The sequence below is a fragment of the Grus americana genome, chromosome 6 (assembly GCF_028858705.1).
Source record: "Grus americana isolate bGruAme1 chromosome 6, bGruAme1.mat, whole genome shotgun sequence".
Taxonomy (NCBI): Eukaryota; Metazoa; Chordata; class Aves; order Gruiformes; family Gruidae; genus Grus; species Grus americana.
The window spans coordinates 42,638,271-42,760,166 of record NC_072857.1 but is presented as its reverse complement, the minus strand read 5'-3'; the positions used below and the strand labels follow the sequence as shown (position 1 = coordinate 42,760,166).

The 121,896-nt window shown below is 59.3% G+C and overlaps 3 protein-coding genes across 4 annotated transcripts; 1 reads left to right on the top strand and 2 right to left on the bottom strand.

Annotated features, from left to right (window-relative positions):
• Positions 1-456: 456 nt before the first annotated feature.
• PCBP3 (poly(rC) binding protein 3) lies at positions 457-55,752 on the bottom strand. Its single transcript, XM_054829911.1, has 17 exons — positions 55,563-55,752; positions 51,522-51,612; positions 44,474-44,554; positions 42,292-42,397; positions 23,211-23,282; positions 22,900-22,923; positions 21,880-21,912; positions 20,980-21,096; positions 20,443-20,574; positions 19,997-20,125; positions 17,238-17,312; positions 14,234-14,275; positions 9,967-10,045; positions 9,145-9,204; positions 6,180-6,232; positions 3,065-3,234; positions 457-1,400 (listed from the first exon to the last, which is right to left on the bottom strand). Exons 4-17 carry the CDS (start codon positions 42,355-42,357, stop codon positions 1,364-1,366), a joined length of 1,089 nt encoding a protein of 362 aa, XP_054685886.1. The 5' UTR covers positions 42,358-42,397; positions 44,474-44,554; positions 51,522-51,612; positions 55,563-55,752; the 3' UTR covers positions 457-1,363.
• Positions 55,753-58,187: 2,435 nt separating this feature from the next.
• SLC19A1 (solute carrier family 19 member 1) lies at positions 58,188-64,184 on the top strand. 2 transcript variants are annotated; one of them, XM_054830370.1, is made up of 6 exons: positions 58,188-58,329; positions 60,774-61,084; positions 61,829-62,576; positions 62,841-63,033; positions 63,117-63,258; positions 63,535-64,184. In XM_054830370.1, the coding sequence occupies exons 2-6, from the start codon at positions 60,860-60,862 to the stop codon at positions 63,721-63,723; spliced, it is 1,497 nt and encodes a 498-aa protein (XP_054686345.1). In that variant the 5' UTR covers positions 58,188-58,329; positions 60,774-60,859; the 3' UTR covers positions 63,724-64,184. The 2 variants fall into 2 exon arrangements, with proteins under 2 accessions (XP_054686345.1, XP_054686346.1); XM_054830371.1 differs by having other exon boundaries at positions 58,228-58,289.
• COL18A1 (collagen type XVIII alpha 1 chain) lies at positions 63,972-83,414 on the bottom strand. Its single transcript, XM_054830369.1, is given in 42 exon segments — positions 63,972-65,346; positions 65,443-65,558; positions 65,755-65,952; positions 66,036-66,308; positions 66,397-66,432; positions 66,617-66,745; positions 66,834-66,907; positions 67,137-67,281; positions 67,379-67,501; positions 67,610-67,653; positions 67,732-67,794; positions 67,945-67,987; positions 68,197-68,268; positions 68,472-68,546; positions 68,770-68,823; positions 68,948-68,983; positions 69,077-69,151; positions 69,297-69,359; positions 69,552-69,578; positions 69,682-69,711; positions 69,888-69,977; positions 70,049-70,084; positions 70,479-70,541; positions 70,682-70,726; positions 70,834-70,860; positions 70,939-71,010; positions 71,092-71,232; positions 72,174-72,218; positions 72,418-72,480; positions 72,629-72,778; positions 72,868-72,921; positions 73,088-73,174; positions 73,287-73,349; positions 73,423-73,449; positions 73,551-73,721; positions 73,811-73,837; positions 73,926-74,029; positions 74,149-74,287; positions 74,470-74,529; positions 74,624-74,707; positions 77,618-78,162; positions 81,881-83,414. Coding segments are annotated over 42 exon segments (5,517 nt in total). The 3' UTR covers positions 63,972-65,132.
• Positions 83,415-121,896: the final 38,482 nt, after the last annotated feature.

Here is a 121,896-nt window from a genome sequence, read left to right as displayed (position 1 = left end):
CCTGGCTGAGAGGTAGGAGAGAGAAGTAACGCCTGGAAGCAGAAGGCAGGGCTGGGCATAGAGGGTCTGGGGCAGAGACATGGCAGATCTGTCCAGACAAGGGGGCAGTGAGAGATACTTGTGGTCATACTGCAAGTTGTAACTTCACCTTAGGGAAAAACCAAAGCATTATGCAAGGCAGGGACCCTCCCTTTTAAAAAAGCAAGCCTAGAATCACTCAGGAAGCGCATCGCTCGTGGGGACCTCCTCTAAATAAAATAAAATCAAATATGACGATGGTGGTGATGATGATGATGATAATAGTAACAACGATGAAGTTTTGTATATAACCCCCACCTTCCCTCCAAGCAGCTAAAAGGGTGCGGAAGGATGCAGAGGGAAGGACGAGGCTGGAGGTGGTGGGGTGACCCAGGAGAAGAACAGTCGGAGCCCATTCGTAGCAGAGCTGCACAGACATTTATTGAACACAAACAGCGACAAACACAGCCGGCTCACAGAGCTTCCTGAGCTATCGTCCAAAGGTTTTGCTCGTGGGGATTGGCAAAAGAGCGCTTTCAAAGGCCCCTGGGGGTGTGAACCCCGTACAGCTGAATCCTTCCCACTTCCAGTTGCTCGTTAGTTAAAAAAAGAGGACCACTTGTGTGTGCGTGTGTGTGTGTGATTCCCTTCGTTTCGTATGAAAAATGGCTTGTCTGGACCCTGCCATGTTGCAAAGAGAGAAGCGGGCGGGTGAACCCATGCGTGCGCGTTGGCTGGGCTCCCGCACGTTCTGCTTCCCAAATAACGGGGCGGGGGGGAACTACACCTTGCCCCAAGGGCAGGGGTGCAAGGTCGCAAAGGTGAGCCAGGACAAGCAAAGCGAACAAAGAGGGAGCGTCAGAGGAAGAAGGGTGAGAAAAGTAAGTACTCTGAAGCGCGCACAGCTCTGGGTGGCGTCACGCATCCATAGGCTACAGCAAGTACCGCCAACGTCAACTCAAACTTGTAAGTAGCTACGCTAGACTGACACTGGAGACCCCGTCATCTTCTGGAGTCTCACCAGCGGAAAAAAAACCAAAACAACCCCCTCCCCTCCCGGCCCCCCAAAAAGCAGATGAAGTAATTACACCATTTACGCTGCAAACAAGGACCATAACCAAAGAGTTTGGGAACAGCCTCAGGAGCACAGTAAGGGACTTCATAAAGAAACGTTCCATTGTGTGCATATGCGTGTGTATTTATATATATATATATTCGTTAGTAAAGAAAAGAGTATCTGTGGAGGCAAAGGGAAGACGGTAAATGTACAGGCAGTACAGGCTGGGTGGAGTGCCGGTGGCTGGAGAGGGTCGGGTGGTGCGGAGTGGAGGATGGTGGGTGGAAATTAGAGTGCGCCCATTCCAGTGACCTCAGACGTCAGCCTAGAATAGACAGGGGCAGAAAGAGGGGTGGGGGGGAGACAAAAACAAGCGCTTAATAACCGGAGCAGAAAAGAAAACCAAGACCCTGCGGGGCAGCGCTCCTCCTCTTGCCTACGCCCCGCTCAGACCAGGGGCAGAGCATCCCCAGGGTGGTTTGAGCACGTGGGGCTCGGGGGTGCCCGTGGAGGGCATGGGGGGGCTGGAGCACAGAGCCAGCTGCATGGTCAGCTACGACCCCCTCTCCTCGCTGCTGCCAGGCGATGCCCGTCCCCGGCACGGCGTGGCGGCAGGAGATGTCCCAGCACACGGCTTCACTTCCACCAGCATCCCTCCCGCGGGGGACGGGCAGCCATCCAGCCCCCCCAACTTCTTCATTTTGCTCTGGCTTTCAAAACTACGGGAGAGGCTGAGCTGTGCCCCGTCCTGCTCACTGCCACAGCACGGGCTGCAGCTCAGCCAGCCCTCCCCACTAACGAAGAGCCGCTCGTTTTTCTTTTCTTTGTCTCTCTTGTCTCAAGGGGCGGGGGGGGGGGATCGGCAAGGAGCTGTAGGGAAAGCCGCTTGGCCGTGCCCGTCCCTCTCCTGAGCGGCTGGAGAGGTGCCGTGGGGGTGGCCGGAGGGGCAGCGGGGCAGGACGGGGTGGTGGAGGTCTGTTGCAGGTCGGGGCTGAGGTGAGTTGGGTGGGAGGAGGACAAAGCACGTACAGACCTCATCGGTGCTCCCAGCCCACACCCCAACGGAGGTCGCAGTCGCCACCAACAGCCCCCCCCACTCCTCGGGACGCTGCCGGCAGCCTCCCGTAGCCCCGCGCGTCCTGGGCCAGCGGCGGAGGGCACGGATGGGTGGATGGTCGCAGCTTGCACGGCTGTGCCAGGCGGGCGCGAAGCCAGCAAAAGGCACCGTTTCCCCTTAATTTCCCCCATCCACGAGTCCGTAGGCGCAGGCAAACAGGTCAGTGTGAGCACCCCGGACACGGCTCGCCACCGGCACGGAGCTGGTCCCCAACCCCGCTCCAGATACGCCTCCCCCGTGCGCTCCCTTCGCAGACCCCTGCCAGACCCCCGGTCCCGCGCGGCACAGGCTCGGCCCCTGCAAAGTCCTGCTGCGCCAAGCTTTTCAGCACGAAAAGGAAGCAATCAGGCCGTTCCCATGTCTTGCATTTATTGGACTGATTATTTTTGCTGGATGGAGGACAGCCTTTGGGAGGCCTGGAAGCACGCGGAAGAGGCTCTGAGGTGGCAGCAAGCGATGCTGGGATCCCAGTGAGCAGGTCCCAAGTGATGCCTCCCCACCACCGGCTCAGTTCTGTCCCCGTCCCCATCCCCTGCCTCATCCGCAGGGAAAAACAGCGGCGATTTTGCCCACCCGCGAGCAAAATCCTCGAGCGAGGGTGGCGGGTGGGCAGGCGACCGGCGCAACCCGCAGCCGCGGCACCAGCAGCAAAGCAGCTCCCGGTCCCCAGCCAAAGCGCCGGCTGGGGGGAGAGGTCCCGCTAGTGACGTCTGGTCCCCGCTCAGAGGTCTCAGCAAGCCACCGTCCGTCCCAGCTGGCCTCGGGAAGCCCCTCCTGGCCCGCGGTGCCGGGAGCGAGTACTGCTCCCACCGTGCCGGCAGGACAGGTTCAGCCGTGGCGGGCGGCGGCGGAGGTCGGCGGGGGGGTCTCACCTGGCGTTGATGAGGTACTGAGCGAGGCTGATGTTTGCAGGGGTTCCCGTGATGGTAATTTGGCGCTCCGATGACCCTTCCGTGGCGTTGGCGATTTTGATCTGCGCTCCCGACATCTGCCGAATTTCATTGATTTTGGTCCCTTGGCGTCCGATTATGCAGCCTATTAGCTAGAAAAAAAGCACGGAGGGAACGTCTGAGAAGCGGCAGCTCTGGCAGTCACCAGCGGGACATGAGCACAACCGCACGGTGCCAGCCAAAAGCCTTCCTCCCTCTGCCCTGGGACACGAGTGACCTTAATGCTCATGAAAACAGGAGAGGGACAGCCCGGGGGTGAATCCCACCCGCGCACGAGCACGGTCCTCCCGGGACACGTCCAGCAGCCTGCCCTGCCCTGCTCCTGCGGGGGCAAATTTCAATTATCTGCACACAATGCCCGGCATCTCAGAGGGCTTCGGGAAGGGCGAGGCATTATACCAGGCTCATTTCTGTAATAATAATTTTCACGGTCTAATAACAGGTCCATGTTTTGCAAGGGTCTAAGGATGGGAATAAGTCACGTTCGCGCTGTGCTCCACACCTATCCCCTGGCCAGTCACAGCGAAGGTTATATGGGGTGCGTCACCAGAAGAAAACAAGCCTGTCGCCTTCCCCGGGGACAGCCCAACCCCAAGTGCCCCCTCATCAGCAGATAGCTTCACGTCGCTCACCCCATCCCACGCCTCTTCTACCCTGCTGGGACACCCTCGCTGCAGCCAGCGCCTGCTGCCTCGGTTACCCCTCCAGCTCTTTCGGTGCGATGCAAGGGCTCGCATTTCTACTTAAAAACATGTCTTTCACCCTCTCTGACAAAAATTAGAGCCAGTTGGAGGCTTGAATTTCCTCAGTGGTCCTCAATGGCTTGAATTTCCTCAATGGTCCTCAATGGCTTGAATTTCCTCAATGGTCTTCATCTTTGCTCTCGCTCATTTGTGCATCGAATTACGGTTCCCTCAAGCACTTCCACAAGCTGACAACATATATCGAGACGTCCAACTTTTCCAACACAGGCACAATGTGTTTCCACATGCCCTGCTTGGCCATCAGCATTTAAATTCCTTTCCAAGGTTGCATCTGGGAATTTTATAGGTGGGACATTCATCTCGGCATTCTTCTGGACTTCTGCTGCTGTCTGTAGAAGCAGAGACAACTCCTTCTCCAAATGTTCACTGGTCTTGTTGTCAGATCATGGGGCTCCCTTAGAGGTTTGTCCCACACGGACCTGAATATACACCCCACTGCAGCACTGGAAGGGTACCAGCTCCCTCGGGGGCTGCAGTTCAGCCCAACAGCCGTCCATCCTGGTCTTCACAGTGCAGGAATAACTCAAGAGATGCTTCAGCAAATGAATATCCCTTGCAGCTGGGAACCTGCTGGGGAGACCTGAGGAGCCAAAGCTATTTGGAGAGATGTTCAGCAATATCCACGCATCCCTGCACAGCATTCAAATTTCTCCTGCCAGTCAGAGAGGTGACAAGCTTTCCTTCAACTCTCCTCTCTCTGCAGCGCAATCACAAGCTGATCTACACCACTAAGACACGCCTGTAGACCCTCTGCTTTAAGAAACCCAAACCTGTCCTCTGCTACCCGGGAAGGTGGCAGTGGGAATTTAAGAGCCTTCAAAGCAACAGGAGGCAGAGCTAAGGAGGCATTTTTCAGCGAGCAGAAAGATGCAGGTGATGACATTTAATGCTGTGCAGGTCAGATGAGAGCCAGGCTTTTAGCACACGAATGCTCTGAGCGCTCCCTGGTCCCATGGCAGGTCCGTTGGCATGTTTCAGGGGAGGAAAGGCCCCTTCGCAAAAGGTGGCTTGATATTCCTGAAGACATCGTCATTGCTGCCGCGGCCACGGTCCCCCACGCTCAACAGACATGGCTGTTGTAACCTCAGGAGCACTCGCAGAGCTCCTCGCAGCCTCCCGGAGCGGGCTCCTCGCTGGATGGACAGAAGCAGACCCGGGATCAGCCCTGCCGCCGTCTCCCACGGGCTCTTCCGCAGAGCCCTCCTGCAGCGCTTGGCCCCGAGGTGAGGGATCTCGGAGGGTTTCAGCTGGCAGATGCTCAGAAGCTGCTTCACTACCACATCTCTCAGGTGGAAGGAGGCCTTGCATGTGTCCTGGCGGAGCGGAGGTGCCCGGCAGCTGCAGCCAGGCTCGCTGCCCTTCCCTTGCACTGCCGTGCGTTGGTGGGCACCAGGAAGAAGTGGCAACAGCTGCCGGTCCTGATCCAGAAAGTCCTGATGAGGAGGGGCTGAAGGTGTTTGTTTGCAGGTGATGGAGACGGGGACAGAGACTGGAAGTCACGTCCCTGCTTGCCCCGATCCTGATGTGAACGCCCGCCGGTTATCAGCCCATGGAGACCGGTGGGCCAGTCCAGAAGCAAGGGAGACCTTGGATCCAGGTGCCGGCTGTGTTGCGCTCTCCACCCCACCTCCTCCCGCCGGGGCATCCCCAAGCACCCTCCTCACCCCGCTCGGTGCTCAGCACGACTCCAGCCTCCTCCCAGCGAACATCCCAGTCCGACATCCGCTTTACCACGATGCCTCCATCTATAAGACCCAAAAGCTGACTGCCACTGCTACTAAGATGAGACGTGCCATCCTTCAAAAGCTTGTGCGACACTTTGTGGCATCAGAAACGCTATTTACTTACCTCCTCTCCAACCCCCCCCAGTAACTACGCTCGAGCCAGTGCTAGATTAAGCAATTATGGTTTAATTAGGGCTGGCTCGGGAGCTCTCTCCCCTTCCCAGTGCTGTCAGCAGGGCATGTTTCATGAGCACTCAGTTCACTTGGAAAGGGAAAAGGAGCACTGAGAAGGATTGCACCTAGGAAAGCTACCAACGGGGTAAAGTCCAACGGGTGCTCTGTGCTGCAGACCGATCCCCAACAGACTGCACGTGGCACGGGTGAACCTGGTGACGGGGCATCTCTAACCATATTTAACAATATTAAAACATTATTCAACATATGCCTGCAGCTTTTATATATATATACACACACACACACATGCACATATATATATATATGTGCATACACACACAGAGACATGCCGAGGAAGCACTTGGATTTACTTACATCATTGGGAATGGTGAGTTCATGAGTACTGGCCGGGGGACTGGCATCCAAACCTGGGCATATGCAAGGGAAAATGGTTATAACTTGCAGAGGCGGCGCGGCGGAGCTCCGCTGCTTTCCCGCAACAGTCAACACTGCAAAAGCTGCGTCCTGCTCCAGGGTTGGGAGGGGAAGGGGATCACACACTCTGGTACAAGGAGGAGAAGATGGTTGCTACCTGACTGATGCTGAGCTTCCCCTGCATCCCTCGAGCTTGCCTCGCTTCCCACCCTCCGTCCTCCCACTGGGAACGGCTTCAGAGGAGGATGCGTTACAGCGCAAGGCTGCCGCATTGCCGGAGAGAGGTGGGAAAAGCACCTTCCCACGAAACCCTCCTCTACACAGCAGCTGGGAAACCCAGCCCAAGAGGCAGCGGGAGGGTTGTCCGCACACCCTGCAGCCCTCTCCGGGCACAGCAGCACAGAGCCGCGTGGCTACAACAGCAGCTGGGTGCCCTGACACCGGTTTCCCCAGGGGATCCGGCAGCGGTAGCACGGGGCAGCCTGCAAAGTGCGCTGCGAGTTAAAGCCCCGCGGACTCGCACCCTGAATTTAAGCCAGACTGCTAAGACATGTACGCCAGCTGGACCCAGGACTGACGGTCCCTCTTATTCCCAAGGGAAAGCATGGCAAACAAGATGGAGATTTAGACCCTGCTTCCCTACAAGTTCATGTGGCGAGGAGCGAAGGCAGCAGTCTGCTGCTCCATGGCGGGGAAGGCTGGAGCCGGCGCTGCGTGTGCAGCTCTGAGGTGAGGGGATGCCGTGACACTCCTGGGCCAGGTGGAAGCCTGCCTCTCCCACAGGTTTCCATATGGCATCATCACCTCAGCGCTGAAGCGGGGATGTCCTAGGTCAGATCTGCAAGACAGCAGCTCTCTGGTGGCTAACGGGAATATGCAGTAACCTCAGAAAAAACCCTTATCCGTATGATGTGAGCTACCGAGGAAGGCTTTTAAGAGCGGTACGTGCAAGAGTCCAAGACGCTTGTGCAGAGAATAGAAGCACAAGGAGTGTGGAAGTGCTGGGCTGCTACAACACAAGACGGCAGCAGCACCGAATTCCTAGTTGCCCAACCCAGCCGGGTGTCCTCGCGCTGCACGGCGCTACACCGCTGCCTTAACCGCGCTCAGCAACTCCTCCAAATCAAGTTTTGCTGGTCTGCGTTTCCATCGAGGCCCTCTGCGACGAGGAAGAGGAGCTCCTGTCCAGCAACAGCCGCCCAGGTTTGAAACCCCAGCAGGTCTGAACTGGTGTCTGTCTGGGTACCGGCACCATCAAAGCAAGATTTCTGAAATACTAAAATGAAGCCTTACATTGCAATCCCATTTGAGCATCGCCCCCAGAAAGCAGAATATCAGGGGTCTTCGATTCGCTCTTGCAGTATTCCTGCCCTTCCCCAAATGTCGCTCCCCAGCTGCACCTCCCTTACCGAGACACACCGCCTGGGCACGCTGCACAGGCACCCGCTGGCAGGAGACCCCTCTACAGCTCGGGAGCACTTGGAAAGGCAGGGAACGGGGATGCAAGCCGTGCGCTCAGCAACCCTGTGCCCTCCTTCGCCCCTGCCGGGTGTACTAATGCCACAGCCTGCAGGAAACAGCTCCGGCCGTGGATTTATGCAGCGGGCGATGCTTAACGCTGACTTTGTAGCACGCTGCACTAGAAGAGACATTTTGCCAGCCCTGGACCATCCTTCACGCCGAGCCCCCTCGCAGTCTAAGGGCAGATGGACGGCACCTTACACAAAGACACGATCCCCAGGGCGTGGGCGTTCCCGTCGCCCGGCCTTGCGTTACAAGGCTCAGCTGGATAGCAGCGTGGGTACGGCAGAAAAGGCCTTCTGAAGGGAGCGCAGCGCTGGAGGTGGGTTCAGAGCAGCACTGAGGGACCCGGGGGTCTTTGGAAACGCAGGCTGGGCTCCCCAGATCCATAGACAGGGCCCTCCCCCCCGCCCCACGCTCATATGGCACGGGCGCTGCTGGACGCCCTTGGGGCATGCGGCGCCGTGGTACCGCACCAGCCCTGCATCACAACCGCCATCGAGGAATGGCCACGTCCCTCTCCATTACCAGGAAATCAGTTAATTTAGCACACCCGATCCTCCCTCTCTGCTAACACGCATGCAGTCCCCACAGCTGTCACGTGGGGGGGGGTGTCAGGGCAGGATTAGTGCCTTGGGTGACTGCAAGGGGCAAAGCAGGGCACGCAGAAACAAGTCTGCGCAGGTTGGTATAATGAAACTTATATTTGCTGTAGTCATGTGGGGTCTATTTACTTGGGTTATGTTTGCTTTCATAGTTAGGCATGTCCCCAGGCTCTTTTTGAGGCACGCACGTGATGCGCGTGTGTACCCTGGGTACACCCCGGGCAGGTCTGGCTCACATCGCCTAGGAGCCTCCAGGTCCCAGGATAACTCCTCCAAGCAACGGTCAGTTATAAAAGATAAGCGCGTTCGGCACGTATGGATGAAATCAAAATTCCTCCGAGGTTACAGCCATGCTTTGACTCCGCGGGGTCCCCGTCCCACTGAAAATGCAGCTCACCCTGAATGGTTTTACAGGTGGCTAAAACTGTGTCTTGTTTCTGCTCCCACAGGCATTTTTCTACTGTTTCTGAGCAAAGTTTATGCAAAATTACATGAAAGAATAAGGGCGATGACTCTGACGACTGTCTGTTACACGGATGGCTGTTATACACAAACATCAATAAACCAGGCAATAAACTCCAGGCTCTTTTCTTGCGACACGCTGTACAAAGGAGAACGGCAGGCACGGCACTGCCCGGCCTCTCCCTGCCCACCATGGAAATCTGCCGTCTTCTCCACAAATACCACAATTTCTCTAGGAGCACAACAATGGCACAGTCCTATTTAAGAAATATATTTCAACAGAAGCCTGCTTATTTCCCTGTAGCTTTGTGTTTTACCTGATGATTGGCCCATCAGATTTTGAGCTTCTTCGGAGGAATGTAAGGGCAGCTTTTCTCCTGAAGAGCAAAGAAGAAACAGGTTTAATGCTTTTGCCTTCGAGGAGATAAGCAATGTCACTTCATCTAGGAAGCTCAAAATATGATGAACATACTGTCAGAAAAGGCATTTCCAACCGGCACTTTGACTACCGAGTAAACAAAAGGACTTTAAGTATCTCCATCCCCTGTGCTCTATCTGCTGCCCAGGTCACCGTGACAATGCCAGCCTTGGGGACAGGGCTGCCGAGCCACGCCACGGCCGGCTGCGCTCCCATCAATGCGGCTCCCTGCGGCCGCCGCTCCTGCCCATCGCTCTCCCCGGCGCGGGGGTGCCGTCCCACCCTGCTCGGCCCCGCTCCCTGCGGACGCCGGGGCAGCATCCCCCGGCCGGCACCGAGCCGTTCCCCGCCGGGAAAGCAGGGGTGTCCCATCGGGGTCCGGATCAGTGCACGGCGGGGGACGCTACCTCCTCTGGGCAGGGAAGGATGGGACCGGCGCTCATCAATTCTGCTGGGAAAGCCAGCAAAACTGGGAGCAAGGTAAGCGTGGCTTCGCAGGAGCCAGTCCAGGCGTGCATGGTTAACGGCTGAGAGCTCACCCGTGAGGACCATAACCCCCAAAACATCCGTCCTGTCTCCCTGACAGCCTTTCCCCATGGACATTGCAACTTCGGTTTTACTTGCCCTGCTTGTTTGCATTAAATAGCACGAGTTTAGAAAGAGAGAGAAACTCTACAGGTAAGAAGAGAAGGATATCTAGAAAGGGCGTGTGGGTACGTACCAGGGAAAGCGGGGGTGGTCTGTCCAAGGGGAGTAAAGGGGGTTTGCTGCATAGCCAACTGGTGGAGCTTGGTCAACTGCTGAGGGGTAGGAGGGACATTAGAGCTAAGAAGGTTATTGTCATAGAGTACAACAAGTCACACCGAAAATCAAGAGCAAAATTATAACGGGGGGAAAAAAAAAGAAAAGAAACAAAAAAAAAAAAAAAAACCAAACCAGGAAGCCATGGTGAGACATGGCAAAAACATTAGCAGAAGGACTTGGCCTGGGTAAAATGCAATAAAGCCCAAATCTTTTGCAGAAGTGCTTGGTCAGGGTCTGAAGTACGATACCAGCAAGAAGCCCATTCTTAGTTTCCGCCCCTCGTCAAACAATTCAGCTCCTTCGCCGCAAGCGAGCGGCCGCCTCGGTACGGCCGGCTGCTGCAGCAGCGACAGGGCTTCCAGCCGCCGCCTTCCCCTCCCGGGCTTCGCAACCCGCGACTGGAGAGGCTGCTGCTCGCTTCAGGGTAGCTTCAGAGCAGAGGAGCCGTCTCAAAGGCACGGCCAGGCTGGTGGGCATTGTGCCCCAGCAGCCAGAATCCCCCGGTGCGACCGCCGGTCCCCGCAGCAAATGCTTTCATGCTGCATCTCCGACGGGAAACGCCTCGGGGAGAAGGAGAAACTGCGGCTCTCAACGTCAGCTCATTGCGAGCGCAAGCCCCTGAGCAGTATGGGGAAATATGGGCTTCAGCCGTGACCAGTAGGTATTTCAGATCCTTGTATCCCTTGTTGTGCTGGGTAGGTGTTGGTGCCCCGTCAGGAAGCGGCGGCATAGAGAGGAGTTCGTTTGGAATACATTTTGTGCTCCGTTTCACTGCTCCGAATTAAAAAAACAAACAAACAAACAAACAAAAAACCAACAATAAAACAAAAGAAAACAAAACAAACTGGGCTGAAGTCGAGCAGTGAGCAGGAGGGAGGGCGTCCATCACCTCCTACTCAGCAACTCCACAGCTGCTCGGAGGGTTGCCGGGATCTCATCACCCCCCAAATGCAAACCACTCCTTGCACCCACCCCCTCCCCAGCGAGGGAGAGGCAGCAGTTAGGATTTCCACATTTTAGGGGAAACAACACTCAAAAACCTCCTTGCTCCTGCAGCGTGGCGAGGGAGGGAGCGCGGGGAGGTCTGGGCGGCAGCGGTGAGGGGGAAGCGCTGGAGAGAGCATTTCTGGGGGGCTGAGCACACCGGGGGAGAGACTGGAGGGAGGCAGTGGGGAGGGGAAACGCCTGCAGGTCCCTGGAGCGGTACCGAGGGAGCCCTGCCCGGCGCAGACGTGAGGACCCCCAGCCTCCGCCGGCTCGGGGGAGACAGCTCGCCGCCCCACAAGGAGAGGTGCGTGTGCGTCCCTCCCTGCGCAGCGCGGAAAATAAGCCGAAGGCGTGCTATGGAGGGCTCCGGAGAGGACTGGGCACGCCACCGCTCTTGCAGGTAGCAGGGACGTCAGCATCCCGCCGCTTTTTAATTTAAGAACTATCCTGTTTTCTACCAAATTACACCCAGGTGCACCCTGTTTGCAGAGCTCCTCGTTACACCCCGTCCCAGCAGAACTACCGCTCTGCCGGCGCTGCCGAGGAGCCCCTCGTGCTCCCACCGTGCCCCCGGGGAAGGGTCCCGCTTCACCGATGGGGGAAACACCAGAACCCTTTCTGCTGATGATCTAGAATATTTTTAAGAGATAGTCTGGATAGTGGTATTTAGCAAAACCCCATAATAACAGTAATAAAGAAAAGCCTGCAGGAGGAGAGGATGGCTACGCGTTACGCTGAAAGCTGCTACGTGAACGCTCACAGTGCATGAAACACCTCCTGGAAAAAGCTGTAAGCAAAAACCTGAGAGCATTTCTTCAAACTTTTTTCAAACTCTGGTTTTCCCCGCAGATCAGAGGGGAGTTCCCCCTGCCCCCAGTGGCGCTGCTGGGAGGGACAGGACAGGAGACGAGTGCTGTGCCCAACGTACCGCCACGCCGAGCATCCCTGCAACGCCCGGTCACATCTCATGGGCTGCCAGCCCGGCGCACACCCAGGAGCCGTGCCCTGCTTTGGGAGCGTTCATGCTCCTGACATTTATATCACTCCCAAGCATCCCTGACCAAGCATCACCACGGCCATCCTTTCATCTCCCACTGCAAATTCCATGAAGGCAGGTAGCTACGCATCACACCCCGGATGCCTTACGAGTACCCGGGCAATGCCGAAGCCCTTCGTGAGCCAAAACTCCTGTGGACCTGGGTGGGTTTTTCCCAGGGGAGAAAATCAAGGGAGGAGCTCTCAGTTCAGCTTTGGCATTCAAAATTCTGCCCGCTCCTCAGCCACAGGTCTGCAAAAGGCATCCACTACACACAGATCCCTGCAAAAGCGAGGGCAGTGCCCTAAAATCACGTTCAAACTGGTTTCTGCACCGAGCAGTGTTTAAAATGACTGATGCTTGCAAGAGAGCTACAAGAGGAAGGATGGAGTGCGTGGTCCCCGTACGAACAACATTTTCCAGGTCTCAGCAAATCCGCCGGAGCAGGGCAGAGCGCAGCCAGCAAATGTATGAAATGTATTTTATTCCCATCAAACAGAGGAGTGTAACAACAAGGAAAACACTAAGCTGTTGCCACCGCTTGCAAAGGAAAACTGGGACAAAGAAGATACTGATCTACCCTCGCTAAATACGCAGGTTTGTTTATTTATATTCCGCTTAGGGAGCAAAAGTGAAGCGCACACAACTAAGAATATTTCTGAGCAACCATCACATCAGGCTCTTCAAAGTACATGCACACTGGTGTTGCATGGAAAGCCAAAGCCTCCCCTACATTGGGTGAAATCACCGCCTCTAAGATCAAAATCCAGCCGACAGCTCCTACCCATTCCCACGGGGAGCGTGCATTCCTGGTATCAGACAGCCTCACCCCGTTCTCAATCACGCAAAAAGTCATCCCACGATTTGAGACCCAACGCACCCATCAGAAAGAGGAACACTGAGCTACCTCAAGCTCTTCCCACGCGTGGGATGGCTGGAGAGGACTTCCCACCCGGACCGTGCCACTTACGGTCAAGCTGCATCCGCAGCCCGGCACACTGTGCTCGGCCCCCGCTGCGGAGCCCCGGCTCACAGACGTACCAGCAACGGGACCCTCTGCAACGGGACCTGCCGGGTATTTTATCCCCGCTGAAACACTTTTAGAAAATTCCGGCTTTTTCCAAGAGCTCCCCAGCATGTGTCAGCCGTGACGACCCCAGAAGCCAAGCAGCTGTCTGCTGCCGGCAAGGAGCTGCTGGCATTGCGGCGCTTCGCTGCTGCTTTTAATAGAGAAATCCTTTAAAATAGACTCGTTTTCTATTTCTGTTGGCACTTTTCTGCGCAGACACGCCAGCGGATGTTCCCTACACGTCCCCCCGCAAACGTGCTGTGGCTCCATGACCCACCCCGGGTGCGAGAGCCGGGCGCTGGCAGGGGGATGCGAGCGTCAGCAAAACCCATCCGCAGCGCGAGCCTGAGCGGGGAGCGACCTGCCTCCACACCGAGGAGCACGAGACGACGCGGGGACCGTGCCCGCGATGCCCCCCCCTGGGGTGACAGAGAGCCAAACCCAGCGAGACAGCCATCAAACCCAGGGTGACCGCTTGGATCCGGGGTGCAGCCCCTGCGGGGAGGCGCAGAGCCCTTGGCAAGGTGTGCTCCTGCAGCGTGGTGGGCGGCCATCCTCTCCATCCCTCCAGGGGACGCGGGTGGCATTTTGCCCAGCCTCAGCACCTGCTTCCGTGTCACCTGGAGGAGCACCCCAAAAAGGCACATCACCCTGCCCAGGCTTCAAGCAAGAACCCACGCACCGCCGGAGCTCTGGTTTCTCCCCACCCCACTGAGGCACTCAGCACCTAAATAAGCTTTTGGCTTACCGACATTTTAATGACAAGGGGCAAATAGAGAGGGAAAGTCTTTTTTTTTTTTTCTTCCACTTGTTTTGATAATTTTGAGGCACAAAATGCATAGAGTGTGGTTTGTCTCAGAACAAAGGGATAGCACTGAACAATGCAAATAATTTAGCATCAGGCCAAGTCCTCGGAATTAATAAAGTTTAGTGCTAACAGGTTAAAAGGCTATTCAAGGTATTACAGATACTACGCACGGCCAGTTACTTTGAAAATATGCTATTAATATTATTGTCTAATATTAATATGTGAATCAACAATAGCATGCAGGTAACATAAAAGGGTATAAGAAAAATTAAGGTAAAACTCACATCCGGGTGTGGAATAGCGTATTGTCCCTGAATTGTATAGGCCTGCAAAAGGAAAGAAAAACAGAAATCACGTTATTAGGGCTGGCGGGAAGCGGCGGCAAAGCCCCGTGCTCCGCAGGGACTGCCATCCCCGGGCTCTGCTCCTTTCTACCTGATGTGGGGTGAACGCTGTTAATGCAGAGTCTAAAGAGGAGCTCAGCCCCCACCCTGCCTGCCTGGGACCCCCAAACCACCGAGCGCGGGGAGCTGAGCGTTACGCCACCGGCGCACCTCTCCCCTCGCTCCGCTGCCGGTGAATTTTGACTGAACCGGTTTGGTTTTGAGGCTGGAGGGGACGAGGGAAGCAGTTTCTGTGCAGCGAGCGGGTGCCCCGTGCACCCTCCGGCCGGCCTGGGGGGAAGAGCCCTGGGAAGGTCCCTGGGGCGGGAGGGACACGTACCCCTCCGACCAGAGCCGGAGCACGCCGAGCTACCTAACTCGAAGGGCTCGGGCTCTGTTTGGCTTTTCCAAAAGGAAGGAAGCAGGTCTTTAAAGGTGCCAGAACTGCACGGAGCAGGAAGACTGGGCTGCGCTGTGCCAAAGATATCCATCGAACCAGAATTATCTGTGTAGCGGGTGCACGGTAACATCACCGCTGCCCTTCGCGCCTAAACGTGATCCTGGAAAGCAAGCCAGTGCAGTGAGTCTCTCTGTATTTTCAGGTGCGCAACCCTTTAACACGCTTTCCGTCTGCCCAGTATATTCCAGTGCAGGTATCGCCGTGCAGAAAAGCAGCTGGGCAGCGCGGTGCTGACAGCTCACCAAGCGCGGAGGGGCTCAGAGCCAGGCTGCCGGCACGGCAATGCCGCTCACCAGCTCTAATTAACAAAGCCAGGCAGATGTCTGCCAGGCAAATTGTTTAGCGGGGTTTTATTTCCCCATGGTTTGTAGCAATCTTGTCTCTTTTGTAAATAACCTGAAAATAAGCACCGCTGTGGGTAAAGAGCCAGACACTAGAGAGCCCAATATTTAGGATTTAACCAGCTAGCAAAACGTATCTCACTGGTTGACACATTACTCAAATGATTCTGAAAGAAATGACAAAAGAGATGGATAACACTTTAAAAAGGGAGAGTAAAGATAGCCAAGAAAACCAAAATGACCTCTGAACCTCCTGCAAATTTGCCACATTGTTTGCAAAGTGCTTTGTTTGAGGAAAAACCCCAAAATCCCGGAGGAGGAAGGAGGCAAAGTCCTGCCAGCATCCCGGCGCAGCAGGGACCGGTGTGCCCGTGGGGACGTGGCAGAGGCTGCTCTAAAAAGTTCACTCTTTCCTGGCGGTTTAATTTGGGGCTTTGTTTTTGTTTGGGTTTTTTGTTTTTTTTTTTAATTAGAAGAATTGATTACAAAATGCTAATTAAAGGCAGGAAGGTGTCTTGGACAGATGCAACCCAACTCTGACAGCCCCCAGCTGCGACCCCTGGCTTTCCACAGAGGCCAGCCTTGCAGATGGACGATGGGGCTGGTCCCTTTGGCAGCTGCCATCGGCCACCGCGTCCCTCAGCCCGCTCAGCTCCTGCAGGTCCAACCCACCCCCGGCACCTCGCCATGCCCCTGTCACCTGCTGTCCTCTGCCCGCCCGCCCCGTGCCACCCCTCGGGCAGAGCCGGCGCTCCCTTGGGGGCAGCAGGGCAGAGCTCTCATTTCAGAGACGGTCGCTTCCTCCCACGGCGTCGCTTCTGTGCAAGACACCGACCGTTTGCCGGCAGGAGAAGAGCTACCTCCATCTTACTCTCCCTTTTGAGAAGATAAGTTCACCAAGCAGCTGGACTCAAAGCTCTTTTCCAGGATGGCTGCTCAGACCCAAACGGCACGCTCCTGACGCCGGCAGTGACTCAGAGATGCTAATTCAGCGCGCTGCCTGAAATAGCCTGTGCTTCGGGCTTTGCTCCCACCCTTGGTTTGCCCTTCTGCTATTTATTATGATTGGGGAGAAACGGAGCAGCTTGTGCGGTGCTGCTCTGGCTGGCATTACTTGTAGCTTCCCGGTCCTGGCTCTACCCGGCTGCTGGAGTTCCTGGGAATGTACCTGTAGATACCCCTGGTGGCATCTACAGGCAGGACCTCGGTCACCAGGAGAGGTGACTAGGTGAGGTGGGAAAAGCAATGGTTTAATTCTCCTCTTTAAAAGCAGCCGCCTGCTCAAACTGCTCTTGTTCCATAAATCACGTGCCGCGGGAGCTGAGTTTTGTTTGCAGAACAACCGCCGGCTCCCGTGGCACGTGCTCGCGACCGTTATCCTGCAAAGAAAAAAAACCTGCTGTGGCTTCCCAAGGGTCGCTAGGAACACCGCATCGGGGCTGCGAGCCTGCAGCGACCAGTGCGCGACGTCACCGAAAGCGCCATGGTGCAGGCTGAGGCCCCGCTCTGCAGCAGAGGTTATGGCAGTTTGGGGGGAAGCAGCACCCCGAACTGGCTGAGCACTGGTGACGGGGATGACCGTTTCACGGAGGCTGCTCTGAGCAGGGGCTCAGCATGGATGGGAGTGGCTGGGTCAATTACAACTCTGCAAAGTTATTTTTAATTGGACTGGGGATGCCAGAAGATAAACACTGGGAGCTGCTGGGAGAGCACGGTCACGACCTCTTGTTCAACCAGGCCATTCACTGATCTTCTCCTTCACACTGGCAACGGGTTGGCAAATACTGAACCTGGGTCTAACGAAGCAAAGCCCAGCTTTTTCTCGGTGCAGGAGCACGTGGCAGAGCTAACACCCTGTTTCCCCGGGGCTGGCCCTTTCCTTCTCCTCCAGCAGCCACCACAGGAGCTAAACCACCTGCCCAGGCTTGCAAACTGCTGGCGGTCCTGCAAAGAGCTTTCAGTCCAGCTGCCGCGGCACGCAACGGATGGGATGACACCATGCAAGTCAGAAGGCAAGAAACCTGAGTGCACTAACGGGCAGCGGCTGGTGCTGCAGTAAAAGGCTGAGGTTGGCAGTGGAGGCTGCAAGCGGGTCGGCTCTTACCTGACCACCTGCAAAAATGACAGGGGTGGAGGCGGGCTTTGGGCGGTAGGGAATGGTGGCACCTTTTGGTGGGGACTAGGAAAAGGGACAAGGAGAGGGAGAGAGAACATTAGAACAGCTTTCCTGAAACGGCGGCAAAAAGAGCGTTAGATAGCACCCGACGGAGCACGGCCCCCGGGGCCGCTGCCAGCAACACCCGCACCAGGCAAACCGCGTTTCTGGACAGGAGGACACAGGGGAAATCGGTGTTTAATGGACAACCAGGACAACCTGGGGTACAGGAGATCCCCTGATAAGGCACGGGCCCCCTAAATCGCTTCCCAGACCTCTGCTGCCTCCCTTGCCTTCGCTCTGCCCTCTGCAAACTGGTCACCTGGTCTAGACCTGAGCCTGACGCTGGAACGCAGCGCCCTCCCCAAAACACTCCAAGGAGACCCTCAAGGTGCAGCGAGGTGGAGAGGTACACCCACGGACCAGGCTTTTCATCCCTGGGTGCCGTGAGCCTCCTCGTGCAGGGGCTTTCTGTGCAGCCCGAGAGCTCTTGCACGTCGACAGCGTACCCTGGCGTCGTACCGGCCCCGCCGAGCACCAGGAGCTGTGCATGCCGTCGTCAGCACAGGCATCGGCAGGAGCGAGCAGCCCGTCTGAGCGACCCAGAGCGATGCTTAAGCTCTTTGGCCCCTCTCTTCTTCCTCGCCGCCGGAACAGGGTCACCTTCAGGACTTGGTTTGGTCTATCGCCATCCAAGCTGGGACGTGGCTGGCCACACAGCGGATGCTGCAAGGCACCGTCGTTGGGGTCAAAACCTCCCATGTCCCAGTGGGACAAGTGGCAGTGATCACTTTGGCTAGGGTGCTGAGCTCTGGAGGAGCCAGTGGCCAGAAAGCCCTCTCAGATGGCAACACCAGCGTTTCCAGAGACCTCATCCTAGAGCTGGATGGTGGCAGCAGTCTGTGTGAGCAGCCAGCCAGACGCCAGCAGCAGAGGCACCGTACGCACTGCCAGCCCTCCTCCTGCAGCAGCGGGACCAGGACATCTCACTCCTCCCTGCTGTGGCCTGACGGGTACCTGGGTAGGTCCGAGCAGAAGCTGTAGTGATGCACATCCAGCTGTAGCAACGCATCCCACTGCATGGGATCTCCTCACCCAAGTTATCTCTACTGTTTTTTTCTTGAGCATAACTAACAGCCCAGAGAAGAAATTTTGGAGGTTTCTAGAGATCAGAAGAAATTTCGGATAAAAGCCTCCTGGTTCTACCCAAAGTGAAATGACCCAGTTGCTGCTATGTAAAGATAGGCAATATAAATTACGCTATCTCATGGAAAATTCTTCATTTTTTTCTGTACATTCTTCTAGATGTCCACTTGCAGCCAAATGGTATATCCAAATCCTCCTGCTAAGCCCAGGTCTGCAGGAAAGCTGTACGATCAAAGCACAGCCTCTGTAATCACAAACCTGCTTTTTCTTTTATTGCATTACAAATCCTGGAAGGGATGGACGAGGAATTCTGTGGTAAGATAATTTAAGACTCAAAGATTATAAAAAGCATCTCTGCAAACTGTTAAAGTCAGGGGACTTCCCAGATTTCGGACTGCAAGAAAACTCACGGGTTTTTTCTCTCTCCCATTGCTGAGCTCTGCAGAGGAGCAGCACCTCTTGCTTTGGTCAGTGAGAACAGCAGCCACAAGACTTTATAACAGACCTGCAAGCATCACCTTGGGTCCATCTCTGCCGCAGTCCAGAGCATAACCTGGGGTCACTAAATCTGTGCTCCTCTGGCAGTGCGGCGTACCCGCCTCAGCATCGCTACCAGCCGTGGTTGGTAACGTAGTTCGTGGCAATTCCTCCTTGGCTGTGCTGCTGCCAAACTGAAGTTGCTTACATTTGGTTTTGCTTCGCCTCCACCAAGCTCTGGCATCCTCCTCTGAAGCTCTTGCAGCGGCGAGCACGCTCCTCCCTGCCGTGAAAGGGCAGCGGTGTGTGGGGTGTGCAGCGCGGCAGAGGGGCCTGACATGGGTCCGTGCCTCTGGGAGGCAGCAGGAGCAGAGGGTGTCACCGTCCTGTGTCCCTTGTTTCCTCCTGGAGCTTCTCCCATTGGAGGTGGCAGGTGTGGACGCAGAGCACGTGGCTGTGGTCATCCCCGGCAATAACCCATCGGTACAGTGGAGTCTTTCCATGGCAGAGATCTTCAAGCTCTGCTCGTCAGCATTTCTCCCAGAAACCGGCACCCTGGACACACGCCCGTGCACCCTACGGGCCCTGCTCTCCACCAGCCATCCTCACTGCCTCTCCTGCTGGGCCTCGCTGGAGCCCGGCTTTGTGCTCCCAGCCCCGGCTCCCCCAGCGTGGTTCTCGTGGGGCACCGCGAGCCCCGTTGCAGAGGAGGTCAGGAGCTTGGTGGAGTGGCTGCAGCCCCCGTCCCCTTCCCAGGGCACCGTCGGCGCTGCCGGGACACCAGGCTACGGCTGTCCCAGCCCGCCGGGGCTCCGCCGGCACCCCCCTCTCCCTGTGCTACGACACAAACCATCTCCTTCGGGGCGCCCGACCAGACAGGTTTCCAGTGTGGGACTCTAGAAACAACAGGTGATGGTGGGGAAAACACACTGGGTGGGTTTCAAACGGAGGTACCAGGAAATGAAAGTGGTCCGACAACGCGTGGTGAAGGGTACGAGAGACACGCTCCACAGCTCCCAGCGCTGTCGTGGTGCCAGCTGGGTTTTTTTTCCTATGTACTTTACCCCCTCGGTTACAGACTGTACCTCCAGCATCACCACACAGATCTGTTTGACACACTGGATAATTGCGTCGGGCGTCCCCGAGATTGTCACCGCCCGCTCCGTGGAGTTGGGCAGCATGTCCCCCGCCACTTGAACCTGAGCACCTGTTGACTGGAGACAGAAAGAGAGAGGAGGAGAAATCCCAGAGCTGAATGCCTTTCCTTGCAGCCAGCTCCAGCTCCGAGGCTGCGCGCCTCCCAAGAGCTGCGCTGCCCCGCACGGTGCGGCACCCTGCCTGCATCCGCAGGAGCACGCCGGCAAGGTCCCACGGGATGCGCTCCTACATCGGCAGGACCACCCTGGGAAGCAACGTGGTGTGTGACGCTAGCAGCACAAGGATCCCCCTTTCCAAGGCAGCTCCTCCTTGGTCGCAGATCAGCTCCATGGAGCTGCGATTACATGCAATAACGAAATCAAGTCTGACTTACCTCCCTGATTTCCTTGATCTTGGAGCCTCCTTTGCCGATCAGCGAGCCGCACTGACTAGCCGGCACGACGAGTCTCAGTGTCACCGGAGGTTTGCTGGTAGCAGTGCTGTTGCTCATTGAGTTGGTTATGTCCTTGGGATGGAAGAGTGCAATGCATCAGCCCCTTGTACCCGCCCAGACGCCTGCCACCCAGGTCAACCCACGTGCCCCGGGCCAGAAAAGAGGGGTCACATCCCCCAGACCGCGGCTGGTCTCTGTCTGCCGCTGCATCACTGCGCATCCCTGCAGCCAGCTAACTGCAAGAGCTCTGGGAGAGTTCACTGAAGCACAGTCCTTGCCTAGTCGGAGATGTCGGGAAGGTTTTGTGCCGAGGTCGGGTACCAGTTAAGCAAGCCCAGCCAGGCACGTGTGGGTTGGAGGTACCCCTGGCCCCAGCAGTGGGCAAGCCGGAGCTCTGCTTGGCTGGTGGGCCACCGAGGGTCTGGATGCAGAGCCTTTTACTCTGCCCTCCTGGGCAAATGGGCTCGTGTTGCTCACCTCCTCAAATTTGTAGGCAATCATGGCGAAAGCCTTGAAGATGGCATCGGTGGGGCCGGTGATGGTCACGATTCGCTCGGGGCAGTTTCCCTCCGAAATGTTGATCCTTGCCCCGCTCTGGAAAGAGAAGGGCAGCCCTGGAACAGCCACAGCCAAGCCACCCAACTTCCTCTGGGCCAGGTCCTGTCCCAGCCCGGTCCCTCGTCATCCTCTGTGCCAGCCTCTTGACATCCCACCTAACCTTAAAAACTCCCATCCCTGCACCCTGCGGTGCTTCCAGCTCTGCTTTACCCTGACCTTCAGAAAGGGTTTCCAAGCATCCGCTGTGGGTCTTTTACTGCAAAGCAAACCCACGCGATCAAGGCGAGACCAGTTTGTGGGATCATTGCTTGTAGCAGGCAGTTGGTGGAGCAGCCTGGCCAAAGACCAACGGCTGAACTGGGACTTTAAAAGACCCAGGGCACCTATCAAGCAAACCAAAATTCACCATTCGAAGTGCAAACAGGCACTGAGAAAATCAAAAGCCAATTTTTCATTAAGAGTCTCGCTTACTGATCTGGTAATTCCTTGGTAGCTGCAGGCACAAAGACCTTGGACAAACTCAAGCATCTTACGAGAGACTTAATTTCAATGTTTCATTAAGAGCAAATTCTTGGCTCTGGAAAATTCCCATTAAATGTGATAGGAGTTTGTCTGAGCAGAGAGTGAGAAAACTGGACCGAAGAGCTCTGGGCACAGCCCTCTTGCGTGTCCTGGCCCCGGGAGTCACTGCACACGTCGCACGGGGCAACGTGCAGTGCTGGGCGCTGTGCTGCACGCTGCTGGGCAGGACAGCCCGACGGCCCTTCCTGCTCCTCTCCCATCCTCCCACAAATCCATCCTCAGAGCAGGGCTGCTCACCTCCTCGCGCATCTTCTTCACGGTCTCTCCTTTCTGAAACAAGAAGCAGAAATGCAGGCTATTACTAAAAACTCAAGACTTCCACCTTCAAAACAACCCCTCTGCACATGCATCTCCCCAGTACGTGGCAAAGCATAGCCAGACGTTTGGGCAGCTCGGCGATGCCCGGCCCTCCATCCCCACGCCATGGGCAGCTGAAGAGCAGCCAGAGGGCATAAGCCGTCGTAGCCCTGCTCCCCGCGTCTGTAGGACACGACAGACGAACCAGCTACGTGACTGCGGCTTCCACCTCCATTTCTATCCTTCCCATTAGGAGGGAAACCGCATGGGAAAAGCTCAGGAACTGATCAGATGTTGAGACAAGAGTGATTTTGAAGGGCAGTTATCTAGTATCTATACAGAGACCTAATATCTTTATATTCTGATATAAAGCAGGTACAACTGTGCATCTTTCCAGGGCTGGACAGGCTGATGGAAAAATAAGGTGCAAGTATATAGGAAAAGGCGTTCATGCTGCAAATCTTTGCTACCACAAACCTGCCTTTTAAAAACCCCCCAAACCCCAGTCCTGTAGAGCCAGGACTTTCCAAACCACCACGGCAAGCACCAGGGAGCAGAGCACCTCGTGAAGCTTTTCTGCTCAAGCTAAACGGTGTCCTGTGGCCTCAGAGACAAGTGCTGTAGGATTTAAGTGGGTCTGCATGACATTTTTTTAATCTCTCTTAGCAAATCTATTTGATTAAAATTTCAGGGCAGCACGATCATAAACACCTACTCGTCACCCCAGTGAAGCAGCTGGGAACGGCACTAGATAAGTTTGGTGGTGGTTTTTTTTAGGGAAATGGTCTTTGATCCCTCTGTGGGTCTCTCAACATTTCTGTCTCACAAATGCAGCAACAGGCTCACGCGCACCAAACATTTAAGGATGTTGCAGGGAAGAGGTGACTGGCATCTACCACACCACAGGCCGCAAACGGGAGAGGCAATAGCATTAAATACACATTTAAAAGTCATCCTTACCTTTCCAATGATGCTTCCAACTTCCTACAGGAAAAAAAAGCCAAACACAAAGGAACTGAGATTACCAAACGTGAAGACAATCTAGCCCAAGCCCATAATGAAGCCAAGACGTGGGGCACCCTGTCCCCAGCAGAAGGACAGGGCAGGGGCAGGCTGGAGAGGGGCCAGGAGCACCATGCCACCATGCCACCCTCCCCACTGCAGGAGGAACCCTGCTCCTGGCAGCGCGGGGCTGGCCGGACCCGGGCACAGCCGGAGCGGAGGCGAGAGGGGGAGCTGCGAGGAACCCCCCGTCGCCGGGAGCCCCTTACCTTGCCGTGCATCAGCAGCCGGATGGTGAGGGTGACGTTCAGGCCGCCTTCGGAGACCTTCGACTCCATTTCCTACCGAGGGACGGGAGACGTGCGTTAGCTGGGAGGGCAGTCCCGGCGCAGAACGAGACAGCACCGCGGCCGTATCACCTAGGGACAGAGAGGGGGAAAGGTTTTATCTCAAAACAAGCCGGTTCCTCAACATGGGATGGACCCTGCAGAGCAGAGGGCATGGGCAAGCCACAGCTGGAGCAGTTGCAGGGAGATGTCGCGGGCTGAGCACCTTAGTGGGTGCAGCTGGGGCTGGGCGCGAGCCTGGGAAACAGCCCGCGTCTCTGCCGTGGCTTCGCCACCGCCTTGATGCAAAAGCCATCGCGGGAGCACGGACCAAAGCATCTGAGGTGGCACAGCCAGAGGGCTAGCCCACGTCTGCATCAGCCGAAAAGCAGCTGCGCCTAGCGGAGCACGTGGGCAGGAGCAGGCAGTTGGTGGAGCAGCCTGGCCAAAGACCGACGGCTGAACTGGGACTTTAAGAGACCCAGGGCACCTATCGAGCAAACCAAAATTCACCATTCGAAGTGCAAACAGGCACTGAGAAAATCAAAAGGCAATTTTTCATGAAATATCAGGAAATATCTATCTGAGCCCAGGAGCACAGAGCGGGAAGGACGGAGCTGGTGTCCCTATTGCTACAGCTCTGTGTTTTCATCCTGACCCGCGAGCACCCTAGCCGGGCACTGCGTCGCAGGACCACGCCACTTCCAGCCGTTCATGCTTTGCACGTATGTAATGAACCCTCTGCAAGCTTTCCCGGTCCTGTTCCTTTCCCCTCCCATTCTCTCTCCTCCTCTGCCCTCTAGAGGGAAAAACACCACCGATATTTTGAAGGCAGGGGAGAAAAATCCCAGAACGGCAACAAATCCTTCCTTTTCTTTCCTGATGCCTCCTCAGCAGCATCTCTGTGCGAGGACCAGGCACGCGAAATGTCTCCGCAGCGTCCTGCATGGGGAGAGCGGTCTTGTCTCGGAGGGAGGTGCCAGCATCCTTCTACGTGCAACGCCAAGAGATTTTTTTTTATTTAATCCCTCAGTACATATCAGATGGGAGGTTTTTCATCCTGGTCACGAGCATCTGGCATTTTCCTTTGCTCAGGTGGGGACTTATGTGACCAAAAAATGGGAGGTAAACCAGTTCTCAAGTATTACTCTAATGCAAAGAGGCAGTTGGGATGAATAAACACACAGAAATGCACACAAATCACGGCCGGGAAATGGATTTGGTGTAAAACCTCTTCCAAGAGGTGATTATGAAACCCAAAATGGATAAAACCCGCGTGGTTAGCGGGGAGATGCTGCTCCCACCAAGCTAATAGGATACCAGCTCACGGGGAACGAGGTTTCTTACAACCTACTTGCACACGCTGATCTTGAGGCTGACGGATGTTACAAATGAAAAAAATCAAAATCCCCGCAGGAATGATAAGAACTGAAATGTGTTGAAGATGTCAAGCCAAAAGGCACTGTTAAGGGGGAGAATACTTCAGAGGAAGAAGGTGACAACATTGAGGACCAGAGTAATGGAAATGGGGTGACACACGATAGCACAAGAGGCAAGATCAGGCACTTCCAAGACTGCAGGGAAACAACGAAGGAAAATAAAGACCCGGTTGTGTTGGTTAATGCCATGCTGGTTTCTCTGCCTGGGAAGCACTGTGCTGACAAGCCCGAATGGGCAGATTCGTGGAGGTCAGCGTTGCTGGTGCCTGCACCAAAGAGGTGTCCCCGCCGCACAGGGGGACAGCCGTCCCCGGGGATGTCCCGTCCCAGGAGCAATCTAGCCGTGCCGCAGGGAAAGCGAGAAAGCCATGATGCTGCTGCAGCCACCCACGAGGCTGGTGCGTGCTGAGGCAGCGGTACAGCTCCCCTTCCCAGCACATAAGTCCTCTAACGGCAGAGCCAGAGGAAGGCGGAGGCCGTTCACAACCGGTGGTCAAGGTGTACGCACCGGCGGGGGCTCCCATGGTTTGCCAAGGCAATATTTGCAAAGCCGTCTTGCCCTGCACATCGCCCCGAGGGCTTTCTCTTGCAAGCCGCCCAACCACGGTGGCCGGGGCAGCTACAGCCCAGGGTGCCATCCCCACGGCTGGGAGCTGCCAGGCGAGTGCGGCACCCGGGGCAGGCTGGGCTCTGCCGCCAGGGCGATGGACCCCAAAGCCCAGCTGGGCGGCCAAGGGGCTCTGAACCCCGGCACATCCTTGCGGGAGAGCCAGCGGTCCCAGTGAGGCGGGTCACAACTTGACTTCTAAGGACCGGCCAAATTTGCCGTTTTGCTTTCAGCAAATGTCCTACAGAGGCGAAACGCGCTGCGGGGGGGTCTGCCATCCCCGGCTCCACATCCCTCACAGGAGCAACCCTGCATCGGGCCGTTATGTAAATGTTTCCAATTGATTGAAAAAGTGGGTCATGTGTTAGCCAAACGCTCCTGGCTTTAAGATTTATCAGCATTATTAAATTAAACACGCTTCATGCTCCAGTGAGCGGGAAAGCTACATTGGCCTTTTCTTAATCATACTAGTGAAAGGTAAGTCTTTTATAGGGGGTTCCTAATCTCGGTGGAAACACTGGGAACAATAGAGCCAAGGCATGCACCCCGGGCGCGTGCCTCCCCCCACAGCCCTCGTTCTTCACGGACAAAAGACTGGGAAAAATTATCCCCCAAACGCCATTTTGAGCATTTCGGAGCATTCCCTGCCTGGAGAGAGACCCATCTCAGAGCCTTCCTCTTCACCGTCCTCTTCTGCCCAGCTCACGGCAGCTCTGAAATGGCTTCTTTGTCCATCTACTTGAAAGCCCTGAGGACACCATTACATCCAGTCCAGCGGATAGAGCAGATCCAGAGCCCGACTCCAACCCAGTGCAAAGTGGGTGCAGGCTGCAGAGGTCAAAGACGCCACGTTAGGAGACAGAAGCGTCGAGTTTGGCCCCGAAATGGAAGTTGTGCAGCAAGCCAAGCTGCCGAGCATCGTGCCTGGACAACCGCAGGAGGAGGACAACCACAGAAGGAGGACCGGAGCAGCATCCTCCCACGCGTGGCCATCATGGGGAGCAGCCAAATGTCTTTGGACCGCAGTGAGGGGAGTTCTGCAGAGTGGGGAGCGCGGTGCCCAGGGCTCGGTACCCCAAAACAGCTGGGGAACATCTTTCCAAAGGAGGATCCTGTTGCAGAGTAAATAAACCTGCTGCCTGCTGGGAGAATGCTCGGAGGAGGTATCATCGGTACTCAGAGCAATTTGGTTTTTCCTTCTTCCTTGGTTTTGAGATTAAATATATTAAATTCCGAGAAAATTCCTTAATCTATCGGGAATTCCCTGTGTCTGAAAAAGAAGCTCAGGCACCAGTGACCAAGGAGAAGAAGGAGAAGAGGAAGGAAAATGGAAACCCAGAACAGCAGAAAGACTCCTGTTCCCCACATGCAAACACGCACACTCTGATTTTTCTCCTTTCCAGTTTTTTAGAGGTTGGAGCAATTGCCTAAGCTGATGCTCTTGCCTTTACGCTTGCTGATACCTCACAAATACTGACACTCTCCTAAAATTTGAGCAAAATCTTCTCATTAGGGGAATTCTGAACACTGTGTATTAAATTAATTTAATACCGTGATCATCTCCCAGATGGGAGACGGCACGTGAATAGGGGGAGACCAACCTCTGGGCTGGACTCAGCTCTCCAGCCTGGATTCTAAATGGGCAGCGGAAAAGCAGATGTTGGGATCCTGCAGCCCCCTCCGGACCCGGGAGAGCAGTGGCTCGGGCAGAGCCAGTGTCGCTGCAGGGACCGGGAGACACGGCTGGCTCCGAATTGCCGATGCCAGCCCTCCTCCTCCTCCCATGCACCCACTCGGGCTCCCCGGGCACGTTAGCCACGCACGAGCGAGTCCTGTGGCGCAGCTCCAGCAAACGCTGCCTACGCCTGCTCTGCAAATGCCCCGCGGAGAGCCGAGGCATCTGCTGCCGGTACTGGGGGGGGCAGCTCCCCAGAGATGGTCCCCGCCGCCCCGGGACTTGGCAGCAGCCGCCAGCGTTTTGGAGAAGGTGGTTGAGGGTCTCATAAACGAGCACCATCACAAAATTGCTCCTCTTGCTTCGGCGCTAGCATTGCTACTGCCTGCAGACCCCAGCTACAGGGGGAGGGTCTCTCCTATCTGCACTAACGTCACCCTGGTGCCTCTGGGATGGACGGTCCTGCCAGAAGGTAGACGCACAATGCAGTTTCTTTGGTAGATCTCGTCACGGAATACTCTCATAAGCATTACGGAGATCAAATTTCATGGCTTTATCTAGGTATTTGTTTTGATGGACAGCAATGTTTTGTTGAAGCTGTCCAAAAACAAACAGAGAGGACAACTCAGCACAAAAGCATCCCACAACCCGCCCCCTCCCTGAAAGGTTTGGATGGAAAGTTCACAGGCACTGCCAAGCAAACTCGAAAAAGAAAGTGTCTGGCACCCCCCTTGTCCATCACACGGCCTTTACAAAAATCACACTTTCTTGACAGGTTTGGTCAGTGAAGGCTGATACACTCCAACATCTTGTAGTCTTGTTGACCGAGAGCCCTTGCCGACCTGTGCAGGTGAAGAGCAGGGTGGCCAGGGCACCGGTTTGTCCAGGGACGCTGTGCCGCCTGCCCAGAGGACCAGCCCCGAGCATCTTGGAGGTTGCTCAATGGCAATGCCACCCTGAAACACATCCAAGACGCTTCCCAGGCTCTTTGGTGTTTCAGGAGCCCCACCAGCAGAAAGCCAGGTGTTAGAGGACCACAAAGCTCCAGTGTCCTTCAGCACGCTGCAACGTGCTATGGCACGGCCCAGATTTCCAGTGTGGTTGGCAGATTTTCATGTTGGGGATTAACATCTTGGCCAGAAAGTCCATCACTCAAGACAATGTTTTCCACTGCGAGGGAGATGTTTAAACATCTCTGACCCCTCAATACCTCCTTCACAAAAACTCAGGCCAGCATTTTCTGACCCTTGGAAACTGAAAGATGTGATAAATGTAGAGAAAAGCTGGGGAAACCAGGAAAGAAGCTGCTTTTCTGACATTTTAGGCTTTCTAGCTTGCTTTCCCAAGGAGCACTGCCTGCCCACCCGCGTAAGCAGGAGCTCACTCATCTCCCGGCAGCTTGATCCTGCCATTAAGACCTAATCCGGCGATTTTCAGCGTTGCGTTTTAGCGGCTGGGAAGCACCGCGGTGCAGCCAGCTCAGGATTATGACGACAACACAGTCTGGCCAGGTCAGGACAGGGGTGGAAGGAGTGGGAAGAAAAAAACCCAAAGTCAAGCATTCCTTTAAACCCAGGCTCTGAATGGAAACGCATCAGCCACCGGCAGACTTCAGCTGTCAGAAGATGAAGGTGTGAGAGGACAGTAGCACCATCTACATGAGTGACACCAAACGCTGTTTTGCAATAAAGCTGCATTTCCAGCTGCTGCCATTTTCCACAAACTGTAGTCATTTTGGTTGACCTTTCTTCTGCTCACTCTCCAGCTCCAGTGGAAATTTTTTAGAAATCTCAAACCAAAAAAAAACCAACCCCCCCAAAAAAGAAAGAAAAAAGAAAAAAAGATGCCTCCATGCTGCCCTGGTACATCAGCCAGCAGTGTATCCCTGCTTCTCGCCTGCCCTTGATTTTTCCAAGCTTTACGGGAGACAAATATCCCTGCTCTTGCCCTCACAGCAGGCATCTCTGGAGGCTTCGTTCTTGGTCACCTGCTCCCACTCCCCTGCTCTCCTCTGGGTGAGATGTCTCCGCTCACGGCCCAAGATGTCACTCGTTGGCTCCTGATGACCAGTTATAACCCACCTTCCCCTCCTCACCTGTGTGCCCCAGAGGGCTCTTCCAGTCTCGCCCACCTCTACGCCAGTTACCCCAATTACTATTGCAGGGGTGCAAATGCACCTTCCTCAGGACTCTCTGCTCCCTCCTTTCCCCTCTGTGCTCCCGTGGCTCTTCTGCCTACAAATTCAGTGCCAGGACCACCAGAACAACCTCCTGCTGCCTCGCTTGCTACCTCCATGCTTCAGGTGGTCTTCTAATGCCTGTTTCTCCCACCAACCTCTTTGCTGGCTGCAACTCTTGGGAGCTCTTCTCTATTTCTAAACAATCATTTCCTACCACCCTTCATGTCAACATGGCTTTCTGCCTGGATCCTTTGCCCTCTAGAGACCAGGGCTGTTTTTTTACACTGGGTGGCCCTCCAGGCAGAGATATTGGCTCTGGATATTGGTATTAGCCAGAGTTCAGAAGCAACTGGTACGATGGCCCATAGCTCCAGCCCTGTCACACCACGGTGGGCTCAGCCGCATCGCAGCCAAATGCACACCTCTGCTCTCACACCAGCCCGAAGCTGTGCTCAGCTTGCTCTCCCCTCCAGGGAATTCCCTGCTGCTTTCCTGGGTTTCTACTTCATCTGGTGCACCCACAAGCTGGATTCTAGATGTGAGGCAGAAATCCTTCCCTGTGAGGGTGGTGAGGCCCTGGCACAGGGTGCCCAGAGAAGCTGTGGCTGCCCCTGGCTCCCTGGCAGGGTTCAAGGCCAGGTTGGATGGGGCTTTGGGCAACCTGGGCTAGTGGAGGGTGTCCCTGCCCATGGCAGGGGGTGGCACTGGATGGGCTGTGAGGTCCCTTCCACCCAAACCAGCCTGGGATTCTGTGATTCTAGGATTCTATGACATCAGGCTGTGCATCCCGCTTTGGGTGTCAACTGTAGCAGCTTCATTTGCCTTTGCTGAACCCACCTTACATTTGTAGGTTTTCAGTGGGGTTTCACACATTTCAGAGTGATTTCTGAGCTGATCGATAAACCAAGAGGAATAGAAACACAGCACCACATACCCCCGGCACGGACCTGTCCCAGAGGGCGAGGAAAGCTGGCAAGTCTCTACAACGAAGAGTAGAACAACCCCCTGGCTCCAGCCCGTGGACACCATAAACCCAGGGAGGGATGTCCGGTAAGAGTCCCTGCTCACCCGCTGAGCACCATGCGGTTCATCACAACCTACCGCACCGCAGCAGTTAACCAAGACCAGCCGCAGCCGCCCACAGAAGTGCAACCCTGGCACGGCTGGTGCACGGATGCACAATCACGCGTGAAATCAGAATCGGGCCCCATGTGTCAGATGGTGTTAGCCTCCACCGTTGCTACGGCAAGCCCAGTCTGAGGAGAACGACTGGTTTTGTCGCAATGGTGGTGCCATTATTGCAATCTTTTGTGTGAAGCACAAAGACCGATGAAGGTCTTGCACGCAATAAATTCATCCCACGCGTCGGGCCAGCAGGACGACAGCACCTACCTCTTGCCCCAATACATCTGCAGGAGACGTAAAACTTGGGAGGTGTATGCTAATTACCAGGTTTAGGGGAAATTTAGGAAGCTGTACCTGAGGTACATATCTGTGGAGATCTATAGGATGCAGAATTTCCATTCATTCACATGAGCTGGTGCCGTGTTGCAAGCAGAGGCTGGGCACACAACAGAGAGGGAAATTCAATTTGGTGCAGCCCAGAAAACCCTTCTGAGCTGGTTTCAGGGCTCATTGATTGTGGGACCTTGAGCAAAATCAGTGAGTTGAACCTGTTAAACCACTGTCTTGACAAGCCAAGATAACACTGCTTGGAATAATAATGGTTCTTTGTTGAATTTTTTAAATTTTGTAATGAATTAAAGCTGCTTTTGGAAGGCTGGGGTGAGCGGGTGGGTGGGTACTTTAATTCAGCCACTTCCAATTCACCCTGTTAGTCACTTTTGGAGCAATTTGCCAATAAAAACAGTATTTTCAGCGAACGTCAAACCACTTAAGAACATCAGAAATTTTGCCCCACGGGGTGATGAGGGCCAATGCTCCCTGCACTGCTCCGTTGGGTCCATTACAACCCAGTGACCAAGAGCATCCTCAGATGTCCATGAGCCTTTAGCAAGTGCCGGGTGGACTCAAGACTCTGCGTGCTGAGAAAAATAACATTTCCTGGGATAATAAGGTCCCTCTGTCTCCTTGATCACAGCTTTTTTCTCTATCAGCAGATTAAAGAACAGATTAAAACCATCCATTAAAGTGTTTTCTGGAAATACTGGCTGTCCCTCCGTGCCCAGTCCAACTCTTTGGAGAGGCTGGGAGCGAGTGCCCTGGAGGAGCTGCTGATGGACCAGCAAGGACCAAGCGTTGGCTCGGTCCCTGCTCAGTGCAGGTGGCCTGGTCGCCCCTGGAAGGCAGAGCGCTGCATTGCACCCCCAGCCTGCACCCTGCCGCAGGGCTCAGCGCTGCAGAGACAGAAACAAATCCCAAGGCTTTCACGAATTAGCTGAAACGGCACCGCCTGGCACTGCGGACGCCGGGAAGATGACTACCCCCATGCCACGCTCCCCGTCTGTGCGGTGGGACACACGAAACAGCACCGGCAGCGCCGCAGAGGGTGGCTGGACTGAGCTGCTGGGGAATAAACTCGTGTGACGTGCAGGGAGCCAGGGCAGCTCACCCAGCAGTTCTGCAGGCACCGGCAACGAACACCCCTGGGATGAGCCTTCACGGAGCGGGGAAATGCCCCAACGGGCTGTCCATACTTGTCCTACCGGGCATTGTCCTGAAAGAGCCAGGGAAGCTTGTGGCATATGAAACCATTTGAAGATGGCTGGGAAATGGTCTAACCCCCCCCAAAACATTTATCAGCAGCGCTCCCGTTAAACTGCCAAGTGATGACCCGAGTTGGGGAAGCCAATATACGGGAGAGCAGAGAAAGAAGCCAAAACTGCTTGGCAAAAGGGAGAAAATAAGTGACAGTTCAGCAAGGCTGAAGGGGATGCGGCCAGAACAGCTGACGCAAACTAGCCAAAGGGATATGCCACACCATATGACATCATGCTTTGGATATAAAGGGAGAGCTGGCCGGGGATGGCTGGGCATCGGGCTCCAGGCGGTGAGCAAACTGCATGGTGTATCACCCGCTTTGTATGTTCTTTTATTAGTATTGTTGCTGTTATTTTGCTCTTCCTTTGCTGTCCTATTAAACTATCCTTATCCCAACTCATGAGTTTTACCTTTTTCTTCTGATTCTCCTCCCCATCCCACCGGCGGGGGGAGGAGTGAGCGAGCGGCCCCGTGGTGCTCAGCTGCCGGCTGGGGCTGAGCCATACCAAAGGCAAAGTACTGAGCTTGGCTGTGTGCAATTAAGTGCACAGAAACAGAGGAAGAGCTCCCCATCCACCCAAAGAGGGCTGGGAGCAACAACTGAACCTGCAGTTTCAGGATCTGCAGAAGGAGACCGAGAATGACACGGTGGGTCTTCACCGGAGATCTGGCGAGCAGAGAGCAACCCCAGATCCCTGGAGCCAGCAAACACGGCCCAGGGGAAGGGCTGGAGGAACCAAGGGCTGCAGGATGTGGGGGGAGACAGGGCAATGGTCTTGAGTGAGGGGCTTCACTGCAGTGAAGAAGATCCAGGTCAGGCGCTGGACAAGAGCTTCCCCAGAGCCGTGTGCTGCCAGTGACAATGTCATTCTGCCAGTCACGGTTGTTTAAATCTTACAAATATTTGCACATTTGCGAGTAAAGCTCATCTCTGTTGGACAACTGCACTTATAACCTTGACATTGTGCTATGCCCAAGGTCAGTCATGCTTCAGGCATGCTCCCTATTTAGCCTCTTTTTTCCCCAGCCAGAGGCTAAGGAACAGGAGCCAGGAGATGCCGCCTCGCACCAGGAGATGCCCTGACAGATGCCCCGGGGATGCTCTGCCGGGGCCGTGCATCACATCCGAAGGACCCGTGTCTTGCCCAAAGGATGCCAGCGCAGCCTGCGTCGGAAACCTTCTGGAGATGGAGGGGTGAGACAATCAGATAGCAGTCCCCCATGTGCCAGTTTTTTCACGCCATTTTTCAGGGAAAGGACTAAGGACACCCAAAAAAGGGTGCTCATGGCCATAGGTCCGTACCATAAAGGAGGAGAGACCACGGGGAGCTGTGTGGTTCTCAGAGGACAAGCGGCTTGTCCTCCAGCAGCCTGGAAATGAGGGCACAGCTCTGCAAAGAGCTCCAGCCACACTCCTGGCTTTCTTTTAACTGGGGAGGGGGGGCTGCAGAGAGGAGAGCACCTCCAAGGCCTCGGGAAAGCAGAAACCAACAGGCACGTTTATCCTGCTGCCGTGCCAGCGTCGGCACAGCCTTACCCACAGCCTGGAGGGGGTCACTCGGTCCTCACCCAAAAGAGCTGAACAGACTTCACCAGCACAAGACTTTTGCCTGTGCTGTTTGTGTGCCACTGCTGCGCAGACGCGTGCGTGGCTGCAACACCCGCAGAGCGGGCACCGACCCCACCACCACTATTCTTCTCGATCCAGCCAGCAGGGACGTGTGCTCCTGTCCCCTAACCCCTCTCCCCACCTTGGCCCGTCGTGCTGCACCCCCTTTGGGGCATCCCAGAGAGCTGGGGCCGGGGGGGCAGCTGCTTCCAGTGCATCCTCCAAAACAGATGAGGACGCAGCCAGGAGCATCTCCTCGTGGCTTGGAGCAGCAGGCATCCCACGGCCCCCCATCCACGCCCCCCCCCCCCCATTCCCCTCCACCAGAGCCTGCTGACTACCCTGGCTTTAATCCCGCAGGCAGCATCATCCCAACAATTTCCCTCCGTTTTCAATCTACTGATCTGGGGGGAGTCCACAAATCCCTTCATCCCGAGAGCGAAGCAATCTACTGCCTCATCCCATCCCATCTCCATTTCTCTCTCTAATCCCTGGAAACAGGGATGGGGCTGCCCTGGAGGGGTCTGTCCAGGCACCGGCGGACAGACAGACAGACTGACCCAGAGCACATGGGGGCAAACAGGAGGTGCCAGGTCAGGATGGGCAAGGTCTCTACAAAAACCAACTGATTTAGCTGATGGTTTATTTAATTAAAAATAAAAAAAAAAAAAGAAAAGTAGATGGCAGCCCAATGCCAGGCTGTGCGGGATGAAAGATGAGGGGTTCGGGGCTACTCTCGTGAATGCCACTGAATTTCTCAAAGCACCTGGGGCAGGTCCTAGCCTCTCCTGACCCAGGGACGGGGGAACAGGCAGGTCTTCCCGTTTCTGCAGCCCCAGGCTGGGGACATAAGGCACAGACTGGGTACAGCATCATTCTGCTGGTCCCCTCCACATTTAGGAAAATGTGTGGGGACCAAGCGAGACTGAGGCGGGGAGGCACGACCAGCCTGGCCCCCCTCAATCCCAGCTCCTCCAGGTTCAGGGCTAGGTCCAGTGCTCTGCTTGTGCCTCCACCAGCCTAAACCCGTGACTTTCACTCCAGCCAGAGATGCTCTTTGGGAATGGGAGGCTGATGGGAGATGTGGGAAGGGAGACCCTCGGGGTCTCTCCCTGCCCGGGAGAAGCAACTCGGCATCGTTCGGTCAGGACCGAGCGGATGGGCTGGGATGCAGCACTAACCCCATCCTTCCTTTTTCAAGCATCCGTTTGCACAGGGCTGGGGAAGACGGTGGTGAGTCCACGCTCAGTGACCACCACAGGGCCACATCCTGCCTGGTGCTGCCCCCAGCCAAAAGCACTGTGAGGAAGGAGGACGCAGGGGTGGCGTGTGACAAACCTGTCCGGCAGCCATGCCAGCGGTGGAGCCAGGCTGCGCGGCCCCCGTCCTGCGCTCAGCAGTGGCGGCTCTGCCAGGGTTCGGCCAGCGAGGAGGAGGAGGAGGAGGACGGGGGCCCTCGGCGGCTGGGGGTGGATCGCTGCCGTGCCGCACTCAGACCCTGACAGCAGGCTCCAAAACTGTCACTCCTGATCTGTTTTCACTTCAGCTAAACCTCAACCCCGATTAAAATCAAGGAGAGCCGCCTTCTCCTCTATCCTTCTCCCCGTGGTAGGTCCTCTGTAACCTCGGGTCTAAACACTGAGCAAAATGCACCAGCAAGGGAATCGGTGAATTTGCTTGGCTGGGAACTGGGGTTGCTGGGGAAGGGGCCACGACCACCCCATCCCCAAACCTGGCCCTGGCCACAAGGGCATGGCCACTGCAGCGGTTCCATCCCATCCCCGCGGGGCTGCGGGTCTCCACCGAAATCCAGGGCGGGATGCACCACTGACACCCTGAGATGCCTCCGCCGCGGGCGGATGGTACCCCGGCAGCTCCAGCGGACGGTGCGTCCGTGGGGTGGAGCGGGCGCAGTGTCGGCGGGGTGTCCTGCGCTGGCACCCGCTGCACGCTACCAGCTCATTTGGCAAAGCCTGAATAAAATAAAGACGTTAAACCAGATATACGTGTGTGCGCAATCACAGCACCAGGACGGATGCTGAAAAAAAACCCCTCGCTAACAGGGATACAGGAACAGGGGGTCCACGCCAGACACGCCACCCCGTGCAGCACGTCCCGGGCTGGGAAAGCATCCTCTGCTTTGCCAAAAGCAGGCACGTCACTTCGCTATGGATCGGAGCCGAAGCCGGTGGGATGGAGCTTGTCCCCGTGTGCTGGGCATGAGCCCCGCTGCTGCGGGGAGCCGTGCCGGCCAGCGCCATGCCACCAGCAAGGAGCCCGCTCCCCTCGCCGCACAGACAGTGCCCGTTTCCGAGCGGGTATGCGACTTGGAGGGGAAAAATAATAATCATCGCCTGAGAAAAGCGGTCCCGGGACCACCAACCCATGGAGGGTATCAAGAGCATCGTTGGCAGTCACCCAGAAGAGCATCCTGCAAGGTGGCGAGCATCTCCCCATGCCCGGGACCCCTCCGCTTCCACCTCAAATCGGTGCTGGCCACCGCGGAGGTGCTTCGCTAGGTCCGTTCTGCACAACCCACGCCACCAATTCTGACAGCATTCGTATTTTCTGACCCTTTGCACTAAAATCCCACAGCTTCTCCGATGCATTTTGAAGGCAGAATTTGCACCTATTGCAATATGAACATTGAAATCGCTTAAAAAGGTTTTTTTTCCCTCTTGGTCTTCATCAGTAGCCTTTTTTTCCCCATCCCAAAATGATTGGTTTTCTTCCGAAAGAAATGTCCTCTTAATTCAGCAAGATTAAAAGAACGTTTTTTACAGTTATTTCTCAGGAAGAAAGAATTTAAAATTTGGGTTTGTATCCGAGAATACAAAACACATTTGTATAAATTAATCCACAAAAGAGGGGGAAACTCTGAGATTAAAAGCTTCAGAAATATTACTGAATTATTTTGGAATTCTATATTAAAAGCAAAACCCCAGATATTAGGAAAAACTGCCATTTCTCAGGGTTTGGTTTCTGTATCAAAATGCAGGCAAGCATCTGTCTTTGCATCTGTCAAAACAAAGGTCAATCATTTTATGGAAACTTAAACACAACGCCCTTCATCCACTGTTTCTGGTTTATTTTTAATCTGGACGTGACTTCCGACTAATAGAATAAGATTTTCTAATATGGTTCACATTAAAATTACATTATCCCAGAAAACTCAGGTTACAAGAAAAATACATCCAAGAACATTTTCCCTTTATAATAAGGAGATGATATTTTGGCATTGATTTCAACAGCATTTAAGTCCTCCGTAACCTTCGCAACTAATATTTCGCTTTTCTACTTATAAAAGCAATGGTGCAACCAAAGAAAATGCAACAGAAAACACGACGATATCAGAAAGGATTTAGCCACCCTGAGTAAACAGGGTATCTGAAGGTAAATTGGAAAGAAAACAAAGTGAGCCTCGTAATAAAAGGTATTTCTCTCTACAAATCAAATTTCCCCAGCATCAGGGAAAAAAAATTCATGGAAATAGAACCAAAAGGTAAAAATTAAATCAAACAGGGTCGGGGGTTTAATTCAGTTGCCAGACCAAGACGTGATCAACATCTATGTTATTTTAGTATTAATTTCTTTAAGGGAATTTGATTTGTGCAGTTCCCATATACATAAACAACACTGCCCAAAGCCTGCACTGTAAATCACGCAAATTAGGAATGGCTCAATATTCTGGTTAACGCAGAGACGGACGCTGCCCTACCCAGAGATACGATCTTTAGCATTAGCCGCAAGACGGATAAAACTGAATTTTAGCAAAATAAAGCACCACACTACAACAGAGAACGACAATTTTACTGAACAATTTTGCAAAAATATTTTGCAGGACAATTTTGCAATTTTTTTGCAAAATATTTTATAGGAGTGACTTGAGGAACAGCCGTTAACTCAAGCTAACCCCTTGCTCATGCACTTAATTCTCCCATAATCCCACCACCCTCCGACGCAGACTTAAATTTCCTCTACAAGAGATTCACTTAAGACGGCTCTTAAGCATTCAAAGCTCTTTTAACCCATACTGGAGCCCCAAACCCGACTCATTTCATGATTCTTCCCTGATTTTCACCCTCAGGAAAAGTTGCACGCGGCAGGTGGTCTTCCACCACCACAAGATTTTAAATCTCCTTACCTTCCCCAAAGAGCCTCTTTAAGTGCCGATTTGGCGTGAGGGGGGTCCGGACAGATGGCCAGTCTTTTCACGTTTGGAAAGGATGAAAAATGCTACGGGGGGGAAAAAAAAAATCCCAGTGATTTTTTTCTGCCGTACGGCGCAGAGGGCTCAGAACCTCATTGGCCATGGGAAAGCCACCACGTGGCATGGGATGAAGAGCACGTGACCCGTTTTCTCCCAAATCCCTCGGTTTGCTGGAAAGGGGGATGCACCCAACGCTGATGTTCTTGTCATTTCAGTGGGCTGCTTTGATTTTTTTTTTCCTTTTTGATTTTTTTAAAGGCCACTGAGCAAATCAGGTTGCCTCAAGGCGATGAAGGCGAACCAGCCAATGCTTTCAACATGAAGGAGAAAGGAGCTCGGGTACGAGATGAGCACTGGGGTCCTGCCCGTGTGAATGGGGAAATTTGGAGATGCTTTACCAGGGTACCGGCAGAGTGGTGCCTGCTCACCCGCTCCGGGAACGGAGCCTCCGGGAGGGAGAGGAGGGCGTACAGCAGCACACATTTGGCTGCTGGTGGTGGGCTGTGCTCCACCATCCACCTCAGAGGCAGGCAGCAGCGGAGGGAAGGACCAGGCTGGAACCCTGCCTGCAGACCCCAGCGCTCATCCCTGAGCCTCGGGGGGAAGGGGATGTGTTACTAACTGCTCCATCACTAAAAAAAGATTATCTCATGCCCCCACATTGCTCCTGACCCACCCCCAAGGATGATCCCGTCCACCGCCGCCCTCCCACCTAATGCACGGTGGTTGCACCAACCAACTGCTCCAAGAGACGACAAGTCTCCTGCTCTGGAGGCAGAGGGTCCGCTGAAACAGCTTTCTTGGAAGAAGGACCAAGCGCAGCGGAGGGAGCATGGGCATCGCCCACTCCACTGCCCCACTGCCACGCCAGGCTCAAAGGGCGTTGAGTTCGAAGTGTCCCCCCCACAGACACTCGCCCAACCTAAAATGCAGCACGATGCTGGGGACGTTCTGCCCCAGAAGGGTCCCCGAGGCCCCGTGGAGCAAGGCAAGCGAAGCCACAGCTCCCAGCACGGACTGGTTTTGGCTGATGCTGGGGGTCCCTCCTGCCCCAGCTCTGTGCTTGCAGCAGCTCTGAGCCACCACATCCCAGCCAGCCGTGGTCCACAGGCCAAGCAGCTCCTGGCCGTCCCTCAGTCACCGCAGGTACCAGCCATCAGTGTCAGGACACTCAGTTTTGGGGGAGGGAAAAGGACTTTTTGGAGCCCAAGACCTGCTCTTGTTTTTCCTATCAAAGCTCAAGCTCAGAGGTCGCGCCACTCGGAAGCTGCATTTTTCTGGCAACGCGAGTCTCCACCTCGGCCGTGCCATCCTGTCGTGCCAGCGATACGCCTGTTCATCGCCCCTGCCAACAGAAAGTCCCGGGTGAACCTACCGCCAGCATCTGCCCTTGAATTTCAGTGACGTTACTTCTGCAGAGCAGCTGCCCCCAGCCACCCTATCACCCAAGGGCTCGAGCCCTTCTTATCTACGGGTAACACCTAAGGCTCCTCCAGCAACCAGCTGAGTTGGGCTCTGGGGAGAAAGCTCAGTTCTGGCCACCTTCTTGGCATCACCGCCACAGCCCGGCGCTGGTCGTCCATCCCCCGCACGCGGCTCTGCGCGGGGACGGGTGGCTGCAGGAGCACGGCCCCTACCTCCAGCTCCTTCCCAAGGCCGCACTGTCTCACCACGCTGCTATCAAAGACACAAGTCCAGCCCTAAAACACCCGAAACGGTGCAGAGAAGTGCAGGGTTTCACCTGAAATCCTCTCTGGCTCGGAGGGTGACACTTCTCCAGCCACCAGCCAGACGATGGGGCATTTTATTCCGACAAATACAAGCTGAGGGAGAAACCTGCCGTACTCAGATGCAAACAAGGGACACAGCCAAAAGCACTCGGCTCGCTGCTTCCCCCTCCCGCGTTTCGCCAAGGCCGACGTGCAGAGAGAGAGAAGAACCCCCCACAGCTCCCATCCCCGCAGCTCCCCCTGCACCGCCCTGCCCCAGCGATGCCCAGCTCAATCTGGCTCCCGAGTAATCTTCCGAATAATTATATAATAGAGGGGCAGGCGGAGAAATAATTTTAGGCCGTTCTGTCGATAGAAAGCAAGCTGGATTAAAAGATCAGAACAAGCAATACTTGGATTAAAATGGTTTGTGATTTTCAGCTGCGGAAAAAATCTGTGGCTAAAGCACAGAAGACGTTGAGGGAAGGTGCATCGTCTTTCTTTCCCCCCCCAAAAAAAAAGAGCTTTCTGCCCATCAGCCAAGGCAAATTCTAGGTTTCCAACTTATGCTCAGGTTTTGTTTCCCAACAGATGGAAGAAATACAATTTGCCAGTTCGTATGGCATTTTATCTAAAGACTTAGGAGCAGCGCGGAGATGCTTCGAGTTACATTTTGCCAAGCCCGAATTAAACGCCATCAACACATCGCCGCTTGTTAAGACGTCGGACCCCCTGAGCCACGACAATTGGCGTGTGGCTCGGCAGACAACTTCGCTACCTATGACAAACGTGGCAACTCTGCAGGCGTCTATATGGTGTGTGTCCCCCCGGCCCCCAGCATGGTTGGGGAAGCGGGGTGCTGTGCCGGGCCCCGCTCTGACTGATGGCTTTGGAAAGGCATGAAGGGGAGGCAGGAAAAAAATGGTGAGAAAGGGAGCGGACGGCGGGAGCTGAGCTCTCCGCAGGGCACGGCACTCATCAGCCGTGTCCCAGATCGATGCCGCTAGCTTTGCTCGTTCACCTTCAAGTTCAGATTAAGCAGAAGGGTCAAACTGGGAAATTGTTTGCCGCTGGTGGGCACGTCCCCCTCGCCACCCCGCAGCCTCACGTCACTCCATGGCACGGACATTTCCCACCCGGGCACCCTGCCTGCCCCACAGCATCTCCACTGACCACTCGTCCATCACCTGGATGCGAGATGGAGCAGCAGCGATTTCCCAGCGCTCCAAAACCAGAGTCCTCTTCCACGTGTCCCTCGCACCTGTAGTTTTTCTATAAAATAGTAACGGCACTACACGCGCAGGATCAGCTCTGAGTTCAAAGGATGAGATCCCACGGGACAGTGAGGTCCAAGGCACAGCCTTGAAGGGGGCTTAGCATTTAAAAATAAAATGCCGCCTTGCTTTGCAGTTTGAGCCAGAAGCTGCTGGCTGGCACAGAGCCGGGCACCGGGCTCCTCTCCTGCCTGCAGATGGGGGAGAGGGGCCAGGCACAGGCCTGGGAGAAGGGATGGGACGTTGGACAGGGAGCACGGGAAGGCAGAAAAATAAGGTCGGAGACATTCCTGGGGGAAGGTGGGAGCTGAGGGATGTCGAGATGTTCACCCAAAGGATGCTTTACTAACAGAAAAGTGTTGTCGCTAAAGCCAGAGAATAAAACACCCCTGCTGGACAGACTGGGGTCATGAGCACTTGGGCGAGGACAGTTTGGGGACTCGGTCCCAGGCTGGACACTCTGTCCCCCCAGCAGGGTGATGCCCTGGTTTCCCTGGAGCTGGCTATGGGGAGCCCGTCCCCAAGCCCTGCCGTGCTCAGGAGATGTCAGTGAGCGGGGAAGAGGCAGAGCCCTCCCAGGATGTGCTCCCAAGTGCCTCCTCTCTTCAGCTCATGGCCTCCAAGCTACCAGCAGGAAAGCCAAAGCTGCCCTCCACCCCCCAAGTCCCCTCTGTAGATGGATGTGTTTGTAAGCGGCTCCCCATGGCACACAGGAGCCGCAGACGGGGACAGCAGAGACCTCACTCAGCTCAAGACCAGGCACAACCGGTACCCAGCACGTCACCAGTGACGTTGGACAAGCCTCCTCGCAGATTTTTGGGCAAGTTCTGCCCTTGGTGGCCCATTACTGGGTGACCTGCAGCTCCTCTGAGAAACCCTCCATCCCCTTATCCAGAACGCACCATCTTGTCGCAGGTACAGGGTGTTGCTCTGGCCAGTCTCTCCCAGGGTTTTAGGTGCAGAAAACAAGGATTAGTGACACTTTTAAAAGGAAAGGGAGAGAAAAGAGGTGGATTTGTCTGTCACTACAACATTTCTGCTTTATGGAGCTGTCTGCTCGCTCAGAGACGTGCGTCCTCCTCTTTGCTAATGGAAAATGTTGCCCCGCCGTCCATTTGCGATAGTCAATGCCTGGGACAATGCGATGGCCCCGGGCCAAAGCAGATCTATTTTAGTAACAAAAGCGGAGTGGCTGATGAAAATGACCCCATCCATGCACTTCCCAGCTTAGCTCTTTAGCTGGTTTTAATGGACCCCTGTGACCAATGTGGCGGAAAGCGGGCAGCTGAGTGCGGCAAGGGTAGGACGGGAGACCTGCATGGATGCAGGACAGCGCCGGCTCCTTCGCAGAGAGAGGCCCCGGCAGCAAAACGCGCCTCTGACAGGAGCCTTGGCAGCAGGATCGCACTGCGCAGGGAGCAAAACCCCCCTTCCCTTTTTTGCCCACGCCGCAGCATCATCCCTCACGCGGAGCCGTGTCCCCGCGGTGCGGCAGTACCTCTGTCTGCAGAGCCCAACTGGTTTTATAGCCAAAGGGAGACCGAGGTGCAGCTGCAAAGACCCCCAGAATTTGGAAAGGGACTGAGCTCGCCTTACCTTACCCTGCACGCTGGCCTCGAGCTCCAGAGCGATTCCTCGGAGGGTCCGGTTGCACCAGAAAAGGACATGCTGAGCGCGGGGCGGGAACCGGGGGTCCGCGGCACGAGCCTGCAGACCGGGACACGGCAGAGGTTAGGCACAGCACGGACGAAGGACACCCGATGGCTGCTTACCATCCAGGAAAAGCAAATTTCAGAGAGAAATAAAACATGGTTTGGGTTGGTGGGGGATAAAACAACCAGGAGCATCACCTCCAGGTTGTTTATGGGGCAGGCAGCAAAGCTCTGTCTATACCTTTCTCTACATTCATGGAGTCATGGAATGCTTTGGGTGGGCAGGGACCTCACAGCCCATCCAGTCCCACCCCTGCCATGGGCAGGGACACCCTCCACCAGCCCAGGTTGCCCAAAGCCCCATCCAGCCTGGCCTTGAACCCTGCCAGGGAGCCAGGGGCAGCCACAGCTTCTCTGGGCAACCTGTGCCAGGGCCTCCCCACCCTCACAGGGAAGGATTTCTGCCTCACATCCCATCTCCATGTCCCCTCCTGCAGCTTCAGGCCATTCCCCTTGGCCTGTCACTCCCTGCCTTTGTCACCAGCCCCTCTCCAGCTTTCCTGGAGCCCCTGCAGGGACTGGATGACATCAGTTGCCCTTTCCTTACCCACCAACGCTGTAACCCCATCACAGAAGGCCACCAAATTTGTCAGGCATGATTTGCCCTTAGTGAAGCCATGTTGGCTGTCACCAATCACCTCATTATCTTGCATGTGCCTGAGCATGGTCTCCAGGAGGATCTGTTCCATGATCTTGCCAGGCACAGAGGTGAGACTAACTGGCCTATAGTTCCCTGGGTCTTCCTTTTTTTCCTTCTTAAAAATGGGGGTTATGTTTCCCCTTTTCCAGTCGGTGGGAACTTCACTGGACTGCCAGGGCTTCTCAAATATGATGCAGAGTGGCCTGGCCACTTCATCCGCCAGTTCCCTCAAGACCTGCGGATGCATCTCATCAGGTCCCATGGACTTGTGCACCTTCAGGTTCCTTAACTGGTCTTGAACCTGATCTTCTCCTTCATTCTCCCAGTCCCTGCCTATAGAAGCTTTTCTTGTTGCCCTTGACATCCCTGGCCAGATTTAATTCCACCAGGGCTTTGGCTTTCCTAACCTGATCCCTGGCTACTCAGACATTTCGCTCTATTCCTCCCAGGCTTCCTGCCCTTGCTTCCACCCTCTGCAGCTTCCTTCTTCAGAGCAGGTTTGAGCAGATCCTACCCCAGCATCTACTGACCAAGGGAAACCATCTGAAGAGCTGGGCTGGGGAGGAGGGGGTCCCTGGGACCCGACCCCAGCAAGACCCCCCCCAGGTGACCACAGCCCAGAGGTTTGGCTGCGGGAGCTGCCTCCATGGGGGGAGTGAGGCCAAGGGTCTCCTTCACCCAGACATCACACCGCCACAGCAATGGAAATAATCCAGCACATTTCCATGACATGGGCGCGGGGTTATTTTTATTGCTTTATTTTTGCTGCTGCTCCCAATAAGTTAACTGGGGCATGCATTACCCGTCAATAAAATCAATTGAGCAGCCTGAGCCGTTAATAAGCTGAGTGCCAGAGGGCAGAAAAACCTCTCCATCACCCAAAATATTCTTTGGGTGGTGGGATGGGCAAGCTGCAGGCCCCACTCATCGCTCGGACTCGGTGCTGCTCCTGACGTGCCGGGGCAGCTCATGTGTTAGAAGGGAAAACCTTCCTCTCCCCGGTGACTCGGCAGCCGCCGCGCTCATCCCCAGAGACCTGGGCACGAGGGCTGACGCTGCTGCCTTGGGAAGGAGCCCGTCGGTGGGAGGGGGGCCCATGGGACCCCCGAGGTCAGTCTTCAGTCCCGCCTGCCGCTCACGGCAGCGTCAGCACTAAGGTCAGACCAGGCTGCCCAGGGCTTTACCCCTTCGGGGCTTGAAAACCTCCCAGGATGGAGACTGCACAGCCTCTCTTGCGACCAACCATCCCCAGAATTAATGTTTTTTATCCCCACAATATCTTATACATCTCTCTGAACGGCAGCCATGTCCTCCGAGGCAGCGGCTGCATCCCCAGCTGGTGTCACCAGCAAGCAGGACAGGTCCCAAACAAATTGCCAAGAAAAAAAACCAACAACCTGGAAAGGATGGAAAACTCAAATGGTGACTCACCGTTGGAGGAGCAGTGGGGCAGGTCAGGGAGGCCGTGGGGCAGAGGGCTGGGGGTCAGCAGCGGAGGCGGCAGGGGAGCACCTGGAAGGCAGCACAACGTCTCAGCACCCCAGGGTGCCCGGCTGGCTCCCCCCCCCCCCCAAGAACCCATGAGAGCATCCTCCCAGCACCGCCGCTGTGGCCGTGGGCAACCCAGGGGACAGGGAAACGTGAGGGTAAAACAGCCCTGAGCAGAGGAATCCTTGGTAATTTTTTTATGCTGATTAGCACAAACTTCTGGTCGCTGATTCCAGGAATGAGAAGAAGAAGGAAAACCCCCGACCACGGCACCAGCTTCATCAAAATCCCTGTGAAAAGGGGGCTCAGGCAAGGATTCAGGATGCTGGAAGGACAAGGGGTTGCAAGGAAACTCCCCGTCCTGCTCCCCAGCACTGGCGCAGGCACAAGCCCCTCCATCCCAGCCCCACGGATGCATCCTGTCTCCCCGCTGCCCACGCAGCGCAGAGCAGTGACCCACAGCAATGCAGCCCGCAAATTCACAAGGAAAGAAACTTTTATTTGTCTTTCAGGTCATAGGTTTGAATTTATCCCAAGACAAGGCTTAGCATTCAGGAAATGCGTCATTAAAGAATTTGTCAGCAGTTTTCTTAATCAAATATTGGTCCATCTCCCAGCAGCTCTGCCTCTTGTTATGCTACAGCCCTTCTGCCCTTACGCTAACATGCTGCACAGTAAGATCCCAACCACAACCCTGTGGTCTTGCACAGAAACTCCTGCTTCCAGCACAGCTCTTTCCTCTGAACGTTTGCTGCAGATAGAACTGCAAGCCAGTCTCAAACCCTGCTATTTCTATGTCTTGCAGCCCCCTGAGATGCACAGGACCAGGGCAGTCAAACCGCATGCCACTTAACTTGCGTTTTCAGCAATTAAGGAGCAGGTCACCTCCAGGTATGGACAAGCAACTTTTTGGTCTGCTGGTAGACTATCATCCTCACCACCATCTCCCAAATCCTCTCTCCAGCACGGCTAAAGCCCCTGCACCTTGTGTCTGCTCTGGCAGTACAAGCAGAAGAGTCAATTATTAATTTTTCCTGGTTGTTTCTCTCCAGTGAAATACACATTGGTGCCATGAGAAAGACACCAGCAAGCTTATCACACCAAAAGCTTTCTATGTCTTGACCCAGGGCAGTTGAGAGCATGGCTCCATCCCTTCATGGCTCCGTCCCTGCATGGCCAGCTCCTCACTAGCTCTCATGGACTAGGTCCCATTAGCAAATGTGGTCAGTGATGTTCACGAGGGGTCACCCAGGATGCTGAAGGAGTCATTTGTGAACAGCAGAGTGGCAGAGGTGTCCAGATCCCAGCCAAATAACACCTATCGCTCCCAGATAAAAGCACCTGAGGATGCAATGAATTCCAAGACACTGATGTGGCCAGTCCCCCCAGAAGTCAACCTTTGTAGACTATGACATTTCAACATCCTTAACTCATCCCAGAGAGGCACCAAGCACCCTGAGCAGCATGGACCCCACGCAGGACAGCACTCCCCAGGGGCTTGGCAGCACCCTCAGCTTGATGCGACCCGTGCATGCTGGAGGACATGGCCACCGTGTTCCAGTGGGCTCGAAATTTCACGTTTCTTCTTAAGCTGGTAAGGAGGAATCACGGAGATGTGGTCAAGCCTTCTCTGAAGAGGGTCTGACCACATGGCATCAACAGGGTGTGAAGGTGAATGAACTGTGTGCGGGTCCCCGCTCGTGCCCAGCCTTGGAGCGAGCTGATGGGCGCTTCCATGTGTGAGCAGGTCCTGTGCCCGGTCCCACGAGGCTGTGACAACTCCTGAGGCTGAGCAAGCTGGTCAGCGCTGCTCTTGAGGACATCTGCGGGCATCCAAAGCGGCACCTGGGCACGGGGGCTGCGCCTGGCACTGCCTTGGTGGGTGTCCAGAGCACCCCAGCCCTCACACCGCTCTGCCGCCCAGTGCAACGCAGCAGATCACACTGGGAGTCATTTTCAAGGGTCCCTCAAAGCAAAGCTTGCTCAGGCAAAACCAGGTTTCTGGCAGCCCTGCCTGGAGTCTCCCCACCTCTGCACCTACTCAGCCCCCTCAGGACCCTGGCACGCTGCCCTATCCCACCATCCCAAATTCCAGCAGGTCCTCCCGTATCCCCTACTACATACCACCTCCGCCTCCTCCCCAAAAAAATTAGCCTGCCCCAAAACCCAGCCTGCTTCTCCTGCAAACTCAGCCAGCCAAGCCGGACTTCAGCTTCCCCCCACCTGCAAGAACTTGGCTGTTGGTGCCCATCTTGCTTGGCCCAGAGTTTGGGACCACGGGGCATCTGCGTGGGGTCCAAGGTCTGCAGAGAGCACGCAGAGCTTGCAGATGTCCTCTTGTTTTGCTGCAAACCCTCCCCCAGCCAGGGAAAACTCAAGTTCTTTGGGAAAACATGCTGTGCAGCTGGTGAGGGATGCACCGATGGATGGGGATGTTCCCCCCCTGTATCACCACAGCCCCTTATAGATGGGAACCGCAGCAAGATGGCTTTGTCTGCATTGCCCCTCCGCCCCCCTTCGTGTCGGAAGGGACCCCGCTCACATCCAGACAGGGTGCAGCACCCCTGCGCTTCTGGGATCTGCTTTGTTCTGCTGCTCGGGGTTTTCAGTGCCGCCGCTCATCGCGTAGGGGAGAGAACGATCCTCCCCTGACCTGTGTTCCCATCATCCAACTTACTGGGTGTTTTACGCAGACAGAGGCAACGATTTTAATGTCCCAGTGAACAAGCTGTCGGGATGCATCAGCCTCAAAGGGCAAGCTGCAGAGATGGCTTCTCCTCCCAGGCGCTGCCCGGGCAAGGAAAACCGATTCCAGCTCTGCACACACACACACACACGCGTGCCACATGTGTGCCACCGGTGCCCGTTATTTTCCAGCCTTTTAATGAAACATCCTTCAAAACGCGGCTCCTTGAGAGGGGGAGGTGGTGAGCACAAGGTGGGGGGGGGGAGAATGGCGGCGAGACGCCGCCGGGATGGCACAGCCGCCGGGCAGGCAGAGCGGGCAGCGCCGCGGGCAGGAGCCGGCATGACGTGATGGGACCTGAGCGCTCTGAAGCCGTCAAGAGTCTCGGCAGAGATGAGCTGAGAAAAGCCATGAGCGGAGCTGACATCTGCCCCCTGGGCGGGTACCTAATGAGCGGAGACATTGTCCATTTGGGGAGACGAGGTAAAGTTAAAAGATTTCCGAGCTGACACCTGGCAGCCTCCATCGGTATTCCTGGCGAAACAGCAAGGGAAAGAGGACAGAGACGGGGGGCCGAAACCGGTCCCCCCCCCAGGCTCTGCAGTGGTGGGTGAGTGGGATGGGGACGGCATCTCGGCATCTCGCCTCTGCTGCCCGGAGCTCCCCTCTGTGATTTTCTGCCACGTTAGAAGAGAAACCCGTGCTTTCTGAGAGCTGCCCCACCGGGAGCATCCCTGGGGGGGCTCTGGTGGGGTCCCACATGGCCCCATGCCTGCTGAAAAGGGGGGAGCACGTTCCTGGGTCCGACAGCACACCAGACCTGCTCTCGGCCGGGATCCGGGCACGGGCAAAGGCTCCTGTGTCCTGCGGTCCCTGCAGCCTGGGAGCAGGACGAGCACTCGGCATCACCCGGCAGCCCCCCCCCCCCCGCTTCCACAAACCTAGTTCAGTCAGTCCCTATAAATCCAGCCTCCGCGAGCCCGCTTCTCATCAGCTCTTCCCTAACTCACCTCCAGCCTTTGCTACCCACCACCTTCAAACGGCGCCTGGTGACGAGATGGGAGCGACAGAGCGGGAGAGGGGAGAGCCCCGTATCGCCCCTATCACCTCCCGGTTTTCCCCTCCGGAAAATGCATCTCTAAAAGTGCTTGTGAACCAGCAAACCTTTCCCCATTTATCCTCGCAGGCACGTTGTGGGTCCACCTGGGAAAGTCTGCACCGAGATGTTTTCCTCACCGCCCACCCGCCTGCTTTACAAAAGGCCAAGGGGGTTTTATGGGGCAATCATCTCCTTGGGACCATCCTGGGTGGCAGGGGAGGTCCTCAAGCATCCTCAAGGCTTTCTACCAGCCAACAACAGCTTAAAAACCTTGCCCTCGCTCTGCACAGTTTTCAGCAGCTCCATCAACAAACACCCTCAGGTCTAAACCACATTTTCACCCACGTAGCACCGCAGGTGTTTGCTCCTTTCCGACAGATACAGACAGAAATGCCCAACCCGGGGTGCAAACCCAAGGTTTTTCCCCGGATGTCCAGGAGCGGGGGACAGCAGCTGGGCTCCGACCGCTCCTCCCCAGCACCCGCTGACCTGCCGGGCTCGAGCAGATGGAGCAGCCACAAATCCCCCCGTAAGCCAAGGAAAGGGACTAATCTCCTAGAGGACAAATCGGTTGGCGGGGGGGAAGCTCATTGTTTTGCCTTTTCCGCCCTCCTCCAGCACACACCAGCAGCATCCAGCTGCCCGGAGGGACACCAGCATCCCCGAGGACAGAGGAGGCAGCGCCGGGGGCTTGGGTACCTGGCAGAGACCTGGTTTTGGGACAAGCAGGTATTTCATTTAGGTCGCAGCAAGCTAAGCCGTAAGTGCCCTACCTAGGGAGCCAGAGCAGCTGGTGGAAAACCACATCTGGTGAGGTTTTAAAACTTCCAGAGCGCTCCCTGGCCACGAAGGGCTGAGGCTTCGCTGCACAGGAGAAGCCCTTGGTGGGCTTAGGAAGCCTTAGGAGCAGCCACTGAACCATCCGCAGTGGAATCCCCGGTCCTCCCTCACCTTTGGGGAAGGACAGAGATTAGGTCCGTTGGAGTGGGCTAGTTTAGGTCCTCAGGATGGGATCTGGAGAGCCAAACATGCTCTCTCCAAAACCTAGACATCGCTAAAAGGATTAGGAGTGATGCTGTCACGTGCCAATGTCAAAGCACTCGAGACGGAGCCGAGCCCCAGCCGCAGATGCCACCAGCAGCTCCCCGGGACATCACCCATGGCCAAGCCCACCCCGTGCCTTTCAGAAGGGTGTTTCTGCCCAAAAGACCACAAAGCAGAGGTCAGCCCAAGGAGACCCCAGGGTCTGCACAGCCCGGTCCTGCTCCCGGGGCCATTCGCATGCAGCTAACCCCCTCCAATTCATTTTCCTTCTGCTCCAGAGGCAACCAAGAGCGAGGAGGTCAGCAAATTCGGTGCCATCCTCCATTCTGGATTGGTTTGGGTTTGGCTTTTTTTTTCTTCCGTCCTTTCTTTATCATTGCCCCTCTTCCCTCGCTTAAGGGCTGGCAAAACTACTCCTGCGTGCTTGCAAGGGAAAAACGTCTCGCCAGATATCGTCAGCTCTACTCGCAAAACTCTGGGGTGTTTTGCAGCCGCGGCAGGGAGAGCTGTTGACGAGAGACACGTTAGCTCTCATAAATGCTTGAAAGGAGGAGGCTGCAACCCAGGGCAAGGATGGAGACCAAACAGGCTGGGACGCGTGGCATCTGGGCACGGTTTGCACCCTGCTCCTCTGACGGAGGAGCACGGATGGTGGGCAGAGCCCGGTGAAGCCCTGGCCGAGGTGTAACACACATCAGCATGGCACAGCATCCCTTCTGCTGCTCGCCCGGCGAGCCAGACCCTCGGCGCGGATTCCACGTGCGAGGAAACGTCCCAGGAGAGAGAGAGGGTGAGCTGTCGGTGTGTGTCCCTGGGGGCCACAGCCACCCAGGCTGTGCAGTAAAAGCAGGCAACTTCAGGTCCCTCACTCGTCCGTCCCCTGCCGTGAGCCGGTGTCCAAAATCCCCCGGAGGGGTAACACGTTTTCCAAGTGGGGAAACTGAGTCATAGAGGCATCTGGACCAGCGAGGTGCCTCAAGAGGTCCCCCCAGGTGGATTTTTCAGCAGACACTGAAACCCCGACGTCACTACACAAGCTTCCCAGAAATAAAAACCAAAACAAACCAGCCCTAAGGAGAGGCGAGGGGCTCACCGAGCACGTCGGTCAGCTGGTCGCTAGAACAGCCTGCGGTAAAACATCCCAACCACATCCTCGGCAGCGGGGTCCCCTCACCTGAGTGGCAGTCCCCGACCCTGGGTGTCCCCGAGGCGTCCTCCTCCCCTCAGACACAGCATCCAACATAGCCAGATCGGGAGTGTCTCCCCCAAAGCTGTGAGATGTTGGGAACGGATGGATTTTGCCTGCTGGCTTTGGGCTTTGCAGCTTCCCAAGCTTCCCGAGGTGCATTTCATGGAGTGGCCACGGGCAACCACAGCGGAGAGGCTCGCCTGCCCTGCGGAGCCGCACCGTCACAGGGAAGAAGGGCTTCGTTTCACAGATACCCTGGGGTCTCCTCTCTACAGCTCCCCAAAACATTGCCTTCACGTTAGCAGTCAAATAAAAGCCTTTAAATAGTGAATCGTTGCCATATTTGAAGGAAGGCCAGAGACACGGAGCGATTCAGGCTGTGAGCATCTCTGGAGGTCTCTGGTCCAGCTCCTGCCCCGAGCACGGTCACTCCAGAGCCAGATTAAGCCGCCTGGCATGAAATGATGTCACCCTGAAACCTCAAAACCTTTCCTGAGCCCTCTGTTTTGTGCCTGCACAGCGGGAGGGGCTCTCCTGCGTGCTCTCCCAAAACACACAGAAGGGAGGAGAGGTTGGCTTCAGGCACTGGAACCTGGATGCCCTCATCCACTGCCATCCCCAAAAGTCCTCATTTTCATCACTTCAGCAGCACGATGGGTAACGGGGACCTCATCATAGATCACAGAATCCCAGACTGGTTTGGGTTGGAAGGGATCTCAAAGATCACCTAGTTCCAACCCCCTGCCATGGGCAGGGACACCCTCCACTAGCCCAGGTTGCCCAGAGCTTCCTAACATCACCGGGGTAAGAGGGGACGGAGCGGCCGCACACCATCCCTCGGCAGCACGGACCTGGTCTGGCCTGGCCTTGCACCAGCCGGCGTGACCCGTGCCGGGGAGGGACGTGCCACCGTCACGCCCGGAGTGCCCCGGGCAGCCCCAGACCTGCGGCAGGGCCGTTCCTGCTGCCTTACCCCCGGGGCCGGTCCCCTACGCAGCGCGACTCGGCGGCACATCTGGCGGCGTTGGGAAGGTGACGGTGCAGCCGGCCGGGCGGCTCCTGCCCTGCGGACAAAAGGGAGGAGAGTCAGTCTGCGCCGGGGCGAGAGCATCCTCCCAACAACGCGCCCCGACGCAATGCAAGGCACTTGGCAGCGGCAAACCCCCCAAAATCCTCGCAAGAGCGATGGAGCAAAGGGGTTGCGACCAGACACATGCAACTGCGCCCCGGGTGGACCTGGGGGGCAGAGCCCACGCCACGGTGTGTTTGCACAAGGGGGAAGGTATCGAGGTTTCGAGGTTTCAAGGCAGAGACCCCCAGCAGCACCCCCAGCCCCGCACCGGCTGTGGTTCGGTGTTTCCATGAGTCCCGCGTTCGTGCAAAGTTCACTACGACCGCGTAGGCGGGGGGGAGCTCCAACCCACGCACGCAGCAAAGCCGCACGCTGCAGATGAGAAACCCCTCCACGAGCAGCCGCTCCGCCGCTAACGTCGGGAAGGAGCAGAGCATTTGCTACCTCCCCTCGCAGCAGCAGCGCGTCGCTTCGGTTCCCAGACGCGTTGCTGAAGTTGTTAGCATTTAGCGGCTTTTAAGAGAAGACCCTGCTCCGTTCCCACGCCAAGCCGAATGCGGGCGGGCTGTGCTGGCGCTGTGGGCAGCACCCTGCTCGCCCCACGCCCACCACAGCAGGTCGCCATCCCCGGAGACACCCACACAGACGCTTCAGCATCACCCAGCACCCATGCCGGGAGGTGCCGTCACCCCAATTTCCACTTCTGGGAAGTAGCTTTTCCCAAACCGGGCCAGCAGACAGGGGCCCTTTGGGACACTTGGATTTTCAGGAAACCATCACCTTGGGCTGGGAAAGTCTGGACAAGAGGGTTTACTCCTTGGTGGCAGGGATGCATGAGTCATCCTCCAGCCCGTGCCCTTGAAACGGAGCCAAAAAAGCTTTTACCTAAAGCAGCCCGCAATAGGATACCAGGTCTGGAGCTCCAGGATTAACCCCTTCCTGGGAGATGCCGACTGGTTGCCCTCACATGCAGACCCTCTTTCTCCTCCTCCGGTTGACCCTGGGTTTCCCCACCATGTGCGCCCACCAGGCTGGTGGACACGATGCCAACGTTCCCCTGGCAAGGCTGGGAGGCGGGGGGGGCACATGCCACGAGACCCTGGTGATAGGCTGCTGCCAGAGCAAAGGGGGCTGGAAACACTTTCCCCCCCCCAATTGGGGAATGGCATTTGTCTTCTGCGTGTCTCGTTGCCCAGCCTGCCCAAACAGGCCAGAGTGTGGGCTTCAACAAAGGGAAGAAGCAGCTGAAAAAATAAGGTGGAAAATTCAAAGCACATCATTTTGCCATTTTTGGAGGGAAGCGTTTGGTTTTCACACTCCCGAGTACTCGCTTCATTTAGGAGGTCACCAACCCGTCCGTAGCTCCTTTAAAGGGCTCCCCATCAATTGGTGTGCTGAGTCTGGATGGGCTTTCCCCAAAATGGAGGGAAAATCCCATATTTCCTCCTCGACAGAAAACAACCCTTTGGGGACACTCGAAGGAGGGTCCTTCTGTGTTAAAAAGAGTTTTTCTTCTTCGTGTTTTCCCCGCAGGCAGGCAGAGAGGTGCTAGCACCCAGCTTGATCAGCCTGATGAAAAGCGGAGCCATTTCTGCATCGCTGTGCCGGCACAGGGCAGGAAGGTGAAGGATGCCCCTGCCCCCCCCCCCCAGGTACCACTGCCCCAGGGCTGGGGCCGAAGGGTCCGTCCTGGGGACACGAATGCTGTCCCCCAGCCTGGCACACATCTCCAGCGTCCCCGCAGCCTCTGTGCAGGAAGGACAGCAGGCGGGCACTGCACGGGATGCCGGCCGCATCTTAGTGCCATTAATTCAGCTCCCCAATTAGCAGGGCGAAGCAGCAGAGCTTCCGGCAGAGGCCGGAGGAAAACGCTGCCGGCAGCTGCCTGAAACGTGCCGCCTTCCCGCGGGGCCGGAGCAGGGCACCACGGCAGCCCTGCGGCAGTCGGGGAGGGGGGGTCTGGGGACGTTTGTTCCCCCTCCCCAGGCTCTGCCCCGTGGGAGGGACACCACGCACGCAGGGGTGGCTACAGCCCCGCAGCCCCCGGGCTCCTTCAGCGCAGGGGCTGAGCATCGCTCGACCCACCCCAGCAGGGTCTGGCAGCGCTTTCGGCACCTGCGTGGACCTGCCCTGAACTTCACGGCAGATCTACGTACACCTCCTCGGTCAGCATTGACAGCAAGCTCAGAGCCAGGTTTCCCTCTCGCATCCACCCAGAGGCCGCTATGGAAATGCTCCTAGAAAGCGTGGAACAGGTCACAGAGATTTTGGGTGCCGCCTTCACCTCCCACGGGGTTCTCCATCCCCAGGCTGCTTGCTTACAGCCGGAGCTGGTCTGCATGAGGTGCTGCTTGCTATCCATCCCCTCCACCCGGAGGGACCCCTGTGCACCTCCCAGCCCCCCTCAGCCCCTGGCACACAGCAGCGTCCAACGCATCTCCACCGGGACAGCCGGTCCCTTGCTATGGCATCCCCCGGGGACGTGCAGCCGCTCCCTCCTCTCACAAGGATGGAGAGAGAGCGTGCACCGTCCACGGCTGCAGGCCGGGAAAGTCTGGGTCGCCTGTACCGCACTGCGTGGCCGCAGCACCCGGCTTCGCCCCACACCCCCAGCAGCGTGGGAGCCCCACAGGCACCACGGCCCCGAGCTGCCCCATCTGCCCCAGACTCGCTGTGCTGCGAGCTGGGGGAGGACGCCCTGCGGCATGGGGCTCTGCGCCATTCCCGGGGGGCCATGCAGCATCCGCACCGGGGTGGGGACGCTCTGCGGCGCAGCGGCTGCCAGAGGAGGCTGCACGGGGCTGGGCTGCTGCAGGGAGGGTGGCATGGCCCCCCCTCCCCAGGATGGGTCAGCAAGGCCTCACCCAGACCCCGGAGGGACACACGGGGAGGAGGTGGGCAATAAATGCTGCCTACTGCCCTGGGGGTGATACCCAAATAAACCTAACCCTCTACACCCAGCTCCACGCGATGGGGGGTGGTGGCTCCAGTGGGGACGGGGAAGCAACCTGGGCTTCTTTGGGGCACGCGCTGATGAACCAGCCCAGTTTTGGAGGAAAGACAGAAAGGTCCCGGCTGGGGAAATGGCCACCCAGGAGATTATTTGCCCAGCTGCGGGGGAAGCTTGGAGGTATGTGCTCCAGAAACATGGCCTGGGCCACCTTCCTCCCCCCAGCACTGATGCTGTGGCTGCATCCGCCCCAGCTGGGTGCACCGGTGAGCTGCTTGGTTTGTGCTGGGTGACCAGCGCACCCAGAGCCCGGGCTCAGAAACGACCACCGGACTAACAGCAGCGGGACCCCGTGGGATGCTCACACCCAAAAGCCACCACCGGAAAGCCATCAGCTTGCCCGGGCAGCGTCCCTGCCATCACCTGCCCCGTGTGCGCTTCTCCCTGCAGCGGTGGGTGGGGGGGCCTGGCAAGCTGCCTCCCTTGGGGACCCCCACTTGTGGGCCTGGGCCACGGGGACAGCACTTTTGGGGCTCGAGGCAGCGGCCAGCCCTTGCCCAGCCAAGCAGCATCCCGGGCTGGGAGTCAGGGACAGAAAACTCTCAGCAGCCTCGCAGAGACGCGCACCTGGGGAGGTGGAAGGGCGGGGGGGGGGGAACCCCTCGGGATGGGGACACGGAGGGGGGGACACGCTCAGCGGAGCCACCCTGGGTTTGCAGGGTGCTCGCCCCCCGCTCCCGGGCTGCGTCCCGGAGTGATACCGGACCGAGAGCCGCCTCCTGCTCCCAGGGGCTGCGTCCCCCTCCCCGCCACCACCACCACCCCCACCGCCCCCCAGCCGGGCTCCCGCGTGGGGGACCCGCCCCCCCACCCACCCCAAGGACGGACCCGGCCGGAGCAGGGCGAGGGGAGCCCCTCCGGCACCGGCGGCCCCGTCCCGGAACACCCCCCCCCCCCAAGAAAACAACGCTCCACGGAAAGCAGCCCCCTACCTGCCCCCGGACGGACGGACGGACGGACGGAGCGGCGGAGGGCCGGGCTGTGCGGAGCGGGGAGGGACCGGGCAGGGGCGGGCAGGGCTGGGCAGGAGCAGAGGAGCGGAGCGGCGGAGTTGGGGGCCGGGAGGGCGCGGCGGGGCTCGCTCCGGGGGAGGCGGCAGCCGGAGCCGCGCGGTGCGCCCAGCCCTGCCCGGCCCCCCCAGCCCTGCTCTGCCCAGCCCTGCCCGGCCCCCCCGCCCCCCGCCTGCCACTGCCGCAGTTCCTGCCCCATCCCTTCCCGCCCCTGCCCCTGGCCAAGCCCCAGTTCTTGCCCCCGCCCTTAAAGCTACCCCCGCCACTGCCCCTGCCGGGTCCCACCTACTGCCCCAGCCCACAGGCCTGCCCACACCCCTGCCCCGGCCCCCACCCAAACCCCCGTCCCTTTCCCAGCCCCTGCCCTTCCCTGCCCCAGCCACTGCACATCTCCCAGCCCCGGTCCTCGCCCTGCCCAGCTCCTGCCCTACCCCAGCCCTAGTTCCTGCCCCTGCTCAGGCCCCTGCCCCTTCCCCAGCACCAGCACCAGACCTTGACCCTGCCCCTGCCCCTGATCCTGCCCCTAAACCTGCTCCTGCCCTGCCCTCCCCCTGCTCTACAGCTGCTGCTCCTCTTCCTGCCCCTAGACCTGCCCTGTCCCTCCCCAGCCCCAGTCCCTGCCCCTGCCCCTGCCCCAGCCCCAGCCCCAGCCTCTGCCCTTGATCCTGCCCCTGCCCCAGCCCCTGCCCCTGCCCCAGCCCCATCCTTCCTGCTGAAGCCAAGTCCCAGCCCCAAGTCCCAGCAGCGGGGCACTGGGGGATGCCAGCCCTCAGGCCTGGGGGGTTACCCCCCAATGTGAGCCATCCGATGGGAGGCTGGGGTGCCCTGTGCCGTCATCACCCTGCCTTCTTTGCACAAATCTTTCTGCCAGCCCAACCCTTGCACCCCTGGGTGCTATCCCCAGCTGGGGGAGTCTGGCCAGCGACCGGGGCTGGTAGCGGCAGCATGACTTTGCCAAAGGACACACACTGGGATAGGTGGGGATCCCAAGTGTCACTGCTCAGGGTGACACTGCTCAGGGTCATTAAGGCCCCCCAGGGCCCCAGGGTGCTGGCACTGCCTGGGTGCACAGCATCAGCCCAGACTCACACCCTGGGGTGCTCCTGCACCCAGGTCCTGCTGCACATAAGGAAGGGACCTGACCCTGCCACCACCAAGGGACAGAGACTGGTCGCACCAAGGGCTGTGCCCCTGTCTGGGGGGGTACACGGTGGACACGGGGAGCCTGTAGACACATCTGCTGTGGTCTCGCCATCCTCCCCAGGACCACGGGAGGGGACATGAGCTGGCTCCTACTGCAGTGCCAAAGCTGTCCTGGTGTCCTCCGCAGGGAGGAAACTGCTTCGGGGAGCAAACATGCCACCAATTAAGAAAGGACTTGGCATGTCCCCCACCTGGCACATCCTGGCTCGATCCATTCAGCTGAGAAAAGGAGGATAAAAGCCCAAGTGAAATAAATGCTGGCCCAGCCCCCGCCCCGATGGTGAGCATCTTTGCACGAGTGTTGGGCAGGGGGCTCAGTGGGATGGGAGGCCTCTGGGTGGGAAGCCCCCAGGCTGGGGTGCAGCTGCCTGAACCCCTCACAGCCCTGGGCGGGGGGTTGTGATGGTCCCTGGACATGTGGGATCCCGCCGCCACGCTTCCAGGCGGGAACATATAAATATTTCAGTGGAGTAGCTGAGCCCTGTCAGGTAGCATTTGCTTCTGGCAGGGTAAGTGCTGAGAGACGGGGAGGAAAGGGGGGGAGAGAAAATGCTCTCAGAAGCTGCGTCACCTCTCGGGAGATGGGGGCACCAGCCGGGGCCCGATCCTCGAGGGTCTCCACCTCCGCTTAGTTTGCCTCTAAGGATGCTCTTGCCTCCAGACCAGCGCTGCCCCCCCCGTCCTGATGTTTGGGTCTCATCCCATAAGTGCATCCGGGCGGGCTGCTGCCGGGGGGAGAGAGGCTTTGGCAGTTCTGCTCTCAGCCCAGCAGGCAGCGGCACTTCCAGGACCCTCTGGGCTGTGGCACATCCCCCCCTCGCCCCCGTAAAAAACGGGGGCCAGAAATCAATCCGAGCAGCGATGAGCAGCGGGGAGCGGGCAGGGGAGGCGTTACATCAGTGGGGGGCGGGGGGAAGGGGCGGGGGGGGCAAGGGGATGGGCAGCGTCTCCCCGGGGATGCTGCCGAGCCAGCCTGGCGGGATGCGGGGCCCCGCAGCCCAGAGGCCACGGCAGACGGGCGGGGAGCTGACCCGGCGGGGAGGAGGCAGAAGTGTCCCACCCCGCGCCGGGGGCTGGGCGGGCAGGATGCAGAGGAGATGTTTTCGGGTGGGGGGGAGGGGGAATGTGTGCCCCCGGCCCGGCCACGCAACCACGAGCTGCCGGCGGGGCTCTTCCCCCGGGAGGGGCCGGGCGGCTCCTCCTCCTCCTCCTTCTCCTCCTCCTCCTCCTCCTCTTCCTCTGCCTCCTCCTCCCCTTCCTCCTGCCCGCTGCACTGTGGGGCTTGTAGTCCCCCCGCCGCCCCGCACCTGGGGTACGACTACATTTCCCGAGGGCCCCCGGCATCCTCCTCCTCCTCTTCCTCCCCCTCCGCCTGCCCTTGCTGCGGATTCGGCTCCGGCTCCGGCGGGGCCGTGGGGAGCCCCGGGACCCCCCCACTGCGCCCGGGTGGGTACGGCCCGCTGCCCCCATGCCCGCAGCCTCCCAGGTAGGGCCCGGGGTGCGGGGGTGCCCCCGGTGCTGGGGTGCCCGGGGTGCCTGGGGTACCGGGGATGCGGGTGCCCCCCGGGGTGCTGGGGGTGTGGGGTGCTCCCAGGGTACGCAGGGTGCCCGGTCTCAGGGTGAGCTGGTGCCGCGCACCCCCCCCCCCCCCAGCACCCTCCTCTACCACGTGCACCCCGAGCCACTCTGCAGCACCTACAGGAGCCACCCATCCCTTGGGTGCTGGGGGGGAGACAGATGGGTGCCTGTACAGTGGGCAAGGGTGAATTTTGGGGACCTTCCCCCCCCTTGTTTTGGGGAAGGTACCCCAGGGACTCGTGCACCCCCATTCCTGCCCGCCCAGCGGCTCCCCACAAAATGCATCGTGCTTCAGTTGCGTCACTTCTGTGCCACCAACACGTGGCTGCGGGGAGAGCATTCCCCCCAAACCCCGGGCTGTCCCCTCTGGACCGCGCTGACCGTGGCTCCCTGGGGAGCTCTGGCCAGCCTCAGCTGCCCGCATCGCCCATGGCCATGGGTTGACAACCGCGTAGCGTGACAGCATTCCCTTATCAGGGTCACGCTGCGATAACCTGGCGATAACCAGGTTCACACGGTGATAACCGCCCGTGCTCTGCTCCCTCTCTTCTGCCTGGCTTGCACCAGGGCAGAGGGATGACAGCGCAGAGCTGGGAGCATGCCCTGGGACTCGTGGCTGCTCACCTCGAGTGACACCAGCTCCATGGATGGTCTGGAGAGGTGGAGCTGGGTCTGGCCAGATGGGTTTGGGGCTGCATGTGTGGGGATGGAGGCACCGGGGCAGCTGCACGGAGCCGCATCCTGGATTTAATGGAGACGCTTTCCTTTTGGCCAGGGACGAGCAGGTGTATCCGTCCTGGATGGACACGAAAGGAAATGGGGAGCATCTGCTTCCAAAACGGGTTTTAAATGGAGGGTGGGAAACAGCCCGTCGGGGTCCCCGCACACGTGGCGGGGGGCTGCCCTGCGGAGAGCGGCTGCTGGAGGTGACGAACACTCACGTCCGCAGCCCAGCTCAGGGACGAGCAGGCGATGGGGCATAGCCCAGGCAGTCGGGGCTGGCAGGGGCACCGGGCAGGCACAGCACGGTGCTGGGACGGGTGTTTGGGGGGGGTTTAGCCCCCACTCCTTGCCCCTTGTCCTTCCCGGCACAGCGCGGGGGCTGCAGTGCTCCATCCAGTGCCCAAGCCCGTGCCGGCTCCGGCTGACAGCTGGCCAGCAGTGAGCGAGCACCGAATCCCTGTCCGGCTCCCCAGGGACCTATTTAAGAGGTAGGGGCTGTTTGCCCCGCTGTGAGCTCCGGGACGCGCGCGTTTTGGCGATGCTTCGGCACCGGTGCTGAAATCCCATGGGAATGCCGCTGGACCGGTGAATCCTTGCTGGGGTGAATGGGCACCCCGCTTCCCGCTGCCTCTTTTGGTTTCAATCAGGAAATCAGGGGCGGCTTTCCCTGCCGGCACCGGCACCGGCTTGCTTCCACGTTAGCCACGTGCGTTATCTTGGGGGGGCTCTTCAGACGTGAGCCCCCCAGGCTCACCGCACAGGACGGCGGGGAGGGAACACAGACTGGGACGATGGACTTACTTTTTAATGACTGTGATTAGTCATTCTGCAATTAGCAGGGTAATCGGGTTTCTAGACCTTGCTCCTGTGTTGTGGATTGGCACGTGGATTTTTATGGCTCGAAAAGTGCTGTCGGTGACTTGTCGTGGGAGTGGGAGCACTGGGAGGACGCCCGGGCCGGGCCTTCTCCCTTCCCTGCCTTCGCCTCGTGATCGCTAATCGGGTCTCCTCGGTGCTGCCAGCTTTTCTGCGGCCAAACCTCAGGATTTGAGCGTTTAATCTCCCTCTGGACCGTGAACGTCATGGCATTTTGCACTCTCCCCAGGCCGGGCGATGCTGCCCGAGCGTTGCATCCCACCGGGGCAGAGCCGAGGGGCAGCCGCTTGGCTAAAGTCCCGGCTGCCCAGCTAATGTATAACACGGGCGGCCCCGCGCCCGGTGTGCACATTAACTTGCTCACAGTCGGCACGGCCGCTGCCATCTCCCCCCGGCGCATCCCTGGCGCAAGGCATCTGCATCCCTCTGCCTCCAGATCTGCGGCGGAGCCACTCGGCTCGTTTGGGGGAAGGGGTAAAACCCCACTGGCTCTTAATAGGGAGAAAAAGGAGATGATGGGAGCCGAGGACAGCCCGCTGCAGAGCCGGGCACTTTGTGCATCCGGGCTCTTTTATACAGGATTTACAAACGCTGCCTGAAATGCCCCCCTCCCGCCCCCCAGCTTTTGCACAGCGAGACGTGCGGCTGCTTTTCTTCTTGCAAGAACATCTCCTGGGGAGAAGGTAGCGGTATTTATTTGCCTTGCGATTATGGAGGAATTTGAGCCCGTGCCAAATGCTTCTTTCTCCCCAGAAACTGCAGCGACGTGGCTTTCGATGCGTCGCAGAGCGCTTGCAGCCAGAGAGGGGCTGCTCAGCCCGACAAAGCCTGTCTAGCTGATGGTCCCCCGGATAATGCCACCGTCCTGCTGCAGAGCCGGCGAAGCCATGTCCAAGAAGGACGATGACGCCAAAAAGCCGGCATCGGAGACGGCGACGGACCAGCGCTGGAAACTACAGGTCTTCTACCTCTGCTTCTACGGCTTCATGACACAGATCCGGCCTGGGGAGAGCTTCATCACCCCGTATCTCCTGGGGGCCGACAAGAACTTCACGCAGACAGAGGTAAGCCGTGGGCAGCCCGTCCCCACTGTCCCCCTTTCTGGCTACGGTCACCACCCTGGGTACCCTGGGGGCAGCTGGAACGTCTTCCCGCGGTGCTGGGGTGCAGGCGTGCTGCATCCCGGGCAAGGTGGCATGCGGGGACACGTGGCAGTGCTTTTTGGGGGGGAGGAGAAGGTGGCGTGGGTCCGTCTGGCAGTGTGTCCCTGTCCCGCTGGGCTGCGAGGTCACCCCGGCCCCTAAGTCCCAGGCTCAACTTGCCCCGGCTTAAGACCTTGTGCGCAGGCTGGTGACCGATTTTGGGGGGCGATGCCTGACCCCTGCCTGCCTGGGCAGCTGGTGGGAAGGGGGGCGGGAGGGTGCCAGGCTGGGAGAAGCCCCGTCCCATCCCAGCGGGGAGACCCTCCTGTTCTGGCACGGAGGGGGGCGCGGGGCTGGGCACCGCTGGGCAGCTGGCACCGCTGGGGTTAGATGAGGAGGGGCTGCGTGTCGTCGTCCCCCGAGCAAGGGACGCTGGCCCCAGTCCCAGCGCGCTGCCGCGTCCGTGGGAACGCTGCGTTCCCGGCACGGGAGGGGGCCGGGGCTCAGCCAGGCCCCCGGCCGAGCGCGCTGCGGGCCACATTCCTCCCCGAGGAGGTGCCACGATGGGAGTCAGCGGCTGGTGCCCACCCAAACCGCGCTCCTCTGGGCCGGGGACATCCCGCAGGGACGTGTCCCGTGCTCAGCCCCTCCTTGCACGCACGGCAGGTGACCAACGTGATCACACCGGTGCTGACCTACTCCTACATGGCCGTGCTGGTGCCTATCTTCCTGCTGACGGACTACCTGCGCTACAAGCCGGTGCTGGTGCTGCAGAGCCTGAGCCACATCTCCATCTGGCTGCTGCTGGTGCTGGGGACCTCCGTCCTGGCCATGCAGCTGATGGAGTTCTTCTACGGCGTCACCATGGCTGCCCGCATCGCCTACTCCTCCTACATCTTTTCGCTCGTCGCCCCGTCCCGCTACCAGCGTATGGCCAGCTACTCCCGCTCCGCCGTCCTCCTGGGCGTCTTCACCAGCTCGGTGCTGGGCCAGCTCTGCGTCACCTTGGGCGGCGTCTCCTTCCTCACCCTCAACTACATCTCGTTGGGCTTTGTCAGCTTCGGCCTCATCCTCACCCTCTTCCTCGAGCGGCCCCGGCGCAGCCTCTTCTTCAACCGGCCGGGGGGGGCTGGCGACGGGGCTGCGCCCGCCGAGCTGGACAAGATGGCCGGGGGGGACGGCGGTGGGGGGCCGGGGGGCTGGCGGGAGGCGGCGCTGTGCCGTATGCTGCGGGAGGTGGGAGCGTTGGCCAGGCAACCCCAGCTCCGGCTCTGGTCCTTGTGGTGGGTCTTCAACTCGGCCGGTTACTACCTGATGCTGTACTACGTGCAGATCCTCTGGAATGAGATCTACCCCGCCATGGACAACCGCCGGGTGTACAACGGAGGGGTGGACGCTGCTTCCACACTGCTGGGTACGCTCGCTTGGGCTGGGGACGCCGGGGATGTGGGGGGACACCCCCATCCCACTGCATCTCCTAGGAATGGCTGGGGACACCGGGGATGTGGGGGGACACCCCCATCCTGCTGCCTTCCCTGGAAACAGTGATCCCCATGATGTTTTTGGGGATGCAGGGGGTGGTTTGGCAGTGGTGATGACAGGAGCGTCACTAGGCTGGGGGACGCAAGGTGGTCCCGTGCTGGTGGGGTGTTCACAGCGTCCTTCATCCCCTCCCCAGGGGCTGGTGCCTCCTTTGCCGCCGGCTACATGAAGATCCGCTGGACGCTGTGGTCGGAGCTGGTGATCGGGGTGGTGACGGCTTTCCAGGCGGGACTGCTCCTGCTCATGAACACCACCAGCAACATCTGGCTGTGCTACGCTGCCTACGTCCTCTTCCGTGGCTCCCACCAGTTCCTGGTGCCCATCGCCATGTGCGTGGTACCCCCGGGGACCTGCTCCCACCCCGGCAGCTGGGCTGGCACCAGGGGCTCACCAGTACCCCCCTCTATCCCAGTTTCCAGATCGCTACCTCCCTCTCCAAAGAGCTTTGCGCACTGGTCTTCGGGGTCAACACCTTCTTCGCCACCGTGCTGAAGACCATCATCACCATCATTGTGGCTGACAAGAGGGGCTTGGGCTTGTCTGTGCATCCCCAGGTAGGACTGGGGGGCAACTAGGATGGAGGTGGTCCCTTAGTGGTGTGGGATGGGGTGGCTGCAAGCATCATCAGGCATCGGAACAGGCTGCCCAGAGAGGCGGTGGAGTCCCCATCCCTGGAGGTGTTCAAAAAACACGTAGACGTGGCACTCTGGGACATGGTTTAGTAGACACAGTGGTGTTGGGTCGATGGTTGGACTTGATGATCTCAGAGGTCTTTTCCAACCTTAAGATTCTGTGATTCTATGATCACTGTCTCCTCACCTCTCTTGCAGTTTTACGTGTATTTCGGGTACTTCACGCTGCTGGCAGTGGTCTACCTGCTGGCGGCCGTCGGCGTGGGCATCCGGCACAGCCGCCAGAAGCAGCTGGCGGAGCTGGCCCTGGCCAAGGAGCCATGCCAGCTTCCCGCCGAGGCGCCGGCACAGGAGAAGAGCCCGGAGGCAGGCACCGTGCGAGCCTGAGCGCCGCCGCGGCCAGGTGTTTGTCTCCCGTCCCGCCGGCGGTCCTCGGCGCCGGCCCATTGAGGACGTATCACTTGGTACCCATTTTCTGCTCCGTGGGGGGCAGGGGCTGTGCCCCCCCACCCCAGACGCACCCAGAGCAGGGGCAGGATGCCCACGGCTGCCACCGCCACGTGCCACGCAGGGGTACGGATGGGGTCCGGGCGGCCTCCCGGCCACCAGGTCCCCATCATCGCACGGAGCCAGGCTACAAGAGGATAACGTTTCTTTATTCAGTGCCTTTAGAAAATGGTTTTATAGGACACAACCGACAAAAAAAAAAAAAATATAAAGATCCACAGGCTTTAAATTGCATTAATTACACAAAATACAGTAGACTGTAAGAAATAGAGACCGTGTGACTCGCACAACTTTTATGGTAATAATTTCCATACAATAATAAAAAGCTAGTTACAGATTTATCTTTTTTTCTTTCCTTTTTTTTCTTGTTTTTAGCACCTTGGATTTGCCCACACCAACTCAAGCCAGCGTTGCTGCGCCTTGGCCCTTAAAGCCCAGCAAAGGTGGCACAGGGCGGGGGGGGGTGACGGTGCCTGCCCTCGGTCCCACGTGTGTTCAACACGCCCACGCACGCAAACTCACGCCGAGGGCACGCCTGGCCCCACGTCAGGGCCACCCCATTGCCCTGGTCCCCGTGCTGGCCGGAGTGTGGCTGTACCTGGGGTGGGGGGGGCACAGCGGGGATTGGGGGGACCAGACCCCCTGGGGCTCGTGAGCTGCTGGCTGAGGGGGTGGAGGTGAGGATGATGATGGGCTGGGTGGGATGGTCCTTACCTGGGGAGGATGGAGACCATCGCGGGGGAGCCCCGGCACTGCCACGGGACAGTCCCTTGCGTGGGTAGGATGCCGGGGTTTCAGCTAAAGACCCCGTAGCCCCGGCAGCATGGGTTTGGGTCTGGCCCCACGCTCCTGGCGAGGACGGTGCGGGGCTGGGGGGGGGTTCAGAGAAACCTCTGCAGGCTTTCCGGGAGGGCACACGGCATGGCAGCGCCAAAATCTCCCTGCTGAGCATCCTCCGGTCCAGCCCCCCTGAAAAGAGCGTCCGAGCGGGTGGTGGATGCAAGCTGAAGTGGTTAAATAATACGGGTTAGAAGAGAAGTGGAGTGTGAGGAGGAGGAGGAAGAGGAGGAAGGCAGCCAGCCCACGGCTGCCCTGCCCCGGGTGGGACGTGAGCCCCTGCCGACCCAGGGCAGGGGCGATGGCGATACTCTTTGGCTTCAGGTCTGCGGGAGGAGAAGAAAACCCTGCGGGGTGAGGGCAGGAGATGGAGGGGCTGAGGACCACGGGGGTGCCGGGGTGCAGGCTGGCCCCATCCTCCCCGGGGAGGCATGGGGGAACCAGGGGAGGTGTCACTTTTTGGCAGTGGTCATGAAGCTGTTCTCGATGCAGAGGACAACGAAGGTGTGCTGGCAACTGCTGGCCACCTGCTCCAGCAGCTTGCCAGAGGCCAGCGAGGAAGCCTGGCCGGTGGCCGTGCGCTCCTCCGTCCGCCACGTCTCGCAGTAGCTCTCGGGCAAGCGCCGGCCCTTGGCATCCGAGCCGTGCCAGACGCTCTTCTGCGGCCTGGAAAGGAGAAAGGTGGGGGGGGCTGCCGCTGCCCCCACTGTGGTCCAGACCCCCCATCTCCCCTCCTTCCCCGTCACTCGATCCCACGCTCACCATCCCGCATCCCGCAGGACATCCCGGCCGTCGAAGGAGAGGATGCGGGCGCCGGCTCGCAGCGGGGCTCCGCTGCCCGTGAAAAGGGCTTCCCAGTTAGTGAAGAGCACTTCGTCCTGGTGCGGGGGTGGAGAAAGGTGTGTGTGGGGGGGGTCAGCCCTGCCTGCACCCCAAGAGCATCACAGGAGCTCTGAGCCCCGGCAGCCCCCGGAGAGGGGATGCTCCGCCGTCACTGCCACGCAGATGGAGGGGGTTTGGGATGCCTCGGAGCTCCCGGGGTGTCGAGAATGGAACAGGGGGACGCACACGTACCCGAAGGTTGACGATGGGCACGGCGGCGCGGTCGGCCCTGCGCACGATGCTGTAGAGGTCCTGCAGGCGGGACGAGAGGAAGGCGCGGAAGGTGCCGGCCAGCCCGACCTGCCGGGCTTGCTGGAAGCACTGGAAGTCAGCGCCCCGGATGCCACGCATGCCACCGCTCAGCGGGGTGTTCAGGGCCACCAGGTGAAGCTGCCAAGAGGGGACAACAGGGCTTGAGGCACACGGCTTTGGCCACCGTCACCGCCTCCCCTCGGCCGGCACGCGGCACTCACGGCGGGCTGGAAGTCCTGGTGCACGTGGGCGGCCACGGGGGCTGGATCGGGCCGGCGGTGGATGTAGTAGCCGTTGAGGAGCTCGTGCTGGTGGTGGAGCAGGGGCTGCTCGGGCAGGAGGTGTTGGTTGGCCACCACCTCGTCCCCACGCCAGGGTCGGGCGGTGGGTGGAGGACTGGGGTTGCGGAGGGGGTGCAGGGATCCGCGGGGCTGGAGGGGGGGCTGGGGGCCGGCGTAGTGGACGCTGGGGGGCTTGTCGTACACCTCGTTGTCCTGGGGAGGGAGAGACAGGCTGAGGGTTGGTCGGGGATGGGGATGGATGGATGGATGGATGGACGGAGATGGGGGACAGGGGACTCACCAGAGCCGAGCTGGGGATCAGGGTGTGCTCCTCCAGCTGCAAGTACACAGCACATCAGATCCCAGCCACCCCCCCACCTCCCTGCGCAAGGGTGGGGGGACACCCCAGCATCCCCAAAAGATGCCACTGAAAGCCCAGGGTGATGCTGCCTGCAGCCTCTCAGAGCTGGGCAGCACAACCCAAGATGGGGGGGGGGGGCACTCTGCCCCCCTCCACTCACCAGCACCCGGCGGAAGCCCCCGCGCAGGCGGACGTAGAGCTCCTGTCGGTCAGTCAGGAAGACGAAGCCGCCCTCGGGCAGCTCGTGCGCGGCGCTCAGCATCGCCTGGTAGGTCGGCAGGGCACGCAGCTGCGGGCACGGCCCGGCGGGCGGCTCAGGGCTCGGCCAGCCAGCCTGTGGGCACCGCCCCCCCCCCCGCCCCAGAGCCCCAACTCACCCCCAAGGACATCCCGCTGGTGCCTGGTGGTCCGGGGGGTCCCGGTGGTCCGGGGGGGCCAGGGATGCTGATAGCTGGGAGGAAAATGGTGAGATGGAGGGGGGGTGCAGCATGGGAGGGGATGCAGGGGTGGCAGAAGGAATGCAGGGGGGCAGGGAGGGATGTGGGGGTGGCAGGGAGGGATGTGGGGCGACAGGGAGGGATGTGGGGCGACAGGGAGGGATGTGGGGGGGCAGGGAGGGATGCGGGGTGGCAGGGAGGGATGTGGGGCGACAGGGAGGGATGAGGAGCACAGGTACTCACCTTGTCTATGGGGGCCTGGGAAGGAGGGTGGACCAGGGGGCCCAGGAGGCCCAGGGGGGCCTTGCCGCCCCTCATATCCGATACCAGGGGGGCCCTGAGGTCCGGGAGGCCCCGGCGGCCCAACGATACTGTCCCCCTTGGGACCCTGAGCGGTGCGAGAGAGCATCGCTGGAGCAAAGCACCTGGGGATGCCTTCTCCCCCCCTAAACCCCCCTCACCCCCCCACGTCGTGGGGTACTCACCGGCAGCCCGGGGTAGCCCTGGGGCCCTGGAGGCCCCGGCAGCCCGGAGACACCGGGACCGTAGAGCGGGGTGCTGCCTGGCTCGCCCTTCTCGCCCTTGGGACCTGCCTCCCCCTTGTCACCCTGTGGGACGGCACGTCTTTAGGGTGGGGGGGCCAGGGCGCACCCCGATACCCCAAACCGTGCCGGGTGCCAGCTCCATGAGCCGCCGCAGGTGGGCAAAGGGCTTACCCGCAGGCTGGCACCGAAGTGACTCAGGTCGTAGGGGAAGTGGCCTGCGGAGGGGGAGAGGAGGTTAGAGGGGAGCCGGGGTGGGCATGAGCCCCCTCTGCCCGTGGGGAGGGATCACCCACCTGGGGGTCCCGGGGCTCCAGCATCCCCTTTCTCTCCCTTTTGTCCTGGGAACTGGTGGAAACCTGTGGGGAGCAGCAGAGAGATCCCACCTCAGCGCTGCAGCATCCCAGCCCCAGCTCTAACGGAGGGGGTCTCCTCCTCTCCCCGGCCTTGCCGGGGGGGGGTGGTCTCTGAAGCACCCCGAGGGGGCTGGCAGAGGGACACCCCCTTACCAGGGAAGGCTGGCAGTGCGGGATGGCCGGAGTCGCTGAAGGCCTGCGGGGATGCAAAGGAAGCGGCTGCAGAGATGGCAGCATCCTCGGGGACCCCCGCCTCCGCGTGATGCTGACGGCAGCCGCACGTGGCCCCACGGGGATGCCACCGGTGTGTCCCCCCCCATCCCCTCCAGCCAAGCAGGGCGCACCGGGGGGACCCAGTCGCCAGCCCTCAGCTTCCCCCAGCGCGGTGACCTTGTTGTTACTCACATTGCTGTTGTCATAGACTATGCTGCCCGGCGGCCCGGGGGGCCCGGGGGGGCCTGGGGGTCCCGGGGGACCCTGCAAGGGGAGAGAAGATGCGTCAGGGTCCTGCAAAATGGACGCTCCCCATGGGGGGGGCACACCGGGGCCATGCCCTTCCCCTGAGAGAGGGAGGCACGTGCCCTTTGCCAAAGGGATTTGGGTCCCCAGGGAGCCCCTCCTTGTGTGTGTCCCCCCATCTGCCGGACCGGCAGCCCGGGGGGGGCCATGGCAGCGCTCACCCGCAGGCCCAGCGCGCCGCTGCTGTCCGCAGGGTCACCCTTCTCGCCCTTCAGCCCATTCATGCCGGGACGTCCCTGTGGATGAGCAGTGCAGATGAGCCTCATCCCCGTTCCCCCACCAGCTCCGGGGTGCACCCCGGCATCGCCTCTGGCACCCTGGCATCACCCCGCCCCTCGGCACCGCAGGGACACCATGGGCTTTGGGGTTCGGTGGGTGCAAGAGGTGCAAACGGGGCGGGGGGGACGCGGTGGAGGAGGCGATGGCTGAGGGGACAAACAAACCGGGAGCGGATCTTACGGGTCTGCCCGGAAAGCCGATCTCTCCCTTCATCCCTGCTCGTCCCTGGGGACCCTGGAGGGGAAAGAAGACAAGGATGGGGGTGCTCAGAGTGGGGGCAGCCCCCCTGTCCCCCTCTGCCCCGGATCAGCCCTGGCCCTCCCAGCGGGATACGAGGAGGATGATGATGGTGACTTACCGAGGGTCCCATCGGTCCCCGCAGCCCCGGCTCCCCCTGTGGACAGCAGAGAGGGAAAGGCCGTCACCACCGGGACCACCCAGCACCCGTTGCACCGGGACGTGCCCCCCGTTCCCGCGGCACACCCACCTTTTCTCCTTTCACCTTCGCAGCGACCACAGTCCCATCGGGGCTGATGATGACCCCGGGCTCCCCCTTCTCCCCCTGCAAGAGAGGAGGAGGCGTGCGGGGAGATGGAGGGACCAGGCTCCCTCCCACGGTGGCATCGCCACCGGGACCCGTTGGCCAGGCAGGATGGGGACCAGGAGTGTGACCACCGCACAGGGCAGAGTTGGCCTGGAGCAGTTACCTTCAACCCCGGGGCGCCCTGGGGACCAGACGACCCCCGGTCTCCTTTCGGTCCCACCGGACCCTGCGGGGAGGAAGGAGCACAGAGTCCGCGTCAGCCCCAATCCACCAAAGGTACCCCCCAACCCCCTGCCCCCATCACCACCACCACCACCCCGGCACCGCTGCAGCAAAACATGGCAGGGCTGGCACCCAAGCGTGCCCGGAGCTGTCACCGCGGCCATCCCTGCCGTCCCCAGCCCTGCCACCCACTCACCGGAAAGCCAGCGTGACCCTGTCTGCCCTGCGGAGAGGAGCAGAGATGCCTGTAAGAGCAAACCCCCCCCTTTCCAAGAAACCGGGTGCCCACCTGGCACTGCCGAGGGGTGGGCGTGGGGGGCACCTACCTCTGGACCAGGCAAAGCCGCCAAAGACTTCTGGAAAAACAGACAAAGCAGGGTTTTCACCCTGATCTTTGCTCTTGCAGCACAAGCAGAGTTCCTGGAGAGGTCTCCCTTGGTGCCCCCGCATGATGGATGCTGGGCAGGCCCCTTCCCCCCCCCCAATTTTAGCTTCCCCCCTGGCTGCACTGAAGCCAGGAGCCATCACTTACATCTTCACTCGAGACAGCGATGACCTGTCCAGGGGGCCCAGGTGGGCCGGGGGGGCCGGGCAGCCCTACACCGTCTTGGCCTCGCTCGCCCTGGAAGACACAAGCCATCAGCCCCAGGACCAGCGCTGCCGTGTCCCCGTCCCCAGCCCGCTGGCACCTACCTTCTCACCGGGGCTGCCTCTGTCACCTTTGGGTCCCTGGAAGGAGGAGCGGGCAGGGGTGAGCTTCCTGCGTGGCACCACGTGCAGCCGGACCCCGGCTCACAAGCAGAGACACCCCCCCCCCCACCTCCTGCCTGTGGCTCAGCAAAACCTTTCAGGCCACCCCCCTGCCCACAAGGTGCAGGCAGCGAGCCAGGGTGGGACGCTTCTGGGTGCAGGTGATGGAGAGCAGGGTGACAAGCTGATGGGGATGGGGTCACCCCGGCACGCGCTGAGCCCGGTCCCAGAGCAGGGGAACGGCTGAAGGCACTGGGGGAGGGTGGATTTTGGCTGCCGGGGACAGATTTTGGCTGCTGGGGATGGAGCTGCTGCAAGGGTGCTCTGCCTGGAGTGATGGAGGGGGGGGCTTCTGGGGGCCTGATGCTCCTACCTGCGGTCCGGGGAAGCCCTCCAGGCCGGGGCGGCCATCCACGCCAGGCACGCCAGCATCTCCCTGCAACGAGGGGTGGGAAAGGGCGGGATGCAGTACGGAGCATCCTCCCGACAGCCCCGGGCTGGGGAGCACGGGGGTCCTGCCCAGCGCCCCGCAGACTCCAGAGGTTCGCACGCAGCCCAGTCTCCCAGCACTCCTACCTTCGGTCCCGGCAAGCCGGGCTGCCCGGGGCTGCCGCCCTCCCCCTGCAAGGAAAGAGATGTCAGAGCAGGAGCATCCCCACGGGCATCCCGCACGGATGTACCAGGCTGCTCCGGCAAAGGGCAAGGAAGGAGTTTGAAGGGCTCCTCACCTTCACCCCTGGCAGTCCCGGCACCCCCTGCAAGCAACAAGAAGGGGGCCATGAGCGTGGAGTGACGGCAGGGGACACGATGGCGGGGGGTGGGAGCAGAGCTACCTGCGGTCCTTCGGGTCCGGGTGGTCCGGGGGAGCTGGCAGTGAACGGCAGCCCCGAGCCCTCCATGTCGCCCTAGGCAGGGTGAGAAGGGGCTGAGCCACGTCTGCCCCCCGCTCCAGCTCCCCCCCCCCAATCACAGGGGTGCTCACTTACAAATCCAACCTCGTAGCCCGGCCCCGGTGGTCCCGGGGGGCCGGGGGGGCCTGGCTGCCCTCGGGGTCCGATGGGCCCGGGAAGGCCAGCTAACCCCATTTCTCCCGGGGGTCCTGCTGGTCCCATTTCTCCCTTGCTGCCCTGCAAAGGGGAGGAGAAAAAAAAAAAACCAAACTCCAAGGGGACAGATGGGACGAGGTGGCAATGGTGGCTGCCTGGAGCCTGGAAGCAGGAGGCAGTGCATCCCCTCCCGCATCCCCCAAACCGTGGGTGCTCCCCTGGCTCCGGGGCAGAGGGGCAGTGCGGGCAGGGGCATCGCCCAGCTCAGGCATCCTTCGGCCCCGCTGTCCTGGGGTGGCCCTGGCTCCCCACGCAATGTGCACGGTGGCCACCAGAGGCTCGTCTAAAATCATAAATGTGACTTTTTTCTGCGCATGCATCGCTGGCTCCAAGGCGAAGGCAGAGCTCAGTGCTGGGGGGGGGGGGCTCGCAGTCACCCCTGCGCTTTGCTATGGGTGTCCGAGCGGCAGGATCAGCCCTTACGCCCGCTGCCGCCCCATCTACCCTCTCGATGTCGGCAGCGTTAAGAAACCTTAACTCTCGAGGGTCTTGCCCCCAGCTCGGGCTGCGGTGGATGGGGCATCCCGGCCCCCGAGGGAGGGGAGGGCGATACGCGTGTCCCAGCACGGCTTCACCTCCGCCCTCGGGGATGCGGGGGGGGGAAAGAATCTCGAGCAGGCAGGCAGGAGAGTGACGTGCAGAAGACGGTGTGTTCCCCAGCAGGGTGCGGACACCCAAAACCCCCCAAACCCTCTCCTGTGCCCGGAAACACCCCGCTGGGCTTGCCTTGCCTGCCCACTCCCCGAGGCAGCAGTGCCTGGAGCAAGGCCAGGTGAGGGTGGTGGGAGCCCGGCGAGCATCCCACGGGTGGTTGGTGGCCCCATGCACCCCCGAGCCGCGGCACCGCTCTGCTGCGGGAGGAACCCAAATACCAGCATCCCCCCGCCCCCGCAGCAGCATCCCCGCTTCCAGTCTGCAATGCCCGTGGGACACCCCTCCGAAACCCGCCCCAGGCACAGTACCTTGGGTCCCGGCGCTCCGGGGAGGCCGAGGTCACCCACATCACCCTGGGGAGGAGGAGGAAGGAGAAGAGGGTGTGAAGAAGCTGCCTTGCTCCAGGAGCAGGTTGATGCTCTCCAGTCCAGGGACGGAGGGAGCCGGGACCTTGCGGAGATGTGCCAGGGCACCGAGCGGTAGCTGCTGCGGCCCCCCCAGGGTGCCAGCCGCCCCGCGGAGAAGCCATGACATGCTCCGGGGGACACTCACCTGCTCTCCTTTGGGCCCCGGCTGCCCAGCCGCCCCGTCTCTTCCAGGAGGACCCTGAGGACCCTGCAAGATGCCCAGGAGCTGGCTCCGGTGCAGGGAATCCCCCAGGGCTGACGGGCACGGAGCCCCCCACCACCACAGGGGGCAGTTACAGCCCCAGCGCTGCGGGGTGACCCTGGGATGGGTCCCCTTGGCCACCCCATACACCTACCGCTGGCCCCGGGGGCCCGGGGGTCCCGTCCCTGCCCGGCAGCCCCGGCGGTCCCGGCAGGTCTGTGCGGTTCATCCCAAACCGTCCCGGCTCCCCTGGCAAGCCAGGCACGCCGGGTGGCCCTGGAGGACCGGGTGGCCCCCGCGGCCCCTGGAAGAGAAGGAGGGGGTGATGGGTGATGGCTGACGGCTGAGCGTGTCCCCCGGGCTCCCGGCTGGCAGGAGGGGACCCGCACTCACCCGCAGGCTCTCCAGGTCGCCGCCGAAGCCGGAGCCCTCCATGTCGATGAAGGTCTGGGAAAGAAGCATGAGGGTGTGATGTCGGGTACCGACGGCCAGCGTCAGGGTGCCCGGCGATGCAGGGATGCTGCCCGGGGGCTGGCGGCACCTTCCCGCTTCTCCGTGGCCCCGTACCCCCACCTGCCCCCACCCAAATCCCTGTATCCCTGGGGGCACCCACCAGCTTGTCATGCTTGGATGAGGGTCCTGGCGGTCCCGGGGGACCGGGTGGTCCAGGGGGTCCCCTCGGCCCCACACCTGGGTCACCCTGGCACAGAGGAGAGAGCGCGCTTCGCAAGCATAGCCCAGCACCGGCTGAGAGGAAGGAGGGGCAGCGGCACGTGCCGTCCCCCTGCGCCGGCACCGGCTCCGGCACTCACCTTCTCCCCCTTCAGCCCAGGCTCCCCCGGCGTCCCGGGGAACCCCTGGGGTCCCATATCGCCCTGCGAAGGGGAGCGGTGGGGGGTCAGGGGGTGGCCGGCACCCATCACCCCGTCACCCCCCAACCCCACTTACGGGTTTGCCGTCCTCGCCGGGATCGCCCTGGGGATGGCAGAGAGGGGAGAGGTCAGTGCGCAGGCAGGCAGGCAGGCAGGCAGGGGTGGGGGCAGAGGGGATATGGAGGGGTAAAGGGCTCGACTCACGGGCTCGCCGTCCCTGCCAGGGGCTCCGTCCTTCCCCGGCGGCCCCGGGGGACCGGTGACCTGCTCCACCACCGAGCCGTCGGTGTGTCGCGAGAGGGTCCCAGGGGGGCCGGGGTCACCCGGTTCCCCTTTCTGGCCCTTGGAGCCAGGGTAACCAAATCCAGCGCTGCCCTGGGGAGGGAAACGGGGATGGGTGGCAGGTCCCCGGGGTGGCAGCCCAGGCAGGCATGGCTTTGCCCCGGCTTCCCAGCGATGCTCACCTTAACGCCCAGTTCTCCTTTCTCCCCCTACGGGACAGAAACAAAGGGGAGTGGGTGTCAAACTCGGACACGCCGGTGGCATCCTCCAGCCCCTGCGATGCCCCCTCTCACCTACCTTTTCGCCCTTGACACTGCCCATCCCCATGATGCCACCGGTCCCCGAGTCCCCTTTCAGGCCACGTTCGCCCTTCTCCCCCTTTTCGCCCTTGGGGCCGGTGCCTGCGGGAAGGGAAAAGGGACCTGGCTGTGCTCGGGGACGGCCACCCTGCCGTGGTCCTGCCAGCGTGCCCCAGGGCCGGGCAGCACGGTGAGGAAGGGGATGCTGCTGCTGGCGTTACCTCCCGTGGAGATGGACAGCGTCTCCTCCGCTCTGGTCCTCTCAGCTTGCTGCAGGGAGCCCCCGCTGCTGCTCGGCCCGCCGCCCGCTGCCACTGGGGGGGAGGTGACGGGGACGGCATCCACCAGCCCCGGGACACCCTGTGCCAACAATAAGGGGACACGGCGGTGCTGTTCACCTCCCGGTGGCCTCTCAAAAGGGACAGGCGCCGGGACCCCATCAGGCATCCTGGGACCTCGACCGCAGAAGGGACCCAGCCCTCCTCGTCCCTAAAATCTCGGGGTTCTGCCGCCCAGCGCAGCACCCACAGGCACCAACTCACCCCGACTTTCCCCGAGGGTTGGTGTCCACCTTCTGCCCCGCTGCCGAAATCACCGGAGACCTGCGTTTGCCCGGGGAGAAGGGGCGAGGGGTCAGCCGGGAGCCTGGGGCAGCAGCCCCCCACAGCCTGCCCCGTCGGGGCTGCCAGTGCTCACCTCCTCAGCGTCATCCTCCTCTTCCTCGCACTGGCGCTCGGCCGCCCGCGGGTCCCCTTGCAGCCTCAAGTCGGCAATCACCCCCTGCAAGGAAACCACACCAAGGGCTGCCACGGATGGACACACGCCACAGACGGACACGCACCATGGACGGACATGTGCCACGGACAGACACGCACCATGGATGGACACACACCATGGATGGACACGCACCACAGATGGACACGCACCATGGATGGACATGCACCACAGATGGACATGCACTACGGATGGACACGCACAAGCCACCCGCCCACTGCGTCCCCGAGTGCCCCCCATATGTCGGGCTCTTTCGCGCGGCACGGGGAGCGCTCTCCATCCGAGCATCCACATCCCGGCACAGCGAGGTTTCAACCATGCAGCCCCGGTGCCCAGCTCCCTCGGCGAGTCACGGGGAAAAGCTCCGTGCCGGCACCAGCACCGGGCCGACCAAGTGGAGGTGGTGGCCAGGATCTGGCCGGCCAGCCAGCAGCGCTTTGGTCACGCTCCTTGTTCCCCTCTCCAGACGGGTCCCTGGCTGCAGCCAGCCCCTCTGCCCCACGCAGGGGCTGCTGGCAGGTCCCAGTCCACCACAACCCCAGGTTTGTATTTCTCAGGGTAATCCCCACTTCCTCACCATTTATTTGGGTTTTGCAAGCGCTGCGCACATCCAAACTGCTTGTTTACACAAGAAACCACCACAAATTCCTTCCTGAGGCTGCTGCCTCCACACAAAGCCCCGTAGCCGAGCTACCTGCACTGCCCGGGAGGGCAGCATCCCCATCTCAGCTGGGGAGGGTGCGTGGGTACCGGCCTGAACCTCGCGGCTCCCACAGTAAGCGGGGTCACCCAGCGCATCTCACATCCCAGCCCAGATCCCAGCTGCTGGGACGGGACACGGGGATGCTGCTGGGATGGGATGCTTCCAGGATGGGATACTGCCCATCCCTCTGATCCCGGTGGGGAGATGCCGGGGACCACGCTGGGAAGCAAGCTCGGAAAGGGTAGATACCTCCCGCTCGGTGTCTCTTCTCCGGGCGAGACACCTAAAATAATATTTGGGCTGGCTTGAAAGCACAGCGCAACACGTCCGGCAAAGAGTCGTGCTCAGGAAACACAATGGGTTTAACAAAACAAGAATCAGGGGCAGCTGCAGTTCAGCCAAGGCTGACTATGGTATCATAATATGAATATATTATGAATATATTCCAGATACATAATAAATATATTATAAATATAGTATACTTTAAATTTATATATAATAATACATAAATGTATATAAAAAACCTTTCCCACAAGCAAATTCCCCCCAGGTGGGTTGTGACCTCCTCCAGCTGCTCGCCCTGGTGACAGCCGGCTCTAATCCATCCCTCTCCTCCCTGCCGAGCACCAGCATCAAGCCCAAGCTTTGCTAAACGCAACACTCCAGCCTGACCTTCCCGGTCCTGGGGCTTGCCGGAGGCATCGCAAATAATCCCGTTCCAGCCCTGGACCGAGGCATCCCCATGCGGGATGGGTACAAGGACCCCTTGCAGCAACGGGGGGCAGCAGCTCTTATCATGCACCCAGCTGCAAACAACCCCTCCCGCCAGACCCCAGCTGAGACCCCACCTGCAGCAACCCCCCCCCCGCTATCTGCGGTCCCAGGGGCTTCTGCGTTACCTGCAGGCTTCATCCCTCCAGGTTTCATGCCACTGACACAAAGGCAGCTCGGGAAGAGGCACGGATGGCAGCTGAGACCCCACCGGCCGCCCACGAGCTTGACAGCGGGCCAGGATTTAATCAGCCCGATGCCCTGTTAGTTCCAGATAACGCGAGGCAGGGCTGGGCAGCGATGGGAGTACCACGAGGCAATCAGATGCCAAGGAGACGTCCGAGCCCCGGCTCCGCTCTCGGCCAGCCGAGGCAGTCGGCCTCCCCCCCTCCATGGCCGGCTATTCCCCATGGGAAAACCGGGGGCGGACAGTGGGACCGGGTGTTTGGTAAACGCGGGAACATCACCTGCTAGAAAGGCAGGAGCGCTTCGCTCTGCTCCGGGTGTTGCTTTGCCTTCCGAATGGTGCCAAACCCTCTCCAGCTGGGGACAGCAGTTCCTCCACGGCCACAACCTGGCCCTCCCAGCATGTTCAAGAGCAAAAAATTGCTCTTGAGACCTCACGGGACCAACCCGAATCCCACTGTAAACCAGTCTCTAGCCCATCAATCATTAACTTCTCCCTGGGGGAGCTTTCCCTGCCTGAAGCCATTTAACTGGGACTGCGGCAGCGCCGCTCGTTAGTCAAGATGATGTTTAAGCTCAGAAACATGCCTGCAAAGCTCCCCGGGAAAAGCATCGCTCCACTCAGCAGAGCCTCTGTTGCTGGGCAAACCACGCTCAACCCGGGAGAAACCTGGACTTTCTTCTCCCCAAGCACCGCAGGGAATTTCCACATCATTTTCCCCACGCTTTCCGTAAACCTTATCTAGGACATAAGTCATGCTCAAATCACGGCTGAGCTATCACCTCTCGTTACTCTCCAAAGTCTTCCTGCCGATACCGCCCAACGTCAGCCAACAAAGATATGCTCCGGCCCAAGCATTTTTTCCAGCTAAGAGAGACACTTCACCAGCCAAACCCGCTTCTCCACCAAAGGAGTCAGGTATTTTTAGCAAAGAGGAGACTTGAAGAGGCTCCGTGTGTTTGCTGGAAAGGGTATGGGCAACGGTGGCTGCTGTAGCGCAACGCCATCGCCTCCTGCCAGCCCACCTTCAGAGCTTTGCCTTGGCGAGACCCGAGTCAACGAAGTTGGTGGCACCTCAAGCCACCTCTCCCCTCCCATCTCAAGCGTCTCCTTCCCCAGGGATGCAAGCAGAGTGTGGCCACTGGTTTGTCTTCTGGGCAAAGAGGTCGGTTCAACAGGAACAGGCTGGTGTCACGTCCTTCCAGCCTCACCCAGACTTCTTGGAGGTGCTCCTTGGGGTGACCTGAGGCCTTACCTGGTATTTGTCTGGGTCAGCTCCTCCAGCCTGAGCAACAAAGAGCCCGGAGCCATCTTCCAGCTCCATCTCATCCGGGGAGCGCTCAAAGTGGACCCGCTCGTGCTCCTCACAGTCCAGGTAGAGGATGACTTCGTCCTCCTCCACACTGATGGCAAAGCGCGTCCACTGGTTGAGCAAGGTGGGCACGGTGAAGGCGGCCGCCACGTACGAGTATGGTGAGCCTGGCTCCGTGTAGTAGAAGACGATCTTCTGCTTGCCCGCCCGCAGCTCCGTGAGCTTGACGCCCACGTAGATGATGCTCTGCGAGGAGTCCGTGATGGCAAAGAGCACGCCGGCCCGGGGCGTGGTGGGCTGGATGTGGAACAGGAGGGAAAAGTCCCGGTAGAAAGGACTTGGCAAGTGGTACCGGGCCACTTGGCCCGTGTTGGCATTGGGGCCGAAGACATAGCCGGGGTTGTTGTCGGGGCCATAAATTTTGAGGATCTCCTCCGGCGGGGGGTCTCCGATCAGCTCCAGGAGGCTGACCTCGGTGCTCAGGTTCTCTGCAAGAGGAAGGGAAAGGGGACAGTCACAACCGGCCTGGTGAAGATGGTCACCCTCGGCAAGGTGCCCTGGGGGGACCCCCCTGGCCATGCCTCCCCCAGAGGCCTCCCCCTCCCGGGACTTTCCTTCGGGCTGTGGGTTGGCCGAGACAGTGATGCTCCTCAAGCTGCTCCCACCGCACAGTTGGGATGCATGTCCCCAAATGCCACCCGTTCTCTGCTGCTGGCCCTCCGACCGCAGCCCGAGCATCCCTGAGATGGGGTAAAACCAAAGGCGCCTTGCCCGTGGCAGCAACACGCCCGTGCGGGCAGGGGGATGCTGCTGGAGCACCGCGATGCTGAACAGCCACAGAGCCGCGAGGAAGCGTGTTGCATCTGTACCCGCTCCGGGGTCATGGTGACCCCCCGCGTCATCCCGGGACAAGCTCACAGGGTCACCCCAGCTGGGAATAAATCAGAGCCATCCCCTTGCAACACCCTGGGAACAGGGCTCGAGCCGGCACGTCCCGTCAGCTTCCCAGATGATCTCAATTTGGAGCTCGCCTCTCTTCCCGACTCCTTTTTCTCAAGGCGCTTGGGGAAGTTCTGCTCGGGACGGTGTCTCCTACCCAACGCAGCTGAACATCTGGCCAGGGTGAGCCGCCCCTCTGTACGCCAGCTCCCGTTGTTTTGGCAGGAGGTACATCCTCATCGCCCACACACCGGGCGCTGGATTCCTCCTCTCCTATGTCAACTGCTCGGGGCGGGTGCCAACTCGATGGGAGTGAGCGCTGCTGGGTGCTTTTTAACTCCGCGTTTCCCGGGAGCGAGGAAACCCAACCACCCCAGCTCCAGAATGGCCAAGGGCTCCGCACCAGGAACGGATGCTCAGGGCTAATTTCAGCCCCATCCCAAGTCAAGAGCGGGAGCTGAGACAATTCAACGTCCCCAGCTCCATCCCTGGTGTTTCACATGAGCGATGGTAACAGAGGTGTGCTGAGCCCGGGAGGACCAGCCAGGAACCTCCACCCTGCTCTGGAGCCAGACATTGTCCTCCAGAGCTCTTAAAAAAAATAAAATAAAAGAGAATTTAAAAAAAAAAAAAAAAAAGAAAGAAGAAATCAGCCCAGCCTTGCCTAGCCTGGAAGGAAAACACGTCTCTTGGGATGGTTGGAGGAGATGAAAACCTGGGTGCCTCTTCCAAAGCCTGTGGGTACCTGCACACATGGAGCGTCCCCAGCCTCCCCTGTCGCTGAGCCCCGACGCCAGCGCCAGCCCCACGGCAGGGACCATGTGGGGATGTTAGAAATGCCCCCGATCAGAGGTGGGGGCAAGTTTTCTCTCTGCCAGACCCCAAACCCATTGATCTTCTCCTGAGTCTGCTGCTCTGAAACTACTCGGTGCCCACCCTGCTCCCCCCAGTCCCTCTCAAGCTTGGCACCCCAAAACTGAGCACCCAGCCAGGAGGAAACCTCCCTCCTGGTCTCGTGCCTGTCCCGACCCCCTCATCCACCCTGCACGGGGACCAGGCCACCCCATGGGGTATCCCCAGCCTGCTCAAAGTGGAAGGGCTCGGTGCAGCCCCCCTGCCTCGCCGGCCGCGGGGACCTCTGGATCCTGGAGCCCAGCATCCCTTGGAGCCCAGCATCCCTTGGAGCCCAGCATCACCCCCAGCCCTACACCAACAATGATGGGGTGAGCGAGCAGGGCTCCCCCAGACCCGCAGCAAGCCCTAGCCTGGCACCCACCATTGTGATGCCCCATGGGGCACCCCACTGCCCCGTCCCCAGCCGCGCCATCCTCTGCAGCAGGCGGCTGCGGGCAAGCCAACGGCAAACACCAGGATGCAGGGATGGAGCTTATCTCGGGCTGGAGGAAGCCAAATTCAGAGCAGCTTTAAGGGAAGAGGAAACCAGAGCTTCCTCCCGGGGGTCTGCACGGGTGCAAGAGCCAGCGCTGCAATTTCTGCAGCCAGACAAGTCATCCTCTGCCCCCGGGGCTGGGGCTGAAGGGCGACAGGCTGAAAGAGGCTTTTGTTAGCGACGCAATTTTCAACCACACTCCCCTTGGCTTTTCAGCCAGCTCTGGGATCCTCCCTCCCCTCCAAACATGCCACTCGCCCCCAAGCCCAGGGTGGGCGCTGGGTGCTGGCGCTTCCCAAAGCAAACGGGGACACATCTTCCCCCTGCCCACCACAGAAAGCAGGCAGAGGCCAGGGCTGAGAGGCTGGATGGGGCCTGGGGAGCAGCGGGGGAAGGGGAGACCCCTTCAAACAGCTGCTCCCCTGCAAAAGCCAAGCGCCCCTTCCCACCCCCAAACCATTCAGGCCATGCCTGTTTTTTCCAAAGGGCACCCAGAGCCCAAATATCGCACCTCCCTCCTCCCTGTGGCAAACTGGCGGCCCCCGCCACAGAGCACAGAGAGGCAGAGACCGCTGGTGCCGCGGAGGTTTCGGGATGGGTGCTGGCACAGGATGGCTGCGGGGATGGCTCTGGCCACGGTGACCCAGCCATTTGGTCCTGGTGCCATCGAAAAAGCCGCAGGGACGCCCCACACCACCTTCCTGCTCTGCCACGACCTTCCCGGCTGGCCCGAGCCGGGGCTGCCGGCGTGGCCCCGCGCACCCCATCCCAGCTGGGATGCGGGGGACCCCCAGCACGCAGGAGCATCTCAAGTCATGTCCTCCATCCATTCCTGACGCTGCCCATCCGGGAGTGCGCGCCTCCCCCCGAGCATCCCCATGATCCCGCCGTACCCCACTGGGGTCAGCCGGCGAACAGAGCCGCTTTGACACCGAGGGGACCACGTGTGCGACCCTTGTCTGCCGGCCCCACGCTAAACCGCCCTTCTGACGGCAGCGGGCGTCTCGCCGCTCCTGGTCGGCAGCCCCAGGCCGTCACCCGAAGGCACGGGGGGCCGGCGCGGGAACACAGCCTCATTCAGAGGGCTCGGCGGGGGGAGCGGCAAGCTCCCGCTCCTGCTTTCATCCCAAACCATGTTCTTACTCTTACACCCCGAGGCACTTTTCTCCAAGCACCAGCATCCCCCCCGCGGCTCCCGTCCTTTTGCCCCCTGCCGAAGCGGCGCGTCTCGGTCCCCGGCGGACATACAGAAGGGTCACAGCCACCTAATGACGAAGCCGGACGCGAAGTAACCTCTCCGGCCTGCCAAGCAGTGGGGGATCAAACATTAGCCGTTGGGTAAATCATTAACCCCAAGGCAAAGCGCCGTTCTGGGAGAGGGGAGCGTGCGGGCATGGCCACGGGTCACCTTGAAGCCTCCTCGGGGCCACGGCCCCAGACGCTGATGCGGTTGGGTGGTCGCGGGGTCCTGGTCCTTCCCCTGTCCCTGCGGGGAGCTGCCAGCTCCCGGGACGGACACCCCAAAGCCCTTTGCTGCGCACTGCGGCACCCGCAAACCGGCCCCGAACGCCAGCACCGCGTGCATGGGGACATCTCTTGTCCTGGCCACCGGGACGGTGTCTTTCAACCTGGCCGCTGTGTTTCACCGCGGATGGAACAGCCTGAGGAGGGGATGGCGATGCTCGGCCTTGCAGAGGGAGCCAAAACCCGCTGGCGGTCCCCATTTGGAGAAGGCAAGGCTGGGTGGAAAGCGATTTTGGCCTCAGCAGCATCCCACGGGAACAAGGCAGAAGCATCCCCCGGCGCCTAAAATCCTGGGGGAGTTTGGGGAGGGGAGACAAACACACAAACCCACGGACATCCCCCAGGCACATTACCTGCGGAAGCATTAATAAAGACACAAGAATACCCTTCGTCCTCCTTGGGGAGAGCATCGCAAGGCAGAGGCAGGCGCCCGCCGGCCAAGTGCATCCAACACAGGTCTCTGACGGCCTCGCAGAAGCCCTGGCATGGCGGGGGGGTTATGGGGACCGAGGCACTACACCCGGGGAGCAGGAGCAAGCAGAGAAACCACTCCACGTAGCGATGGCACCGCGATTCAAGCAGCCCCTCCCACTCATGCAAAGCCGCCCGAATTTCCACCTCGCTGCCGTGGCGGAGGTAATTCGGTAATCTGACATAGTCGGTGCCCAGCACGCTGCAGAAGGGCAGGCGGGTCGGGACGGGCAGGCAACGGCCAGCTGGCAGCGTCAGTCCGGGAAAGAAGGATGCGAGCCCCGTGCCGCTACTACCGTAGAGTTGCATAGTGGCAGTTAGTAAATCAAACTCGAGAGGACCGGAGTTATCGGCAAGAGGAGGATCCACACCGTTAGCCACCCTCCTGTTAGGCAAAGGAGGGCTCCGGCTCCCGTTCACGCCGGCCAGCACCAGCCCCCGGCGGCCGGTGCCGTGCCAGAGGTTCGGTGGGGCGGGCGATGCTCCGTGGCGGTGTCGGCGTGGTTGTGCCGTGGGGTCCCGGGGCGGCACCGCCTGCTCGCGGGTACTGTCACCTGGTGAGAAAGGGAAAGGGGCACTACCTGGCCGGGGACCCGCCGATCTCTGCAAGGACATCTGTGTCCCCATCGCTGCGGGGGTCCCCATCCCCAGGAGTTTCTGGTCCTTGGTGGTCCCTGTCCCCAGGAGCTGTGGGTCCGTAGGGGTCCCCGTCCCAAGGAGCTGCAGGTCCTCAGTGGTCCCCGTCCCCAGGAGCTGCAGGTCCGTAGGGGTCCCTGTCCAAAGGAGCTGCGGGTCCTTGGTGGTCCCCGTCCCCAGGAGCTGCGGGTCCGTAGGGGTCCCTGTCCCAAGGAGCTGCAGGTCCATAGGGGTCCCCATCCCCAGGAGCTGCGGGTCATCGGTGGAGCTGCTGGCCACATCTTGGCCAGGGGCAGGTGACGTGCTGCGGGGAGGAGCAATGCTTGGCCGTGCAATGCTCTCTGTCGGCCCCGTGGTGATCCTGTCCCACTGTTCGGTGTTTTCGGCCACGGTCCCCTCGCCCGTGGGCACTGCTGTGCCAGGATCCTGCTCCCGGCGCTGCGGGGTAGCGACGTCCCCCACCGCCTGGCCGCCCCGTGTCCCCAGGGACGTGCTGGGGGTGGGAGCTGCCGCGGCAGTGAGCGGCTCTGGCACCGCGGTTCCCTCGCTGGGTGCCACTGGGCTTCCTGGGGTCTTCGTGCTGCCCCAAATCCAGCCCAGGAGCTGCGTCTCAGAGGAGGAGAAGCAGCAAGCCAGGAGGAGCAGAAACCCCAAGAGCTGTGGGGCCGGGGCCATCAGGAAGGGAAAAGGAGCCCCGTTGCTTCCGAGAGTGAGCTGGAGAGGCCGGAGGAGGGAAGAGGCAGGAGTTTTGCCCCGGCCAGACGCCCGGAGCGCTCACATCGCTCTCTCCTCCTCGGTTCCGGCGCACGACCCTTCAAACCGGAGCAGAGCGGGAGGAGTGGCTGCGCCGCCGGCCCTGCCAAACCCTCCTCTCCTGAGCGCCAGCCTCCCCGCACCCGGCACGGCCCCCCGGGGACCCCGCCACCCAGCTGGGGACCCACCTGAGCCCCCCAAAACCTCTGGGAGCTGAGCCAGCCCTCAGACGCACCCTGTTCCCTGTCCCAGCTGCTGCTGCCAGCTTTTTAACTCCTTCCTGCCCAAAAAATCCTAAATCCTCTCTCCCTCTTTGGTGGCTCTGGTTAAATTATCGGTGTCAAGAGCCGTACATGGCGGGGGGGGGCATGTACGGACACGGTGCCTGCAGATGCCCAGCTTCGATGGGACGCACGGGGTCCCCCCCTCCATGTCTCGGGGAAAGGTTATAACCTCAGAGCAAAACCAAACGAGGAAGGGGAAAAAAAAAAAATCCCAGAAAACAATTCCAAGATTTCCACCGGCCGGAAACACAAGTCCCCAAAGTCAAGTGCTGTTGAGCTGCTTTCCCAGCTCAGTTACAGGGCCAGGACCCCCCCAGGTGCTGTCGCGGGACAGCGAGGGGAGCGCTTGCAATCCCCCCCCGCCGCCAAGCATCACGCGCCAGCAACGTCTTGAAGCCAGGAGGTCTGAGCAATCGCAGCCTCCAGCACTCAACTTTTCCTGGAGCCCAGGATTAAAATCTCCCCCGGGCAGTGCTGGTGCTCTCCCACGCCCCCAAAAATTCAGTTGTTCTTTGCCTCAGCTTAAAACAAATCCCCCAACATCCACTCATCTGGCTCATTTCCCCACCTCAACGCTGCCCTGCTCTGGAGATGATGATCCCCGTTCCCGGGGACCACTGAGTCCCCCATCCCCTGGTGGGATGCAGCACGCCCGTGGAACACACCGCCACGCTGCTCTTGCCGTGACGCGGGACAAGTCACCTTTGCGGCTCAAAAAGCATCCCCCGAGAAGGGACACTGATGGGGAGGTGACAATTTCGGGTCACCCTAGCCGGGATGCTGCGAGGCCGGGAAAGCCGCGGTCTGCGGTAACGTGGTCCTGCAACGCGGAGCGGGAAGCGATGCAAATCTCCTGATGCTCTGCTTTAAAAATACTCAGGAAAAGCACTCAAACGAATGTTCAGATGTCTATTGTGCTTTACGCAACATTTCCCATGCTACTTTTTAAGCGAAACGGGTGAGGTTTCCCCTTAAAATAGTAGCTGGCACAGCGAGGATGCTGTTGCTAATCGGCTTGCCCCGTGACCGATGCTGTTAGGGGTGCGTGGTGTGGAACAGCCTACAACTAATCGAACGCGGGACGCGTTTTTGTCCGCATGTCAGAGTTTCCACACGGCCCCCCCAAAGCTCGCGTGCTCCCATCAACCTGATGAAAGGAGCCAGCCTGCCAACCCGTCCCGGCGTGTTCAGACGGGACCCCGCTGCGCCCGGCTCTGCTCCCCCGGGGCGAGGGTGCGGCGTCCCAGCAGGGTGTGGGCTCCCCCCCGCCAACACGTCCTTGGCACGTCCGAGAGGGATGCTGGTGGCTGCTGCTCTTCTCTCACCAGTGGGGAAAACAGATGGAAGAGCTCGGTGTTCCCCTGGCCTCTCCCCCAAACTGGGGGGGGAGGTAAGCGCGGTGGGTGCCAGCCTGCACCGGGGATGCAATCCAAGCCCCCCGGAGCCACGTGGCGTGCCCAAGGCAGCTCCCAGAGCCAGGGGAGAGCATCACGAGCCCCGATGAGCCGCCTCGTCTCAGCTGGGAGGGTTTTGGCGGCGGCACCATGCTGGGGTGCCCCAAGCATGTGCAGACACAACGCTCGGCTGGAAAAAATCCCATTTCTCCCTTCTGCTGGGATTAGGCAGCTCACGATACAGAGCAGAGCAAAGCAGCGATCCCCGCGCACGGGGCCATCGCCGCCAGCCCTCGTTAACTCAATGATCTTCGTTTCACTGCACACCTCCGCGTCGGCGGCTCCCGGGGAAAGAGCGAGTGCTGGGGCATCCCAAAACAAGGGGGTTCCAAAACAAGGGGGTTTCCAAAACAAGGGGGTTTCCAAAACAAGGGGGTTCCAAAACAAGGGCTCAGAGGGTGGCCTGGTGGCACAGGTGGCATCAGAGCATCCCAAGCCAAAGTGCCCCACTCTGCCACTGACCGAGCGGCCAGGCAGGGACAGGGACCGCACCAGCCGGTGAAATATTTTGGAGCAGCATTTCCCCAAAGAGAAGCTGCAGCAGCCGGATTGCTGGCAGAGCGGGGAAAAGCATTTCGCACACTCCAGGGGATGCTGCCGGAAGCTCGGCGTGACCTTGCACTTCTTTAAAAGCAAAATTGGACCCTCAGTCTGGTCCCAATTGCCCCCTGAACAGGCTGGCTGTGTCTTCCCACCGCTGTTCAGCATCAGCCGGTCCCTGCGGAAAAGGGGGATGAGGCTGCCCCGCTCACGGCAGTCTCTGTCCTGTCCCAGAAGAAAAGAAGGGAGGGGGGAAAGAAAGGGGGAGAAAGGAGAAGAGAGAGGAACAAAAAAAAAAAAAAAAAGAAAAAAAGAGAGAGGAAAAAAAGAGGGGAAAAAATAGAGGGGAAAAAAATAGGAGAAAAAAAGACAAAAAAAAGAAGGGGAAAAAGACAAAAAAGAGGAACAAAAAGAGGAAAAAGGAGAAAAAAGAAGAAAAAAGAGAAAAAATATTATAAAAGAGAAAATAAAAGAGGAAAAACAAGAAAAAAGAAAGGGAGAAGACAGGGAGAAGCGAAAACAAAAAGAGGGGAAAGAAGAGCATGACAAGGAAGGAAAAAGCCTGTCGGGCAGGTATCAGAGCGGCAGCACCCCACGGGTGGGCAAGGAATAACGTTACTGCTCAGGGGCCGGCTGGGCTTCAGCAACCCGGCCACGCGTGTCCCGGTGCCACGGAGCCACGGTGGTGGCCGGGGAGGACAAACCTGGCCACGAAGGTGCTGGCGCTGCGGCGTGCGCTGCGCTCCCAGCACCACGTCCTGAGCCCTCGCCGGGGCCGCCCCGGGTTTTGTCCCCATGGCACTGGGGGGGGGGGGGGACGGGGACCCTGCCCTAGCCCAGCTCAGCACACCCCCCACCAGCAGGTCTAGGCTGGAACAGGGCAGACGGATGGACAGACGGACAGATGGATGGACAGACGACTGGGCAGACAGGCAGCCGGGCAGACGGATGACAGATGGACGGACGGATGGACGGACGGATGGACAACTGGGCAGACGGGCGGCTGGACAGACGGATGACACACGGACAGACAGAAGGACGGATGGATGGCCAGGCAGACGGATGGACAAACGGCCGGCCAGATGGATGGACAGACAGATAGATGGCTGGGCAGACAGACAGACGGACAGATGGACAGACAGATAGACGGATGGACAGACGGGCAGATGGCCAGGCAGACAGATGGACAGACGGGCAGACGGAGGGACAGACGGCCGGCCGGGCAGACGGACAGCAGAGGGAGCCTGAGGCCGAGCAGAGTGCGGAAGCATCCTTGGTACACCCACTTTGCTGCGCCCCATCACGGGTGACGACCCACCGCGGCTACACCAGGGACCCTTCCCACCCACCCCGGCCACTGGCCCAGAGGTCACCGAGGTGCAGGCAGGGACCGGCAGCGGTTCCGCAGGGTGCAGCAGGACCGAGCGCAGGCAGAGAGGTGCGATCCCCCATCGCCTGCGTCTTCCTCCCTCCCCCTGCTCGAGGTCTCCGCAAGCCGGGGTGGGGGGGACCCCAGTTCCGAGATGTCCCTTGAGCCCAAGAAGATTAAGCGCAGCTACAGAACGGGCTTTAACGCCGACAGCGGATCCCGCTGCCAAGAGACTGAGCCATGGAGGGAAAGACCCCCCCAGGGCACCCCCCGCTCAGCCACGCGCCTCTGGAGCCGGGCAGGGACGGAGCTCACGGCCCCCCCAGCGCAGTTCCCAAGGAGCCTCCCTTAGCAATCGGGGGCTTTAATTAACGGATGTGTCCGTTGCCGGGCTATTTTTGTCCATTTTCTGTTGGCTGAGTCTGGCCCCAACTTCCCCCCACCGCTCAGCAGGCAGGAGGGAAGGAAAGGGAAGGAAAGGGAGGAAAGGAAAGGAAAGAAAGGGAAGAAATGGAGGAAAGGAGAGGGAAGGAGAGGAAAGGAAGGAAAGGAGAGGAAGGAAGGGAGAGGAAGGAAGGGAGAGGAAGGAAACTTTGACACCGGCACAGCCAAAATGCTGGAAGCGGTAGCACTCATGCACCAAGCAGAAAAATTCAGCGACTGTCAGCAACAGATGGTATCTATAAATCCTATCGATGTTTGGGATTTTAATCCGTCCTTGACCAAAGAGCCCAAACAACCATTAAAAGGCCCTCATCGAGATGCACGCCGAGGACATTGCCACATCCCGGGCTGCTGACCTCCCATGCGGAGATGGCGCCCGCGGAACAGGCGGTGGGACCCGGCCCCCAGATATGGGCACCCAGCCAGGGAGATGGGAGGGATGGGGATGGGGATGAGGATGAGGATGCACGGGGGCTGAGCCGGCGTGCGCGACAGCGCCCATCGCAGCCCCGAACCAGGTGCCGGTTTGCCGGGACCTGCCTCCAGGCCAGCATTTCACCCCCCTGCCTCCGGCTGCGCAACACCGCCGAGCCCCCGGGACCGCAGCGTTCCTAAACATTTACTCATGGAGAGCCAGAAACATCTTCCCAGCAAATTCCTTGATAAAATAAACCGTGAAAATGTCACGACTGCCTCGGGGAGCCATCAAGTAACCCTGGGAGGGGTAGAAGGGCAGCCATGCTCAGCCCCCCGCTGTTACCTGCATCCTCCTCCCACTCCCAAACTGAGCGGAGACGGAGGCACCCGCTGCTCCAGGGCATCCATCCTACTCATCTACGGGGTATTTTTAATTTGTTAGCCCTCATGGGAAATTATGCGGGCAAGGGCAGCGGGCAGGGTGAGCAAAGTGCAAAGCAAACAGCCTTCCTTCCAAGCGCGGCTAAAAATACCCGCGGGGGTCGAGCCCCCGGGGAACAGCGTGCCAAGGGGCAGGTCTCACCGAAGGCATCTTGAGTTTGCCTTGTAACTCGTTACGCTCCAGGGAAGACCCGGAGCCTTGAACTGGAGAAGGGACAACCAAGAGATGCCGGTGTCCTGGATTTTCCCACCCGCGTAGGCAGGAGGACAAGGCAGCGCCGGGTTTATCCGGCAGGGAATTGGGGCTGGGGTGACTTTGGCCACCCGGCGAGGTGCCCTGGCTACCCCAGGGGATGGGCAGCAGACAGGGACCATCAACCTCTGGGCACAGCCGAACCCAAGGGAGGTCTTTAAAAGCGCAAAGGGGTCTCTAAAATGCAAAGCGAGCTTGGTGTGACCCGTACCCCCCCATCCCACCCCCGGTCCCCTCCCTGCCCCGCCGCTGGCTCTGCTTCCCATCACTTGCCTCCCGCCGGGGCCGACCGACAGCCCGGAGATAAGGCGAGGGGAGGCGAGAGAAGGAATGCGACCCCCTCGCTCACCCTCCGCACGTTAATAAATCACCTTGCAGACTAATTGCTCCTCGGAGGGGGAAGACTCAGCCCCCTCCTCACCCCCCACGAGGTCCCGGCTCAGCCTGGGAGCCATGCTCCTGGGAAGCCCCGGATTTCAATGGCGTTCCTGGCATTCCTGCCCTGCACGCAGCCGAGGGGGCTCCGGCAGCGCCCGTGACCATCCTCCCTATCCCGGTATCGGAGAAGGAGGGGTTGGTTCCCATCTCCGCAAGGGACTGAGCAGCTCTGCGGCGGGGGAGCACATCCCTATTCCCAGGCACCGATTTATCTAGAAATACAGGGGGACCAATGCACCCGGCATCCCAGCTTGCGGAGGGATGCTGTGCCGCAGGACAAGGGGAGATCAGGGCTGGGATGGAGGGTTTGTGAGACAGCTCGATGCCATCAAAACCTGCTCGTTGGCACAAAGCAAAGCACAGAAGAGGAGGACAAGCCACCCAGGCACGGTACATGGCCCCAGAGCTCAAATGAAACCTTCCAGCATCATGCAGTGGAGAAGCCAAGGAAGCCAAAAACGTCAGGACACGACTCCCACAAGCACATTCCCAGCCATGGAGAGGGCTGGGCACCAAGAGGGACTGGAAAAGGGCCCGTGGGACACTGTGCCCACCCTTGGACCGTGCTCACGCGCTGCATCGTGCCAGGACGTTAAGCTGCCGAAGTTAAGAAGTGCTTCCGCAGAGTAAAACCTTGCACCAGTTTTGAAGGCTGCATGACGAAAGCTGGGAGTTGCCCATCCCCAGCTGGTTTTCAGGACTTTCACGCAGAGGAAATTACCAGCACAGCTAAAAAAAAAAACCAAACCCCAATTCACTGTATAAAACACAGAAGAGCTGCCAAGCGATGTAGTACCTGAAGCTATGACGGAGTGGTACAGCATCCGTCCCACGGTACAGCATCCATCCTGCATCCGCCGCGAGCCACGATGCCGGGTGCCGGCTGGTCTGTGCCGCTGCAAAAGGCAACCACCGCAGCTTGTGGATGCTTTATGGAGTCTCTCCGCAGCTTTACAGCGAGGGAAACCCGCCCGGCAGTTCATTAACCTCACCCTTGGTGAGGCTCACAGCAAACAAAATCCAAGCTCATGCGGTTGCTGCGGGGCCAGGTGGTGAGAAACACTACTGTGCTAGGGAATGGAAAGGGAAAAGAGGGATCCGGGAGGGGGTTTTGGTTTTGGACTTCAGCTGCAATTTCTCGCTCGTCCAACCAGCCTCGGTCTTGTCAGCGCTGCTCCCCTGCAGCGCAGGGGACTTTGTTTAGCTTGGAGCCTCTTGAAGCCCCCCCAGCCGTGCTCGTAATAAGATTCCTTGTCCGCTACCACGGTCCTTCCACCTCTCTGCGCTCCTCAGACAATGCTTCGCCTGTGCCGCTGACCTGGGCATTGTTTGGCTGCTCTTTCCAAAGTTTCCTCTGCACCAGGCAGCCAAGCTTGGCCACCCTGCTTTGGCATCCCATCGCATCGCATCCCATCGCATCCCATCGCATCGCATCCCATCCCATCCCAGGGCTGTCTGCTGGGCACCGTGCTTCACGCCAGACCTTGCCATGGCTTTCAGTACCCCAAGGTGGGGGGATACAAGGGGATGAGATGCCCAGCAGACCCTTTGGGGGTGGATGTTGGCTTCAAAGCTATTTAATGCCTTCGTTAGCAGCCTGGATGAGGGGCCAGTTCAACGGGGAAAGCATCGTCCGGTCCTTGAACCCACCCAGCTGCACATGTCCCAATGCTAAATAAAAGATAAATCAGTTGAACGCCTTGAAATTAAGTTGAGCAATGACAACTTGATGTCAGCCAAGGCTGAAATCCCCTGCTCCCTACCAAGACAACGGTCTGTCCCCCCACTGGCACAGCACGTATTTAAACAGCAAAAATTCAGATCTGTTGAGAAAGTCCAAGCACCACTGTAGACAGATATTAAAGGGGTCACACACGATGTTGTCAGTGGCTACTTGGCTGCTCCGTGGAAGTGGAGAGAAGCTTCCTTCAGCGCTGCGGAAAGCCAACAGGACCTGGATGAGGCCAGAAAACACATCCTTCCTCTCCAACCAACAACCGAACACGCCGGGCAAGAGATCTACTAGTCCTCAGTGTAAGCAGGAGATGGGGACCAAAAGCCATGGGTTGACCAATTATTCCCTTTTTCAATAAATCACTTGGTTTTAAAGCAAAATATGACATCAACAAATAGCTTTAATCCACCGGAGTTTACTGTGCAGAACATGACAGATGCCAAGAACAGGGATGGGTGTAAAGTGGGTTTCTGCTCGCGTGCAGGAGGGGATTCAGAAGCAGGTTTGCCCCCTCCCGAGCACGGGGACGATGCCATGGCCGGGCACCGTCCCCGGCATCGGCATCCCAAAGCAAAGCCGGCCGGCCCGCGGGCACGCCACCGCCGCCGTGGAGATGAGTCTCCGCAAGCCGTTTTCTGGGATGATAAGGGTTAAAAAAAACCCAAACCCTAAACCATACAAAAAACCCAGCAGGCATGCCTGAAGAGGAGGATTAGAGAGAATAGGGCCATTTCTCAGCAAAGACTATGGCAACATAAATAGAAAAGTAACATTAAGCTCAAGACCGGCCCTTTCCCTTTGCTCCTGCCCCACAATGCCACTATTGTTTTGCTGACAACTGGTAATTATCCCGAGCTGCACACACTGGTATTCCCACCCTTTAACCGGGAGGGATTTTGCCGCCACCGACCCTCTGACACCAGCAAAAATTCACATACCACAGGGTTCAAAGGGGGGGCGGGCTGCAAAGGCTGGGCGAGCCGCACGGGGTACGTCATTCGGGGACCTCCGTTTAGCCATCCCTAAAAAATAAAGTTATTTGGGATGGTTTTGCTCCAGATGACCAAATCTTGGGGTTCAAGTTGCCCCAGATAGCAGGGGGTCATTTCCCCCATCCCGAATGAGCGGTACCCATCACCACCTCAGATGAAAAAATGTTCACCTCCCAAATATCCAAGTCTCGTCCTTTCTCATCTTGGCAGCAAAGAGGAAACTGGAAAAAAAAAAAAATTCCCATGGAGGTACAGTTTTCCTTCCCTCCTAAAAAGCTCAGGCATCCTTGGGGACCCTGGACCCCTGGGATGAGGCAGCCGCTGCATTCCCTGCCTGTAAGGGGGATGAGTTGGACCCATCACTTCTCATTTAGGGTTTGGGGGAGTCACCGTCTCAACCTCCCCAGCCCACCAGGAGTCCAGCCTGGTGCCAGCACCAGCTCAGATAAGGTGATAAAAAAATATTGGCAACTGCCTCAAGATGGATTAAAACACTCCCATGGTCAAAATGTGGATTTTTTTTAATCTTTCTTTTTTGCTTTTGCAGGTTGGTGCTTGAGCCAGAAAGACCAGAAAAATGGAAAAAAAAAAAAAAGCATTTTTTTTTCTTCCACAGGCTGCAGGCTGCGCAGTCAAGGGCAGAGTAAGGCAGGGGACGCATGCAAACACCCAGGGACCCAGCTACGAGCACCACAACCAGCTGCTCTGGGATTTATCGTTTGGGTTTTTTTTTTCCTTCTACATTTTAATTACACTATCACAGAAGTTTCTTTCTAACGGGAAAGCTGGAAACCAGTTTTTCCTGCAGCAAGGCCAATTCCACAAATACTAGCAGTGACCTGTAAAGATAAAAAAAGCCCCATAAATCAGCAGAGCAACATCTTTCCTTCCTTGCAGCGTCACCGGCCTGTTTCGCTGGGGTGGGTTTTTATTTGTTGTTGGTTTAAGCACCCAAGAGAAAAGAAACCGCTCCTAAAACCCCACTTAACCCATCCCAGCTGCAGAAAAAAAACCAAAAAAACCAACAACAACAGAAAAAAAACCCCAAACCCCACCACGTATGCAGAGTTACGCTACGGGACTCCGGGCAAGCTCCAGCCTGTCCCCGCAGCGCCCGGTTGGGCTTCGAGGGGAACAAACCCCCCTTCTCCCACCCCTGGAGCCTCGCCAGCCCCTCGCCTAATTAAAGCGTGTGGCCACTTGCCGGGCGGAAAGCCGGCAGCCGGAGCACAGAGGCTCCGGTACCTCCAGGGGTGAGCCCCGCCACCCGACTGGCACCCCGCTTTTAAGGATGCTGAACACCGGAGGAGCTCCCAGGGTCGTGTCGGTACCCCACCGGTCCCCCTCCTCTTCATCGCTTCCTCGGCCGGAGCGGTGACGCAGCTGCAGGGCAAAGACTAAATCCAGATTTTGCTCTTTAAATTGCTTTTGGGCAGAGGGGTTTTCTTTGCGCCCAACTTTTCAGGGATATTGGAGCACAACGGGATGGGGGGAGCGGCGAGGAAGGGACGAAGGCTCGCAGGGGAAACGCTCGCCGGCCCCTCCGCAAGGAAGGGAGGGCAGGAGAAAGCCCGGAAGGGGCTGCAGGGAAAGCAAAGGAAGGGCTTAAAAGATTAAAATGGGACAATGTTATCAGCGGGCAGCTGCCCCGTGCCTCCACGTCGCGGACGCGGGGGGCTCCGACTGCCAGCTCTGCCCGCCAACGCTCTGCCGTCCCCCCCGCGCTATGACACGCCGGACGGCCGGGTGCCAAACGCTGGCACCGGCTGCACCCCTGGGCCCAGGCACGGGCGGTGACGCATCGCCAGCAACACTGGGAAGCAAACCGGGGCCTCATCAAGAGACGGCACAGCAACAGTGCGATAAAAAGATTAAACAGCAAAACCAAAGAAACGGGAAACTTTTTTACTCTCTACCCAAGCGAACTGGTTTTTACTGATGTTCACGCAACTGTGGGTCATCGCTCCAAACCACATCAGCAACACCCCGAGGCCAGAGAGATGCTGGTAGCTTAACAGCAACCCCTGCACAGCGAGCGTTTGCACAGCCGGAGCACTGGGGACGTACTGGGAGACCCAGTGTCGGGATGCAGGGGACGTACTGGGAGACCCATTTCCATCGTAAGAGTCCAGCCAAAACTTCCACGAGCCTGTTTTATCACCCGTCCCCCAAATTTCCCGGCCGCTGGACTGAAGCTAACCAGTGGGGAGCCGGGCCGGGGCTGCCCCGCAGACCAGCCCACCTCTCCCCATGCCCGGCCATGCGAAGCGGCACGCATCCGGACCACCGGCCCGGGACGGAGCGGGACCTAGCCAATGCCCGCCTTACACCGCTGCATTAATCCTGTTGCTAGGACACCCGCGGGCGAAGAAATACAACACTTGACGGATTAGCGTCTAGACTGGCTGACCTTTCCCTCCGCTCGCGAGGTGGAACCGGGGCGAAAATCGGGCGCCGTTGGCTAAAAGGAAGGGGGGTTGTAAGGTTTTTGTTTTGTTTTGTTTTGTTTTGTTTTTCAGATGGGAGCCAGGGAGGGAGGGACATCGCTGTCGCTGAAAGAGCCATTTCACTACCTGCCGCCGGAGAGGGATGTGCAGGAGACGGACCCGGGTCGTGCAACCTGCTGCCAAGCCCGGGCTTTGCCCAGCAACCCAGCCGACAAAAGAGCCTTTCATGAGAGGGGACGATGTCAACTCCGCAATTAGCAGGGGAAAAGAAAAAAGAGCCGAAAGAAGATTATTACCTCCAGCAGTTGCCTCTGGGGGCCCCTCTCAAATGGTTTCGTTAACTCTTTCGGCTGAGCCCAAGGCGAGGAAGGAGCCACCACCGTCAGCAGGAGCCAGCGGCCGGCCGGACCCGGGGTGGCATCCCCACCTCGCAGGATCCCACGGGGCGACCTGTCCCTATGGGTGCTGCTGGGGCAGGCTGGCAGTGAGCGATGTCCCGGCCCCGGAGCTCCAAAGCTGGATTGGACCCAGCGGGAAGCAGCACCACCACCCTCCCGCTTCCCGGCTGCGAGGGCACCGCGCTGCCTCCAGCCCAGCCCTGTGAGAGTCCCTGCAAGATCGGACGCTGACTTCGGCGAGTGGCATCCTCGCTCAAGCCATCGAGCGGCTGCAGGGTATGCCGCGCACCGAACCTCTTCCACCTCCTGCCTTGCTAAGCAGTGCAACCCCAGCCCACTGGGTACCACACACGGTGGGGGATGCTGGGACACCCCACATCCTCCACCTTCACAGCCCAACATCTACATCTCACAGAATCACAGAATCCCAGACTGGTAGGGGTTGAAGGGACCTCTGGAGATCACCTAGTCCAACCCCCTGCTACAGCAGGATCACCCAGAGGAGGTTGCACAGGATCACATCCAGGCGGGTTTGGAATCTCTCCGGAGAAGGAGACTCCACAACCTCTCTGGGCAGCCTGTCCCAGTGCTCGGTCACCCTCACAGTGAAGAAGTTTTTCCTCACGTTGAGATGGAACTTCCTGTGTTCCAGTTTGTGCCCGTTGCCCCTTGTCCTGTCACTGGGCACCACTGGGAAGAGTCTGGCCCCTTCCTCTTGACATCCACCCTTTAGATACTGATAAGTGTTGATGAGATCCCATCTCAGCCTTCTCTTCTCCAGGCTAACCAGCCCCAGCTCTCTCAGCCTTTCCTCACACCAGAGATGCTCCAGGCCCCTCCTCATCCTCGCAGCCCTCGGCTGGACTCTCCCCAGTAGCTCCCTGTCTGTCTGGAACTGGGGAGCCCAGCACTGGTCACAGAACTCCAGATGTAGCCTCACCAGGGCAGAGCAGAGGGGGAGGAGAACCTCCCTCGACCTGCTGGCCACGCTCTTCTCAATGCACCCCAGGACACCATCTCCCCACCAAAAAGATGCAATAGCTTAAAATAAAAAACCCGCATATTTTTATCAGATGGTGCCCCGGTTACCTGGTGGGAAAAGGCTGGAAGCCTCCCTCCCAGCATCTTTTCTCTTCCTGATGTCAACCCCCCCCAGCCTTCCCTTTCGCCACCCACCCCAAGGAAATCTGGTCCGGGTGACGCAGAGGAGAGCAGCTCGCCCTGAGGGTGCCACTGTCCCCTACCTCAGGGGCATCGCCTGATGCAAGTTGTCCCTGCAAAAAGCCACCCGGAGAGCAAACCCCCAGCCCGGCCTCCAGCGGCTCTGGCAGGCACGACGCCAGCCTGAGCGCGGTCACAGGACGGGGACACGCAGGGACAGCTCGTCCTTCTGCCAGGAGCGGCCCTGTGACCACCGCTTTCCAGGCTCACCGCGGGGCTCCCGAGGAGCCAGCCCCGGCTTCCCCGTGCCCCAAGGATGCCCTTGGGGGCTGGAGCACTGACCTTGTCCCCGTGCAGAGATTTAACAGCCAGCCCCAGGCACGGAGCTCCCGGAAGCAGCTGCAGAAATAACAACCGGTTAATCAAGTCCGACATTAAAAGCCAAAAAACCCACACGTGCTGCTGCCACACACCTTCCTCCAGCCACAAAGTCAGGGACTTTCTCCCACTCCCGGATATTCAGGGGGATTTAGTACCAGCCAAAATGATTGCAGATCTCCTCCATGCGATCTCCCACCCATCAGAGCCTCTGCCGAGCACCGGCTCTCAGCAAGACCAGGCACAGCATCCCCGAGGGCAGCCGCGCTGCTGCCCCGTGCATGGCAGTACCCAGGGGATGGGGAGCGTGGCTGGAGGACAGGAGAGGCGGTGGGAGCACCCCACGGAGGGCAGCGAGCAGATGGAGCGATGGGGTGAGGTGGAGCCGAGCAAAGGCCCCCCCAGCCATCACAGAAGATGCGTGAGGGGAGATGCGCAGGATGCTCTTGGAAAGGGTCCATCGCCCTCGACGAGGCTGCAGGGAGCCGAGCCATCGGGCCGGTGCCTGCGCCCGATCAGCTTCTCCAGCAGGCTCGCTGGTGGCGATGGCCATGCTGCGTGCTCCGCGCCGCGGCTCTGGGGAGGGAAGCGCTGCTCATGACGCAGCGGGAGGTAATCTCCTTACAAAGCATGGGGCCTCCGGGCTCCCAGAGCGCCCGTCCCCTCCCCAGGGCGAACAACCCCGCGCTCAATAGCAGAGCGTGACTTCATCTCGTGAGCGAGGCAAGCGGTTATTAATCACGACCACGCGCTAACGAATGTTAGATTGAAGGCTTACAGTCCTGGCACGTGGGGCAGTAGCCACTACAAGCCCTTTGCCCGCATCAGGACCTGGCTGGGGAGCTGCTGGCATCAGGGAGGGGGTAACACAAGGTGTCCTGGGGCTCTGTGTCACCCGTGGGTGCCCTTACCGCAGCACAGCCCCCTGCCCAAAGGGAGCCAGGGACAGCGGCCCGAAGGGAGCCAGGGACACCCTGGGGATGATGCTGAGAGCAGGCGGGGGTCCCAGGGGGGGTCCCCAGGAGGGAGCGGGGACATGACCCCATGCTGGGGTTTGGTGAGGAACCTCAGGAGTGGCTGCGACCCCAGGCCAGGCTGGCCGTGCAAGCGCTCATCACCGAGGCTGAGCCCAGGGTCTCCATCCGCACCCAGCCCCATGCCGAGGCTTCTCCAAGACGAGGGTCCTGGCCGCTCTGGAGAGCGGTTCAGGGCCAGAAGGGAAGGACCGAGCCAAAAAGATGCCTTTCCACCCTGGGGAGCTGCTTTAGAGCAAGACAAGACATCATTTCACCTTCGCCGTAACACACCTGTGGGTTCCTTGCTACCCTGACTTGCTTGCATCACCCCAAAACTTGGACCGTGGTGCTTAGCAGGGGGGTCCAGGTCACCCCTTCCCTGGGGACCCTGCTAGCCCCGCCGTGGGCAGGCACAGCAGAACATGTGACACTCCAGCACCACCCATCTCACCGGAGACACAGGTCCCACACTGGCACCGGGGAGATCCCCCCCGGCTTTTGGCAGCCCCTTGCCTTCCCCCCTGCACCCCGCATCACCACCCGTTTAATAAATTACACCCTGTTGTAAAGCAGAGCAAACACAGAGCCCCTGATCTGGCAGAGCAGCAGGAGCGATGGCTGGAGCCTCGTGCACCTATCAAACGTGGACCTCCTTGACCTGCCTCCCCCGGAGACGCACCCCAGCACGGAAGGAAAGCGGACGGGACCTGGGCCACCATCCACGGCATGGGCGCAGCCAGCGAGCACCGCCGGCTTATCTGGGGTTATCGAAAAGGTGCCCTTTATCCAAAAGTCAACAATCCCCGACTCAATTAAGTTACAGACTAACGAAGAGGGTGGGGAAAAAAAATAATTTGTTTGACTACAGCGTCTACTGGAGGGGAGGCAGGTGGCTTATTTATGAATTATAAAATCAGAGATAGCTTCAAGGGCCATCGGGCTGATGCAGATTGATGCCAGCGGTGATGGTGGGAAGAGCACGGGGACGGTGATGCTGCGCTGGCGAGCTGCAGATTCCAGGTGCCCTGGCTGCTATTCCCACCCCAGGCTGTTCGAGCAGCCTCCCACAACCTGGGGACAGGGTCAGAGGAACAGTCAGATCTTCCAGTCCCCCGGGAGGAGGAAACCAGCAGATCGAGCTTGGGAATAAAATAAAAATACAATAAAATCCACTAATGACCAATTTCCATCTTAGAAAAGGGTTAGGAGGCGATGCCAAAAAAAGCAATAAAAATTCCACAAAAGCAACCTTTTCAACCAGCAGACACGAGATGTTCCGGACCAGATGTTGCTCACTGAGAAAGCCCCCGGCGCCAGGGATGCTCATGCCAAACGGCGCTGCCGGTCCGAGCCGGGAGCACAGCAAGTCTCCGGAGCCTTGTCCCCAGAGCAGCCCCATCCCGCAGCCCTGGGGAGGGGGGGCCGGGGGGTCCTGCTCCCCCCCTCAGCCCCCAGCACTTGCTGGGAGGCAAAAGCCACCCCACCTTTGGCTTGCAGGAACCATCCCTTTGTCCCCGAAAGGCTTATTAACTCTGCTCGTGCCTCGAGGCCGTTGAGGGGTTTTGGCTCGCTTGTCTGCTCTCGCACACGCCGGTGGGGAAGGAAATCGAGCAGAGAAACAGAAAACACGCTCGACGGCGCCGAGATGTTCAATTACGTGAGCAGAGCTGGCAAACGCACCCGGCACCGCACCAGCTGTGCCGCCGAGCTGCCAGCCACCCCAGAGGCATCCCTGCTCCCAGTGACTGACCAGGAGGGATGCGGGACATCAGGACATCAGGCTGCAACATCATGGCCAACAACATGCCCCGTGGCGTTCTCTTTAACAAAGGCTTCTCGTTCGTTAACAGCGGAGCCAAACTTTCCAAGCACAGGAGACGGCCTCCCAAGTGTCCGAGCAATTCTGCATTAGCACCAAATCTGGATGAACATCACCCAGAGGGTAGGAGCCACGAGTTTCCCAGGTTCTGCCGGTTCCCCCACACACGTCCTTCCCTCTCGGCTCTTCACCCGCTCCCACCCAACACGACCCATTTTTGCCACCGAGCCTGCTCCAGCTTTCCCCACGCCCGCATCCTCCGCTCTCAGGTTTTTCCCAGCGGCTCCAAATCCACATTAAGGCAACGCCGGAAGCCCCCGTTAGCTGTACAAATGTCCAAACCATTTTCTAATCCCATCCAGCTTCTTGCTTCAATTATATCTCTGGCAACAAGCTCTCTAGGCTAATCAACTCCCACGTTAAAAGCCAAAAACCACACGCATGCTGCTACCGCATACTTCCCTCCATCCGCAAAGTCAGGGACTTCCTCCCACTCCCTGATATTCAAGGGGATTTAGTACCCGCCAACACCATTGCAGGTTTCTTCTCCACCACCTCCCACCCGTCAGCGTGTCCTCTGGGCATCTGCTCTTCAGCAGGACAGGGCGCATCTCCCCGGAGGGCAGCAGCACCGCTGCTCCACACACATCGGTACCCAAGGGAGGAGAAAGGCGGCCAGAGGACAGGAGAGCCGGGGAGAGCCCCCCGCAGATGGCAGAGAGGAGATGGAGCGACGGGGTGAAGTGGAGCCCAGCACCAAGCCCCCCGCGCATCTGTCACAGAAGATGCTGCCTCCAGGCTGCAGACCCCGCCGGAGAGATGTGCAGGACGCTCTTGGAAAGGATTCATCTCCAACGCCTTCTCAAATGTCGTCAGACGCTCTATAAGATCGTTAAAATGCTTTATTAATCCCATACCTCTGGGCTGCTGATATACATCCGATACTTAATCCCAGATGTCTCCTTCCGCGCTTTGAACTCTCTGCTGAAATGCCAGAATTAATTCTTTTCTCGGTAAACTACCAGAGTTTGGAAGAGACACAGCACGCTCGCTGGGATTGTTATTTCAGGGCTTAGACCATCATCCCTAACAGCCGCCGCAGACCAGACCGGTGCGACAGAGAAGCCGTCGCACGGTTGACAACAGCGGGAGCAGCGAGGTGTAAGGCGAGCCCTCGCCGCAGCAGCCCCCGCCAGCCCCACGCTCCGTCCCTCCTCCTCCTCCAGCTCCCTCTCTCCACGCACCCTCCCAGAGACGTTGCCCTCTGCGAAGCAGCCCCAAGCTCAGAGGCGGGGAAGCATTAGCTGGAATAACACAGGAAGGACCATCTCCCTCTGCTCTCCAGACCTGGGGCAGGTAGCCCTCCTTGAAAACAGACAGAGACTTTTTAGCAAGGCCCTGTAGCGACAGGACATGGAGCAATGGTTTTAAAACATAGGTTTAAATTGGACATAAGGAAGAAATTTTTTTATGATGAGGGTGCTGAGGCCCTGGCCCAGGTTGCCCAGAGAAGCTGTGGCTGCCCCTGGCTCCCTGGCAGTGTTCAAGGCCAGGTTGGATGGGGCTTTGGGCAACCTGGGCTGGTGGAGGGTGTCCCTGCCCATGGCAGGGGTGGCACTGGATGGGCTGTGAGGTCCCTTCCCACCCAAACCAGTCTAGGATTCTGTGATAAAGCAAGAGCAGGTAAATCAGTAAAACTGCAGATGCACGAGGGTGAGACGCCTCGGGTGACACAGCAGAGCAGGTTGCCCCGTGGGCCTGGGAGCTTCCTCCCAGAGCCACTGCGACAAGCCCCAGATGTGCCGGAGGACACAACAGTGGCATCCTATGGCACAAGCGGGGTAAGAACAGCCCTCCCTCGCTATCCCGAAGGACCCGGGACAGACCTCAGCTCCACCAGACCCCCTGGGCTGCCCAGGAGGCCACGCAGCCGTGGTCCTCAGCATCCTCTGCCTGCTCTGCATTCACGGGCAGATGCAGCTTTGGATCAGTCCCCCAACCCCACCCCCACCCCATACTTGCTCCCTGCTCCGCACGCTCCTGCCGCCTTAAAAAGAAGCGATGACATCCCTCCATGAGAGCAAAGACTGTTTCCCAGCAGCACAGTTATCTGCTTGGGTTTTTTTAAGCCTTGTGATAGTGCTTGAAACAGGATTGCAAAATGTGTTGCTCTGTCTTCTCCAAGTGCTCGGGTTTGCTATTTAACAGCACCCAAACTGTATCGACATAAACACAGCAAGAAGAGGTTATTCCAGCTGCAGGCCAAAATAAATAAGAAGCGATGTCACAAAGAAACCCCACTTCTCCGGGATCTGGCAGTGTGTGCACAGGATCTTCCAGCAGCCACCAGGAAAAGCAGCTTGGCTCTCCGTCCTCCCAGGCACCCACGGCCACACAGGGCCAGGAGAGACCCGGGCTGAGCTCCTTTTCCCCACACAGAAACCCGAAATCGAGTCAAGTTCTGGGTGGATGGACCGAGTCCAGGTACGGAGCTGCAAAACCACTGAGAGAATCAGGATCAGGGTTTGAAAAGGTTGCTTCCATCGAGGGAAGCAAAGAAAACTCCTGCCTGGGAGTGCAGCTGTTCTGCAGGACTACTCAGACTGTTTTTAAACTGAGTTTCCAGCCCCAAAGTGCCATCCAGGCAACACCGCTTCATCTCTGCTGCCTCCTCCTCCTCGGGATGAGCAGGAGGGATGGGATCCACCTGCCCGGGGATGGACCCGGAGCCCCAGGAGCACCCAGCGGCACTGCAGGGAGACATCCACAGGCTTGGCTCCTTCCAGCTGCCGGCAGCCCGGCGCGGCTCTCCCTCCCCACCAGCTCCCACGGCAGAGAGCGGCAGCCCAGATAAAGTTTTGCAAACAGAAGTCCCACCAGCTGATAAGGAGATGAAGAGCCTGTGGAGCCTCCCAAGCACAGCATCCTCCCCGGTGGCTCCAGCCCATCCCAGGGGCCTCGGCAGCCAAACGATGCTGTCAGAGCTGAGAGGTGCCAACTCTCCCCAAGCCAAACCCACGCCGGTGGGTGCTGCCCGTAGCCAATTCCCCAAAAGTCCTTCCCCTAGTCTATAGACAAAATTCTTAAAACAATGTTTGCGAAAGCTCCGATCCACCTGTCAAAAATCCCCAGGCACCGATGCCAAAGCAGTTATGTCACAGGCTGTAAATCGCTTTGTACGGCACCTGTTTCATCTTTGAAGGCACGTGCTTGCAAGGAATCCCAGCAATTGAGACCGACGAGCCATTGAAGATGGAAATAAAATTAGGCACGAGCCTCTACGCCAGCAGCAAGCGGCTCCGGCACCTGCTATATTTAACAACGGGAGGAGGCAGCTCGGCTTCCCAGGTGCTGCCTGCATCCTCCTCCTCATCACCAGCCAAGACCTTGATGTACCAGCCCATCCCGGCCCCAAATCGATGCAGAGAAACTAAGCGCGAGAGAAGATGAGTGAAGTCAGGCCGTCTCCACCAACAGAGTGGGGCTACCCTGGCCAAACCCCTTTGTAAACCCCTAATGGTGGGGATCCCCCACCTCCAGGGACCTGCCCTGGGGTTGTCGCCCCTCCTGGGAACATCCCCAGCATCCGACACAGCCGGGGCTGCTGCCCTGTGCACGGGGGACACCCACAGCCCTACATACGCCCCAAATCCCCCGTGCTCTCAGGACCGCTCCCACAGCAGCATCCTGCAGCATCCTCATCCCCTGCGTGGCTACGTGCCCTTGCTGAGGAATCCCAGAGATCTGGTGATAAGAGGTAAGACCAGCTCTGGGCAGCTAAGCTCCCAAATTTGCAAGGCAGGCAGATAAACAGAAAGGTTATCTCCATGCCAGGACAGCCTTCAGAGCAAACATTCCCCAGGAGCCATCACAAAGGAGGGCTGGCAGAACAGGCCCTGCAGTCCTTGGACATTGAACCAAGGGAAGGGGAAAAAAAAAAAAAAAAAAGAAAGAAAAAAAGCAACACCAACCCTCTTGCAAATTCTTTTAAAACCAGATTCGTAGCCAGCCTTAGGGAGACAGCCAAGTCAGCTGGGTGAAAGGGGCAGCTCCCTGCCAGCGGTGACCAGGTAGGGGTCCCCCAACGTTTAACCCCTCCACACGCCACGTGAAGCCTCCTTGGGGTCCCCCAGCATGGCTGCTCAAAAGCAGGGGGGATGCAGCTTCAGCGTGTGCAACACGTGCGTGCCAGCCCCGCGTGTGCAATGCTGTGCCGGGAGCCAGGACGGAGAGAGGGGTGGGAAGGGCACGAATAGCTCAAAGTAACCGCTGTTACAGCGGCTCCCGGCCCTCCAGCTCAGTTCAGCCGTGCTGGATGGTCTCCAGGGACCTAAAATAGTCAAATCAGGATTTCACATGGGAATGCTGTTCCCATTTCTGGAGAACTCCAAGGGGAGCTTTGTTCCCAGGGGAGGCACCCACGCCACGGAAAGCGGCATCACAAACCCAGCCCGGGGCACTTGGAGACCTTCTCCAAGCGTTCCCAGACACGCTCGGGGAGTGCTGGGCATCCCTGCCACCCAGGCCACTCTCTTCCCCTCCATGACATGACCCAGCCTCTGCACAGCCGTGCCCGAGCTGTTCCTAGATGACAGGAAGCCTTGCTCCAGTAAATAATCCACCGATTTAACGGCCCAGCGCCTGTCTGACTTCCAGCTCGCTTGTACCTGGGGCAGCCACTTACCAACACGTCTCGCCCAGCCTACGATGACAGAGAGGGGCACGAGCCATGCCTTGTAACATGCTGGCGAGCTGACAATGCTTCGGGCAAGCAGAAGACAACCAGAACATCACCGTGGAGCAAAATCACCCTCACCCAGTTTCAGATCACCACTTGCACCTCAAGCTGATTTTGCAAACAGGGTTCCTGGGCCGCAAGTGGGGTCGGGGGCTCCCGGTGTCGGCCGCGGCGCTCTCTGCCGCCTCGCGCCAGGCACACATCCAGAGACCGGCTGCAAGGGGAGGAGGGCTTTCAACTGGCCTGGCAGCTGGGAGGAAACTTCCCCGGCGGGGAGGTAGAATTCACCAGGAAAATAGGCAGCTCGTGCGCTCAGGCAGTGGGAGAACCGGCTGGCGTGCCCCATGGGGAAAGAAGGGCTTGAAAGCTGAGTCAGCGCCGAACTCCCCTCTCCCAGGGCAGGAGCAGGTTGAGAGCAGGATGAGCGGTTTGTTCGCAGAGCCCCGAAGGCAGGGGAAAGCCAGCGAGTGGCGTGGGAGGTGTTGCATCCCCGGGGCACACGCCCGAGGCTTCCTACCACTCGCAACGCTTCCAAGGACATGCAGTCACGGGGAAGACTTCTGCAGGCGCGGCAGAAACCGCTAACACATGGAGCACGGCCACTTTGGGGTAACGCCATCCTGTCCGTCTCACAACCAGCACGGACCAGACAAACCACTCTCACCCCAGTAAAGCCTTCGAGCACGCTGCAGCCAGGCATCTGTCTCGAGGCTTGCCCGGCACAGCGTTTCCCCAGCATCCTTCCCCGGTGCCCCTTCGATGAGATGGGGCACATGGGACCCCAACCCTGCCACCCTCAGCGGCCACGAGGGATGCGGCTGTTGAAGGGATGCGTGGGGGGGAACTGCCCCCATCACCCTTCCCTTTGGGGACCACTGGGTGCACCACGTGGCCAGAGGGAAGACACAACCCCACGCGCGCTGGGGAGCGGGGCTGCGTTCGCACAGCACCCCAGGGGACCGGGGGCTTCAGGACAGGGAGGGGGTCCAGGACCTGGGGCACGGCGGCAGGGACACCCCCCCACCCCCCCAGCACCCCGCGCACGTTACCCGGCTCCTGGGAAGCGGCGGGGACCAGCAGGACAAAGAGCCCGAGCAGAAGCCGCCGCGGGGGGCACCTGCGGGAGGGGAAGGAGAGAGCAAGGGGTTACCCACCCTCCCGCCCGCCCCGGGCTGCCGCAGCCCCCGGCCGGGCCGGTCCCCCCGCTCCCCCCAAACTCCCGCAGCCCCAGGGCGCCCCGGGGTCCCCACTGCGTACCCGTATCCCCCAGCCTCGACGGCACCGGTGCACCGGAGTATCGGTGAATCCCAGCCCCGGCAGCTCGGGGGTCCCGGTGTCCCCCAGCCCCGGCGGCTCCCCGTTCCCAGTGTCCCCCAGCCCCGGCGCCCGCAGCCCACCGGCCCCGTCGCTCACCCTGGGCGCATGGTGCCCGCTCGGTTCGGCGCGGCGCGGCTCGGCTCGGCTCGGCACGGCACGGCACGGCACGGCCCGGGTGGCGGGGAGGGAGGGACGGGACGGGAGGGGAGGGGAGGGGAGAGGAGAGGAGGGGCGGCCCGCCCCGGGCTGGCGGCAGAGCGGGCGCGCCGGGGCTCAGCCCGCCCCCCAGCCCCCGTCCCGGGGCTTGCACCGCCCGGTGCCGGGAGGGTGTCGAGGGGACCCGCCCCCCCGGGGCGTCCGGGCTCTGCACCAGCCCCAGCACGGCCGGTGTGTGGGGGAGCACGGCACGGCTTCCCGAGGAGCAGCTCCCCCCCGAGGAGCATCCCCCTTCCGAGGAGCTTCCTCCCCCCCCCCCCCGCCCCACTCCGAGGAGCATCCTCACCCCGAGGCGTCGGGGAGCGCCCTCGCCCCCAAAGGGCACCGGCAGCCCGGACCTGCCCCGGCACCGCCTGCTCCACCAAGCCCCTGGGGTTTGGCTCACAGGGGCCGGGCCTGGTCTTGGAGGAGGAAGTGAATCAGCGAGCCGAGCTCATCCCCTCTCCTCTCCCCTGTCCAAGCCCCGGGGCACCAAGCAGGGACGGGTGCTCCCGTCCGGGCACCCCATGCCCCCCTCTCCTGGCCCTTCCCTACCCCAGCTGCCCCTCGCTCCTCCCCACTGCGTGTGGGGGACTTGGGAACCCCACGAGCCTCCCTTGCTGCTCTTGCTGTTCGTGCGATGAACCTGGGGGTCCCTGGGCCCCCTCCCGGGACAGCCCTTACCGGGGGGGGGGGGGCTGGAGTGCCAGGGCCCCGGGCGGCAGCAGACCCCACCTTTCCCACGCAGGGAAAGGAGTTCAAGCTGGCACTGCCGCCCACTTCCACCTTCTCCCCGAACCCCAGCTTTCATCTCCCTTCTCCCTCCGGCCCCAGCACGGCAGAGGGCAGGATAATCCCCATGGAACCTGCCACACCTTGCTTTGTCTTCCGCCGCGTTTTAGTGCCCCGCAGCAGCAAGCTTCCGAAATCCAAGCCCTGGAAACTTCCAGGCGATCTAGAAGTGATTCACTGATGGCAGAGGCGGTGTTTAGTCTAAGTCACGGTTTGGATTTAGCAGAATAAACCATGGCATCCAGCTGCTCGGCTCCGTGCTTGCAGAGGTGCACACTATCGCTATCCGTCTTTTAGCCATGAATCTTTTAACCGCACCTTGCACCATGGAACCAAAGGCAGGCAGCCCCTCGGCACAACCCTGGTCTGGGGCCGATGAATAGACACCAAAGCTGCCTTTTGTTTGGGTGCAGAATGATTTCACGCGGTCGGGCCTGTTAAATTTACGCTTTCCTGGCTGGATGCTGAAAGATTTACCGCCCCTTTCTCCTCCCGCAGCCGGATTCCTTTCCTCCAGGTAGACGCTGATGTGCGTTGCCCAAGTACCTGAGCTGCACAAAAGGCAACACGTGGCAGTCCTGAGTCACCGGGCTGCCATTTCGCGCAGGGATTTCGGAGGGGCGGATGGGCTGCAGGAGGAGTCGCGATGGCGCTGGGCCTGGAGAGTGTAGAGCAAGTGGGAGGAGAGTCCTGGGGTGAGGATGGTGCTTGGAAAACTCTCCTTGAAAACAGAAAATTATCTTCCCTGATAGCAGCGGTATCTTCAAAGTGAACCGGCTTTTAATGGGCTGGATGGGAGCGGGTGGGGAAATGCTCCCACGGGGTGGGACAGGCCGTGGGCAGCTCCGGGGCGGCATTGCTCTGCTCAGCAGGGAAACACGGCGCTGACCCTTCCTATCGTTATCAGTGCCGCATGGGCCAGGAGGTGCAAACCTGATTGGGGCTACCCTGACCGCCTGCCCAGACCTTCCTACGCACTGACGCAGCCGGTGCTTCAGCGAGAGCAGAGATGTTACTGCTGGGCGCTGCAAGCGCTGAGGTGCAGGTGAATGTGGAGCTGCTTGACAGCCCCAACCTCCTCCTGGCTGCACCTCCAGGCTCTGCCTGCCCCGGCTGTGCTCCCCTGGCTCCCGCTGTGCTCGTTCTCCAGGGAGAGACACGGGGCAGGTTCAAGTGCATCACCTTTTGCCCACCATCCTGCCTGTGCATGCCAGTGGGTCTCTGCCCCGGTGCCTGCCCCACGCCGCAGGGCCGTCTCCCCCCAGCAGACCTCCATGCAAAGTGCCTGGCTGACACCGGGGCAGTTTCCCATCATAAAATTTCCTCCCGCTGCACTTTGAAGTTGGAGAGCCGCGAAGGACAGATAATGAGGCTCATCTTTTCCCAAGCAAACAAACACTGCCTGCCGCAGGGGGGGGACACGCTGCCAGGGAGGCAGCTCTTTCGAAAGCCGACCAAATGGAAACCAGCGGTGCTCCGATGGTGGCTCAGCTGCTTGCAGCCACCACTTCCCAAACCCCAGCCAAAAAGGCCCTCCTGCCCTGCAGGCTTCAAGCTCCAGCAAAGCTTTGGCATTTTTCATCTCCGCACGGCTCCTCCAGGGTCCTGCTGTGCTCCCACCCCTGTGCCTGGCTCCCACCCGCTCCCTCCTGCTGCATCCCGTGGCTGGTCGTCCCATGCTGCTGGGTGGCCCCGGGCAAGGGCACCCCGGTGCGGGGACAGAGGGGCTGTCCCAGCTCCCAGCACACAGCCCCTGCCAGCTCAGCAGCTGGGACAGCGCGGCAGCCAAAAATATGTCACCCCGGCAACCCTGTGGGACGACTGGCCTGTTTTTCCCTCCTTTGGACAGAGAGGAAGGGTTGGAAACGCCAACCGTCGCGGCCCAGGCGCGTCCCTGGCAGTGGCTCCAGGGCTGGCACGCATGGCCTGTGTCCACGTCCCCCTCCCGAAGAGGCTCCGGCACGACGGCTGCCCCGGCGTGTTCTCAGGCTGCCGAGTGGCCCGAGGAGCTGTGACCCATTTGCCGTGGGAGCAGTGGGGGTGCCAGCAGACACCGTGAACTGTCGCTACCACCGAAAATCGGTTGCTTTTGCACAGTTGCCTTGAGATGCTCCTGTGACTTCCAGCTGGGATGCGGGCAGGGGGCTCTGTCCCATCACCACCGTGCTTTTCTGCGGGGGCTTAGTGAGGAGGCGGGGGGGCAGCGGGAGCCACAGGACTGGGGCCAAGGGGCAGTGAGGGACGAGAAGGCAAAGGACAATATTTGGCAAGCATCTGTGCAGAAAAACAAAGGCTGCAGCAAGCGGAAGGAGCAGAAGAGCACCAACAGGCAGGGCTGTCCTGTCTGCACCAATCCCCAAAATCCCCAAGAGGTGGCTGTGGCTGGTCCTGACACTTTGATGTGCCGTTTGTCCCTGTTAAAGCCACCTTTTCCTGGCTGCAGCCCCTGGGCATGAGCACTCAGGACCACTGGCACCAGCCAGTTTTGCATCTCTCTGCCACATCCATTGTTCTGGCTCAGAAGCCCGTGTGCACTGACGGCCCAGACCCACCAGGACAGCGGTGGAGGAACTGGTCCAGGAGGGATGTCTGCTGCAAAGGGCAGCACAATGCCCTCCCTTCAGCTGACACCTTCACCGAGGATCTGGCGAGGGATGATGCAACAGCGTCTTGGTCTGCGAAAGGCATCCCTCCTTTCCGGAGGTGAAGCATGCACAGCCACGAAGGTGGGCGTTTGGGAAGGACCCAAGGAGCTCAGGCAGGGAGTGGGAATAATTGGAAATCCAGATATTCCCTGAACAAGGAAAGCTGACAAGCAGGAGTGCTTGGCCGAGTGGGGACCATGTTACCCGCCCATGCAGGCGGGGATGAGCTAACCCAGGCTGGGGTGGTGGGAGGCTGGGCCCAGCAGCCAGATCTGGTGGACGCGTTAGCGAGGGGCTGCAGAGGGTAGAAGGAGGTGTTACAGGGGCGGCCAGAGGCCTGGCTGGCAGCAGAAAGGCTCCAGGATCTGGACCCCACTCGCATCCCTCCCGCAGATGCGAGGAGGACAGGACAGCGTGGATTGCTGCAGCTCGGCAGGGAGGGACCACCGTGCCATCACCTCCTGCCTCAGCAGGGACAGGGCAGACTCCTGTCTGCCACATTGCGTGGCCCAGCCCCCCCACCACTGCAGGGCCTAGAGCCCTGCACATGGAGCTGGGCAGGCAGGGCACCCCAGCCCCGGCCACGTCCTGGAGCCGCTGCCTCTCTCCCTGGGCCATGAGGTGGGGAGAGCTCTCATCTGGCAGAGTCACAACATGATGGAGACAGCCTGGCCCGTTCCCAAGCTGGGTATTGGCAATAAAAGAGCCGAGCGACGCACGAGAGAGAAGGGCAAGCGAGAGCATTTGCTCTGGAGCCAGCAGATACAAAGCCGCTAATTCAGCAGAGGCACAGCCGAGAGCTCACCCCCCTACGCACAGTAACTGCCTCCCCAGGGAAGGAGGAGGGGGACCGGAGGAGGGGGACCAGAGGAGGGATCCCCCTTCCTACCCCAGGGCTGGGGAGCCCTGTGCAGTGTCGGCAGGGAGAGACCCAGCCCCAGACCCCTGGACCACGTGCATCCTTCCTGCTCCCTGCCGGCACCCCTGGGCAGTGCCTGCTCCCTCCTGTGCAGTGTTCCCACCGGAGACGGGCACCTGAGGTGTCCTGGCAGCCCCCACTCCCTCCTGGCTTCTCCGTGACTCATCCACTCCAGGGGAAAATCAGTATTTCAGCACACATCAGACAAAGGACCGAGAGAAGCATTTCATGGGAAAGGGGATGAGGTGGATGCTTCTCGCATGCCTCATCCCGGCTGCTCGCCCTTGGGTCTCTGCCTCTTGGCTGGCTGTGGGAAATGGCACTTGTTTCCCTTCCCGCTGTGCAGTCATGCTCCTACACCACCAGTGGAAGATAAGAAGGGTAGAGCTCTGGAGCTGCATGAAACCTTGGTGCACCCATGTCCCAGGCACAAGGTGCAGGTCTGGTCCCTCATAGCTTCAGAGGGACCCGTTGGAGCTGGGGTGAGGAGCATCTGCAACGATGGAGAGGACAGAGCAGCTGCCTGAGGGGCGAGACCACCCGGCAGGGGTTTGGGAGGGGAGGAGGGGGTGGGAGGGGGGATGATGCAGGGCTACACACTCACAGAGCTGGTGGGCGAGGTGGATGCAGAGCTGTTCCTCGCTGAAGCCCGTAACGCCAGCATCGGGGGCACTTGCTGAGGCTCAGCAGAGAGAGGGGAGAGCAGACCCCAGCAGGCATTTCTGTCCCCAGCCATGGTGGGATGGGGACGTGGACAGGACCAGCTAGGAAGGGAGGAGAGAAATCATGATTGTGAACAGGCCCTAAAGAGCCTGGACAGGCACGTCCCCACCCATATCCCTGATGTGGTGACTACAGACAGTATGAGGGGACCAGCCCACAGAGTGGCCAGGCTCATGGCATCCCCCAGCAGCATCTCTTGTCACAGCCCATGGAGACGTGTGCCAGCCTGAGCCCCCATCACCCACCCAGGGGGTGACACCGGGTCCCCCTTTGCCCCTTCCCACTGCGCACCCTGCCCAAAGCCCCCATCCCTCTGCAGGGCTGGGCTCTCCTGGAGCACCATCTGTCCCCAGCTCTGCCAAACCCAGCAAGGCTGGGAGAGCTCCCAAACGCCCTGGTCGTCTGTGCTGCCTGAATTGCTCATGCAAGGGAGGAGTCCTCCCGTGCTGGGACGCTCTGGCTGCCAGCTCCAGCCCCTCAATGTCCCTCCTACGGCTGGTGGGGACCAGCACCCTCCAGCTCCCGACTGGGACCCGTGCCCCGAGCTCTCCCTCCCCTCGCATGGCCTGCCCGTGGGCGCTGTGCCCCAGCAAGCTCTGCTCACACCCCCAGCTCCCCGTTTTTCTCCAGAAACTCCAGTTCAAATCAACGTCTGCCCGCCCTGATGGGTGCAAGCTGGGGCCAGCAGCCACAGAGCAAGCAAACTCATCCGGATTCCTGGTTCCCGTCCCCAGCCCTTTCAGAGAGAGCTCTTAAAAAGCAGTTTATTTTTAACATGAGAAAAAGACCATGTTCCTCCTCCTTCCTGAATTGACAGACAGGTGCTTGCTCAAGGGAAAGCCTTGAAATCAGGCCAGGCAGGACAAGGTCTCTGGGAGAGAGACGGGTCTGGCACAGTAATGGGGCTGAGCCCAGGCTGCCGTTTTGGGGAGAGCCCTGTCAGCATCACTGTCCAACGGGCTGTAAGTCACAGATGTCTCTGGCTCAGGCACGGGGAGCTGGATGCGGGTGGGAGGACACGGGTCACAGTGCAGGGTTGTGGCTGGAGGAGGGACCAGTGGGACCCTGGGGATGCTGTGTCGGTGGTGAAGCACGCCTGTGTTTTCCCTGGGTGGAGGTAATGATGAGAGCAAACGGCCCTGGCATGTGGCAGTGCTGCTTCCTTGGGGAGTCTCCCAGCAGCCCTGAGGCTGTCACCTCCTCTCTCCCAGACTGCACTCAGCATCTCCCCTGGAGAGGAACGGTCAACTTTGACTCAGCTGGAAAGAAAAAAAAAAAAAAAAGGAAGAAATCAGAGTCCTTTGTTCCAGCTAGACTCAAAATATGAGCTGTCTCCTTCCTGGGAAGAGGAAATTCCCAGCTCCTCACGGAAGATCTTGTGCTCGTTGGCTCTGTGGGACCGGACCGCCCCAGGCTGCTCAGCGACTGGATGCCCTGAGGTTCTGCCCCAGTTCTCCACGCCAGGATGCACTGAGCTGCCAGGCTTCCCGCAGCCTGGGAGGGGGTCTGGCCACCGGGAAGGATTGCTCCCGTGAGGATCCCCACGCTCAAGGATCCTCGCACCCACCTTGCGGAGGGTAACGCTAGGACCTGACCACGTGTCTGCTGACAGTCAATGTGCCCCATCCCGTTCTGGCCCAGCTGGTGCCAGCCACCTCCGAGCCAGCCACCTCCGAGCTGTCCAGCACTGACCGACATTTAGCTTGTCTCTCCAGGATAACCCCCTCAGGATTTCTGTTCCAATTTATGAACCCTTCCCTCCTATTTGGGAAAAAAAAAATGGGCTGGGATGGGCGGGGGTGGGAATGCCCCGGGGCAAAGACCTGTCCGCTGTGGCCATCCAACCCCTCACACCCTGCTCACCTCCTGGTCCCTGCAGTAGATTTGCTGAGCTGTTCACCACTGGTTTGAGCACATTTGGCAGGACACTCCTCAAGCCTGCTCCTATCCCTCTTGCTTCCTTGTTTATATCCAACTTGTTGTGTTTTTTTCAGCTTTCCTGTTCTTCTTTTGGCAGACCTTCTGCTCTTCAGCATCCACCTTTTTCCTGTGCTCCCCATTCTTTCCCATCAGCGGTGCAGGAGCTTTACAGGATTGCCCAATTTGCTCTTCACTCCGTGTTTTACTGAGGCTCTTAATGTGGCGTTTTTCTGCAGCCTCCAGGCAGCTTGGAGGCCTCTGGCTTTCTGGACCACACCGCTGAGAGGTTTGGAATTTTTTCTTTTTTGACACATTTCCTCAGTTTTACACGGTTTCTTGTCTTCCAATTGAATAACCACATGCTGGATTTATTCAGCCTGCTCTTCCTTACCATAAAATTAAAACCAAGTGGTATCACAGCTGGCCTAAACCTTCCCAAGCTAAGCCCCATGTGCTGTGCAAGAGCAGATCCAGAAAAACATCTTCTCCTGGTGGTTCTCAGACTGCTTCTGTGGGGGGATGGCACCATGTACCCCATTCAAACTTTTTATGCTTACATCTGGTCCCCTGACACTTCAATCCAGTCCACAAGTGGGTAGTTGAAGTGTTCCCGTATTACAGCCTCCCCTAAAACCCCTAAGTATTTGGCTTTAGGTGTGTGGCATTGGTGCGGCAGCACTTGTAGGTTTTCCCTTGCTCTGTTGCCCAGACAGAGCTGGCTGCTCTCCTGGCATGGCAGGGGATCTGATTTGCCTTCCTTACTGATTGCCGTTACGCTGTTTATTTTCCTGCTGGCACTTTCAGAAGCGTACTGAACACTAGCTGCGTTCCCCACGTCAGTTCCATCAGGCCAGAAGCCGCCTGCTTCTGGTTTAAATACTCCTGGCACTGCGGTTATCAGTGCCAGCATCCTGCTTCTGTTACAATGAAGGAACAGCATCTCCGTCCTGTGTGTGTGTCCCTAGCATCCCAAGAGGTGCTCCGAGTCCTACCATAGCTAAAGCCCCCTCCTCTGACCCACCGTCTCATCCCCACCCTGAGACTCCTGCTCTCCGCATGTTTCCTGGGTCTCACCCCTGGGACTGCCAGGGTTTCAGTGTCCGGCCAAGCAGCCTGGACATAGCTGCCAGCTCACCCTCCGATACCTACCGCACGATCAGCTTCTCTGCCGTACTCGCAGCATCTCCCTGGCAGCGTGTGAAGGCAGCGAACATCAGGGCATCCTGCTGGAGTTGCTTGCGGCACACAAAGTAAGTGCCACCAGGCACGGCTTTGCCCCAGGATCCTGACCTGCCGCCTAACCCCGGTGATGAGACAACAGACAACAGGCCATTTTCTCCCAGCACTTACGAGCTGCCTTTGGCTCGTCTTCACTTGCTCAGCAAACGCCCCCGAACAGGTCAGCACTTTCTTCACAGCAAAGCTATGTGAGGAATTTCTCCTAAGGCAGCTGGACCCTTTCCAAAGAGGGAGAGCTGCCAAATTCCCACCGCCCCCAGCCCCCAGCAGAGAAACAAGGTGCAAACTTGGACCCTGAAGGCTTGCTGTGTGCTTCCACTTCTGCCCTTGCGTCTGCTGGAGCTGGGAAAGAAAGGCCCTCTCCACTCCCCTCCCACGCCTGGGTAGACTGCACCAGGGAAAGGACTGGTCCTGCTCCATCTCTCGCAGAGAGACCTTTCGGTGTCACAGCTCTCCCCAAATGCAGCAGGTAGAAGACACAGGTGTGGGTTGGCAGCTCTAGCACAGCTGGGCAGTGGGTAGCGGGCAAGAGGAGGCTCCTGATGTGCAGGCTGCGTGGGGCTGGGGGATCCTTGGGCACTTGCTGGTATCGTTGCCTCCTGTGATGTATTTATTTTTTAATCTCAAATTGTTTCTCAAAGCTCCAGCTGTTGGGCTCACGTGCTCAGGCGAGACACTAGGCTTTCCCATAAAAGCCCGTCCCCAGCCCTCCCAGCATGGAGACACGTGCAGATGTGTCCCCATAGGCATGCTTTCCACCTGCTCCTGCAGAGATTTTGCCGGCAAGGCACAGAGCCCTGCAGAGCCCTGGCCCGGAGGAGGACAGACAGACTTGGTGAGCTGGAGAAGAATCATGCCCTCCAGGCATGGATACCAAACCACCCTCTGCATGTGGCAAAACCAACTGCAGTTGAAATTGCTTTTCCTGGTATCTGAAACTTCCTGCTATTTATGAGCATGGCTGCCGGCTGCAGAAACAAGGCTGCTTATCTGTGTTGTGCTGCGGGTTCGCGACTTCTCTGTCCTGCACTCCCCCCAGCCTCCTTGAGGCTCCTGGAGAAGATGCAGCCCCCCCATGCCTGGCCCCCAGCCCCTGAAGTTGGCTTTTTGGCACATCACCTCAGCGGCACAGCTGGACACTCATCTGCTTCATTTCTCTGGCTGCAATTCATGGGTAGGAAAGTCGGATTTTTTTCTCCAGCCTGTCTGCTGGGAAGACAAAAGAGCATCTCCAGGGGATGCGACCCCTCTGTGCATTCACTAGGAGAGTGCCAAGGACCCTTGAAAGCCAAGCACCTAGGAAAGCAAATGAACAAGTCAGCCTTGGCCACCCAATGACATTTTCCAAAGCTGGGTGACCCAGATGCACCTGGGATTTCAAAGAAGCAAAGATACCAAGTGTTGGGCTCTGATGGAGCATCTGTACAAACATGGTACCTGGCAGATTACCCACAGGAAACATCCACAAACTCCACTTTTGGAAGAGAGGAAACAGGTTTCAGGTAGTTGGCCATGGCCACACATGGGGATGGGCACCATCACCATGCAGCTCCCCTCAACCCCCGTCTTGAGGAGTAGCCCCAACCAGAGCTGAACCCTTGAGGCACTGGGTGGCCCACACCACATGCTCAAACCTTGACTTGCTCTAAGTGTCAGGTCCCTGAGGCCACTAATGGGTCTTGATGATCCTGAACAGCCTCTCCTGGGACCTCCACCCACACGTCCTCCAGTGGTGGGCCCTGCACTCACTTCAGCTCAGCCCTGAGCACCTAGTCGTGGCCTGAGCTCTGTGAGGGCGTGTTTATTGATGCCTCTGTCTCCAGATGGACCTTGGACCTGTGTAACAGGTAGTTTCTCTCAGGCGCTGTTTCCTGTGTGGACCTCATACCGGTGTGGTAGACAGCTTGTGTTCAGCCCATCTGCTGGATGGCTCTTGGACAGATGTTGCAGGTAGCTGGTCTTTGTGTCTGGCCCCATCTCCTGGATGCATCCCTCAGGTCCACGCTGCAGCCTTGCTCCTGGTGTTGCCTACAGCCCTGCTCTTGGCCCCGGCCCATCCTCTTGCTGTGGCTGCTGGCAGACCCTGTTACCTGCACATAGCACAGCTGGGAGCGAGCTCCTTCCTGCAAAGCAGGTCAGGGCTGGAGCGTGAGAGGTGCTGGCTCCCTTGCACTCGTTCTGGGGAGCCTCAGCACGGGCAGAGCCAGCTGCCAGAGCAGGGCTGCGCTGCCTGCCTCTTACCCAGGGTGGGCTTGTTCCCAGACCCCCAAAGGATGCAGGTTTTAAGCTGGAAGTAGGATCTCTGGCACTTCCAAAAGCAATTTCATTGGCACCCTGCCTATTTTTTTGGCAGGGACCCTGCCTGACCAGCTGCACCCTCCTCGGGGAGGAGGTCGGTTGGGCACCCTGAACTCTTTTTCATCGGCAGCCACCCTCTATGGCACTGTGGTGGGATACCCTGGCTCCTGGGAATTGTCTTGGGTCACCCTTTGGTGGGATTGCCCTGCCCTCTGCCGATCTTTGCAGCAGCAAGCCGGGAGCTGAGGAACGGGCCGGCAGCCAGCAGCCTCGCTGGGCTCCCAGGCAATGAATGCAAGGGAGGAAACGTCTACAGAAGCCTGGGGGGGTAAATAGTCTGGAAGAAAGCAAGCAAGATGCACGGTCTGCAGGGTGGTCGCATGTAAAAGCAGGCCTCCACAGCCAGGGACACCTCTTCACTGGGTGCTTTTGCCTTGCTGGAAAATCAGATGGGTTTGATCTTGGGGAGGCAGACAGAAGCAGACCCTGGCCAGCAATAAAGAGGCTCATCCTGCTGCTCCAACAGGATGGGTTGGGCTGTGAATGACTGCCCAGGGGTGCACCCTGCCTCACAGAAACTGCGGGAGGCTTTGGGGGTGGCCTGGGTGGGACCTGTTACCTCTCCGAGCAGCACCATACAGACGGCAGGGCAGCTTTCAAGTATGGGGAAGTGTTTTCTCAAAACAAGATTTTCAGGGATCCCCACAGCTCTGGGCTCTGCCCATGAGCTTTGTCAGAAGCATTAAGGCTTCAGCAGGAGAACCAAAGGGGGTTCTGGACACTTTTCCAACCACTCCACACACACAAGTGCCCTTTTTCTCCTCTGCCTGAGGCACCCACCCCTGAGGCACCCATCCCTCATGTGAAGGCACAGCGCCCAGCAGAGAAACAGGCTGGTGCCTGGTGGAGCAGGGGCAAGATTCTTCTCTCCCAAGGGATGTCCTTAAGGCCTCCAGCAGCCTCACAGCTCTGGAGTGTTGAGGGCACAAACCCACCCTGGGGGCTGGCAGCAGTGCTGGCGTACCTGGATCAAACCTTCCCTCATCTGGAAGCTAGTAATCTCATGGAAAATCAGACGTGTGTCATATACATCTGTCTCAGCAGCTCCCTTCTCTGCCTCCCACCACGCAGTGTGCTTCTACGATCACGTTAGGGCCGCCCTTGCTCCCCTCCATCTCTTAGCACAGCTCTTGTGCCAAAACACGGGCAGCTCCAATGTTCACGCACCAGAGGCCGTGGGGACACAAATGGCCTGGAGCTGCGGGCTGTACCCCACCCAGCCCTTGCCACAGGAGACGTGAGCGCTGCAGAGCGGGTGCACGGCCGGGAAAAAGGTTTTCCTCTCCTTTCCTCTTGCTCTTGCAGGCTGGCGGAGCAGCTGGCACCTGTGGCCGGGCCACAGGCTGGGGTATGGCCAGTGCTGCCACTGGCTGCTGGAAAGCCATCATGGCTGGTTACTCTCTCCTGAGGGTCCTGGTTGCTTCTGGGTTTTTCCACTGTTTTACTCCACAAAGGAAGGACACGCAGAAGGCAGCACTTTCTCCGCAGTCCCGTACTCAGAAAGCATTGCCTTCCACCTAGTCACGGCAGCTCTGCGGGCCCTGAGCTCTGTGTCAGCAGGGTCTTGGCCTCAGTGCTGTGGGCTGGGCAACAGGGGGGCCCAGGCTGGTTGCCCGCCCTGCCTCTGCTCACGGCCCCTCGCCAGCAGCACCCAGCGGGCCTGGGACTGCGGAGGCCCTGTCTCCTCCTCCTCCTCCAACAGCCTGGCCAGCCGAGGCACATTGGGGGCATCCCCACCACCTTGCCAAGGCCTGGCCTCGAGGGCTTCTACCGCAGGGATGGGAGACACCTCAGGGAAGCACCACAGAAGCAGGGTGGCAAGGAACGAGGTGACTGTGTGGGGGCTCCTCATGGCCTCCTGCCACTCTGTCCTCTCATGGCCGCCTGCTCCCAACGCCTCCGGGCCTCCTACCGCTTAATCCCCTCAGGGCTTTCCCACCACCCTGCTGATTCAGGGCCGTCCGCTGCCCTGATGCACCAGAAGACACCCCACCACCTGTCCCCTCATGGCTTTTTGCCACCATGTCCCCTCAGGGCCTCCCCAGCACCTCATCCCCTCACGACCTCCCACCACTCTGTCCCCTCAGGGCCTCCAGCTTCCATGACACACCTGAAGGTGCCCCACTGCCTTGTCCCCACAGGGTCTCCCCCCAGCCCAGCAAACCTGCCCTGCCACGGCACAGCACTGAAGGATCTCCACGGCAGCCAGCTAAAAAGGCACCTCAGACCCCTCAACAATCCAGCCAGCATCACATAGGCAGGAAGCATGGCTGGGAGAGTATTTGTGGACATCTCCAAGGACAAGATTTTCAGGCATCCCCACAGCTCTGAGCTCTGCCCATGAGCTTTGTCAGAAGCATTAAGGCTTCAGCAGAAGAAACAAAGGGGGTTCTGGACACTTTTCCAACCACGCTACACACGCAAGAGCCCTTTTTCTTCTCTTCCCCAGTGCCCTGGGGACACTAGGGAGCAAAGCAAGGTTGGAGAACAATGCGCAGAAGAGAAGCAGCTCAAGATTTGCAGGTACAGCCATTCCTGGGCTGCTCACCACCACCACAGGATGGCCAAGTCCAGCACCAGGAAAGCGTGTGGGAGAAGCTACAGAAATAAAGGCTCTGGAAGAGCCTAGAAATCTGATCACTTCTGGGTTGGTGTTTTTCTCTTTTCCTCCAGAGCTTCCTTTCTGCATCTGTACGGAGTGTTGGCAGCTGCAGCCGTTAGGTTCAGCTCCCCTTAAAAAGTATGAGGTTACGCAGGTTTAAAGGCCTTTAATTGGTCTCGCCCTTTCGTGCTCCAGGGTCTCGGTGCATAACACCACGGATTGCATATTCCCCTGCTGGGTGACAGAAGAGCTGTCCCAGGAACAGGGAGAGGCCGGGAGCCACCCGGCCCTCCCCACAGGCTCAGGCGGCCCAGCACACGGAGCTCCTGGGATCACCTCTGCACAGAGCTCCAGCAGCACAGCCAGCCACTGTCCTGGAGAGAAGGCCGCCTACTCCACGCCTTGTGGAGTAGGTCCTGCAGTGCCTGCAGCCTGACTCCAAAGGAAGGTCTTCTCTCTGCACCTCTTAGCAGGAAGAGGGTTTGAGCTGCCAGGTTTGAGACGGAGGGGCTGATGTCATTTGTCATGCCTTGAAGGGCTGGAGGAAGAGAGAGGAACAGAGCCAAGGTCAGAGCCCGCATCTGCAGGGACCCCAGGCACCCCTCCTGCCGGGCCGCCCCACCCAGCTCTTCCCATGGCCAGGACGGAGCAGGGGTCAATAGGATCAGCCGCAAGGTGCTGGCCACGAATACCCCACGTGCCCCTGAAATCTCCCTTTGCTCTGCCCATGCCAGCCCCTTGTCTGCGCAGGGAGCAGAGCCTCCCCGGCCGGGGCAGGGATTCCAGCTCCCTGCACAGGGTCTTTCCTCCTCCCCGCTGTGTCCCGCTGCCCTCACTCACCATTGTAGATGATCTGGAGCTCCTTCTCCTGATACCTCATCCGTCGCCCAGCGAGCCCTAGGAACACGCAGCCCATCACAAATCCCGCTACCCCAGCAGCGCAGCTTCCCCACGACAGCCCCGCTGCACGCTTTCCTGCCCTTGGCAGGGCTGAGCGCGGGGCGTTCCAAGGGCAGGGGAGGGAGAGGGTGGCAGGAAGACCTGCGGGCTCCACATCGTGTAGTCGGTGTTCCACAGCCACAGGGCCGATTCCTGCTGCCGGCGCAGCAGCTGCGGCTGGGGCTGAGCTACAGTGGGGCAGGGAGGGACCCCCAGGGGGTTGTGACTCACCAATAAACCTGACGGCTACCTCTCGTATGGACTCCTGTGGGCTCTGCAAATACAGCAGGGACTGCAGCAGGTACTCATCTGCTCTGCTGCTGGGCTCCGTCAACTGGAGAGAACACAAGGGGATGGAGGGAAGGGTTAGCGCAGACTCTCCCCCTTGGCCGGGTGCTCCATATGCCCAGCATTGGCCTCCCCTGCCAGGACACCCACGATGCCCGGCCAGCAGCCAGCTGGTGCTGGGGTTTGGAGGGAGCAGAGGGCTGGGTGCTCCCCGGGGAGCTGTGGTGCCACCCTGCTGCCAAAGCCCAGCTGGGCTGGGGCTCCATCGGCACCCCTGGGCTCAGGGAGGGAGGGAGAAGAGACGGGAGGAGAGCCTGTGGGGCTGCACACGCGAGGGACGGGAGCGTGTGTGGGGTGCAGGCTGGCGGTGATGGGCTGAAGCAGCGGGCAGAGGCATAGCCGCCAGCCCCACACACTGGGCATTGGGGCATGGGGCTTGTCCAGGCTGGGTCTGGGGTCTCGTGGCCATCCTTACCAGGCACTCGCCGACCGCCCATGTCCGCTTCTTCTTCAGCAGCCATGTGAGCTTCCTCATCTTCAGGAATGTGGCAGCTTGAAGCATGGTTTCCTGACAGGCCTGCAGAGCAGCAGAGATTGGGAGGTGACACCGCTGCCCAGGACACAGCACCTGCGTCCCTTGCACCTGGGCAAGGCTCAGGGCCTTTCCTGGCCCCTGCTGGCAAGATGCAGCAGCTGGGCAACGCCTCCGTCGGTGGGTTTGGTGCCCAAGCAGAAGAGTGGGGCAGCCCTCATGTCGGGCACCTGGTGCTGCCGGGGCAGCAGGACAGAGGCCCCCGGAGCTGCTGCTCTGTAGCCAAGGCCAGGAAGAAGCTGGAGCACCGCAGTCCGCAAGGCGCCAGGGCAGCAGGCAGCCGAGCCACCTCCCACGGGGAAACCAGCAGGTCAGGAATCCTCACCTCTGCCACGCGCTGGTTCTCATCGTGCAAGTGGTAGAGCAGTGGGAGCAAGCTCCGCTGCACATGTGGCTCCAATGGCTTTTTTCCCACTTCCGATACAAACTCCATCACATTTCGGAAGAGGCGAATGGAGAGCAGTTGCACATAGCTGGACTCCTGGTGGAAAGGAAGAGGGCAAGACCTCAGCGCCGGCTGCTCCAGGCCCACCTGGGCACGGGTCTGTAAATCTGCAGGGCACAAAGTTCCCTGGCAGCACCCAGCACCCGTGAGGAGGGGAGGGTGGATTGTACAAAGCCTTACCTTGTCAAAGAGTGGCTGGAGCGCCTCAGCCAGCTGCAGAGCGATGGGGCTGGCAATCGGGATGTCTATGGCCAGGAGCATCATTCTGAGCACAGACAGGGTCATCCTGACCACCTCCCCATCTGCATCCTGCAGTAGCTCTATAAACCTTGGCAGCAAGTACTCCATTCTTTTGGCCTGTGTGGAAGATAATGCCATTTCATAGAATCTTAAAGCTGGAAAAGACCTCTAAGATCACCAAGTCCAATCGTCAACCCAACACTACCATGTCTACTAAACCATGTCCCGGAGTGCCATGTCTACATGCTTTTTGAACACCTCCAGGGATGGTGACTCCACCACCTCTCTGGGCAGCCTGTTCCAATGCCTGACCACTCTTTCCATGAAGAAATTTTTCCTAATATCTAATCTAAACTTCCCCTGACACAACTTGAGACCATTTCCTCTTGTCCCTTTGCTAGTTACTTGGGAGAAGAACACCCACCTCACTACAACGTCCTTTGAGGAAGCTGTAGAGAGCAATAAGGTCACCCCTCAGCCTCCTCTTCTCCAGGCTCCCTGCCAAAACCCCATAAAAGGCTCCCTGCCAAAACCGCTCCAGCAGTTCGAGCCCATGCTGCTGCCTCAGGGCACAGAAGTCAAAGGCCTGCCCCAAAGGACTCGGGCAGGTGAACACGGAGGCGGGAGAGCTGGGAGCAGCTACCACAGCTCCCAAAGCCCAGCCAAGTCCAAGCTACTGTGTTACCCAGCACACCCCACCCAGACCCACCCCACCAGCACGATTTTAGCTGCCTGCCCCTGCTCACCATCAAGGGTGTCTTGCAGATAATGATGAGGGCTCTGAGCACCATGCGACGCATCACTCTGCACTCACTCTGCAGGTACCTTGGGATGAGCTGCAGGATGCGATCAGCCTTTATGCCAGGGCAGGCCACGAGCTGAAACACACAGAGCAGTGACACGAGGGTGCCCGGCCGGCAGGACCCCAGCACCGTGCAGGGCTGGCTCCAGCCAGCAGCACAGGGCACGAG

What these genes read in the sequence shown, in the direction of transcription:
- PCBP3 (XM_054829911.1), bottom strand. Translation starts at nt 42,357, where the DNA reads ATGTCCTTTTCTGGTGCAACCGGACCCTCCGAGGAATCGCTCTGGAGC. An exon ending in GGCTGCTGATGCACGGCAAG is followed by an intron (nt 22,924 to 23,210) that starts GTAAGGGGCTCC and finishes TTTTTCCTGTAG; the next exon opens with GAAGTTGGAAGCATCATTGG. An exon ending in AACTCACCATTCCCAATGAT is followed by an intron (nt 3,235 to 6,179) that starts GTAAGTAAATCC and finishes CTTTTTTTCTAG; the next exon opens with CTAATAGGCTGCATAATCGG.
- SLC19A1 (XM_054830370.1), top strand. Translation starts at nt 60,860, where the DNA reads ATGGTCCCCCGGATAATGCCACCGTCCTGCTGCAGAGCCGGCGAAGCC. An exon ending in AGAACTTCACGCAGACAGAG is followed by an intron (nt 61,085 to 61,828) that starts GTAAGCCGTGGG and finishes CACGCACGGCAG; the next exon opens with GTGACCAACGTGATCACACC. An exon ending in CGCTGCTTCCACACTGCTGG is followed by an intron (nt 62,577 to 62,840) that starts GTACGCTCGCTT and finishes TCCCCTCCCCAG; the next exon opens with GGGCTGGTGCCTCCTTTGCC.